This window comes from Ictidomys tridecemlineatus, chromosome 1 (genome assembly GCF_052094955.1).
Source record: "Ictidomys tridecemlineatus isolate mIctTri1 chromosome 1, mIctTri1.hap1, whole genome shotgun sequence".
Lineage (NCBI taxonomy): Eukaryota > Metazoa > Chordata > Mammalia > Rodentia > Sciuridae > Ictidomys > Ictidomys tridecemlineatus.
In genome coordinates this window covers 140,995,246-141,132,896 of record NC_135477.1, presented here as the reverse complement: position 1 = coordinate 141,132,896, position 137,651 = coordinate 140,995,246, and the positions used below count along the sequence as shown (strand labels likewise).

Here is a 137,651-nt window from a genome sequence, read left to right as displayed (position 1 = left end):
ATTTGATTTATTTTCAACTTTTTTCCATCATAGTTCAGAAACCTGTTCTGATGAATCTATGTGTATTCATAAGTGTCAAACAGGACTCCAGAAATCATATTTCTGTTGTCACAGTCATAATTTATTTCTCTTTGTATTTACCCCTTCCTATATCTGTCATCTGACATTTCTGCCTGTAGTATCTGACTAACTGCTGAGGGAAAACCATCCTACTCAGCTCTATTAATCATTCCCTTTTCCTAGCTAGAATAATAATGGAAAAAAAATTCCCAAAAACCGTGTGTGGTAATTAGATATAATGTGCCACCACTCACTGGGGCTGGGTTCAGAACTTCCCCAGGTGCAGAGGACTCAGGAACGATTGGGAATTTCTATTTTTGTCATTCAAGAAAGGCGTGTTTCCTAAAGCTCTAAATCTGACCTTTCTGTGCTTACTGAGAACTTACTGTAAGTCTTTGAAAGTCGCTCATTGGTTGCATGATAATAAATTTAGTTGCGTGATAATAAATTTATCCAAGAAACTCTTGGATGATTGAACATAGTAAATATTCCCAGAAACCCAGATATCTGGGCTCTGATGGCAAATCAGAGAGAGACAAACACTGACATCCTGTGTCTTTAGTGTTGAGGTGGGAATCCCCTGCTGTGTAAATCCTCATGGGGAAGACTTTCTGGGAAAATCAACCCAGGACAGAGAAATAAACCGCTCTCAGCTATTTTTACTTTATTTATTTTTATTTTTTTTTAATTTTTTTCGGTACTAGGGATTGAACTAAGTACTTAGGCAAACACTACCACTGAGCTACAACCTCAGCCTGTTACCTTGCCTTTACAGCAGCATTTGCAGATATTGCCTCTGCCTTTTGCCTGAAAGGAAAAAAAAGTCTCTGGAATTTTAGAAGAAGAAAGAGAGTTGAGAAGATGGAGACAGCAAAAGTTCTCTGTATCTTCCAGAATTGTAGCCCCGTTTTAAAAACACTCCATGTTTCTATGGCTCTTTACTCCCTCTTGTGGCAATATAGTGCCACTGCTCTCTAACTTTTGCAGACTACCTTTGCACAAATCACCTAGTTGTTTAAAGCTAGAATATAATTAAGTTGGCTGTAACAATCCACAAGGCAAAAGGCAGAAAGCCTATGCTATATTTGGACACACATTTAGATTTAAGGAATTCAACTATGAGCATGTAGATTCACTGTTTACACCAATAGTTTCACAAACACTTTGTCCACTGAATATTGGTTAATGGGGGTTTTAGGATTTGGGGAGAAAAGAAAGCACCAGATTTACCCCCCTCCATTACAACTGAGGACAAATAATGTAAATTTTCCTAAAAAATAAAACTATAGGACCTAATTCATATATACATCTGAGTAAACAATATATGTGTAATATTTATAGAATAAATTCATGTATTGGATATTGTATTCTGTATTATAATGTGTCCATTCTGCAATTCAGAGAGGAATGAAACAAATGACATGGCTTGGGAGGTATCTTTTTCGAAACCCTGAATGGGATGAGAAGCTGTCTACGAAAAGATGCATGAAATAGATTCCATTTTTTAAGGAAAATGTAAGGAAACAAATTTTAAAGTGTTGGGCTTAGTTTTAGGGTCATTCTCATTAGGTAGGGTCAAGGGAAGCTATTATTTGCACAATAGTTTTTAGTGCTTTGGTAAATTCTATGACATCTGTTTTTAAGCATAGATTCTATAAAGGGCATTCTTGAACTGGCCTGGAGCTGGAGCATAGTCAAGGTAGCTATAAACAGTCATCTCTTCTAGTATGGTAGGCAATGTCTAAGATTGTCCTCATGATCCTTCTCTTGTGGTATTCATATCCTTGTATCTTAGTCCTGGGTTGGACTTGACTTGCTTTCAATGAATAGAATATTGCAAATGTAGTGGGATGTCACGAAAAGAGGTTACAAAAAGACTATAGCTTGCCAAAACTTGGATGTAGCCAAGATATCCTTCTACTGGTGTGGTACAGCCAGATGACAACAGAATAATATTCAGTACCAAAATAAAATGAAATAAGGAGCTATCAATTCTATAACATTTTGGAAAAGACAAAACTATGAAGACAGTAAAAAAAAACCAAAACAAAAACATTGGTTGCAAGGGGCTGGGGGAAGGATGAATGGATGTAGTAAAGAATAAGTTTGGGGTAGTTTCATTATTCTGCATGATTCTATAGTGATGATACATAGCATTATACATCCATCAAAACCCAAAGATTGGGCAACACCAGGAGTGAACTCTAACGTAAGCTATTGACTTTGGGTAATTACATGTTAATATTTTGTCAGCTTCAATATTTATAACGAATGTCCCACTCTGGTGGGGGATGTTGCTAGTGGGGGAGGTTGCATGTATGGAAACAGTGAGTATATGGAATTCTTTGTGCTTTCTGTTCTACTTTGAAGCTCAGTTTTGCCTAAAACTACTTTTTTTAAAAAAAAAACAAAAAAAGAAACTATTTTTTAAAAAACAACAGACTGTTTCTTCTGTTGAGTGCTTTCTCTCTCTCTCTCATCCACCCACTTTGAGAGAAGCCAGCTTCTATGCTGTGAGTAACTTTAAGGGACAGTCCCTGTGGCAAGGAACTGATGTTTCCATCCCAATAGTTAGTGAAGGCCTGAGGTCTGCCTTCAGCCACAGGCGAGCTTGGAGTGGATCCTCCCCAGATGAACAATGAAATTATTCTTAACGTTGATGTCTGAATTGCCTGTGAGACACATTTTGAGAGATGCTAACTTTAGGTATTCAGCTGAGCCATGCCCAGATTTCTGATCACAGAAGTTGTATAATAAATGGATGTTTATGATTTAAACTGTGTAGGTTTGGGAGTAATTTGTAAGCAGTAGTAGATAATGTTGCTGCTATCTCACCTCTTCTGTTCAAATGTTGAAGAGATTCTTTATTATTTTTTTACAGTTGTAGATGGACAGCATGCCTATATTTTATTTGTTTCATTTTTTTTAATGTTGTGCTAAGGATTGAGCCCAATGCCTCACACATGCTAGGCAAGTGCTCTGCCACTGAGCCTCAGCCTCAAGATTCTTTATTTTATTTTTTATTTACTGGGGATTGAATTGAGGTCCTTGCACATGCTTGGCAAGCACTCTACCACTAAGCTACATCTCCTGCACTAAGACTCTTTAAAACTTAGAATTAAATGAAACTATTAAATCCATTGTTCATTCTCTGAATTCTATGCACAATGAAGCATAAATAGATCAAATTACCTATGAACATATATTTATAATCACTGTGTTGTTCTAGAGCCAACTGTCAGTCCTCCTCATGAAAAAAAAATTTACTTTTTTGGGGTAATTACTATTTACTAGGCATATTTTAGAAGAATAGTTAAATAATTTATCCAAGACTACTTAGATTTTTTTTATAAGAAGTAGGAAGCCAACTGAGGTGTGACTTTTAAGTAAAAGTAAGTTATACCTCTCTTTCCAGAATGTCTCCTTGAGTTTTCTGATTCTAGATTTTCCTCTACTAATCCATGTGAAATAGACCTCCCTCATAGTTCCTGTTAAACTGGCCACTTCCTCAAATCTGAGTTGTTACACTAATTTCAGAGTGTTCTTGCTCCTTAACTACAGTTATAAAAAGGTAAGTTGTATTGTCTGTGCAAAACATTAGTCCACCTTTTTTTGAAGAATTTTCCACATAATTTTTTTTTTTTTTTTTTTTTTTTTTTTTTTTTTTTTTTTTTTAGGGGCATTGCTAGTTTTAGGTCTTGTCAAGAATTAGACCATGATCTGCAATAGGCTTGGCCACAGTGATTATTTTCCAATGAAATACCAAACAGAGAATTTCTCATAATTTGAAAAACTAAACCTTGCTAATGTCCTCATTGTCTTCTAGAAGGTTTCAATAGTTTTCTGTGTCCTAGTCTTCTATAGCATTGAGGATCAGGGGAAGGTAGCATAGTACATAAAATACATAAAGCAAAACATGGAAAGAGAATAACAGGAGATTTAGAAAATCCACAACCATAGTGGGCTATTTTAAATATATTTATCTCAGTGACTGATAGTACAAGCAGACAAAATATCACTAAGGATACAGAATATTTGAATAGTATGATCTGCAAATTTAATGGCTGTATATAGAACTCTAAGCCCCACAGTGCAAATTACACATTCTTTTCAAGTACATGTGGAATCTTTACTAATGTTGGCAAAATGATGGATCTTAAGAACAGTCTCAATATATTAGAAAAAATTGAAAATCAGAGTGTTCTTTTCTGTAAATGCATTAAGCTTGAAATCATTAATAGAAAAAGATTATTAAAAAAATTCTCCTGTGTGATATTAAGAAACAATCCTGTAAGTAACTAAAAAAATTAGAAAACATTTAGACTGGAAAATCTCCAAATTTTCTAGGAGATAATGATAGGAAGCAAAGAGGAGGTTGTGGATTGGAATGAGGGGTCTTGGAGTCTAATTGAGACAGGAAAAGAAGACAAGAAAGGCTCTGGGTATTAAGAAAGCTGAGAGCTACTGCATAGGAGCCATGGTGATAGGGAAGAATTCTGCAATGGGAGTTCTTGCACTAGAAAGGTAGTTGGGCATGAAATTTCAGAAGTGGTAAGGTTTTTTTGGTATAACCATGGGAGAAAAATGTGAATAGTTGATTAGATTTTAAAAAAGTCACTGGAAGTCAGGGCATTGACCAGAAGACAAGGCATTGGATGGGCCCAATATAATGGGTCCAATGCACAATGATTCTGAAGTCTCCAAGCAGTATAAAAGGAGCTGAGGTGGAGAGCAACACAGCAGAAAATAAACTATGTGATGAATGAGGAATTGTTAACAGGAAGTTGGAAGATTAAAATTAATGAAATGTGAAAGTGGGTACAAATCCCAAGTGGCTCAAGCATCAAAGGAGTAAGTGAGCTAGATAAGCCAGTTTTACTAATGAAGCATATTTTCATCAGGTACATTCTGTGAAAGGAGACAAAAGCTGGCAGTAGCTCAGCTTTTCACTGAAAGTGGGTAGCATGATTTACACAATGCCCAGGATTTATCAATTGCTTCCCGTTGAAAACAAAACAGCCTCAAATTTTGACTCCTGAATAGGCTTTTCTCAACCTCACAACATAACTTTCATTAGCATGACTCTTCTCTGTATTTTCAACTTCTCTGCTCACCAAGCTGGTTTGTTCACTATGCAATACATTTGGCCACTTGTGATTTTTGAAGGGGAGATACACATCTTGTCACTCAGGCATCACAAGCTGCTCTACTATTTTTTTTTCTTTTTTTAATATCAGAGATTGAACCCGGAGGCGGGGAGGGTGCTTAATCACTGAGCCACATCTCCAGCCCATTTTTTATATTTTATTTTGAGACAGGGTCTTGCTAAATTGCTTAGGTCCTCGATAAGTTGCTGAAGCTGGCTTTGAACTCGTGATCTTCCTGCCTCAGCCTCCAGAGACACTGAGATTACAGGCGAGCGCCACCATGCTTGACTCTTTTTCTTAAGCATGATTATGTCTGTTTGTAATTGAATGGGTTTTAAGCTACATGATACATGGAATTTCATGGAACTTAAAGTTGTTTTAAAAATGCTTCATTTGTATAATCACACAAGTATATTTTCATGTAAAAAACAGATAAAGTGAGAGTCCCCTTGATTATTTTCATGGTCTCCATCCAACCCATCTTCAGAACTAACCACTATTATCAATTGGCATGCTCTTCTTGGACTTTTCTCTATTCATTTACATTCTTATAAATACACACAGGGGAGTATATAGTTTTACATATCAGATTATCTTATTCTTCAACTTTTCAAGGACTTTCCATTGTAGTTAGAATGAAGTCCATACTCCTTACTATGGCCTGAAGGACTCTACACAATCTGGCCTTTGCCTCTTTGATCTTCCCCTGGTGTTCGTCCCATAGTCTATGTGCTGTACAGTCCGTTTAGAAAGCCCTGTATCCATCCTGGCTTGACTGATTCCTTCAGCTCTGAGCTCAAAATTTACTCCTTATAAGCCTTTTGTAGACACCCACTCTAATTTAATACTCCTACCCTCTCATCTTTGTTTCCAAACTCCTTTTCCATATCCTTATTTTAGGCAAGATAGCTGCTCCACTGGAGTTGAATCCCCACTTCACTAGATGGTAGATAAGTTATTTAACTTTTTTTGTGCTCAGGTTTCTCATCTGAAGACAAAGATATTTATAGCACCTACTTTAGGAAATAAGGTAAATTAATATTTGTAAAACAACAAGAAAGTGCGTAGGACATATTGAAATCTGTATATATTTTTGTCAGCACTTGCCATTATCTGCAATTATTTACTTATTTGTATGTTTATCATTGCTTTTCTTCCTGAAGAATGCAGGGACCTTGTCTGTTTGGCTCTTAGCACCAAGAACAGTGTCTGATTCATAGCATCCTGTAATAAAGAAAGGTTTGAATGTAAGAATGTTCAAATATTACCTTCTGCATTGGGATTGATGTGTTCAAGAGATAAGTTAAAAATGGAAAGCACAGTTCTGCTTTTATTAAAAGTGTTTAACTTTTATACACTGGAACTAGGCTCCTCTCATACTTCCAAAGAAGTAGGACTAACCCAACTGCAATTCCCTCATGTGTCTTACTTTCCCAAAGAGCACAGGATCCATATAACCAATGTCATAGCAGCTACTCACCCACAATCTTTAGAAAACATTAGTGCAGTTATTACAAGCAAAACTGACAGTCCCAGATCCCGGTACAATCCAGACCTATATTGCAGTTTCCAGCCAAGTGATTTAGGATTATCTGGAGGATGAGAAAAGAGAAAAGCTTCTTGTCTGAGCTTGTCAGATTGCCAGTGATATTGTGCCAGCTGGCCAGGGTTGATGAACCTAAACCCAATTGGGAAATTGTAAAGAGGTTAGTTATGCTTCTGTGTGCTCCTCTTGATACCTTATATAAACCTAAGGCTTTCTGTAGCTGTGATGCAGCTACTGTCACCACTGTGGCTGGGCTTCAGAGGCCCAGGGAAGTCACACTAATGTAAACTTTTCTACTCCAAAGGATGCATAGAAGTTTCTTTCCTGCAAACATTTTCTTGCTACAGCAGGTCCAACCTGGATCATCTATTAAGGCTAAGAAATAAGATAAAGGAGAAAGAAAATAGAAACAAACAAACAAACAACAACAACAACAAAAAAAAACCATTAGATTTTCACCTACAAATTAAGCTTGAGAAAAATCCAAGTGTCAGGTGTTCCATTCTGGTTCTAGTAAAGAACCTGAAATTTGTGCATAGTACAGCTGCCTATTCAATATTGTGTCCCCTAAAATATTTCTTGTGACTCCCCCAAGAAAGAAATTTCCATTTTTATCCAAGACTGATCCTGACTCATGAAGTGTGAGTTTGTGGAAATTATATGTTGATCCCAACATGAATATGTTTTTCTCTTTTACCTAAGCTACTGTGGTCTGAAATCAGCTGGTAAAGTTGTAATCTAAAGTCACCTGCTGCTCAATGACAGCCCAAACTATTCATAGTAAATACAAAAGTTTTTATCTCTCCTGTCATATTTTGATCAAGATGATAGCTCTCATTTGTTGCCTCAGTAGACACCAGTATGTTCAGGGTCCAGTGTGGGCCCCTCCCTATTTCACACCCCCAAGCTTTGCAACCGCAGAGATAGGAAAGTTATATCCACATGTCCCAAAAGAAAACAAATAATACAAATTGCAAAAAAAAAAAAAAAAAAAAGAGTATTATTTTCTCAACGTCCAGTGCCAGGTAGGCCTAGAATGGCCACTCCATGATGTCTCAACTGATGGTCTGGACCAAGCTGATGGTATGGCCAGAAAGGAGATGGTGGGGGTCTCTCGTCAGCTGAGAAAACATCTTGCCCAGCTTGTTGATCTACATGTCTACATGACAGGAGAAAGGAAATAGAAGATAGCCCCTTGTACAGGTGTAGGAAGTGAAAGAGAAATGGCAGGGACTGGGTTATTCCCTATAGATCAAGGTGTCCTAAACCATTAGTAAATGTGGTTCAATGAATGTCTCTAGCTCTCTTCCATTAAATTGGCTATTCCTCTTTGTTTGGGAGCCAGATATTAAGTGCAGCTGTATGAAAGAGGGATGAAATAATCCTCTTTACTGTGGCTAAGGCTGAAACACGATTTAAGGTTCAGAAAACTTCGCCTTCCCAAGTAGTGATTAATTCTAGATAAGCCTGTCAAGACAACAGTTTCCAATTACACATATTCTTTGTGGCATCTGGGTATTGCTACTGATCTCTCCATTTTCTACTCTGCCTTAGATGGACGTTATATTTTTCTGGTCATTGTTACAGCTCTCACTTTTTCTCAGTCTTTCCAGATGCTTTTTCTCTACCTGGGTCTTCAATGTGGGAATTCCCTTCTGTTTCTCTTTCTCACTGTTCTCTTCATATTCTGGCTGGATAATCTTATTTACTTCCAAAACTTCAACTTGATTTTCATGTTGATCTCTGCTCTATCTTAATCTCTTTCTTCTCCCCTAAATTTCCAAAACTGTTTTTCAAATTGCTTTTTGGGTTGTCCATAAAAAGGCCTCACTTGCATCCTGAAATCATATCAAAGGCATCAAATCCACCACTGCTCCTTGTCTACTTTTCTACTCTTGACAAACTTACTCCTTCTCTGGGGCTTCCTATTCCAATTAATGTCATGCCTATGTAATTCTTAAAGCTTAGATCAAATGCCTCTTCCTTCTTGAAGCATTCCATGATATTTGGTTGGAATTATAAAGTTTCTTCCTCTCCTCTTCCTCCTCCTTCTCCTCCTCCTCCTCTTCTTTTCTTTTTGGTGATACTAGGAATTGAACCCTGAACCCAGGGGCACACTCTCACTAAGCCACATCCCCAGTTATTTATTATTTTTTATTGTTTTGAGTCAGGGTCTCACTAAACTGCCTAGGCTGGTGTCAAACTTGTAATCTTCTTCTTCAGCCTCCTGAGTTGCAGGGATTATAGGCCTGTGCCACCACACCTAGTTTAGAAGCTCTTTTCTTTGCACAGTATGCTTATTTTTCTTTTTAAATGGATTTATCAAGGATCGTGAAAGGTCTGAGATTGTAGTTTACTTGCCAGCTATCTAGTTAGCTGAGTTCAATGGATGGTAAGATAGAATGTAACACTTCTGGGTCAGAGACAAAGGACTTGATTACTCACAGCACAGCAAACTCCATAAGCTTTTTTTTTTTTTTTAGCTATTGTCAAACCTTTACTTTATTAATTTTTATGAGGTGCTGAGAATTGAACCCAGTGCCTCACACATGCCGGGCAAGTGTACTTCCACTGAGCCCCAGCCCCAGCCCCCAAACTCCATAAGCTTTATGTTTGTATTTGGTCTCTTGTTCCCCTCATGTCCCATGATTGAGGGGCAGAGGGGCCTACGTTGGTGCTGGGAATGCAGTAATTTTGTGCCACATCCGAAGAGCTCTGAGCTTAGTGATACTGGATCTTTTATAATGGATGCAAGGAAACCTGCCTGACCCTTGCTCTAGAGGGAGACGTTACATTTATTATACTGGACAGTAAATAAACCTGACTTTTGCTCCACAGGGAAGGGTTATCTCTATCTTTCAATTGATTATACGGCTGATTATACAAACATCTGTGTAAAGACAATCAGGAACAAAAGGTCAGTTGGTAAAGACAGAAACATGAGAGACCAATTGATAATTGTCTCTGAACAGGATTTATTATTTATTTGTTATTTTATATTAATGATTATCATTTTTTTCTACATCTCAAATATAGTTTCTTATATATTGGAAATGGTGGCTTTTTTTTTTTTTTTTGTATTAGGGATTGAACCTAGGAGAACTTTACTACTGAGCCACACATCCCCAGCCCCTTTTATGTTTTATTTTGAGACAGGGTATTTATGTTGCTTAGGGCCTCTGTAAATTGCTGAGGCTGACTTTGAATTTGCGATCCTCCTGCCTTGGCCTCTTAAACTACTGGGATTACAGGTGTGTGCCACCATGCCTGGCTATTTTTGATGAATCACCCCATCAAGTTTCCTTCATGACCAGAGAAAACCTGTTAATAGAACAAGGTATTCCTGGCTGTTGGGGGCCATGGAGATCCTGCAAAGAATGGGGGAACTATCAGGCCCAGCATCTACTTAAAATCATTACCAAAACTGTGGCTTCAACCATGACCAGTTTGACAAAGAATAATACTTTAGAAATAATTGATTAACTCAGGGTTCTTACTTACAAGTGAGAAAAATGAACTCTGGCTGATTTAAATAGAAGGATTATTAAATGGACACAGGATAGCTGACAGAATTTCTAGGGGTGCCATAGAGTGAGGTGCTGAGGTTCTGCAGCCAGGAACTATGCCCAAATCATGCTCCTCTTGCAGCTGGGTGCTAGATGCTGCCACTTGTACCTCTGAGACTACTGCCATTGATCTTGCCCACTCTGGCTAAAACTAATGCCTTTTCTTCTTCCATCACCCTTCACTAGAACCAATGCTGTATAATGTCTCATCAGCTCCATCAATCATTAGTTTCCATTTCAGTGCCTTGGGAGCAAGTATCTGATTGGCAAACTTGGATCATGAGTTATGCTTGGCTTCAAGGGAGGCTGGGAAGATGAATAGCGGGCATTTTCAACCCTTAAGGTAGGAAACAGATGGGGAATTCTCCAATAACAGGAAGTTGGCAAAACTGGGTGGCAAAGAAGAAAAAAGAATGTGGTTTCTCTGTACTCTTACACTCTTAGCTTTCCATACACCACAAGGACTAACCCATAAAGCTGTTTCTCCCATGGAACAGTAACTTCTTGGAAGAGAGAACTCCTTTAGGTTGGAACAGAGAGAGTGCATTTAGGAGTTTTCACCCGTAGGAAAAATAAACAGAATTCTCACTGGGAAAGGATGGGAGAAAGATTAGAAAGGACAGGGGATGTAATCTGCCTGGGTTCTTTAGGGACCCAACATCTCTTTTCTCCTTCCTGGATCAGCCTGAAAAGATGGAGCAATTGAAAGGATAGAAATTTAGATTAAGAACTTTAGATTGCCTTGCAGGTGATCTTGAACAGGATAGGATAACTGCTACAGAATGGCTATGGCCTTATCATTGATTTATCTGATGAATGAGCTGAAACTCTTCTTCCCTCTCTCTTGACTTTTGGCTAGCATGCAAGGATATACTGTTGTTTGTGTAAAATGTTCATTTTAATATATTTTTTATTTGGATAAAAATAAATTTGACTCCCATAGAATTCACTAAAATAGTACAGAGAGCAAGTTATATAAATCACAAATTTTAGGAATAGCTAAGCCCACATATTGACCTTAATATGATTTCAAGGCTACCTAGATTTGTGTTGGGGCAGAGGGTAGGTGGGTTGAGGACATCAGAGATCTCTCAGTCATTCTGAAATAATAAACTACAAGTTTCATGAGTAACTGGAGGCAGAAGCAAAGGCCAGCATGACCTTAAGGAATATTCCCATTCGGACAAAACTTTCCTCTATGTTAAGTTAACATTTAGGCTAGAGGAAGAGGGAAGACAGAAATTTCCTGAAAGAAAATTATTCCAAACAGAACAGAACAAGTTGCTTTTTTTTTGCAAGTGTGTGTGGTACTGGGAATTGAACCCAGAAGTCCTCTATCATGGAGCTACAACCCCAGCCCTTTTTATTTTTTATTTTGAGAGAGGATTTCCCTAAATTGCTGAGACTGGCCCCAAATTTGCGATCCTCCTGCCTCAGTGTGGACAGCAGGCTGTACCTGCTCTGAGTTACTCTTTGATGTGTAGATGGGGAGTTTTCAGTCTGTGCCTAAACCATTTTGTAAAGCAGGAGTTTTCCATAAGCTATTTCATTTTGAGTTTAAGTGCTGAAGTGAAATAACTTTACACCTTGTTTGCACAAGTGAACAACTACCATCTACCTGTCACAACCATAAGGCACAAACTAATAAATGAATTAATCATGCTAATAAAAATGACCACCTGTGAACTTATTGAATTAATCAGAAGCACATGGATGCATGGGAGTATCAAACTCATATTGGAAAAAGCAGGCCACAAGCTTACCAAACACACCAGAACATTGGATGATGCAATGCCCTAATTGGAAACCCATAAAATGAGGACCACCCTGAGAGTGGACTTGATGGCACCTTGACCCTGTCACCTCTTTATGAGCTTTGCCCAGGAAAATTGCCATAGTGGTGAACCTCCTAATCGGTATCCTTGGGCTTTAGCAGAGCTTGGTTTCTCCTGTCTGTGAGGACCATGTAAATCCCACTCTAAGATGACATCTTAGTGAGACGCTTCAGGCTCACACTGAGAAACTGCTGACCCACCAGACCTTGGCCTAGAATAAGTTTCTGCACTTTGACAACTCTGCACTTTGAACAAATTCTTTGGCTGGTTAGTAATCTTATTTGACTACCTAGAGTGACGCTTGGCATTCATATCTGCTTTCTGTCTTTTCTCTTAGTTCACTCTCCTGAACTTCTGTGGCTGCTTTTACCCTTTCTTAGCTTTTCTGTCTCTCTCTCTCTCTCTCTAACATATATATATATATATATATATATATATATATATATATGTATATATATATATATATATATATATATATATATATATACATGATGTATGGCATGTGATATGTGACTTGAGAGTTATATATTAGAAATTAAGATTGAAATAAGAGCACTTGTGATTACCTGGCTTGTGACTACCAGGTGACCCATAGTATTCAGTGAACTGTCACTGATGAAAGTGGTGTAGCCTGTGAATTTATTACTAATAAATTCTGACATCGTGGAAAGACACAAACATGTCTGGTTTATGTTATTGACATAGTGTTCATGACACTTAGCCTTCCAAGTTGCTGAGATAAATGTGCACAACTGAACCCAGTTCATGTTGCTTTTAATTGATCAGTTTATGTCTCTTTTTTCATCTTCCCCTTCCCACAAAAATAGGACTTGAAAGCAAGATGAGACCATTAGAGAAAATAAGCTGCACCTATATAGCAAAACACTCTTTTGTAGTGTGTTAAATTATGTACCTCATTTTACTTTGATGACTGTAATTCCTCTATATTTATTGCCTCTCATTCCCATTCCAGTCATATGGACACTTATTTTACTTGTTACTTGAACTTTCCTATTCCCATTAGCTGTCATCAGTACTTGCCAAAACTGAGTTCTGAGACTCGAAATTGGAATATTGGCTCTTTAACAATGGCTGAGAGAGGCTGAATTCTTACTTAGGTTGTAGGCTTGTGGCTGAATGCACTTTCTCTTTAAGTTACAACTGACTTGATTTTGCAGTTTGATTTCTAGAAGTAGGAATAATGAACTTTGATTTTTTAAAAAATATTTGTTCTTAGTTGTTGATAGACCTTTATTTTATTCATTTATTTATGTGCAGTGCTGAGAATCGAACCCAGTGCCTCACACATGCTAGGGAAGTGTTCCACCACTGAGCCACAATCCCGACCCCTGAACTTTGATTTTTTAAAAAAACAGAATAACAGGATTATTTGATTAAACAAGAAAGATTACCATATAAGATTGAAACAAATACTCCACAAAGGTGATCTGTGAGTTTGCTCTACTGTGAAGCTAGGCAAAGGGGTCAGTGCATAAGTTTGCAGGGTTCTCCTTGGGGTTATATTGAACAAGTTTGGCTGCTCAGTTCATAAAGCTGTGGTGGCTTCTCCCTTGCAGGGATCAGGGGTGCAAAGATCAAAAGTTACTGAGTTGTTGCACAGGTTTACCCTTGAACTTCGGATTCCCACGTGTCCCTTTAGCAAAGGAATTTATCATTGGTCTCAATCAAGGAGAGTTGCACATGTAGACCTGCTTTTGAAGGGTAGAGGGTGGGTGAGTGTGAGAAGAGTGGGTTTGGGACTCAGAAGTAGGATTCGCTTCTAGGCATTGCGTCCCTTTGGTTGAAGGTCCTGGCCATGCTGTACCTCTTCTTCCTTCCCTCATCTTCTTTCTTTTTCGGGTATTAGGATGAACCCAGGGCCTCAAGCATGCTAGGCAAGCACTTTATCACTGAACTGCATCCTCAGCCCTTTTTATCTCGAGCCAGGGTCTCCTAATTTGCCCAGGCTGTCGTGCAATTTTCGATTCTTCTATCTCAACCTTCTGAATAGCTGGGGTTATAGTGTGCCAGGTTCCTGCTTTACATGTAAGGGTTAAAGGTGAGAGAACTTCATTTTCATGCCAACTGAAGCTGGCCTATGTGCCTATTTGTACAATTTGGCTGTTACCTAGCTAATATCTCTCACGTGCTCCCTCTCTCCAACCCCCTTCACCAACTCTGTCCTGGGCCTTGCTCCAGAGTTTCCAGCTTGCCAGGCATGCTGCTCTAACCTGTCTCCCTAATTTTCTTTCTTATCTTTGAATGTAGTGTTCTAGGAGCTTGTCTCCTTGGGTTTCCAAGTGTACCAGAATTCAAGGGTCAAACCAGCGTAAAGCAGATGTGGGCAAATGGCTAAGAGAACAAAGCTTGTTTAGGGTCTAGCTGGTAGTGAAAGGATGTGCACTCTGGAGATTTAAGCTTGGGTCACAGACTTTTTTTGTTCTGCTGGAGCACTGAAATCAAATTTACAGAGCTTATAACCACAGCTGCCTGGTAGGCTTCTGTAGCTGTAGGCTTTACTTCCTCTTCCTAAGCACAGTTTTGCTGAAATCGAAGCCATAAGTTGCTCTTTCCACAATATTTCCAGTTTGATAAGTGGCCCCCTATAACCTAGGTGCTTGAGCCAGAAATATTGTGTTATTTTAGTTGCTCCTTCCTCACATCCACATCCAGTTAATCACAAATACCTATTAAGTCCATTTCCAAATGTTCATTTTCTCTCCCACATTTCCTCTCCTGGCCTCCATAATGTCCCCCCACATTTTTAATATATTCTTCTTATCCACCTATAATTAACTCTCCATAAAGCAGCCACGTGATCTTTCCATGATATGTGTTCTGCCTACCACCTGTGGAGGAATACTGTTCAATACTGTTTTCTGGGTCTGAGGTTGTGGCTCAGTAGTAGAGCACTAGCCTAGCATGTGTGAGACACTGGGTTTGAGTCTCAGCACCACATAAAAAAATAAGTAAACAAAATAAAGGTATTGTGTCCATCTACAACTAAAAAAAATTTTTAAAAAGCAATTGTTTTCTGCACAAAGTTCAGATATTTAAGCATGAATTGACTGGCTTTGCTTAGTTTTGTAGTTTCACCCTTTTCCTGTTCAAAGCTGACTTTTATCTCTCTTGTCTATAATGCCCTTCTTTCTTTTTTAGTCAATTCTGCTTCACATTCTTTGGAATTATTCCCTCCTTTTCTCTAGCCTGGACAAGGTTAGTTTATTTTGGCATAATTAATTAGCATACTTCCACACATTAGTCACAAGTCTTAATAGGTTGCACCATATTGAAAGTTTATCACCTTTGAAAAGCTTCAAGAATTTTTATTACTCAGCTGTAACTTGAATCTAGTATATGCTCAACAAATGTTGAATGAATGAATGACACTATATCATCTTAACTGTGCCGCCCATATATTCCCTGGAGGGTGTGTGTGTGTGTGTGTGTGTGTGTGTGTGAGAGAGAGAGAGAGAGAGAGAGAGAGAGAGAGAGAGAGAGAGAGAGAGAGAGAGAGAGAGAGAGAGAGCCCCCAGCGTGAGGGAGGCACAAAATTCATTTAAGAGCACTTGCTTACTTTTTTTGTCCCTGTGATTCTATTTCTGGAAGTCAGTGGTGGGAATCTAGGACTTTGCCTTTTGAAGGTTCCTGGGTGATTTTTATGCAAGAGATCCAGGTATTAAATTGAGAAATCTTTACCACGGCTAAGGGTAACTTTCTTACTTAAAGTCTATATCTGGAAGCCCCTTAAGAATAGGTGCACTGCGATATTTCTCTAGGCCGGTTCCTAAACCTGTAAAAAGTTTGTTGAGAGAATGACGAAATGATAGGGGATGTATATTGAGGGCTGCCACACAACTTTTGAAAACTCCATTTTTTTTTTTTTTTTTTTTGGCAACTCCATTCTTAAGGCAGCAGAAACGGAATTTTTTTTTCTTTTTTTAAGAGAGAGTGAGAGAGGAGAGAGAGTATTTTTTTTAATATTTATTTTTTTTTTAGTTTTCGGCGGACACAACATCTTTATTTGTATGTGGTGCTGAGGATGGAACCCGGGGCCGCATGCTTGCAAAGCAAGCCCGCTGTCTCTTGAGCCACATCCCCAGGGCAGAAACGTTTTGGGCAGGGTCTTCCAGCAAGCAGTGGCGCTGGACTACATTTCCCAAAGGGCCATGCTTTCGCCACGCAGGCGTACTTGGGAAAGCTAGCTTGCGCAGGCGCCCTTGGGAAACTACAGTGCCTGTTTTCTTCCCAGAGACCGGCAGGTCACCTGCTCGCATCCCGCCCCCGCCACTCCCCCAGCTAATTGAGCCTGGCTGATTGAGCCTAGCGGCACTGCTAGTGTGTGTGAGGTAGAAGGCAGGAGTCATGACTTCGCCGCTCAGGTTTGACGGGCGTGTGGTACTGGTCACCGGCGCGGGAGGAGGTGAGCCTGGAAGATTGTACGGCCGGCGCGCGCCCCCCTCACGCCGCGGACCCTCCGGTTTGGGTCAGGGATAGGTGTGCGGTCGCAGTCCAGGTTCAGGCGTCGGGACTGTGGGCGGGGATAGTGAAGCGGCTGGCAGAGAGTGGGCTTGACCCGGTGGCGGCGTGGTGGGAGGAACCGCAGTTTTCAAGGCACTGAATCTGAAGGGGAGCGCCGGCGAGTGGGGGGATCGGCCTTGAGACGGGAGTCACTCAGGCAGGTGCAGCCTACTTTCCCCAGCACCCACGGGCAGCTTCCCAAACCAGGCTGGGCGGCGGGTTGCACAACCGGGTGAAAGTTCTTGGCTCTGTGGGTGTTGATTATGACTCTTGGTGTGGGGAGACTCTTGTTAGGCCTTGGTCCGATCTCTTAAGGCCTGAAAAGCCGCCTCAGGCCTGGAGGTGCCATCTAAGGAGTGGAGATGCCAGCTTCTTGACTTTGAAAAGGCAGTTATTTAGTGTTTATTTTCTAATGTCTTATGTTTTTTTTAAGTTCTGGAGAGGGCCTATAAAGAGGGCATCCATCTGATAAGAGCCCTCCTTGGAGTTTGTATTGTATGCTTATCAAGCCAGGCTGTGTTTTCAAAGTCCGGTGGAATCCTGGAAAAGTTGTAAACGCCAGTGCGTTCAGGGACGAGGTAAATGAAAGAGGAATAAAGTGGGAATGGGACAGGAAGAGTGAAGAAAGGAAGAGCAGAGACATTTCTAAAGTGGACCATCCTTTCCTTAGGAAATTTGCCAGATCCTCGTATATTTCAGGAGAAGCAAACCGAGGAAATGTTATGTGAAAAAACCCAAACAATTTTTAAAGAACAAAAATTAAAACAAACCACTCTCACACACATCGAGCCTCTGCAGTAAGATATTTGCTCTAGTTTCCCCCAAGTGGGTGATCTTTGTAACCTTCACATGCAAGGGATCGTAACTTTATGCATCCTTGATTTCCCTTTTATAGAGCCTTGTAAAAAAAGGGTCCTAACAAGGAATTATTTGAATTATATATTACAAGCCATAAACAATGGAATTGTCAATTAATTCATATGTACTTTTACATCTTCATTGATAAACTACATCTTAGTTTGCCTTTCAGAAAACAATTTCATTATTAATTGTTGTCCAAGTATTTTATACTCATATTTGTATTTATTCTGAAATGAGCTTTTGGGAAACTATTTTGCTTACTCTTTGTTTTTGGGGTATTTTAAATTTCTTTTGGCAATGACTTGACATTAAGCAGTGCGTTCTATACCAGAGCCCCTCCCCCATCTCCATTTGAAGCAAGTTCATGACACAGTACATGAAAATGCTGTGTACTCTGAAATTTTCTATTCTGTTTTATTACATCCCATAAAAATGACTTTGAAACATTAATGAATTGTGACTAGAAAATTATGAGCTTAGCTCCTCCTGTATAAATTGGCTGAATTCTCTCATCCATTCAGATTGGCTAAATTCTAAAATAAATTATGTGGTGATATCTTTTAGTTTTGGAAAATTTGTATTTTGGGTTCAAAATAAAATTTTTATTTTGTGTTCTTTCTTTTTGGGAAAGCCTGATAATTTAACCATTATCATAAGGTGATAATTTATTCACCTTAGTTTGTTATTTGTATACTTATTTATCAATTAATTTATACCAAATAAAAATTGTCAATTCAGTTCCTCCATTTATCAGTGAAATTTATTAACTTAAATTTTGAAACATGAACATATTAAAAAATTTTAGTGTAAAAGTAAGTCTTCTAGTTGCTGCCACTGTCTGTTCTTAAACGGTAATTACTAATTGCCAGTCTCCCATATATTCTTACATATTATAAGATCTGTATCTATACACATATCTTTGTGTATGTAAATCTATACTTTCTAGCTCTGAATCAGAATTAAAAGTTTTTTTTTTTGTGTGTGTGTGTTTGATTGTGTAGTCAAGCTTCAGTACAGGATAGAGAAATCGCTAGATAGTTTAAACAAAAGGATTGAGTACAAACAATTAGGTTTTAGTGATTTTTCTTAAAATGACTTTTGGAACAATATAGAACTGGTACATTAGAGTAGCCAGTAGTTCTGAGTCTGCCATTGGAACTCTGTCACAGCTCACATAAATTCAGATTTAAAGTATGGAAGCAGCCATTCAGGGATTAGGAAGCTGGTTAAGTAGGTTGCCTCCACAGGTCACTGTGTTTTAATAAATAGGAAGGTTCAGAGAAAATCAGCTTCTTAACCGGTACTTACAGCTCAGGTTCTAGTAAAGTGACCTCTATCACTTCCACTTTCTAAATTTTGTGCAAATGCATCTAATGGTGGAATCTAGTTCGCATCTGGCATTTTAGCACTAGGTAGCAAGTTAGGAAATGTAAGTAGGGTGTATAGTAAAACGTAGTTTTAAACTTTCTAGCCTCTGCAAGCAAATGAGAGTGGAGTAGAGTTTGAGAGTGCAAATGACGACTCTTCTATTGTAATTACTGACTTTCAAATGGGGACTGAGTTGAGTGGGCCAAAATAATTCTGACATTTTCTGATTATTTTAAACCAGGTTTGGGCCGAGCTTATGCCCTGGCTTTTGCAGAAAGAGGAGCATTAGTTGTTGGTAAGTTGGTATATTTTTCTTTCTAATCAATAGTTCATAAAAATACAGTCTTCACAAGCCACTTTTGTCTTTCTATTAAGTAATTTGTTATGGTATAATTTCATCATAAAGTTTTAACTTCTGCCAGCACATCTTTCATCCTCTTAAGGTGAACTTTTTTTTTTTTTAAGATTTACTTTTTAAAGTAATTTCACTTTTGCCTTTTCTTTTTTTTCTTTCCACTCTTTTATATTGGTGCATTATACTTGTACATAATTATGGGATTTGTTGTTACATATTCATGAAAGTACACATAATAATATAATTTGTTGTTTCACAGAATTTCTAACTTAATAGAATTGATAAAGAAGGGCAGACATTTGTTGTATACAAGGAAATTCTTGACTTTAGTATTGTGGGCTATAAGTTTTTAAGGTAGAAAGCTACTAATTTAAGATCAAAGGAGAATCCCCAAAAATACATTGATAAAATAAATAATTGAAATAATTTGATTTGAGAATTGGAAGTTTGGAGCCAGGCAATAAAAAGTGTGGGTCTCTTATCTCTTTCATCAAAAGTTTTCACTTCAAAACTTAAAATTCATTCATGGGTCAGTTTTATGAGTTTTAATTGTATGATGGGATTAGGGTCAGTTGGAAGATAACTGTATTGAAGAATCCCGAAGATGGGAAATTTTAATAATCTAAATAGTTTGGACTGGTCTGATTATTTGGTATTTGGTAGATACATAGTAGACAGTTTGTCCATAACTAGGCCTTTGTGTGGAATAACTGAATGAATGCTAAGTGTAAGTATATGTGTAGGGCAGATGTTAGGACCTGATGTTTATTAGTATCTTTCTGGGATAAAATTATTGACCACAGTGATTTCTTAATCCCAATTTTCCTGGGGAATTCAGAGAGAGAAATTTCTCTCAATTTGTTTATGGAGACATGTAATTAAAAAATAAACATGCAGCGAGATTTTCTAAACAAAAAGGCCCAAGCAGTGGAATGTAGCTTATCTTTGTGAAAGGGACACAGAGACTTTGGATGTTCCTTGCTTAAGATCATAGCTGCTCTGTACTCCTTCAATCGGTTTCTAGTAGCAAGGATAGATTTTGACATTATAGTGTTTGAACAGGGCCTACTGTTGTATACATTTCAAGCTCTCTGTCATAAATTTGGAAGAATATTTGATGTGTAGTCCTAAAGACTCATGCTGTTACTATTTTTTCTTTTCTTCCTTTTGAAGTGTTACTGTTTAGTTATTAATATTTTTATTTTATAACTTTTTATCTATTGCATCATTCCTATTCAAGTTTTCATAAGTACAAGGATCTCATCTTTTCTATTTCCTGAAGAAATATTACCTTATGCAAAGAAAGTGCTTTGTTCTTTGACTCTTTTGTTGACATTGTCTTTTTTGGGGGAGAGGCTAGTGTGTCTGAAATTGGTTGGATTAATTTTTCTTTTTTCTTTTGTTTTGACTAAGATATAGACATAGTATATAAACTTGTTTTATATGAGACTTTACAGCAGTATATGTTTGTGTAGGTTGTGTTTGTTTTACTATTTTGAATTTGTTAAATTCAGATGATGAGTGTTTGAATTCTGATAAAGGTAATGTACACAGGGACAGGGTGTCATATTTATTTTCTCATCTTATTTAAAGATGGTATTTCAGCAAGTCCTAATCAGAAGTCCAAGAAAGCAGATGAAAAATATTTGCTAAACTTGGCTGAAGAGCCAGATTTAGTTTTGTGTTAAAGGGCGGAATTCAGTATTTGTGAATCTGCAGAACCTATTTTTTTTTTTGGTACTGGGGATTGAACCCAGGGTCTCATACATGGTAGGCAAGGACTCTACCACTGAAGCAGACGTTCGGCCCTTTTTTAAGATTTCATTTTGAGACAGAGTCTCACTATGTTGGCCAGGATGGCCTCCAACTAGCAGTCCCCCCAAATTGCTGGGATTATAGGCATGCACCAATGTGCCCAGCTTGTCCAGAATTTTCAGTTGATATTTTCTACACTTTTTTAGTTTGTGTCCTACTTCTGAACTTTCTAGGCTACCAAGATATTGTTACCTTACACATAAACATTCTGTTTCCAGGTTGTGCCATGCACAGACTTTTCTCCTTTGTTAATATTTTCTTGCTTAGAATAATTCTTACCTGAGGAAGCAAACAAATTGTAAAGGGAAATATATCAATCTAGGATGTTATGATGACATCAGAATATCTTGTTTTTGGAAAAGTGATCAGTCAGCTTATCCTATGACTAGTTCAGAGGCCAGTAAGAAATAGGACCTTAAGAAATAAAGTAGCTTGTTTCTCAAGTCCTCTTTTGCTAGGTTGTGCAGGGTTATTAAACAGCCTTTTAATCTAAGTGGCTCAGAGTAATAAAGAATTATTTCATGTTCATATTCAGTTTCCTGTCAGCTTGTGTTGTACTCTGTGTTCTTAATTTCAGGATGCTAGCTGAAGGAGCAGCTCGTATCTGGGACATTGCTATTATTGGGGCAGAGGGAACATAAAAATGGATCTACTTGGTGACTTTTTAAAGCTTTTGTTTAGAAGTGATATGCCACTTAACACTTATATTTTATTGGCCAAATCCTTTAGCCAAGACTAAAGTATATCATTTAAGAAGTTTTCTGGGGCTGGGGATGTGGCTCAAGTGGTAGCGCGGTCGCCTGGCATGCGTGCGGCCCGGGTTCAGTCCTCAGCACCACATACAAACAAAGATGTTGTGTCCGCTGAAAACTAAAAAATAAATATTAAAAAAAAATAAAAAAAGAAATTTTCTAATTTCATATTAATATGAGTGCTTTGTTTTATATTCCATAATATAAAACACTATGGACTATTTAAATTTTGGTATAAGAATTTCTAAGCTTTAAGTTTTCATGCTCTCAGATGATGTTTAGTTTTGTATAAATTACATATTTCTAGAGATTTCTGCATATTTGAAATAGGTGCTGAGGTGCTGGGAATTGAATAATTTTGAGGTTTCCTCAGAAGATGAGCCATATCCATCTTTGAGTGGTGAGTTTTAGCTTAAGGGCATGAATGCAAGGAAAACTGACATGTTCCAGCAAGGAGAACCTCTTCTTAGTAAGAAAGGCAAGGCAAACATTGTTATACTCTTGAACTGAAGAAATAACACCTTTGGAAAAATTATAATCCTCTGAAGTAAGATTGACATGACTTTTTTTTTTCTCTATGCTGCAGTTATAGAATAACTCCTAAGTCTGAAATTCCTGTGGGCTGAAGCTAGAATTTATGTTTTCGACCACTGTGTAGATCCTGCCAATTAGGAAGTGCATGGTTTAGATCCTGACTCTACTGCCTAATTTCATGACCTTTTTATTTATAGCTTCCTTCCTGAACATGTAAAATTATGTTGAAGTTAAATTTCATAAAAAATTAAGGACCTTTATAAAGGAAAGAGAAAGGAACCAGTACTACTGCCTGGTTACCATGTACCAGGCACAGTGCTCAAGAATGGAATATATTAGTTCATGAGTGAACTGAGGTTTTGTTCACTCAGGAGGCATCTAAGCTCCTTTATTTAAAACATGTTTCTCTTGTAGATACTTAGAAAAAGGGCTGCTTTAATCACCAATGTATTTTCTGCAAGTGTTAAGATAGTGCTTTGCTTAGTAATCATGGGTATGTGCTGATTGAGTGAAAAAGTTAAACTTACATAACACAAGAAGAAAGATCATTATAAAATTTCAGCTTATAATGAAAGCCATATATCACTTATAATGAAAGAGCCCACATTCCCCCCTAGAGGTCTTTATAACTGTCATCATATTATAGGAGAAAACCTTTGAATTGCTTTAGGATAGCTTAGCTATTTACCATTTTTAAAGCCCAGTTTAGAAAAAGTTAATAAAGCTAATAAACTTATTCAACAAATATTTATTTAGTGATCTGTTAGGTAGCAAACACTGTTTTTGGTGCTGGGTGACTACAATGGGAATTAGAGAGGGCCTCCACTTTCATGGAGTTTATATTCTAGTGAGGAGACAGACAATAAACAAATACATATGTAAAAATATAATAGATGATGTGGTAAGTGTTATGGAGAAAAGAAATTATGGTGAATAGGATGGAAAGTGCTAAAAGAGGACTTTCTAAAGAGAGACTTGCAGGGAGTAATGGATGTACCTGTAGATCTGGGACCTAGAAATTTCTGGCAGAGAGCAGCTGGTGCTGAGGTCCTTAGGCAGGAGCAGGCTTCATGTGTTTCATGTGCAAGAGAGCCAGTGTGGCTGGATTGAGTGAGATCCTTGAAGGGACATAAACAAAGACAACAGTAGAGAATTGAGATCAGATCACATAGGACCATTTTGCTCAGAGTAAGTGCTGGTGTTTAACCTGATTCAGATGGGTGAAAACAGAGGAGCAGTATCACTTGATTTAAATATTAAAGGTGTCATTCTGGTTGCTCTTAAGAGACTTAGATGTCAGGGAGCAAGAGTAGAAATGGAGAAGGATGATGGGCTCACTGGGTTTTTTTTTTTTTTTTTATTCTTTTGTGTACATGTATAATTTTCTATTAAAATAAAAAGTGGAAGCAAAGAGGACAGTTAAAGGCTATTGCTATAATCTACTGCTATGGTTTGGATGTGGTTTGAGTAATCTCCAAGGCTTCATGTAATTTATCCCCATGTGAGATATCAGGAGGGTGGAAGCCTAATCCAACTATGGTGTTTAGAGGTTTGGCCTTTGGGAATTGGTTAGGTTTTGATAAGATCATTAGGATAGAATCCTCCATTATTGAATCCTGGTGGCTTTATAAGGAGGGGGTCATATTAATTGATTCATTTATCCTGTCCTTTAGGAATACCTTTGATGCCTTCTTGTTATGAGACAAATTGAATGATGGTGTCCTTTCCATAAGTCTTTTTTTTTTATTGGTTATTCAAAACATTACAAAGATTGCAGAATCACATCGGTTACACATCCACATTTTTACATAATGTCATAATAGTAACTGTTGTATTCTGCTACCTTTCCTATCCTCTACTATCCTCCCTCCCCTCCCCTCCCATCTTCTCTCTCTACCCCATCTACTGTAATTCATTTCTCTCCTTATTTTTTCCCATTCCCCTCACAACCTCTTATATGTAATTTTGTATAACAATGAGGGTCTCCTTCCATTTCCATGCAATTTCCCTTTTCTCTCCTTTTCCCTCCCACCTCACGACTCTGTTTAATGTTAATCTTTTCCTCCTGCTCTTCCTCCCTGCTCTGTTCTTAGTTGCTCTCATTATATCAAAGAAGACATTTGGCATTTGTTTTTTAGGGATTGGCCATAAGTCTTGTTGGAACCTAATTCCCAGTGCAACAGTATTAAGAGGTGTGGCTTTTGGGAAGGGATTAAATCATGAGGGTTGGGCCCTCATGAATGGGATTAGCACCCATATAAAAGGATCCACATTCCAAGGGAGTACCCTCTTGCCCTTCCATGCCTTCTGTCATGTAAAGCTATGGTGTTACTCCTCTGGAGGATGCAGCAACAAGGCACCATCTTGGAAGCAGAGAATGGCCCTCATTAGGTCAGATTTTTGGATTTGAAAATACTGGTCAAAACTGAGAAATTTCTGTTGTGCCTAAATTTCATAGTCTGTGGTATTCATTATAGCAGCATGTATGGACTAAGATAAAGACCTAATTGAAGAGATTGCTCTCGAAGTTATCACAACAATTTAGAGTTCTTCAAATATTTAGATATATTTATGGCCACTTTGGAAATGAACCAAGATGATTATATCTTTCAGCCAAATAGTGAAAACACTGTGCTCTCCCGAGAGTTTTCCTTTTACTTGGCTATCACATAGCTGAAGGGTGATCCTGAACAACTATTGCCCTGTAATTCTGGTATGCTTATCTTTTGCTGATAAAACATCTTTTCTCTTCTTTAATAGTGCTGTTGCACATTTACAGTTAAGTCATTTAAATAATTTTTGGTAGTAGTCAGAATATAAATATAGGTAAACAATCTCCAGTAGATCTACAGCTCTAAAATCAATGAAATGATTTGGGGTCGGGGGATACTAGTGATTGAACTCAGGGGCATTTTTACCACTGAGCCATATCCCCAGCCCTCTTTTTTTCTTGGAGACACAGGGTCTTGCTAAGGTGCTTAGGAATACTAAGTTGATGAGGCTGACCTCAGCCTCCTGAGTTCTGGGATTACAGATATATGCCATTACACCAGAGATGTTTTGTTTGTTTTTTATTTCTTTTCTTTTCTTTTTTTTTTTTTTTTAACCAGGGGTTGAACCCAGGCCTCATACATTCTAAACTTGTGCTCTTCCACTGAGCTACAATCCTAGTTACTCTTTTTTTTTTTTTTTTTTTTTGGCAGCGGTGGGAATTGAATCCAAAGGAAGTTACTCTTTTTTTTTTTTTTTGGCAGTGGTGGGAATTGAATCCAAGGTCTTTTGCATGCTAGGCAAGTGCTGTGCCAGCCCTGAAGCGATTCTTAATACTATTTTTTTTTTTTTTTTTTGCTATAGGAGACTATCAAAATGGGAGAAAGGCACCAAAGATAGAGAATAGCAATGTATAGGACATCTAAGAAATTGTTAATAGCAGGTACCTCTGGGAAAGATTCAGGTGGGAACAGGGGAAAAAGTCTTAAATTTATACAGTTTGAATTTCTTTAGAAGCATTTTTTTAAACATAGAGAATTAGATTCTAGTTTTACATCAATATGTTAAATTTTTATAAATTTTTTTAGTTGTACATGAACATAATACTATTATTTATTTATTCTTATGTGGTGCTGAGGATCGAACCCAGTGCTTCACATGTGCCAGGCAAGTACTCTATCACTGAGTCACAACCCCAGCCCTGTGCATTGACTTTTGACATCAGAAAAAAAGAATCTCTTTAACAACAACTACACTTAAAGTACTGCTTATTCTTATTCTGAAATAAAAACAGTTTATGGATTTGTCATTGGTAATAGATATGACTTGGTCATAGTTTTTGGATTGAGTATGTATGTGAACATGAATATGTGTAAGTAATGATTAAGCACTCTTCAAATGTACAGTGTTATAACATTTTCACTCTTACTAGGTAAGTAGAAAGTTAGAGATTGCCATATAAACTATGGCAAAAAGAAAGAACTATCATCTGGATATGCTGGTGCACTACTGTAATCCCAGCTTCTCAGGGGGCTGAGTCAGGAGGATTGCAAGTTTGAGGCCAGCCAGGGCAACTTAGGAGACCCAGTTTCAAAATAAAAATGAAAAAAAAAAAAAAGGCATCAATTAAAGTGAGACCAGATACAAGGCATCTTTAAAGTTAAACAGTAAACAATAGGGAAATCCACTGCAGATTTTTGAGGAAGGTACTGATATATTACAAAGGGTGCCTTAGGAACATTACTCCAGCAATAGTCAGCCTAGAGAGGTTTAGATTGGAGGCAAAAGACCACCTGGTAGGCAATAGCAGTAATGTAGGCTTGAAATGATAGAATAGGAAGGAAATGGAGATAAAGAATTTCTCAAAAGAACTGGCAGCTCCTCACTGCATAAACTTGTCAACCTGAAGAGCCCAAAGCACCCAGCATACTGCTGAGTCCAGAGTGGGAACTCAGTAAACATTTGAAGAATCCTAATGAAATCAATGACAAGACCTGCTGATATAGGACATGTGCTTTTCAGAAATTAAGAGTGACTAGGAGAAGTCTTAGTACAGAGAAGTAACATGAAGAAGAGGGGACGGTTTGAGAGAGATGATGTTCTGGGTTATATTTTTTTGTACAAATTAAAAGTAAACTATATCCCCTGAGTTGGTTTAGTAGTCTTGATTTCAGGAGACCCAAAGCATATTTGCTGGTATAGTATTTGGAGCCAATAATAAAAAATTGCTAGGTACCAGTTGTGGTGGCTCATGCCTATAATATCAACAGCTTAGGAGGCTGAGGCAGGAGAATTGCAAGTTTAAAGCCAGCTTCAACAATTTAGTGAAGCCTTAAGTAACTTAGTGAGACCCTGTGCAAGATAAAAAATAAAAAAAAGGTGGATGTGGCTCATTGGTATGTGTTCCTGGGTTGAATTCCCAGTCCCCCCCCCCCCCAAAAAAAAAGCAGCAGCAGCAAAGAAAGAGAAACAAAAAACCTAACTTCTAAGAATAAAAACCTGTACATCAAATAGAATTTTAAAAGACAAACCCAGTTTTCCATCTAGTTTATAAAACAAAACTCCGAAAAACAATGTACATAATACTCATTAAATAATACTTATGCTCAGATGTGAGCTTTATTTCTCTCAACATTTCAGGAAAAGAATTTGATTTGTTAATACATGGTAGATAATTAATATCTTTTACAAATAAAGGACATTTACAAATTATCAGAAAGACAGATATCCTACAATAAAATGTGAAATGAATAGGCAAAACAGTAAGAAATATAAATGACCAATGGGTACATGAAAATAAAATGTTACTCTATTAGTGGTCAAAGAAATGTAAATTAAAATAATGAGTTATAATTTATAATCATATAATTGTCAGACTGAAAAGAATGGCAATCACCAATATTGTAAAGATGTGAGGAGACAGGCATTCTCAAACATTTGGTTCTCTTTCCAGGCTCAGTAACTTGGTAATTGATCTTTAGGTGTCCATTTACCTACGTACAGTATACTTTTTATAGGATCCAAATGTATTTTAGAATTCCTTGGATCCCTAAATTTCCAGCATAGGCTGTTATTTAATATACTTTGGGGATGTATTTTTATGGAAAAACCATGGGAGTCTTTAGGAGACCATCCAAATTACTGATTTATTTAAATGACAGAAATAGGGCCAGCTGTGGTGACTCATGCATATAATCCTAGCAACCAGGGAGGCTGAGGCAGGAGAACAGCAAGTTTGAGACCAGCCTCACCAACCTAGTGAGGCCCTAAGCAACTTAGCATGATCCTACCTCAAAAATAAAAAGGGCTGGGAATGTGGCTCAGTAGTTAAGTGCCCTTGAGTTCAATCTGTAGCTATTCACCGCCCCCCTCGCCCCCCCCCCCCAAAAAAAGGGAAAGTATTTTGTTAAAAAAAAATCTTCAGGGTCATAAACTGGATTTTGTATGGAGAATTTATGGCTTTAGTATGTGATTATGGTTTCAGTTGATAAGATTCTCTCCTTAGCATCTTAACATGTTTCCTATCTATTTTACAAGTGTTTGAGTAGAGAAGTTGCCTTATGTTTTTCTCTGTACTCTTCCTAAACAAATGTAATTTTTTTTTCTTTTCTTAGTGAAAATGATTGTTGTTTTGGGGATAAACTAAGCATGCTTGCAGTGTTAGAGGAGCAGACAGATATTATAGTTGGTCTAGGTCCAGACTAGGTTTTGCTATTTTGTATAGTCTAGGAGCCTTGGGTTAGGACCTTTTCCAAATTTCTTTTTCATCTATGAAAGCAGGAACTGCTGTTTCTACTAGCCTCAAAATTGTATGGAGATTAAATGTTTCAATATATACAGTGGTTGACTGAAATGTAAAGTATACATATTAGTATGTTGGTATTACTAGTACTACTTGCACCACCACTACTACTATTACTACTAGAATTTTAGCCATATATTGAATTGATAAGTGTCACATAGTATATATGTACTTCTCTTTGTACATACTTGTTTTAACATTGTTATCCAAGCCCTTCGTTGTTAACCAGTGCATTTCTAGTTTTTAATCCCTGTGATTTAGCTCTGGTTATAGTGGGGTGATTGAATGGGTCACTGCTAATTTAGCACTCTCTAATGTAAATACTTGATTTGAATAAGTCTGTTCTTTTATTGTTTGACTACATGTCATTTTCTCAATAAATTATCCAGGTTGTGCTTAACTGGTTGCACTTTGTAAAATTTCCACTTGAGGGTAGTGTTTCATCATGCAGGTGAACAAATTTATCAGTGTATTTCAGTTGATTTAGAAATTTCTTGTGCTTATTTAAGAATAGTCATAAAAGACTGTTAGCTGCATGTCATAAAGTCTGGAAGTTTTTTAACTGATTATTTCCTGTAATTTGAATAATTGCATGGAAATGAATAATTAATAGTCATAATTAGTCTTTGAAGAATCATTACTTTTTCATCTCTTGAGGGATAATATAAGCCTCTTTATTATTTCATATCTGTAGAACATTCATTTTTATTTTTTAAAAATATTTTTAGTTGTAGATGAATGTGATACCTTTATTTTATTTTATATATTTTTATGTGGTGCTGAGAATTGAAGCCAGGGCCTTATACTTGCTAGGCAAGTGCTCTACCATGGAGCCACAACCTCAGCCCCTGTAGAATATTTTATTTAAAAATTTTAAAATATTTTAGTTTTAGTAAGACCGGTCATTGTATATATCCTATTATATTGTTAGGAAAAAATATACCCCAGTCTACCTTTTGAAAAATGAATTTCTTTAAAAAAAATAATGAAAACACATTTGCCCTAGCTGGTTTTTAATAGTGGCCTGGCATTGCCTTACTATCATCCCTTTTCCTTCTTAACTACCCAATCCTACTTTGAAACCTTGCTTCAATTTTTAGAAAAGTAAATTTTTCTAAAGAAAAAGATTGTGTTTTCAATTGTTACAATCTGTATTGAAAGATTTAAAATTCTAATGTGTACCACCACATCATTTATTAGTTGGTTATTTTTTATGGTTGTATTTCTTAAAATCTATGGATTACCCCGCCCCCCAATTTATTGTGCAGATTCTTTCTTTCAAGTATTTTTCTTGAATTCTGCTTTTTCCAAGTTATTTGGCATTGATTATTTGATATTCATTAATTTTTTGTGTTACTTCGTATACTTTGCGTTGGATTATTATATAGATTACCTTTGTTATTCATCTCTGTTATTTAGTTATGTTGGCCCTGTTATTTAGTTATTGACCTTGGTACATACTTTGTAATATATTAGTGTGTAATCTGTGTTGCTGTTGTGGTCATGTACTTCAATTTTAGTAAATTAGAAACTCTTCGTGGGCAAGCATTGTTCTTACAGATTTGTATGTCCCTCTAGATTATTTTGAAAATAGTACATGTGCAATTATTTTAATAACTATATTATTGAATGTAGGAAAATGTCATGTGATATGGTCAGTTGTTAAACATATAAAGATGAAATCATGATATAAATTAGTGACTGAACATGTATTAGTTCTGTATGTAATTTTTGACCTCTTTTAACAATTTTTTTTTTAAAGTGGTACAGGAGATTGAAACCAGGGCTTCACATATGCTAGAAAAATGTTTTACTACTGACATTCCTTTTCTTTTCTTTTCTTTTCTTTTCTTTTCTTTTCTTTTCTTTTCTTTTCTTTTCTTTTCTTTTCTTTCTTTCCTTCCTTCCTTCCTTCTTCCTTTTTTCTATATATTATTTATATATGACAGCAAAATGCATTACAATTCTTATTACACAAATGGAGCACAATTTTTCATATCTCTGGTTGTATACAAAGTATATTCACACCAATTTGTGTCTTTATACGTGTGCTTTGGATAATAATGTCCATCACATTCCACCATCATTAATAACCCCATGCCTCCTCCCTTCCCCTCCAACCCCTCTTCCTATCCCAATATGAGTCAGCCTCCTTATATCAAAGAAAACATTTGGTTTTTTGGGATTGGCTAACTTAGAATTATCTTCTCTAACTCCATCCATTTACCTGAAAATGCCATGATTTTGTTCTCTTTTATTTTTGAGTAATATTCCATTGTGTATATATGCCACATTTTTTTTAATCCATTCATCTATTGAAGGGCATCCAGGTTGGTTCCACAGTTTATCTATTGTGAATTGTGCTGCTATTTTTTTTTATTTTGAGACAGGGTCTTGTTAAATTGCTCAGGCTGGTTCAAACTTGCAATCTTCATGCCTTATCCACTTGAGTACCTGGCAACAAGCCTGGCAACAGTTTGTGTTTTTTTCATTCTAGAACATGATAGTATATTTTATGAAAATTTAAAAAATTTACAAGTGTTTAAAATTTAAACCATCCTAGTAGTTTAAAACCATGCTTTTTTAAAAAATCACCATTCATGTAAACTAAGGTTTTCTTGACCGGAAGATTTTTCACATTGTATGTTTGATCTCTTCATTTTGTTGTAGTAAGAACACTTAATATGAGATCTACCCTTTTAACTGATGTTTGTTTACAAAATAACAAGCCCTGTGTTGTATAGCAGATCTCTAGAACTTATTCATCTTGCATAATTGAAATTTTGTGCCCATTAGTTAGCAACTACCTCCATTTCTACCCTCTCCGTAGTTCCTGGAAACCACCATTCTGTGCTATTCAAGATGTTCCATGTAAGTGGAATCAATCAGTATTTATCCTTCTCTAACTGTTCTGTTCACTTAGCATAATGCTTTTGTGATTTATCCCTTTTATTTATTCATCTATCCTTGGACATTTAGGTTGTTTCTATACCTGATTATTGTGAATAATGCTGCATTGAACATGAAGTGCTAATGTCTTTTTGATATTTGAAGAGAATTTCCCTTCACTTTCATTCTGATTTCATCTTTTTCTGGATGCATAACCTCAAGTGGAATTGCTGTATCATTGGTAGTTTTAATTTTTTTTCATTTTTTATTAGCACATATTAGTTATACATTATTAGTAGGATTCTGTGTGATATTTCCATACATTCATACAGCATTGTGTTGATTCATATCCCACTACCCTTCTTCCACCCTGTCTCATTCCTTCCTGTCCCTAGTAATCACTGTTGTTTCAGTATAACTTAAATTTTTTCCCCCAGGTACTACTATATTGTCTTTGGCATATTGAATCATGAAGTGATTTTCACGTTTTTTCTTTTAACTGAAGAGTTGAGCCACTCCTTTTTTTTTTTTTTTTTCAAGAGGAAAAGCCTTGTAAAGTTAAAAATTTCATGTAACGAACTTGTGTTCTAAGTGTTTTTGCTGGTTCTTTCTGTCTGTTCAGAAACAAAGAGGCATGTCCAGAAAATGCTTATGGTGTTTTTAACAAGTCGAGGAAAGGAAAGGAAAAACTGGGCATGTCATTGAGGAAATAGACTAGTAATTTGAATTTCATTTCTAACGTATGTTTTGAAGCTCTAGAAATTAACTGGTATTTGTTTGTGCACTGCAGTGAATGATTTAGGAGGGGACTTCAAGGGAGTTGGTAAAGGCTCCTTAGCTGCTGATAAAGTTGTTGAAGAAATAAAAAGGAAAGGTGGAAAAGCTGTGGCCAACTATGGTATGTATTTAAGATAACTGTATTATTTCTTTTGTTTTCCTTCGGTTGTTGCATTTGTTTACATTGATAATCTTTGAGAAAATATCTTAGCATTTCTATGTAATTATGAAGTTAGATTTTATCTAAGTGTCACAGTTCTTATGCTACATAATACATAATATGTGAGAATTTAAAAAACTTTTGATTTAAATTATTTCACATGATTATACTCATTTTTCTGTTTAATCATTTTATTAAGGAGCACATGATACATAATTAATAAATTATAGATACAATTTGTTTGTATTCTCAAAAGATCTGTTTTTGGTGGGGTTCTTTTATTTTGTCTTTTTTTGGAACTGGAGGTCAAACCCAGGGCTTTGTGAAAGCATGGTAGACTCTTTGCCATTGAGCTACATCCCAGCCCCAAAGATTGAGAGTTTAGGACCAGTCTGAACAATATAGTGAGACTCTGTCTCAAAATAAAATAGAAAGAGCTGAGATATAGCACAGTGATAGAGCACTTGCCTAGCATGCACAATGCCCTAAGCTTGATGCCCAGTACAGCAAGGGGAAAAAAAAAAAAACGAAAGATATAGAGAGATCTGTTTCATTAAAAGGTCTTATATAAGAATGATCTTAAGAGTATTTTTTTTGAAATATTTTTTTTCATTGTAGATGAATACAATATCTTTGTTTATTAAATTTATTTTTATGTGTTGCTGAGAATCAAACCCAGTGCCTCACATGTGCCACGCAAGCACTCTACCACTGAGCTATAGCCTCAGCCCGATCTGAGTCTTTTTAAAAATCTTTAAAAAAGATTCTTAAAAATATAGCATAAGAAGTGAAATGACATCTGTTTCTGTATTAGCCTTTATGTTCCATTTCTGCACAAGTTGTCAATGCTATATGTAACTTTCTTATCTTAGTAAAACTGTAAGAATCCAATTAAGTGTTAAATGAAGTCATGGGCAGAGGTTGGGTGGAATAGTAAATGCAACCTTTACATTTGATGTGTTCATCCTAAATCCTAATACTGGAGATTGAACCTTGGCCTCATGCATGCTAGGTAAGTTCTCTACCACTTAGCTACATCCCAGTCCTTTTTTTGTATTTTGAGACGTAGTCTTGTTAAAGACGTCCTTGCTGAAGATACTCTTGCCTCAAACTCTGTAGCTGTTATTATAGGCATGCACCACTTTACTTTTCTTTTTAATATATGTTTTAGTTGTAGATGACATGATAACATTTATTTATTTATTTGTTTATGTGTTGCTAAGGATAGAACCCAGTGCCTCACACGTTAGGCAAGTGCTCTACCACTGAGCCCCAACCCAGCCTGCTTTTTTTTTGAATGTTAAGAATTTTAATTGATCTATCACAAAAGCATTGAGCAAATGAAATAATGTTAATAAAATTCTTTAAATATTTAAAAGAATTTAAAAAAATCAGTGCAGAAAATAGCATTTAAATTGTTTGGCATAATTACACACATTTTAATCTTTCACATTTTCTCTTTTTTTAATACCTTTATTTTGTTTACTTATTTTTATGTGGTGCTGAGGATTGAACCCAGTGCCTCCCAGGTACTCTGCAACTGTGCTACAACCCCCCACACCCAACAGTTTTACATTCATTTTGGAATTCTAGTTTTAAAAATTCGTAACCATGTTAACTTATAGGCAAATAAAAAAGATTGCAGTTGAACAGATTTTATATAGAGTCACACAAGATTGGAAAACTATTTCCTCAAAATATTATGGTCAGGGCTGGGGTTGTGGCTCAGAGGTAGAGTGTGCACCTTGCATGCATGAGGTACTGGGTTCGATTCTCAGCACCACATAAAGTAAAATAATGACATTGTGTCCACCTATAATTAAAAAAAAATATTTAAAAAAATCTTATGGTCAGCAGTTCAATGATTTTTAAGAGTCAAAATTTGAATAATTTTTGGCTTTTCAGTTTTAAGAATTATCCCAGAGGTGGGTGAGTTAGTGCATACCTGTAATTCCAGTAGTTTAGGAGGCTGAGGCAGGAGAATTGCAAGTTCGAAGCTAGCCTCAACAATTTATTGAGGCCCTAAGCAATTCAGTGAGACCTAAATAAAATACAGAAAGGGTTTGGGATGTTGCTCAGAGGTTGAGTGCCCCTAAGGTCAATCTCCGGTACCAAAAAAAAAATAAATAAATTCTAGGAAAATGTTTGCACATATAAGTGTATGGTATTTACATAACATTGTTTGCCAGCTTAGATATATTTACTAACCTTGGTCCTTGGTTACATTTTTCCAAAAATACCATCTGGGGCTGGGGTTGTGGCTCAGTGGTAGAGCATTTGCCTAGTATGTGGAAGGCACTGTGTTTGATTCTCAGCACCGCATATAAATAAATTAATTAAATAAAGGTATATCAGTAACTTAAAAAAAAAAAACCCCATATAATCCAACTAGGCCTCCATTTTATTGATGACTTCAATTACCAGGAATAAGTTCCCTAAAGTTAAGTAGCAGTACCTGTATTTTCCTCCTTCCTTTCTTTTTTTTCTCTCTCTTTTCCTCTCTTTTTTTTTCTTTCTTCCCAGTTTCCCTCCTTCCTTCCACAAGGGAGTGAACCCAGGGGTGCTCAACCACTGAGACACATGCCCAGAGCTTTTTTATTTTGAGACAGGGTCTTGCTAAGTTGCTTAGGGCCTCACTAAATTGCTAAGGCTGGCCTCAGACTTGCATTCCTCCTGCCTCAGCCTCGAGAGTTGCTGATATTACAGGTGTACGTCACCACGCTTGGCAGTATAGGTTTACTTTTAAAAGCTAATGGTTTAAAACCTATTGCACAAGAGTTAAAATCAAGAATCAACAAATGGGACGAATTCAAACTAAAAAGTTTTTTTCTCAGCAAGAGAAATAATATGTGAGGTAAATAGGGAGCCTACATCCAGGGAACAAATTTTTACCTCTCACACTTCAGATAGAGGTCTAATCTCTAGAGTATACAAAGAACTCGAAAAGTTAAAACAACAAAAATTAAATAACCCAATGAATAAATGGGCCAAGGACCTGAACAGACACTTCTCAGAGGAGAATATACAGTCAATCAACAAATACTCAAAATCAAAAAAATGCTCATCATCTCTAGCAATAAGAGAAATGCAAATTAAAACTATTCTAAGATACCATCTCACTTCAGTAAGAATGGCAGCCATTATGAAATCAAACAACAACAAGTGCTGGTGAGGATGCGGGGGAAAAAGGTACACTCGTACATTGCTGATGGGACTGCAAATTGGTGCAGCCAATTTGGAAAGCAGTATAGAGATTCCTTGGAAAGCTGGGAATGGAACCACCATTTGACCCAGCTATTCCTCTTCTCGGACTATAGCCAAAGGACCTAAAAAGAGCATACTACAGGGACACAGCAAGATCAATGTTTATAGCAGCACAATTCACAATAGCTAGACTGGAGAACCAACCTAGATGCTCCTCAATAGATGAATGGATAAAAAAAAATGTGGCATATATACACAATGGAATATTATGCAGCACTAAAAAATAACAAGATCATGGCATTTGCAGGGAAATGAATGACATTAGAGAAGATTATGCTAAATGAAGTTAGCCAATCCCTAAAAAACAAATGCCTAATGTCTTCTCTGATATAAGGGGGGGGGTGACTCAAAATGGAGTAGGGAGGAAGAGCATGAGAAGATGATTACCACTAAATAGGGAAGAGAGGTGGGAGGGAATGGGAGAGTGAAGGGGAATTGTGTGGAAGATGGAAGGAGACCCTCATCATTATACAAAATTCATGTATGATGATGTGAGGAAAAAAAAAAGAAATGTGTCACATTAGATTGGGTAGAGAGAGGTGATGGGAGGGGAGGGGAGGGGAAGGAGGGATAGGAAGAGCAGTAGAATAAAATAGACACTAGTATTGCTGTATATATATAGGTGACTGCATGACCAATGTGATTCTGCAACCTGTACATTTGGAAAAATGAAAAATTATACCCCATTTGATTCAAATATATGATATGTTAAGATCATTGTATTGTCATGAGCAGCTAATAAAAAAAAAAAAAGCTAATGGTTGCTGACCTGAAAACTAGATTGTTTTCATGGGCCAGAAATAAAATTACATAGATGTCATTTCGAAATTTTAGGGGAGAGGAAATAGGATGTGATTTGAATGTTTGAGGGAATAAGACATTTTACTATCTTCTTTGCACATTGGAGATCTAGCAACAATGTTTTCAATTTTATTTCATTTGTGTACTTTTGTGTGGTGCTAAGAATTGAACCCAGTGCCTCACACATGCTAGGCAAATGCTCTGCCACTAGCTACAGTGCCAGCCCAAATGTTTTCAATTTTAAAACTCTGTATTTTTGAAAACCCATTTTTTTAACTATGAAAATTCCAGACTCCCCACTTTACCAATTTTAATATGCTGTCTATATCAGTTAGGGTTCAGTCAGGAAAACAGAAGCCCCTCAAAGTTTTCCAAGTATGTAGAGCTTTAATACAGGGAACCAGAAGCTGGCACAGCCATTAGAAGGGCTGTGCAAATGAGTGTCAGGGAGGCTGCCAATGACCAGGTTAGTCTGAACATGGATATGCAGTTAGTCTTACATCTGTACTCTGTACACAAGATTGCCTGTGTTTGTAACATTCTGCTGTGCTATCTCCTAGGTGAATATAGATCGAACATCACAATTATGGGGATTTTTACCCTTACCTGGGGCTGATTAGTGGAAGATAACAAAGCTATGAGATTTTGTTGAGCTTTGCTTTTTCTGTTTAGTATTGCAAAAATAGTAGATTTGACCAGATGCAGTGGTACACGCCGTAATCACATTGACTCCGGAGGCTGAGATAGGATTGTGGGTACAAAGCCAGCCTTAGCTTTGTACCCACTACGAGGTGCCAAGCAGCTCAGTGAGACCCTGTCTCTAAATAAAATAGAAAATAGGGCAAGTGCCCCTGAGTTCAATCCTGATACCAAAAAATAAAATAAAAAAATAATAAATAAAAATAACACATTTAATTTCCATATAATACTAAATATGTTTTTTCAAATTAAAAAGGCACCTCTTTCTCCTCCAAATACTCATTTGTATCCTTGAAGGGAAATACCACTGTAGTTATTTAAAACTAAATATAAATAAATTAAGTAAAATTAAACATTAAATTTTTCACATTAGCCATATTTTGAACACTTGGTAGCTCCATGTTGAGTGGTTTCCGTATTTAGACATTGTGGGAATAGGACATTGCCATCCTCACAGAAAGACTGATCAATAGGTCAGTGCTGCTTTAGAGAGTATTTGTCAAAGATTTCTTAATAATCTTCCTCATCACTCCTTTTCTTATAGGTTAAATAATTATTTAGGGGGCAAATATCCTTTGTAATATTAGAGGATCAGTGTTTCAGTATGTTATGTGCTTGCAATAGAAATGTATTTTTCTTGAAAATGAGTTCTATTGGGTGAATGGGATAAGTCATTGTGAAGGAGATTGCTGAAGTTTTGTATTAATTTCTCTTTCCCTCAGATTCTGTGGAAGCAGGAGAGAAGGTTGTGAAGACAGCACTGGATGCCTTTGGAAGAATAGGTGATGTTTCTTTTCATCTGTGGTCCTGATGGAGCACTTTCTACCTTTCTAATAAAATATTTTTGAATTTTCTATTAAACAAATCTCTTTCTTGAAGATATTCTTAGATTTGTTTTCTACATTGATTATTTTATTTAACCCTCCTTATTTCGTAAAGGACTGAATTGGCAGTTTTATGAATATATGTTTATTGTTTTATTGTTTTTGAACCTTAAATGCTTGTAAAAATTTGTACATTTTCTCAGTGTCCTTTTCGTAATAATTCAGTTAAGTTTTAAATATGTTTATAAGAAAAATAAGTCAGTATTTTGGCAATAAAGGACCCTTCAAATTCTTTTGAAGAATTATAACGATTTGGATAAAAATGATCTGAAATCTTGTAAATTAATTAAGAAGATTGTATGAAGTAAAAAAAAATTTCATTTTTTTAAGAAGCATTTCAAATATAGTGTTTAGTCCATATTTCCCTAGATAATCTTCCTGGTTTAGTTCTACATATTTTTACTGAAAGTTTAAAGAATTACTATGAAGAAAAATTACTGCAGATAGCCCAATATGTTTATAATCTGAAAAAGATTACTTTTTGTTAATTGAATGTGTGCCCTCTCTTTTTGTTAGATCTAGCATATTTATTTTTGAATTATATTAGATTGAACTCAAAAGCCATTTTCAGATACCTCTGATAGAGACACAAAATTGTGAAGTTGAAGTCATAGGGTAAAAATAGCTATAAGATGGTGGTTGAATATTAAAAAATAATTGTTTTCTCTGTATAGTGAGAATACAAATATGTATCAAAATAGGACATCAGTTTCTAACTTTAATGATTTTCTCTTTGAGTTTTGGACTTTTCAGTGGCAGTGACAGTGAAAAGTCTTTTTTTTTTTAATACCTTTAATTTTATTTATTTGTTTGTTTTTATGTGGTGCTAAGAATTGGGCCCAGTGCCTCACACATGTTAGGCAAGTGCTCTACCACCGAGCTACAACCCCAGCCTAAAACGTCTTTTAAACTTAAAATTTCAAGTGATTTTGAAGTTAAGTGCAGGGTGGCTATGGTTCTAGAGTCTTAGAATCCAAGAGTTGTACAACAGCTTATTCTTTAAATAAGCTGATAGAATTTTGGTAGAAGATGGAGGTGGAAAAATTTAAATTCATAAGTTTGAAAGGAAGGCACTGATGTTATATGATACTTGTGTTTTTGTGAATTAGTTTTTTTTCCTGTAAGCATAAATTTTTGTTTTGATAGTATTCTTTGTCTATTTTATTTAACTCTTCTATGTAATTTTGTAAGAAGTATGAGTTGTAAGCAAATGCAAATGAATATGCTTGCTTTTGTAGTTGTGACTTGGATCTTTTTATATTTATTGTAGATGTCGTGGTCAACAATGCTGGGTGAGTACTTCTTTTTTTCATTTTTAGTAAAGTGCATGCAGTTGTTTATATAAGTGTATACTTCCCTGCCCTTTCTTACCTTATATAATATCAATATTTTAGAATTCTGAGGGACCGTTCTTTCAGTAGAATAAGTGATGAAGACTGGGGTAAGTTGTTTTAAATATGTTTCTCTAGAATATATCTATCCATTTTGCTTTTTTGATATTTGATAAATTTATATGGAAAAGGAAAACCCTTTCTCATATAAACTACATGGAAAAAGATGAATAGTTGGAAATAACATTTTTAAAAACATTTTATAAATTTTAAATAATATTAAATAATTTGACAGAAGTTATCTGAAGGATTTTTTTTCTGTTTATTTTCTATTTTTCTCCCTAAGAGATGGTTAGTATTTTCTAGCAGCACTAACGCTTTGTCCTTTTACCTAGCTGTGATTCTTTCAAGAGCAGAGCAGGATGTGTAAGAGAGTCTAGGGTACTAAAAATTAAAATGATAGTGATCTTTGAATAGGGTGGGACAAAAAGTTTCGAGTTTAGTTAATGAACCAATCACAGTGATGATTGTTTTTTTCTTTGTTCTTACTTTCATTGGCCATCAGAACTAAAACAAACAGTGGTAGCTGAAAAAGTGGCAGTCTTGGTAACTGAGATGAGATAATTGTATCATTGTTTATAGCACATGCTTCTGTCCCCAGAAATCCTTTTGGGAAAAGCAAAACATGGGCAGTGATAGAGCACTTGCCTAGTATATACAGGCTCTAGGTTGATACCCAGCACCATTAAAAAAAAAAAAAAAAATTCTTCTGACTTAGAATTAAGAAAAGAGGAGCTTTTAATTTTTTTCTTTTTTTAAACAGCTGGGATAAGAAAGAAGTTGAAGAAAGATAAGGTTTACTGGCAAAGGGGGCTTATGTTAGTAATTTTCTTAGAGCTATAATGAATGAAGTGTGTTTCCTTCTCCTATTCCGTCCTTCTACAGTCAACACTCTTACTTTCTTCTAATGTACACATGAAAATGTTTGTTGACATCATAAATTGAAACAAAAATAAGTAAGAATGGTTCAAAAACTTGACAATTAAAAGAATACATTAAATCTAATCTCTGCAAACCCGTGGGTCTCTTTCTCTCCTTTCTGTCTCTGTCTCTCAGTCTCTGTCCCCCTTACTCATTATTAAACTTTGGTAAAAAATATGGATATAGTGAGTATTTTGTAATTATTAATGATCTGTGTGCTTTATGATTATTTTTTGATGTTGATGTTAAGTGCTAATTATGTATCTAAAATTCTTGGGTATAATAGCAAATTTTTATGTAAAATAGACCTTAATTAAAGATGACATTGCATTTAGATATGTATAGGGATTGAAATAATTTTATAAATTATAGGGAAAGTGGTTGTAAGAGTGGGTGTGAACCATTGATTGGTGTTATAATTGAACCAGAAGCAAAAATGAGGGGTGTGAAAATAGCTGATTATGAATGCTTAGATATAAAATGAGTATCTTTAATTAAATAAACCGTTGATTTTGAGACATGTATCTAATTTTTGACAAATTACATAAAAATAATTTCTTATTTTAGATATAATCCAGAGAGTTCATTTGCGGGGCTCATTTCAAGTCACCCGGGCAGCATGGGATCATATGAAGAAACAGAAATATGGAAGGTAGAATTTTATACATCTATCAAGGAGGTTGAAGATGTTTGTGTGTATGTGTGTGTGTGTGTGTTTGTGTCCAAAGAAAGATTATATAAAATGTTATGAAATATGTGTAGGCTTTTAAAATGTAGTTTTGGCACATTCACATTAAATTGGTGTTTTTTAATAGACATAGATTAGCTGAGCTGGCTGGCTTTGTATTTTTTTCTCACCTCTTACTTTTCATTATTAATAATTTTCCTCTTAATTGGCATTTTAGAAATTAGTATGAACATTGAGGATTCAGTTATACATTATTTTCTAAATAAAATGTCTTTTTGTGTGTCCAGTGACCAACTTAGGGAAAGATGAGTGGCTATTTCCTGCTGATATTGGTCAGATCTGACTTAGTCTTTGTAAACTGTTTAGGAACTGTAGGACTTTCCTTGTTTGGTCCTATATGTGTAACTAAGAATGTGGTGGTGGCCAGGTGTGGTGGGACATGCCTGTAATCCAAGCGGCTCAGGAGGCTTGAATCCTTGAGTTCAAAGCCAGCCTTACCCATGTTGAAGCACCAAGCAACTCAGTGAGATTCTATCTCTAAATAAAATACAAAATAGGGACTGGGGATGTGGCTCGGTGGTCCAGAGCTCCTGAGTTCAATACCTCATAGCCATTCTACCCCTCCCCCCACCCCACCAAAAAAAGAATGTGGTGGTGGTAGTGCACTTAACTCAGTGTGTGCTATTGCACTCTAGTGTCGGGATCATCCCTATTAGGGTTGCAGCATATCTTCTAAAAACAAATTATTTGTGATGCTTGTTCTTACTGAAGATTTCTAGTTTACCATGATCCTTGGCAGTTTCTGAAAAATAAATGATATGATTTATTTTATTTGGACTAAGTAGAATGAGGTTGAGTCAGATTTTAAGAGGGCATCGTATATTGGGGCATTTGATATTATCCAGAAGGGAAGAGAAGCAATGTGGTAAGGATGGAAGAATTAGAAATGCTTGATGTAATATTTCTTGCTAAAATATTTTTAAAATATTTATTTAGTTTTTTAGTTGTAGTTGGACACAACTATTTTTATGTGGTGCTGAGGATCGAACCCAGGGCATTGCACATGCTAGGTGATTGCTCTACCACTGAGCTACAACCCTAGTCCTCTTGCTAAAATTTTAATTTACATGTTGCTAGTTTATATTTATAAATCTTATTGTTTTCAATAAATAACAAATATCTATTATTATACTTAATTTCATTTGGCTCTGACTGGAGATTCTTCTCAAATAGTTACATCTTATCGTTGAATTTTGAGAGATTACTTTTATATCAGTATTTCTTAAGATACGAATCATGTCTGTGAGAAGCTAATGACCCAAGAGTTGCTTTTGACAGTTGCAGTCGTACCAAAATAAGGTTAGAGTTGTAAATTATCAAAACATAAAAGAGAATGTTGAAAGACTGATTTTCCTTTTAGGATCATTATGACTTCATCAGCTTCAGGAATATATGGCAACTTTGGCCAGGCAAATTATAGTGCTGCAAAGTTGGGTATTCTGGGCCTTGCAAATACTCTTGCAATTGAAGGCAGGAAAAACAACATTCACTGTAACACTATTGCCCCTAACGCTGGATCACGGATGACTCAGACTGTAATGCCTGAAGGTAAGTTGTGGTTTTATTGCTATTACAAATGTGTGTGTGGGGGGGAAAAAAACAGTATTTAATTTTCTCAATACTCAAAAAAATTATTTTCTTTCCAATTTCTTTTTTTTAAATATTTATTTTTTTTAGTTGTACATAATACCTTTATTTTGTTTATGTATTTTTATGTGGTGCTTAATATTGAACCCAGGGCCTTGCACTTGCTAGGCGAGCACTCTATTGCTGAGCCACAACCTCATCCCTTTCTTTCCAATTTCAAAAGCATTTTGTGTAATTGTTGTTCAGTGTTGAAAGTTAAAAAAAAAAAAAAACAAAACAAAAAAACAAACACCACACACACAAAGGAAAAAATAAAAAATGACTTGAATTTTAACCTACTGAAGTAAACTTTTCATCCTTTTTCTCTGCATAGATAAATACAAATGCATTTTTATAGAATGGGATAATAAATTTTTAACCCTTTTTAATGATTATAGAAAAATAATGTACTTTTTTTTTTTCCTTCCCCCAGTACTGGGAATTGAACTCAGGTGACTTTATCGCAGAGCTATATCCCTAGTCCTTTTTATTTTTTGGCACAAGGTCTTGCTAAGTTGCTAAGTCTGGCCTCAGATTTGTGATCTTCTGCCTCAGCCTCCTGAGTTGCTGTGATGATTACAGGTGTGCACCATTGTATCAGGCTAATACTTTATTTTTTATAACAGTTTTTGCTTTATAGAATTTTAGGCAGGTAGTACAGAAAGTTCTCATATATTTCTTCTATTCAGTTTTCCTCTCTGTTTACTATCTTGCATCAGGGTGGTAGGTATATGTGTGTTACAGTCGTTGAACCAGTATTGATTCATTATTATTAACTAAAGTTTATAGTGTGTAATGGGAATACTTTTGTGTTGCATAGCAGTATATTCTGTAATGCTGCATATCTTCCATTATAGAATAGTTTCACTACTCAAAAAGTTCCGTGTGCTTCATTTATTAATTTCTCCCCTTTTCTTTTTAATGCCTGGAGAAGATTCAAACTCATTCCTTTTATAATTCATTAATACTTCATGGTACAGATGTACCCCAATTTGTTTATTCATTCATTTATTGAGAGACATTTTGATTGCTTCTAATTTTTGACAATTATGAAGTAAAGTTGCTATCAACATTTGTGTGCAGATTTTTATGTGAACATGTTTTCTACTCATTTGAATAAATACCAAGAAGTGTGACTGCTAAATGGTTGGTCAGACTGGGTTTAGCTTTGTAAGAAACCAGCCAAACAACTGGTAAAGCAATGAATTAGAGGTCTTGTTCTATGTCTGTGGCAGCATTTTTTTTTTATTGTCAGTTTTTTGGATTTTAGTCTAATAGGTGTGAAATTCTATCATTGTTTGAATTTGAAACTTCTTAGTGACATATGGTGCTTGGTGTTTTCTTCTACATTTTTTTTTTAAATTCATTTATCTTTGGTGAATTATCTATTCAGATAATTTAAATTGAGGTTTTTGTTTGTTTGTTCATTGTTTGAGTTTGACATTTTTTTCTTCAGAGAGGATTTGTCTTTGCTGTTGCTGGTAACCAGGAGGCTTAACCAAGTCTTCCTTGAAAGTTGAGGTTCAGTGTAGAACAGTTTAAGGTCAGAACCTCATCTCGATGCTGGCCTACCTCTAAGTATTTAGGTATCAGAACTGTTGTTTAAATGTGTTCTCAGAGCAACCCTGCCTTCCTTGCAGTGTGGAACTAAGGGCTTTTTTTTTTTGCTTGTGATTATTCTTCTGTCTCAGCAAGGTTTAAAATAATACCATTTCTGGTGACAAAATTGTCAAAAGTACTTGCTTCATTATAATGCTATATATCTAATATTGTGGAATAAACACTGCTTGGGTAAAGGAGGCTAAGTTCTAATTTTGATTTCACATAACTTTATATCTTTTTTTTCTTTTTTTTATTGGTTGTTCACAACTTTACAAAGTTCTTGACATATCATATTTCATACATTAGATTGAAGTGGGTTATGAACTCCTAATTTTTACCCCAAATGCAGATTGCAGAATCACGTCGGTTACACATCCACAATTTTACATAATGCCCTATTAGTAACTGTAGCTAATGGGCCTTCTTAGACATTATGTTTATCTTCTTGCTGTTTTCTTTTTCTTTTTTTTTTTTTTATGAAACTGAGTTTAATAGATGCTGGCTTACCTAGCAGATTGAGAATGAACTGGAAAACAAGAATATTGGCATATAACATTAGTGATAATATGCAAAATCCGGTATAAAGCAGAAGTATTTTTCTATTAGCTTATGTTCATTTTTTACCTAAGAATTGATACTCAGTTGGATTTTTTAAAAATATTTTTTTACTTGTAGATGAATACAATACCTTTTATTTATTTTTATGTGGTGCTGAGGATCAAACTCAGTGCCTCACACATGCACAATGAACATTCTGCCAGTGAGTCACAGTCCCAGCTCTCAATTGGATGTTATAGATATATTAATTTTGCATTCAGTATGAAGTTAGTCACCTCAAATATCTGAATCCCTATGTATAAAGATCCTTTATTATTGAATTTTGCAAATTGTTACATGGGAAATTAGAGGAATGGTAAATATTGAGATGAATGGTATATAGGTTAAGAATTTGTGTTATTGTGTAGTTCAAGAAGTTGGATTGAGTCTTCCTTTGATTTTCTCCATATGTGTATAATGGAAAGTGGAGAACACTATGCTATTGGATTGCATGTGGATTTGAGATCTTTTAGAGACCATGAAGTGAAGATTTTGTAGCTGATCTTTAATTTACAGGACTATAAGTACATCTTTGCTATTTTATTATGTTAATATAAAATTACATCATATCACAGGTTTTTGCATTTATTTGATTTCTTAGATAAGATTTAAGGTCTATAAGATATCATAAGGGCTGAAGTTTTGGCTCAGTTGTAGAGCACTTGCCTAGCATGTGTGAGGCACTGGGTTTGGTTCTCAGCACCATATATAAATAAGTAAAAAATAAAGGTCCATTGAGAACTAGAATTTTTTTTTTTTTTAAAAAAAGATCATAAGATACAGTTTTATCTCATTGGAATCTTAGAACAAATTGGTGGAATAGTCAGGGAAAACATTTTAATTACCAATTTATAGATGAAGACACAGGTACAAGGAAATTGGGTGATCTTCCCAAGTTCTTAAGTTGCTTATCTGTAGGGCCGGCACTAAATTCTAGGTCTTTGTGTTTCTTATGTAGTACTTTTTTTGCTGTACTAAGCTGCTCACAGAGGTTTACAATGAGAAAACAATCCTTATGTTTTGTTACTCATCATGATGGTTCTAGGGTCTTTTTCAATCACTTTCTGCTATTATAATTTTCAAGGATGTTTGAAGTTTTCCAAAATTCTCATTAAATAGTTGGAAGAATGGCGTAGTTTTGGGAATGAATGGTACCTGTGATTCTCATGTTATATGTAATTTTACTCATCAGTCTTTGCTGAGACTGCTCTAACATTTTCTCCAGAATAGTATGTTCCCCATCATGGAAAGGTATGTCTAATGACTGCAGTTTTATCAAGAAACTTGATAATGTTTCAGGTATGTCTCAATGGGGATGAAAAAGTTCTTCTAAAAGTTCTTCTAAAAGGTTTAAAATAATACCATTTCTGGTGACAAAATTGTCAAAAAGTACTTGCTTCATTATAATGCTATATATCTAATATTGTGGAATAAACAATGGGGATGAAAAAGTTCTTCTAAAAACCTTTATTATTTGAGTATACATACATATGTACATATATTTTTCTTGTTTACATACATATGTATATATTTTTTCTTGTTTATTTAAAGTCTTTGAATCATCAACATAAGAAATTTTACCTACATAAGTAAGAAATTTTCACAAAGCAGAATGACAGATAAAACATACATATTCTTGTTTGTAATTTCTTTCTATTTATTTTAGATCTTTTTGAAGCTTTAAAGCCTGAATATGTGGCACCGCTGATCCTTTGGCTTTGCCATGAGAGTTGTGAGGAAAATGGTGGTTTGTTTGAGGTATTCTGAAACTTGCTGTTTTTTCCTAAAGCAATATTTGTGTAATTAAATATAAAAAAAAGATTTTAAAATTAGTGTTTTTCAAATGCTTACATTTGTACAAATCTGCACTGGTTGATGTAACTTGAATATTTTAAAATATTATGTTTATGTTACTAAGGTACAAGTGTCCTTTTGGAAAACGTAACATCAGCTTTATAAATTATGTTTTTTCATAGTTCTCCATTTCTAATACACTTACCAAATGAAAATATGGCTAGTATGATATGTTTAGCCAAATATATAGAAGATTTTATTGATTTAAGAAGCCATTCAGCTTCTTAAAATGGAAAGATAGAGCTTGAGGTTTAGAGTCACCTGGATCAGATTTTGAATTCTTAATCTGGTAGTCACTGACTTGCTGGAATATTGTATAAATTAACCTTCCTGAGCTTTAGTTTTCTTGAAGTTTATTGTGGCACCTTGTGTTAGTTTTCTGCCACTGTGACAAAATACCTGACAAATCAACTTGAAGGATGGAAGATTAATTTTGGCTCAGGGTTCAATCCATAGTCATTTGGCCCTATTGCTTTGGTCCTTTCACAAGGCAGAACATGATGATGGGGAGCATGTGATGGATAAGAGTTGTTCACTTCATAGCAGCTGGGAAACTGAGAAAAAGGGGCCAGGAGCAAGATACACTCTTCAAGGATGTTCCCACAGTGACCTACTTCCTCCAACTAGGCCCCACTTCCTGAAGTTCCCACCACCTCCCAATAGCACCACCAACTGGGACCGGGTCTTTAACACATGAGCCTTTGGGGGACATTCCAGATCCAAACTATAACACAACTATAGATAATTTTAAACCTTTAACATTGTGTCTAGTATATAACAGCCTTTCCCAGAATTTTATTTATTAATCTGTATCAGGAATTTAGTTTGGCTATGATAGATCAATAAATACAACTTACTATTTTTTTTAAACTTTAAAAGAAAACTTTTCTGTTTTCTCCATCCCCTTTTTAAGCTGATGTATATATTATGATTACTCATTTCAGTTTGATCTTTTTTCTTAGCTTGAAGTTTTATATATTAGAATCTTCTTCCTTCCATTTTTTGATTCTCTATAATAAACCTGTGATATGTACGATACTGTGGAATCCAAAACATTTTTTGGTAGAAAAAGAATCTGGCTCAGTTTGAAGGAAATACTATCTTATTAGCCTGCTTCATTTGAATAAAAAGCTTCTGAGTAAATTAAAGGAGAAAAATAAAATAGCCTTCATATAGCTAACAGAGATATATGCCTCCACCTTTCTAATCACACCCATTGAATGTGAATTGTGAAAATCAGAAGTGGAAGGAAATTTACAAATCTAATTTTACAGAATAGGAAAATTTAATAATATCAAGCCATCTGGAGTTTAAAATTTAGCCTGACCCTCTTTTATCTAAGGAATTTTAAAAATTACTTAACTTTGAAAATTATATTAACTCTGTAAACTAAAATGTATCCTTTCTGAAAAGTTTATATTGGAACATATATACAGGAAAATAAAAACCACCACATTATCACTACGCAGAGAGAACTATATTTTTATGTATTTCCTTCCAGTCTTTTTTAGATGTGTATTTTAAACACACATTCAAAGTCATGTAGACAATTAGGATCATGCTGAGGATAAAATTTTGTTGTTATTTTCATTTACTCTATTGTGAACATTTTTAGTGAGGAACATTTAACATGCCTGATTGATAAAATATGATAAGAGGTGGGTATAATATTCTGACTTAAATTACCACTTTGTTTGCAAAATTCTGATAGATACCTAGAGTGGCAGATAAAGATTTTGGTTCAGTAGGAGCAATTGTTTCTAGCATCTCAGAAGAACTTGTTGCTCACATCACTCCCAAAGTATGATAAAAGGTGATATCTCTTACCTGTTATCAAAACCACTGCTGATTTATGTATTCTTAATTACATCAAGATTCATCAGATATATAAAAGGTGTGGGCATATTAATAAAGGCAAAAGATGATGAAAAGTTACATTCTTATGCCTAGAGCCACCAAGTTGTGTGCTGTCTCCTTATACATTTTTTTCCTACCACATGTAGAATTTGAATATGAAGTTTTACCACAGTGTAGTTGTGTTTGAAAACATGCTGGATTTTCTTATATCAGACATTTTTTCCCTTTAGGATTTTCCTGAATCTCTAAAAACATAGATATATAAAATTTATCTTTCTATGTGGCAGTTGGTATTTGGTGATTTGCCTTATTTCTAAATAAAGATGTTTTACTAACATGAATATGTATAATTCATTAAGTAAAATACTCTATGGGCTTTGAATTTATTTTATTTATTTATTTTTAGTTCACTGGTTCTTTCTAGAAGGACATTTATTTTGAGACTATAATGTGTACAATTTACATTGTATAAATTTCACAGTAACCACGTAAACTATGTGTTGTTATCCTTATTTTACAGATGGTGAAATTTGTGTTTCAGGAGGCCAAATGATTTGACCAGGGTTACATAGCTAGTCAGTGGAAAATATGTTATCAAGCCTTGGCCTCTTACTTCGTAGTCTTTTTTTTTCCTACTATATTGTGTTACTTTAGGTTTCTATTGTGATAATAGGAACAGTGTAAATTCATGGGACCAGTAGACTTTTGTAGAGCCATATTATTTTCATTCATTGTCATCTAGCATTCTATTATACCTAGTAAGATTGCTGCCTTTATTTTAAATTAAAAAATTCTACTAGTGATTATACATTATATAATATAATATAATGTTTCTCCCTCTTTTTTGCTAGGTTGGAGCAGGATGGATTGGAAAATGTAAGTCTCTCAGTTTTGGTTTGCCATTGGTTATTTCCATATCTTTAAATCTGCATTTCCATTACAACCAGGTAATAAGCATATTGTCAAGTGCCTAATCACTAGATTTAGTGCACACATATTCAGACTTGAATATTGTTATACAGCAGATCTTCTAAAACATGGCAATTGTCCTGCAGGCCTCTGTACTTCGAAAGTCTGTTCATTCTGTAGGCAACCCTTATTCAGGACTTTTTCCTGTCTTATTCCTTCATTTAGCAAAGTCTCTCTTTATATTTGTATTTATCCTCCAATATCTCTGGCATCCCACATGCTTATTTTTGCTGTTTCAGCAGAGAAGTGAGTGGGAGGGAGAGGCAATTTTGAAAACATGGGAGGAGCCTATTCTAGATGGCATAGCTAGCAAGTTCTCCAATTCTTTCATGTAATTATTTCCTTCCTCTAGCATAAAATATTGGGAGAGTGAGAAATCACATTGGACAACTTTGCAACATTGGTCAATAAATTGCAACTGATATGGGAATTGTTTTCCTTCTCTTCAATAGTAAATTCATTTAGTATCATCAGTGCTCTTCTGTCCCATCTCTTAAACCTAACTATAGTTGCTTTATAGAATTAAAAAATTGTGAAAATTCTAATACCTTGTTTTCAGTTGGCTGTTGGTATCAAAATTAATCACATGATTAATTGAGTTACTTAAAAGGTTGCTGTCACTGGAGGGCATTGGTACAGTGTATTGTAAATTATTAATATTTTTAGCATTAATGACTGCTCTGTCCAGTTGTTAAAGTTCCTTAAGCATTTGGGTGTCTTTTGAAAAAAACACCCACTTATGATAGGAAGATGAGTGCTTCAGTAAAAGTTCTATCTGGCACTTCATCAATAGGAAAAATTCAAAAGCAGGCATCTCTAGATTTCCCAGTACTTATTAAATTATTAAGTCTTAAATTTAATAATTATCAAGTGCCCCCTTGTAATCCCAGGTACCCAAGAGCTGAGTCGAGAGAATTTCAAGTTCAGGCCAGCCTGGGAAGCCTAGCAAAACCCTGTCTCAAAATAAAATTGAAAAGGACTGACGATATAACACAGTGATAGAGCTCTTGCCTAGTGTGCATAAGGCTCTGGATTCAATTCGGGTGGTGGAGGGAGACAGTCATCAAAAACGGTCTGATCATTATGCTTAAATAAGGTAGCCAGTGTATTTATTCTTCTGGATTTTTAAAAGGAAACAATGTTAAAAATTCTCCTAATGGAATTGATGCAGAACTTATGTTTTCTGTAAATCTGTGCAGTTTAGTTGACTTCTTGTTGAAATGGAAGGAGGGCAAAAGAAGGGTAAAGAGAATTATATGTGGCTATCTGATATACTGATTTTTTGTTAACTAAAATCTTTGGCATGTTACCACCACTAGTCTTCTATTTACTATCCAACACATTCTGTTCTGTTAATCTTCATTTTATATACAAGAAGAGTTATGTATCTTTACTTGAGTCATCTCTGGTTATGAGGTAAGTCTTTTGGTGCAATTATTTTGTAATTTAGCTTTCAGATTCATCATGAGATTTTACCTTTAGTAGTGCCTGGCACAGTCAAAGGAGAAAGTTTTTATTCAAAACAATTTTTTTTTAGTTGACATTTTCCTGATGGGTGTTTTAGGAAAAAGGCATTTTAATGCTCATAGTAAAATTCTACAAAGTGGAACACTTTTTTTTCTGAATTTCCTTTTTCTTGAAGTTAAAAATTTAAGGGGCTTTTACACATTTTACTTTCTGTTTTCCTCCTAAATTATGTGCTCAGTATCTTGTTTTTCTTTTCTTTTTTTCCTATAATTAGTACGCTGGGAGCGGACCCTTGGAGCCATTGCAAGACAGAAGAATCAGCCAATGACTCCTGAGGCAGTGAAGGCTAACTGGGAGAAGATCTGTGACTTTGATAATGCCAGCAAGCCTCAGAATATCCAAGGTAAAGAGAATCCCAAGCCATTTAACCTTGGTTGGGGAACCACAGGCAACAAATATTCTCTCTTATTATATGGAAGGACCTTCTAAACTGTGATGACTTAAACACTTCTATCATGTGTAGTATATTTTCTGCTATAGTTGGTATTAGAACTCTTCGTATTTAAGATATTTATGTCCCACTGTCATTTTTTTATAGTCTTGTTTTTTGGCTTATTAGTGGCAGGGGGATGGATGGCACAAGGCATTTACTTATTTGTGTTAAATGCACCAACTTTTTAGCTGATAGTTCATTTAAAAAAATCTTCCTTTATCTAGATACATGCTCCTAGTTTGACCGAATTTTTCTCTATTTCCTCCAAAGTTTATTTAAGCTTAGTTTACTTGGGCTTAGCTCTTTTTCATTTAGAGAATAAAAGAGGCTTTGCTTTAGTGCTTTGTTTTTGCCATTGTTTCTTTCCTTTTCTATCATATTTTGTCTTCCTTTTATCACCTCTACATAATTTTAGTGCTTTCTTAGAAATACTCAAGCCTAGATACTTAGCAGAACCTTTCCAGATAATCTAGGCTAAGTTGATCTTTCTGTTAGTTGAACTCCTACCCACTTGAACTTCTAATTAACATTTAATTGTAACTGTTGTCCATTGCTTTTTTTCCATGAATATATAGTTTCTTAACTGCATGGCAAATTCTTTGAGGCAGAGATTGTATCTTATATGTAATTCTGTTTGTCTCTCTCTTTTTTGTTTTGTAGTTCTAGGTTTTTGGGGATGCTAGACAGTGTTCTACCACTAAGCTGCACCCCAGTCCTATATATAATTCTTTTGTACTTGGTGTTATCATAGTGCTGAACTCAGAAGGGATTTAATAAATGCTTATTCACCTGAATTATTTAATCACCTACAATATACCCACAGGAAGAGAGACCAAAGAAAATTCACATTTTTTCCTAGTAAAAGTTGCATGTGCGTATGACATGTGAAATTTAAAAGAGTTTTCTGAGTAAGATTATGAGTCAGGATCATTTTATAGAAAAACATTTTTCTTTTTTCCTCAATAATTTTATATTCTGAGTTGATAGAAGAATATATCTGAAAAAATGACTGCTCAGGTTTTTACTATTTTTTTTTTTTTTTTGTACTGGGGGTTGAATCCAGGCTTACGTTACCATGGAGCTACATCCACAGTTATTTTTATTTTTTGAGACAGGGTCTCACTAAGTGGCTTACTAGTGAGGATCTCACTAAGTTGCTGAGGCTTGCATCAAACTTGAGATCCTCCTGCCTCAGCCTTCTGAGTTGCTGGGATTCCAGATGCACCACCATGTCTAGCTTAACTACTGAGCCACATCCCCAGCCCTATTTTGTATTTTATTTAGAAACAGTTGCTTAATGCCTTGCTTCTTTGCTGAGGCTGGCTTTGAACTAGCTATTTTCCTGCCTCAGCCTCTTAAGCTTCTGGGATTGTAGGCATGTACCACTGTACCCAGCTTGGTTTTTGCTTCTTATTGATACTTTCCTTCCTACATGTACATTCTTCAAATCTTCATTATGCCTTTTCTCAGCCAGACGATAACATGATTGATATGTCATAAATGGTAGCAATTTTATATTTTTGATATTTGAGATTAATTTTGTTCTGTGAATGTTGCTTATCAATGAAAATAAACAAAAGAAAAAGGAAAAGTTAAAAACATTTCTCTGCCTTTTTTGCTTCAAAAGTATTAGACCATTATAAAAAAAAGATGTAAGTGAAAAAAAAGTATAATGAAAAGTCATCTTTTCTGATAAGAGTTGACTTACCAGAATACCTATTTTAGTACTTTCAGTTTAGAGATGATTAAACTAAGTCCCAGCAAAACTGACCATTGTTTGAGCTAAGAGTTAATTCAGGTTGTCTATCTCTGAGTGAAGTACTTTTAGCCTGTACCATGGTGCTTTTCAATTAAATAGCCTTCCCTCAAGACAACAGGCTGAAATGGGGATGTAGGGAGAGGATTAGGCAAGAAACTTCTTTAGTAGCATGACCTAGAGTAGCAGGTAATGTTGGTCATCTCAGACTTTGTGTTTTTTTTTTTTTTTTTTTTTTAAAGAGAGAGTGAGAGAGAGAGGGGGACAGAGAGAGAGAGAATTTTAACATTTATTTATTTTTTCTTAGTTGTTGGCGGACATAACATCTTCGTTTGTATGTGGTGCTGAGGATCGAACCCGGGCCGCACGCACGCTAAGCGAGCGCGCTACCGCTTGAGCCACATCCCCAGCCCTCAGACTTTGTGTTTTGTTTTTCATTTTTGTCAGAGTTTAGTAGGAAGCCTATGTCCTAGAGCCTTCAGAATATCTTTAATACATATATCCACATACATGAACTTCTTTACAACCTTTTAGACCCCAGAACAGCAACTTCCACTTTCTGTTTAGAATCACTGTTCATAATGGTGGTTTTCTCTGTCTCTGGAGGTATTTTATTATTATTATTTTTATTTTTTGGTGATTTGAACTCAGGGGTAATTTACCACCAGGCCCTCCCACCTCTGCTTTTTCATTTTTTAAGATTTTGAGACAGAGTCTTGCTAAGTTGCTGAGGATAGCTTTGAACTTGAGATCCTCTGCCTCAACCTTCCAACTCACTGGGATTATAGGTGTGTACCACTGTGCCTGGCAAGAATTTTTAAAACTATCTTTGGACCTGGGGTGAAGGTATTAGTATTCTTCCATCCCAGAGGAAGGGTTGATGGTAGAGCGAGAAGGGAAATCAGTTGTCTTTCCACTAGATAGAGATTACATATCTGCTAACATGTATCCTACTTTATGGGTTTAATTATACATTGTACTTATTGCAGGGTGAAGAGGGTATAATCAGTTATCTAGAACAAGCACCTTCCTCCTACACTCCTCATTCTTCTTTTTTTAAAAAAATATTTTTAGTTGAACACAATACTTTTATTTTATTTGTTTATTTTTATGTGGTTCTGAGGATGGAACTCAGGGCCTTACACATGCGATGCAAGCACTTTGCCACTGAGCCACAGCCTCAGCCTCTCCTCATTCTTCTTTACCATAAAATAGCTGAAAAGCTCTGAGTCCGTGAAGAGTACATTAGGCTATGCTTTTGGTCTATTTCAAAGTTTTTCACAGTTTTTTCCTACAGAAGTCTAACATCATATATTCAGTTCATGAATAATGAGGAGGTTCTATAGTTGGCAACTGTTATCTAGCTTACTGTTGCATTTTTAGTTACATTTTTAAACCAAGCTTCATTTTCTTTATTTTTCTTAATTTTAGAATCAGTTGCAGGTATGATTGAAGTTTTACATAAAATAGATGCAGAAGGAGGAGTTTCAATAAATCATACCAGTCATGCAACATCTACAGCTACTTCAGGATTTGTAAGTGGGGAATGTTGTCTCCTCTGAAACTTGTCCTTCCTTCCTCCTCCTCTTTTTTTTTCCTCCCTCCACTGCCCCTTTTATTTTTTTCAGATGCAGTTATTCTCTTTAAGTCTCTAAAGTTATGCCTAATAATGAAGAGAAACATGGCATAGATACTTTAAAATAGAGAATAGTGATAACACTAGGAATCTAATTTTTAAGTCTGAGAGTGTTCTCAGTGTGTTATTGGGATTTTTACTTTAAAATAGAGGGTCAGCAAAATTTTGGGGGACAGAGCAAATATTTTAGGTGTTAGAGCAAATATTTTAAGTGTTAGAGGCCACATACTGTTTTTAACACATAGTATTCTGGTTTTTCTTTTTCTTTCCTTTTGGCACTGGAATTGAAATCAGGGCCTAAGCACAAACATGCATTCTACCTCTGAGCTATACCACAAGTTCTATTTATTTATATGAGTTTTTTAAAAAATATATTTATTGTTTAATTGGACACAATATTTTTATTTTATTTATTTATTCATTTTTATGTGGTGCTGAGGATCGAGCCCAGGGTCTCACATGTGCTAGGCGAGCACTCCACCACTGAGCCACAATCCCAGCCCTATATATATATTTTCTAACCACCTTTTGAAAATGTAAAAACCCTTGTAAACTTCTAGTCCTTGTTTGTTGACTCCTGCTGTAGGATAAAAGTGACTGGAAAATTGGACATCATTTTTTTATAATATGTGCTTCACATAGTAGTTAGGCATATCATCTGTAAATTGAAAAATCTATCATCCAGTTAGGCAAAAGACATTCCTGGAAAGAAATTTTAGGTTAAATCTCAGTGTAACTGAAAATGTTATTAAGCAATTTAATTTATAATCATTATGCTATGATTTGCTCATTTGTTTATAGTGAATTCTTTAAAAGAAATATTTAGTTGTAGATGGACACAATATCTTGATTTATCATTTTTATGTGGTGTTGAGGATTGAACCCAGTGCCTCACCCATGCAAGGCAGACGCTCTACCATTGAGCTCCAGTCCCAGCCCCTACAATGAATTTTATACAGTTGATTTTGTAAAACAGTTCACTATCCCGTAATTATAACAGATTTCATTCTTTTTTGGATTTTGGTAGCCAGTATTTGCTGAATTAATAAAGTTTCCACTGTCAGAGACAGGAAAATTCAAAATGAGACATAATATGTGTTAGTAAGAAGCAAGCAATAAAAAAGTACTTATCTGTAAATGAAGTCTTTTTCTAGGCTTTACTTGGTTTTTATGTAAAATATCAAATGTAATGAAATGAATAATGAATAAATATAATGAAATAATTATGTTCCATCAAATTCATTGACATTTGATTAACATCTGTTTAAAGGCAAAGCTAGGTATATAAACAGTTAATAGTTTTAAAATAAAATAGTTTTAAAAGTTAAAATTTTAAAAATTTGACAAAAATATCAATGAAAAAATAATTTTTTCAACTTTTCTATAGGCTGGAGCTATTGGCTATAAACTCCCTTCATTTTCTTCTGCTTACACGGAAATGGAAACAATTATGTATGCTCTTGGAGTGGGAGCATCTGTCAAAGATCCAAAGGATTTGAAATTTGTTTATGAAGGAAGTTCTGATTTCTCCTGTTTGCCTACCTTTGGAGTTATCATAGCTCAGAAATCTATGATGGGTGGAGGATTAGCAGAGATTCCTGGGCTTTCAATCAACTTTGCACAGGTATGCCTAATAAGAAATTTTGTTTGACTTTTCTTCTGTTTCTTTAGATGTTATCAGTAAATGTCACATCCAGTATGCATACGTATATCTGTATTGTATATATTATATGTACGTGTATGTGTGTGTGTGTATATATACATAAAACTATAAAATAATTTATAACAATGTTTAGTTCAGGAATAAAGATTTAGCATATTTTTTGACTTTTGTGTTTAAGAATAAAAAAGCTGGGCATCATGGTGCATGTCTTATGTAATCCCATCTTCTCAAGAGGCCAAGGCAGGAGGATCATAGTTCATAGCCAGTCTCAACAACTCAGCAAGGCTCTAAGCAACTTAGTGAGATGCTGTTTGTAAATAAAATATAAAGAGGGCTGGGGATGTGGCTCAGTGGTTAAGCCCCCTGGGTTCAATACCTGGTAGCAAAACAAGAAGAATAAAAGAGAGGGAGAATTAGTTTGCTATTTGACCAAGGGTAAATAACTTCTCTAGACTTCAGTTCCTTATCTATAAAATATATGTGACAGTTCTTATCTCATGATATTAGGTCAAGAAGCAAGCCAAATAGTTATCTGGTAAAAGAGTATTGGGGGAGAACAGGTGGAAAAAAGGTCCTGAGGTTGGTGCATATTTGGCTTATATTTGGAATAGCAGAGGGGCCAGTATAGCTGTAAAGTGTATTAGGGGTCACTCTATTCAGGGGCGGCAGAAGAATAAGGCCTTGTTGTCATTGTAAGGATTTCAGCTTATATTCTGTTTAACATGGGAGGCCAAGGGCAACCCTTTTAAGGATTGCCATGATCCACCTATATTCACTCACAGGTTCAATGCTATTGTGTGGAGAAGAGATTATATGGGAACCAAGCATAGAAGCTAAGAAACCACTAGAAGCCTATTGTAGTAATCCAAGCAAAAATTCTAGATAGGCAGGGAAAAAAAGAGGAGTCTAGGAGGAAGGTATTTGTTCTAGATAATTGATTTATACCCTCTTCACCCTACAATAAGTACAATGTATAATTAAATATGCAATATATTTAACATATATAGTAGTTGCATGTGACATTACTGTGTATAATTATACTCACATGTACACATTTATTTTAAGGTGGAGGTAGTCAGGAATGGTTTTGGATAAGTTACACATTCAACTGAAGATGTAGAAAGGACAGTTGAGAGTAAATCTAAAGTTTGGAGGAAAGGTCTAAATAGGATCTTTGGCATATAGGTAATATGTTAAAACTTGAGAATAGGTAAAATCATCTAATGTGTGAGTTTAAATAGAGAAGAGATCTGAGTTTAGGGCCCTGCAGTGTTCATAGGTAGAAGTGATACAGAGAACTAAAAGAATGAATAAAATGAACACTTATGAGAAAGTTTTGAAATAGGATATATTTTAATATTGGAGTAAAGTTAAGGTTGAGCCCAGCAGTAGTTCTTGAGTCAGAGCTCTGAAAAGATTTCTGTAACTTTGGTTGAAGATTATCCCATTGCTCATGGGTATCTCCTCTGAATACACGGGAAACATATTAGAGTATTTGATGAAATTGGGAGGAGGGCCAGAAATATATGCTGGGCAGTTTGCTGTTTTAGTTATCATCCATGGTGCAGCACACTGTTCTTCTGTTTGGATAATACAAGTGCAAAAAATTAAAACAAATATTTCAAAATTCTCCCCTCAGAATTGGAAATCATAAATGGTGATCATATTCTGTGACTAGGAATGATAGCCACCTTGCAATTTGAATCCCAGTCTTCCCAATCTTGAGTTATCAGACTATGTGACAGAGTCAGGCAGGTAGTCCTTCATTTATTTTCCCATCTTTTTTTTTTCCTTCTGAATTTTGGGGACTGGGAGACTGTCCCACTGCAGTGGAGTGCACTGATTTGGGTATAAGGATCAAGTTTTGCTTTTCCTACATAAGATGGTTTATTTTGCTTTGTTGCTATTAATTTATACAGTGCCCTTAGTATCTATTCTTCATAGATAATTTATAAAATAATGGTAAAAAGGGAATGTTGACATTAACAGTGCTTGCCTTTCAATATGTCTTTCTTTTTGTGTTTTAGTTGAGTCATTTCTGGTTGGTATGTGTGACCTGAAATTACTTTACTAGCAGTGGCCCTTTTGTTCACTTTTGCTCAACAAATACTTATTGGATACCTAATATGTTCCAGGCATTGTTATAAGCACTGGGAATAAAGCATAGTTTGGTGTCTCATTTTTGGCAAATAATCTATAATTATCAGTCAACAAGGATTTGTGCATGCCAAGAAAGAGCATAAATGTATGTTCTTTGCTCCAAAAGTGATGGATGTCTTCAGATTGGTGACTGATTATTTCTGAGTCACATGATTAAGAAGTAGTTCTTAAAAGCCAAACTGAGAGAGATATGATGGGAGCATGTGGACAATAAAATGTCACTTGTGATAAGCAATATCCAGAGCAGAAGCTATGGGACAAAGCAGTTGGCTAATAAAAATTTTGCTCATCTTAACATAGGTTCTTCATGGGGAGCAATACTTGGAGTTATATAAACCTCTTCCTAGATCAGGTGAGTACCTTATACACGAATTCCATAATTTTCTAATTAACATTCCAAACTGTGCCAATGTCTTAAAGAGGAGTGATCCAGGGAAACATAATTAGAAATTACTATGTACTTATAAACCACTGGAGTAGGTTGATGTTAACTAGTATCTATTTTGTTTACTTTAAACTTTGTTCATTGATATGGCTGTTATCAATGTAATATGCCTATTTTAAGTCCTCTGGGTATAAACCAAGAAGTGGGATAGCTGGATCAAATGATATTACATAGTTTCACATTACTTTCTAGTAAGTGTGAAAACTGAAAATTCAAGATACTTGTGGTTTGGAACCTTTTTAAACTATAGAAAACCAAGAGCATAGCTACTATGTGATTGTCTATTCATACAACATACCAATTGATGAAGCATGGGGTCATAGGCATCAGATGTTTAATGTTATCATCTCTTACTTGCTAATTTGTTAACTGCAGTGGTACTATCATTAGCTGACTTATCCCTCATCTTAGTAAAAACATAACCATTAGATAGAGCAGAAGAAACCTGACAAAAACACTATTTTCCTTCACGAATCAGAACATGTTCTATCCAGCATATAGTGGTCTCTAGAGTCTCTGAGTTCAAGAGTTTTATCTTTATTATGTTTTTATATGATGTCTTTATTAGACATTTCTTTCTCAGTATGACTTCTATTATTAGTGCAAAACAATACATTATTTCGTGCAGAAGGTAAGACTGATAATGTTACCAGCCTTGATTCTCTAACAGAATATATAACCATCAAATCTCAGTATACATAAAATTACTTTTGAACAGTTAAGCATTATATAAATATAATTATTATGACAGATTTCCAAAACAGAATTTCAGGTAGTTGTGGTTTAATTGTTAGTATACATTGAACCTTTTACTCCTAAATATTCTTTAACTAGATTTTTACCAATTTATAAAATGATATGTACTCAAAATAGAAAATTTGGAAACTAAAGAAAGGTAGATTAAGGAATCAGTTGTCTGGAATTATTCACTTTTAATATTTATTAGGTATTCATTATGTACCAGGCATTTTGTTAAGTGTTAGTAATGTAACTATGGAAAAAAATGTCATCCTTGCTTTTGCAGAGCTTAGAGTCTGTCTAGTAGACAATAGGCATTGGTAAACATTGTAAAATACCTTATAAATGGTAGGAGTGCACAAGGGAAAGTCTTTAACCTGCAACTTAACTTGGGGTTGGGGAAATCTTGGTGGAAATGAACTCTGAGCTGAGATCTGAAGGTTGAATTAGGATTTAACATTGTAAAGAGGAGACTGGAAAATAATTTAAGGCCAAGGGAGAAATACTATGTGTAGTGGTTTGGAAGTAAGAAAAAGCATTGGTAGTTTAAGGAAACTGAAAATAGTTCAAAAAAGTTGGGGAGAGTAGCAAGATTATGAGAGTAGAGAGCTAAGAAGGATCTTGGAAGGTCCCAAAAGTCAGATTAAGAAGTTTGAATTTCGTTATAAAGGCAATAAGTTGCTACTGAAGGACTTTAAACCAGAGAGTATATGAACAGATTTGGATTTTGGGAAGCATTACTCTGGCTTGTCTTTGTAATACTTCACATTCCTTTAATCATCTATCACATCCAGATAGTTACCAAATTATTTGAGTCTCTATCTTAAATACATCTAGAATTCTTCTGTTTCTGTCTACGTCTGCTCCCAATTTTTCAACTTTGTTCTCTCACCTTCTGATTTCTCTTTACCTCTGCTGTTTTTTCCCATAGGCCCATCCACCTCACTGAAGCCAAAATTATATTTCTAAAATGCAAATGTGTTTGCGGCTTCCTTATTTGAAACCCCAAATGATTATCCCTAGACATCAGGATGAAGTTAGAAATTTTTAATATGACCTGGCTTCTACTAATTTATGAATACTCGAATCTTGTCATATGCTTATTTTCTGTGAGTCAAGGATGATGCTCAAGTTTGTGGTTTGGCAGTTGGATGGTTCATTCCATTTCTTCATAAAGAACAAAAGAGAAAAGCAGGTTTTAAGAAGAAAAACCTGAGGATTTCACTCTTAAATAATGATTATCAGAACATAACCAGTTAAATGAGAGAATAGTGAGTCTTAGAGTAATTAGAAGGAAATAAAAGGTGTGATGACGCTACATCGAGTACAACCGTAGAAATGTAAAGTTGTGCTGCAGTATACAATGAATCAAAATGCATTCTGCTGTCATATGTACCTAATTAAAATAAATAAATAAATAAATTAAAAAACTAATGGAGATTTGAGAAGGAATGGGATAAATGGTATTGGTGCTCAACAAATGTGGATGACAGAAGAGACCAGGAAGAGTCGTTGACATTGGAAATGGTTACTTTTTAAATATCTAATTTATTAGAAGTGTTAATGTTTCAAATTTAGAGATTCAGGCATTATGAATTATTAATGTCAAATTTTATTTCTAATGAGTTCAGGAATATTACTTCAAATCATAATTTTTGAGTTTTGTTGAAATTACAGTAGAAACTATATTAAGTTATTTCATGTTTTAATGTAATAATTTATGGTCTTTAGAATAGTCTACTTATTTATTTTACTTTTCATTTTAGGAAAATTAAAATGTGAAGCAGTTGTTGCTGATGTCCTAGATAAAGGATCTGGCGCAGTAATTCTTATGGATGGTAACTCACTTATAGTTCTCATAATAATATTGTTAACTTGATAACCTTTATATGTAATATAATGCCTACTACAGAAATAGATTAATAAGTTTGTGTTTATTTTACAGTTTGTAAGAAAGCAAGATTAGCTCTTTAAGAAAAGAGAAACAGGGTGGGGGAAGGAAGTATAATGGGACTAGAGCCAGGGAAGGTGGGGCTTTTTAAAAACAACATAATCAAAGCCTATGAAAAATATGGCTTGAATATAAATCATAGAGGAGAATTATGCTTGCTGGAGTATGTTTTTGGCAGAATAAATATTAGCTCTCAATTAATAGGCTGCATTATAGATAGTTTTCTTGTGTAAGCTATTTGGAACTTGTAATATATTTGGTCATAGTATCATTCTTCTAAATGATAGACAGATTTCTATGCTTGTGCATTTAAGCTTATAGAACTTGTAATATTTAAACATCATAGCCACATTTTATCTTCAGTGAGAAAAAAGAATATAGTAGTTCAATAAATGTTGAAATAGTAGTAGTTCAACATGCTAAAGACACATTGCCTGAAATTTATTTTAAAGTTCAAGTAGAAGAGAAATATTTATTGTCAAAGACTAAAGAACAGGGGAACATTTGATATTGCTTGATATTTTGAATATAGGCCTTCTTGTTTTGTCATATATTGGAGGTTATGCAGATGCTCCTTTATTTATCATGGGATTACATGACAAATCCATTATTAAGTTATTCCCACTTAGTTTCTCTTTTACATTCTATGCTGCTTTTGAGTGCTTTGGCAGAAAGTTTGAAAGTCTGAACATGTTTACTTGCATTTTCTAGTGGAATTGTTTGAAACTTTTGTGATAGAAAAAAATTAAAATATGAATGGTAGTTGGGGAGGTTTAGGAAGTGAAAAAAACTGCTATTTCATAGTTGAGAAAAGATTTGAGAAACTTTTCTTTTAGAGACTGGTTTTAAATGCATTTAGATGAGAGCTTTGAAGTCCAAGCTAGATCATTGTAACTTTTGGAACCCTTTCATAATTGGATTTTATTTTTGGAATTTAATGGAATTGTGAACATCTTGGTTAATAAGTTATGTTTTTTTGGTGACTTTTTTTTCCTTTTATTTACAGTCTATTCTTATTCTGGGAAGGAACTTATATGCTATAATCAGTTCTCTCTCTTTCTGGTTGGCTCTGGAGGCTTTGGAGGAAAACGGACATCAGAAAAACTCAAGGTAAGGATGGCTTTGTTTTATTGACACATATTTTTATATCTTTAAGGGTACATAATAGTAACTCAACGCATATAGATATTATATAATCATCAAACCAGGATAATAAGTGTTTGCATCTCTTCAAACATTCATTATTTTTATATGTTTGAAATTTCATACTGTTCTAGTTATTTTGAAATATATCAGATTATTTTAAGCCTACAGTTACTCTACTGTGCTAAAGAAGAACCAGAACTAATTCCTGCACTGTTTTGTTGACCTTGAATAAACTTCTTCCCATTCTCCCTCCCTATACTGCCTTTCCACTTTTTTTTTTTTAATTCTTTGTAGTTATAGATGGACAGCATGCCCTTATTTTGTCTATTTTTATGTGGTGCTAGGGATCCAACCTAGTGCCTCACACGTGCTAGGCAAGTGCCGTGCCACTGAGCCACAACTGCAGCCCATGCCTTTCCCATTCTTTAAGTAACCACAATTTCATTGTGTTCTTCTATATGATTGACTTGTTAGTTTCCAGACAGGGGTAAGAACATGTGTTATTTGTCTTTCTGTGTTTGGCTTATTTTCCTTTATCCATTTGGCTGCAAATGATGGGATTTCATTCTTATTGGCTCAATAATATTAGATTTTTTAATCTTTCCCATATTTTCTTTATCCATTCAACCACTGAAGGGCACTGTAGTTGATCACATTTTTAGCTTTCTTTTTGGTATGTTTTCATCTCCTTTGGCTATATACCCAGTAGTAGAATTGCTAGATCATATTGTAGTTCTATTTTTAGTTTGTTTTTTTGGTACTGAGAATTTAACCCAGGGCTGCTTTACCACTGATCTACATCTAGCCCAGCTAGAAGGTAACTAGAGAGAATAGATGGCTGATAAGAGACCTTCTCCAGTCATAACAGATCTCAAAAACTACCTCAGCTGAGGCCTGAATTTAATTGGATTAGATTGTGGAACAATTTGTGTCCCAAGATATTTCTGAAAATAGAAGAATCCATTGACGATTATTGGTGCCTAATAGCAGGAGATGATACAAAAAGAGGCAGAGAGTTTCATAGAGATCAGGGAGAGACAGTTGAAGAAAGCCCTGCTAAAATCATTGTCATTCCAGGGTGACAGTGTGTACACTCAGGCCTGCACACTGTGGAGGAAATAGATGTACCAAAGTGGTCTAATTTCTACATAAATAAAGAATTAAACACTAACAAGCCATAGAAGGGGAGGGGATTAGTGTCCAGTTGTTATACTATACAGTTACCAGCCAAAGATTATAAGACATGAAAGAAATAGGAGAATGTTTCCCATAGGAAGGAGAAAGGAAAACAGATGATGACAATAAAACAAAACAAACAAACAAACAAACCAGACAATAGAAACAGTTTTTCCAAAGGACTTAAGACAGACTTTAAAGCAGCTATCATGAATATGTTCAAATGATTAAAAGAAACCATGCTTAAGTGATGATATTACTCCTCAAATAGAGAATATCAATTAATAGACACAAATTATAAAAAGGAACCAAATAGAAATTCTGGAGCTAGAAGCATAACTGAAATGAAAAATTTACTGTTGTAGACCCAATTGTAGATTTGAACTAACAAAAGAATCAAAAAGCCTGAAGGAGACAGTTTGATTAGTGATTATAGAATCTGAAGAACAGAGAGAAAAAAAAAGGCTCAAAAATGTGGGACACCATTAAGTACACTAATAGTCATAGAATGGGTGTACCAGAAAAAGAGAAAGCAGCCATAAGAGGTAATGACTGGTTAAAGCACTAGTCTGCCTATCTAGGAAACTCAACCAACTCCAAATGGATTATAAATCCAAAGAGATCCACTTTCTGTGTATCAGGAAAAAAAAACATTTAAAGCCAGAAAGAGAATGCTTTGAAAATAATGAGAGAAAAATGACTCATCTCTTTAAAAAGCACCCCAATAAAATTAGCAACTGACTTTTCTTGAGAAACAGTGGAGGCTAAAGGACCATGTGGAAGATATATCCAGAGTGCTTAAAAGGCAAAAAACAGTCCCCCCATGAACAAAACAAAACACTGGTACCAAAGAAACTTATAACTAGCAAAACTATATTTCTAAAATGAAAGCAAAATAAAAAATTTCCTAGATAACAAGAGCAGAGAATGTATTGCTAGCGGATCTTCTTTATAAGAAGGACTAAAGAATGTTCTTTAGATTGATAGCAAATGATATATTATACAATTCCATTTATATGAAATGTTTAGCATAGGCAATCTTTAGAGACAAAGATAGCTAAGGACAGAAAGGGCTAAGGATGTAGGGTAATAGATAGGGAGATGAAAATGTGGTCAAGTTGATTCTGGTGATGGTTGCACAACTGTGAATCGCACATTTCAAATGGGTGAGTTGAATGTGAATTGTACCAACACATATATTTTTTTCCTTTGGTACTGGGGATTGAACTCTGGGATGCTGAACCACTGACCCACATTCCCAGGGTCTCACTGAATTGCTTAGGTCCTGACTAAGTTGCTGAGTTTGGTTTTGAACTCACGATCCTTTTGCCTCAGCCTCCCCAGCTGCTGGGATCACAAGCATGTGCCAGTACACCCAGCTCAACATGTGTATTTTAAAAGTAATATCGATCAATACTAAGACAAGGGAAGCCATGACTTAGGCCTGCATTTTAAAATGTTGTGACCATTTCTTGCTTGTATGTGTAAAATTACCTGGACAGCTATCAGATGATGATTATGTGGGGTTATACTTACCTATAGATAGTGACTTACAAGTTGTTAAAAACCCTAATATAGGTTGGGCATGGTACCAGCATATAATGAAAAACTTAGAAGTATAATTTCATGCTTCCATTTAAATTTCAAGCTTTTAGTGAAGAGATTATGTTATAAAGGGTAAAGTATAAATCTGAGCTTATATTTGATTAAGTAAACACAACATACTATTTGTTTCTCTTTTTTAATTGTGTGTGCGTGCATGCTGGAGATCAAACCCAGGGCCTCATACAGGGAAGGAAAGTGCTTTATCACTTAGCCACATCTTCAGCCCTATATATTTATTTTAATTGGTTAATAATGAAGTAAGGAAGGTCTGCTAGCAATACATTCTCTGCTCTTGTTTATCTAGGAAATTATAAATTTTGCTCTCATTCTAGAAATATATAATTTTGATAGTTATAAGATTCTTGGGTACTAGTGTTGTGTTTTGTTTATGGGGGGACTGTTTTTTGCCTTTTAAGCACTCTGGATAAATCTTCCACATGGTCCTTTGGCCTCCACTGTTTCTAGTATTGTAAGCTAGATCCCTTATTTTAGATATTGTTGTAATAATTGAATAGAAATTTCTCACTAGCATCATTTGGTTCTTTCATAAAAAATATGAGCTTATGCTATGTCATGGTGAAGCCATCTGCCATCAACTGGTTGCTCTCCTGTTAACAGTAGAACTGTTACGGCAGCACTGTCCATCTTACTTGTTCTTTGCATGTATTTTTATGACTGTGGCTTAAAGTAGATTTTTGTAAAATAAGGGGTACATTTTGTAGAATAAGCTGTTTTTCTAGACAGCTCAGGACTACTTAATGTATATGACTAAACAGTGAAATCTGGTTCCCAAATTGCACTGTTCCAAAACCTAGTAGAATGAACTGAAAATAAATACACGAATAAAACTTGCAGAGTGCATGCAACTGAAACGGTAATCTTTGAAAAGTAGTAGCCTCTTGTTTGTTTTTAGAAATAGCCACTTTCACCATGATTTTTTAAAAATTTTTTAGCATAAATCTGGGACTATGTGTAAGGTTGGCATTTTTATTGCCTAATTCTTTAACACTCTGAAAGAATAAAACTGATGTTATTATAGAAAATTTACATATTAGAGACAAAAAATTTGTTTCTCTTATAAATTATTGGAAAGTAGATATTAGTAGGTATTAGCTATATGACTACAATTGAATTAATGTTAATTAAATGTGACTTTAATCTTTGATTTACATTAGCTATATAAATTTGTACTCAGATTCTTTCTACATGCTACTATGTTTTCATTAGTACTTTTAAGTCTTGGCATTAAGTTGGTATTAAATTAGTATTTTTTGGTAATTGAGTTTAAAATGTATGATTTTGTTAAGATGCTGAATTAAAATATGTAAGGATTTTAAAAGACTGAATTTAAAATTGAATCTATTTAAATTGATTGTGTCTAATTGTTATAGTCATCATCTTTTACAAGGGAAAAACTGTTCTCAACTTTTTCTTATTTGTGACCTGGAGAATGGATCTGATTATATAATTCCTTACATTAAAAGGGGTCAATTGAGGGACATAATTATGTATATGGAGCTAGGAGGTATGCAGTTTTAAATATTATAGTCTCCTAAACATAATGTATACAAAACTCCCCTTTATCTAATTTGCAGAGTTTATTATATTGAAACATGGTTGTTAATCAAATGCAAGTTTAGGTAAAGAGAATCATAAAACTTGTATTTAAGATTTAACATAATCTCTTTTGATTTTAGGTAGCTCTCGATGTACCTAGTAGATCTCCGGATGCTGTACTTAGAGATACCACCTCACTTAATCAGGTAAGGTTATTTTTGAAAAGTGATAAATCCACCTGACTGATGACAATTTTTTGTTTATAACTCTGATACCCTGTACTTCTCTGCATCCAGAAGTGTTGCCTATGTCTTCAACATAATAAAGGTATGTTTTCTGTGGTTGGAATTCATTTTTTTATAAATTTTAGTTGTTGATTTTTTTTCTGTACTAGATTAAAAAAAAAGTTTTTTCATTAGTCAACTCAAATACCATTGTGCTTTGTGGCAATGCAGTACTTGCCTGAAAGAGACTGGTTACCTTAATAGTGAAAAATTTCATGAAAACCTTAGAGGGCAGGATAATTGAGTTAAGAAAGGCAGGTATTAGTCAATCTTACCTTTTTGGGAAAGAAATCTGTGCCACATTGCTTGGAAGCATATGATTTCATGCTAACTTTAAGTGACAGGGAAACAACAAAGCTTTGTGTGGTAGATGATTTAATTTTTTATATTTGGCATAACCAATTTGTTTTCTGATTGGGGAGGTAAAGTACCCTGTCAGTTCACAAATTCTGGAGGCCTGATAAGATTTATTTTAGAAACAGAAGTTAACCATAAAGATGAGAAAAGCAAGTTTTCTTTTTGAGACCTCAAGATTCTTTTTTAATGTGATCACAAGAATAACAGTGTAGTTGTTGAACAAAATTCTTAAACCTCTAGAGTTATACTGTGTGTTAGTGTGTAATAGCAGCAAATTATTTGTAATATTCATTTATTTTTTGTTGGTTTTGATGTGTTGATTTGAAAACTTTTGCAGGATTTGTTTCCTGATATTTTCAAAAAGAACTAAGATTGGTATATCTGAATTATGTTTTTTTCTGCACTAAATAAAAGAAAGAAAACTACTTTATCCTTAGATTGTTTTTCTCCCCCTTTAAGTGTTTTTCATCTTTTACCGTAAGAATTCAGGTAATACATAAAGTTTAACAGAGAAATTAATTTGTTAGGGTATTATAAAACAAAAATGGTTCATGGTTTGATGGTTCAGAAAACCCAACACATGCTTTGTTATTATTCTTGGGTTATACTGAAATAAAAATGTTATCTTCTGTAGATAAAAGTTGGATAATTTCTTAGGTTTGAATTTCTAAACAGTTACTAGAGGGTTTTCTATCATTTTCTCTTTTTCAGATGATGAACTTTTTATTAGATTTTAGCAAGATTTAATATTTTGCTGTCTGATAAAGGATAGTTTCTAAGTTTCTTATTTTTTTGTATAAATAATGAGCACTCATTTGACAGTGCTTCTGAACCATTTTGTGTCATATAAATTTTCATAAGTCTGTTTGCAACAAACTTTGCATAAATTTCAGAGAATTTGTGGACCATCTGAAACTGTATCTGTTCTGTAGGAAACACAAATCAAGTAGAAGAAACGTCACTTATTGTTATAGAGTGGAAAGGACATTTGGATACTCCAGAAGTAGATGTCAGTAGTAGCTAAGGCAGCTGTCTCAAGCAATGAATGGTTAAATTCGATACTTTGATTTGTAGAGAAAGTGTTACATTCAGAGAAGGGATACTCATTAGGGAGTGATATACACAAGGGTTTAGTAGTAACCATGAGACCTTGCTGAACTAGGATGTTGTGTGGATATTCTGAGATGTAGGCCTCACAGTTTGTCAAAAAAGGGTTTGAAAAGTAATGATAGAGTGTGGGAGAGGAGGAAAACATGATGTGTGTTTAAGGACTAAATTGGAGCATTTATTGGAGGATAGTGGAAGATGATTGTGGATAGGCAAATCTTTGAGGAGGAGGAAACAAAAAAATAATATGCCATTACAGCAAACTTTGTGTTAAGTATTTTTTAATCAAATAACGTTTTAGTTGTTTCTTAGTAAAGAACTGACATCCATATTACGTCTGGAATATTCTATTTATAATGCCTTAAATAGAGATTCTGCAAACTGATATGGTAATACAGGTGAATTTATAGATTTTTATAATAAACAAAATTTAACTATAGTAGTCGAGAAAGACCAAACAATAAAGAGATAAGACTTTGCATTTGAGATTTAGAAAAAATATAATTTTCCCAGATACAAACCTGATACTATTTATTATACCTAATACTTGAGTTATCATTATTAAATGAAGTTAGTTTTTGGAACTACCCATTCTCAGTATTTAAAAGAAAAGAACTATTGTACATCTTCTGGTCTTAAAACCTCAAAGAGATGAATTTACTGCCATGTTCAGCTCCAGAAGACTCCTTTAAACTTTTAGGCTCTATGGCACCATCACCTTCCTGTCACAACATGTTCGTCCACTTGAATGATCCTGGGAAGGTGAAAATTTACAAATTAATCATTGAGAAGCAGAAATAAATCATTGAGAAGTCCTAAAATAAAGCAGAACTAAATTACTATATGTGTTATAGCTACTACCTGCTTTTTTTTTTAACAATGATTTATTATTTCCCAGGACTCTTTGGGTTGACTGAGTGATCCTTGTGCTACAAATAGTAGTTTAGAGATGGCAAGGCTGAAAGCCTCCAAAATGGCTTCTTTTATAAGTCTAGGGTCTGTGCTTCTAGCTTTTGGCTGGGATGCCTTGAATTTTCTCCACTTAGCTTTCTTTATGTAGTGTCTCATCTTTTAGGGCCTTTCTATATGGTCTTCAAGGGACCACTGTTTCATCCCTGGAGTTCTTTTCCTTGTAGTTCCTCCTCGTTAGTATACACAAAATCTAGCTCCCCAGCATTCTGATCTATATTTCTTTAATTCAGTGACAGCATTTTGCGATTTGGGTTTCTTTCTTGTGTTGTAATCTGGGAAGTACTATGAGGAGAAATCTGTGGTGATTGTAGAACACCTATGTGTATGTGTATGTATATACATGTATATATTTGCTCTACAATATATGTACGTGTGTGTGTGTATATTTTGGCCAAGAATCATAGTACTGCCTCATTTATTGCCCCCTTTTTAAAGAAAATAATTTTCTAGTTGTTTATAATGAAAGACTTAAGTCTATTCCAGGTACTCATCATAACAGTGAAAATCAGAAATCCTATATATATTTCTTCCTGTCCCGAATGCTTCATTTTCTTATTTAATCTATTAGTTTTTCTATTGGTGTTCTTTGCCTTCCACTTGTTTTTTGTATAAGAAAGAACTTATTTTTACTTTTTCTCCTCCCTTTTTATTATTCCCATTTTTAAGAATGCATTTTTACTTTTTCAGTGCATTTAAAATTTGTATATTGTTTGCATCATTTTCTATCTTTGTCTTCATCTTAATTTATGGTTCAATATGATAGTCATTTGTCTATGCTGCTAAGTTATTTTTGGGTTGGATGAAGCTCCTCCTGTAGGAGGTTCTTTAATGACACTTGGCTGGATATGAAATCTCATTTCTTAAGCATTCTGCTCCATTTTTGCCTTGCTGTGAATATTGTTTTTGAGAAGTCTGATGCCAGTCTGCAAGTTAGAAGATATTTGGTTTTTTGAGGTCCTCAACATTTTCTTTATCTTTAAAGTTTGAAGGTTTCATTGCTCACTGAATATGTATATTAAGATCTTTTAAAGGATTGTAATTTTAAATATTAGCTTTCTTTCAGTTTTTTCTTTCTTCAGCTACTCCAGGTATATGTTAGATCTTTTTCTTTCAGTTATTTTCTCTTTTCCTTTTAATTCCTTCTTGTTCTCCTTTTCATTCTCATGGTTCTATCACTCCCTTTCTTCCACCCTTATCACATTTTTATTTGAATATCTTCTCCTTTGGGTACCTTGTAATTTAGTATTCATTTTAAATATGATTTTTTTCTTCTATTTTTTGTAATTATATAAGGAGGACATATTTATTATGAATTATTGATTTTATAATTACTGCTGCTGGTATTCACATTATTACACAATGAAAATCTTTTAATATATAGTGCTCTTTACCCTGAGCTGGTGAATAGATAGAAAAATAAAAATAATAAATTGCATTACACTATTTTTTTGTTTTCTTGATTTCCATTTTTTATTCTAATTTGTTATATATAAGAGTAGAATGCATTACAATTCATATTACACATAAAGCACAGTTTTTCATATCTCTGGTTGTATATGTATACTTTGAAAAATGATGTCCATCTTATTCCACCATCATTTCTAACCTCATGCCCCCTCCTTTACCCTCCCACCCCTCTGTCCTATCTAGAGTTCCTCTATTTCTCCCATGCTCCTCCCTCCCCACCCCACTATGAATCAGCCTCCTTATATCAGAGAAAACATTTGGCTTTTTTGGGGGGCGGGGTGGTTGGCTAATTTTGCTTAGCATTATCTTCTCCAACTCCATCCATTTACCTGCAAATGCCATGATTTTATTTTCTTTTATTGCTGAGTAATATTCCATTGTATATGTATCTCACATTTTTTTATCCGTTCATCTACTGAAGGGTATCTAGGTTGGCTTCATAATTTAGCTATTGTGAGTTGTGCTGCTATAAACATTGATGTGGCTATGTCCCTGTGGAATGCTGTTTTTAAGTCCTTTGGGTATAGACGGAAGAGAAGGACAGCAGAGTCAAATGGTGGTTCCATTCCCAGTTTTCCAAAGAATCTCCATACTGCTTTCCATATTGGCAGCACCAAGTTGCAGTCCCACCAGCAGTGTATAAGTGTGCCTTTTTCCCCACATCCTTGCCAATACTTATTGTTGTTTGTATTCTTAATAGCTGCCACTCTGATTGGAGAGAGATGAAATATTAGAGTAGTTTTGATTTGCATTTCTCTAATTGCTAGAGATGTTGAACATTTTTTCATATATTTGTTAATCTCATCTTCTGAGAAGTGTCTGTTCAGGTTCTTGGCCCATTTATTGATTGGGTTATTTGTCTTTTGGTATTTAGCTTTTTGAATTCTTTATATACCCTAGAGATTAGTCCTATGATGTGTTAGGGGTAAAAATTTGCTATGAAGATGTAGGCTCTTTATTCACTTCACAGATAGTTTCTTTTGCTGAGAAGAAACTTTTTAGTTTGAATCCATCCCATTTATTAATTCTTGTGCTATAGGAGTCTTATTAAGGAAGTTGGGACCTAATCTGACATGATGGAGATTAGGGCCTACTTCTTCTTCTTTTAGATGCAGGGTCTCTGGTTTTATTCCTAGGTCCTTGATCCACTTTGAGTTGAGTTTTGTGCATGGTGAGAGATAGGGGTTTAATTTCATTTTGTTGCATATGGATTTCCAGTTTTCCCAGCACCATTTGTTGAAGAGGCTATCTTTTCTCCGATGTATGTTTTTGGTGCCTTTGTCTAATATGAGATAATTGTAATTTTGTGGGTTAGTCTCTGTGTTCTTTATTCTGTACCATTGGTCTACCAGTCTGTTTTGGTGCCAGTACCATGCTGTTTTTGTTACTATTGCTCTGTAGTATAGTTTAAGGTCTAGTATAGTGATGCAACCTGCTTCACTCTTCCTGCTAAGGATTGCTTTAGCTATTTTGGGTATCTTATTTTTCCAGATATATTTTCTAACTGCTTTTTCTATTTCTTTGAGGAATGCATTGAAATTTTGACTAGAATTGCATCAAATCTATATAGTGCTTTTGGTAGTATGGTCATTTTGATAATATTAATTCTGCCTATCCAAGAGCAAGGTAGATCTTTCCATCTTCTAAGGTCTTTTTAAATTTCTTTCTTTAACGTTCTGTAGTTTTCATTGTATATGTCTCTCACCTTTTTTTTTTTTTGGTTAATTTGATTTCCAAGTATTTTATTTTTCTGAGGGCTGTTATAAATGGTGTAGGGCTGAGGATGTGGCTCAAGTGGTAGCACACTCGTCTGGCATGCGTGACGCACTGGGTTCGATTCTCAGCACCACATAAAAATAAAATAAAGATAAATGGTGTAGTTTTCCTCGTTCCCCTTTCAGAGGATTTGTCACCGATATACAAAAATGTCTTTGACTTATGGGTGTTGATTTTATATCCTGCTAATTTGCTGAATTCATTTACTAGTTCTAGAAGTTTTCTTGTGGAATTTTTTGGGTATAGAATCATATCCTCAGCAAATAGTGTTAATTTGAGTTCTTCTTTTCCTATCCATATCCCTTTAATTTCTTTCGTCTAATTGCTCTGGCCAGTGTTTTAAGAACTATGTTAAATAGAAGTGGTGAAAGAGGATATCCCTGTCTTGTTCCAGGTTTTAGAAGGAATGCCTTCAATTTGTCTCCATTTAGAATAATGTTGGCCTGGGGCTTGGCATAGATAGCTTTTATGATGTTGAGCTATGTTCCTGTTATCTCTAATTTTCCTAGTGTTTTGAATTTGAAGCATTGCTGTATTTTGTTGAATGCTTTTCTGCATTTATTGATTCTTATCTTTAAGTCTATTGATGTGTGATGAATTAATTATATTTATTGATTTCTGTATGTTGAACCAACTTTGCATCCCTGGGATGAATCCCACTTGATCGTAGTGCATTATCTTTTTGATATGTTTTTGTTTTTGGTTTGCCAGGATTTTATTGAGAAGTTTTTGCATGTATGTTCATTAGAGATATTGGTCTGAAGTTTTCTTTCTTTGATGTGTCTTTGTCCAGTTTTGGGATCAGGTGATATTGGCCTCATAGAATGAGTTTGGAAGTGCTCCCTCTTTTTCTATTTCCTAAAATAAATTGAAGAATATTGGTATTAGTTTTTCCTTAAAGGCTTATAGAAGTCGGCTGTGTATCCATCTGGTCCTAGGCTTTTCTTGGTTGGTAGGGTTCTGATGGCATCTTTTATTGGTCCATTGAAATTGTGTATATCATCCCGATTCAATTTGGGCAAATGATATGACTTAAGAAATTTGTCGATGCTTTTGATATTTTCTATTTTATTGGAGTACAAATTTTCAAAATAATTTCTAATTATTTTCTGTATTTTTGCAGTGTCTGTTGTGATGTTACCTTTTTCTTCATGTATGTTAGTAATTTGAGTTTTCTGTCTCCTTCTCTTCATTAGCATAGCTAAGGGTCTGTCAATTTTATTTTTTTTCAAAGAACCAACTTTTTGTTTTGTCAATTTTTTTCAGTTGTTCCTTTTGTTTCAATTTCATTGATTTTAGCTCTAATTTTAATTATTTCCCTCTTCTGCTTTTGGTGTTTATTTGTTCTTTCTCTCTGGCTTTGAGATGTATGTAAGGTTATTTATTTGTTAACTTTTTCTTCTTTTAAGGAATGAACTCCATGCAATGAACTTTCCCCTTAGTACTGCTTTCATAGTGTCCCAGAGATTTTGATATGTTGTGTTCTTGTTCTCATTTACCTCTAAGAATATTTTAATCTCCTCCTTAATGTCTTTTGCAACCCATTGTTCATTCAGTAGCATGTTATTTAGTCTCCGGGTATTGGAATAATTTTTATTTTTTATTTTGTCATTGATTTCTAATTTCATTCCATTGTGATCTGATAAAATTCGGGGTAGTAGCTCTACTTTTTTGTATTTTTTAAGAGTTGCTTTGTGGCATAATGTATGGTCTACTTTAGAGAAAGATCCATGTGCTACTGAGAAGAAAGTGTATTCACTCATTGATGGATGAAATATTCTATATATGTCTGGCAAGTATATGTTATTGATTGTATTATGGAGTTCTATAGTTTCTTTGTTCAGCTTTTGTTTGGATAATTCATCCAGTGGTGAAGAGGTGTGTTAAAGTCACCCAGAATTATTATATTGTGGTCTGTTTGACTCTGGAACTTGAGAAGAGTTTTTTGATGAACATAGATGTTCCATTGCTTGGGGCATATGTATTTATAATTGTCATATCTTGTTGGTGTATGGTTCCCTTAAGCAGTATGAAATCTCCTTCTTTATCCCTTTTTGGTTAACATAGCTTAAAGTCTCAATTTTTGGTGTGAGGATAGAAACCCCTACTTATTTCCGCAGACCATGTGAGTAGTGTGATTTTTCCCAATCTTTCACCTTCAGTCTGTGGATGTTTTTTTCTGAGATGAATCTCTTGGAGATAGCATAATGTTGGGTCTTTTTAAAAAATCCAATCTGTCAGTTTCTGTCTTTTGATTGGTGAGTTTAGGCCATTAATATTCAGGGTTATTATTGAGACATGATTTGTATTCCCAGCCATTTTTGTTTATTTTTCTTATTTAGTTTGACTTAGTTTCCCCTTTGACTAGTTTTTCCTTTATTATAATACCTCCCTCTGCTGATTTTCATTTCCTCCTCAGGGAATGTTTTGCTGAGGATGTTCTGCAGGGCAGGCTTTCTAGTTGTAAATTATTTTATCTTTTGTTTATCATGGAAGGCTTTTATTTCATCATCAAATCTAGTTTTGTTGGATATAAGATTCTTGGTTGGCATCCATTTTCTTTCAGAGATTGATATATGTTGTTCCAAGATCTTCCAATTTTTAGAGTCTAGGTTGAAAAATCTGCATATAATTTAATTGGTTTCCTCCTATATGTAATCTGATTCCTTTCTTTTGTGACTTTTATAATTCTCTCCTTTATGCTAGGTATTTTCATTATAATGTGCCTTGATGTGAATTTATTGTGATTTTGTACATTTGGCATCTTGTAGGCTTCTTAAATTTGGTTTTCCAATTCATTCTTCATGTTTGGAAAGTTTTCTGATATTATTTCATTGAATAGATTGTTCATTCCTTTTGTTTGGAACTCTAAGCTTTCCTCTGTCACAATAACTCTTTTAATTTGGTCTTTTTATGCTATTCCATATTTCTTGAATGTTCTGCTCATGGTTTCTTACCATTTTCTTCACAGTGTGGTCTATATTCTTTTCAGTTTATATATTTTGTCTTCATTATCTGAGGTCCTATCTTCCAAGTGGTCTACTCTGTTGGTGATGCTTTCATTTGAACTTTTAATTTGGTTTATTGTTTCTTTCATTTCAAGAATTTATGTTTGGTGTTTTTTTTTCAGGACCTTTTTCTTCTTATTAAAGTAATCTTTTGATTTCTGTGCTTGCTTATGTAGCTCTTTGTAGAAAAGATCTTTTACTGCCTGTATTTGTTCTCTTATATCATCCTTTAATTCACAGAACATTTTAATTATGTTCATTCTGAACGCCTCAGTCATTTCTTTTGCTGTGCTGGCCATGGACTCTAATAATGTAGCATGTTGGTTTCTTTGGTGCACTTTCTTCCCTTGTTTTTTATGTTGTTCATGTCTCTTCCCTTCTAGCACTGTGGATTCAAGGTGTTATCATTTTTACCCCATATGCTTATAGTGCTCCTGCAGGGTTCCCATGCCTCTCCTTTAAGGAGGGGAAGAACAATGTTAACAGATCCCAAATACAAACACTATATAACCTTAAACCTAGTAGTTGCTATTAAGATATTTACAGCTTGGTCACAATATACAGAAATGGTGAGTTCAATTATTATCTTTAATATAAACTGTAGGTTTGCAAAAGGGTTTACAGTTTCTGATGATGGACAAAGAACCAGGGATGAGGTGTACGATGAGATTTGGGGAGGGGGTAGGAGGTAAGGATTTAGTTATTAGAGTTTAGGAAGTATGAAAGAGGACTCTAAAGAAGATGGTTAGTAGCAGGTGAAGAGGAAGTGATTTTAGGTAGACAAGTAAATGGGAAGACAGTAGAGTATACAAAACATCAATATTAAGAAAAATAAAAAATGTAAAATAGGAGAAGAGATTATACAACACAACTGTAATATACTATTAGACATCCTAGTCCTGAGTATCCTAATTGTGCAAAGTACTTGGTTTCACATGTGTTGGGGATATGAGGGCAGGAGAATAGAGAGGGAGAGAGGAAAAAAAAAAAACCTCGAATGAAGAAACAAGGATTTTTTATTTGGGGGGTGGGGATAGAGATCAGTATCTTTCCTGCTTCCTTCCTCATCCAATAGGTGGGGTTGTCTCTGGTTTGCTGGGATCTCCACCCTCAGGATGGTGAAGGTTACCAGGTTGGGAGGGGTGGTCTTGGGTGCAGGGCACCTGGAAGTGGGTTATGGCATCTGCCTGTCCCCTATGGGACACCTTACCCCAAGGTTCTCCTTTGGGGTCCACTTATGTGATGTGGGCATCTGGTCTTATCTCGTTATATCTCCTGTAGGCCTCACAGTTCCTGCTCTCTAGTTTCTAAATTGTATGTCACTCATCCTCTCCCTTTCTACTTCCTAACTGGAGACCTTTCTCTCCTGAGGTCTTGTTGGTGCTAAGCATCTGTCTTGGTGAGCTGTTTTGTATTGGGCAGTCACTGTGCTGTTAGTGGCTTCCAGGGAAAGGGGGATTATAGGTACCTGCCCAGCTGGAGTTCAAAACTGGGAGTTGCCCCAACTAAAGGTGGCAACAAAGGTGACCCAAGATGGAGGCAGCTGCTTTCAGGGTTGGGGAGTCAGATCGGGTTGGGGGAGCGGGTGATGTCATTGGGTGATGATGTGTTCAGAGATTCAGCTCTGTGGCACGCAGTATTGTGGCTGTCAGTGTTTTAAAAGCCTGTGCTATGTCTCCTGGTGCAGGCAGGCTTCCGTGCATAAGGGACTATGGCAGTCCTTTCAGAGTTCCAAGGTGGAGGATACCAGGGAGCCCCATGTTGGTAGATGAGGGTCCACCAGGGAGTGGCAGCTAGAGTTTTTACGTGTGGGTAGCAGTTGGATGGTCCTGTGTGTGATTGGCATCTGGGATTCCTGTACAGAAAGATAGTAAGGAGTCCTGCCCAGATGCTGATGCTGGTGGTTCTACTGGGGCACCAGGGAGCCCTGCGTGAGCAAGTAGTCGGGGGCTCGGCTCTGATGCTGAGTGAGGCCTGGAGCCCTGTGCTGCACGGTGGCCATGATTCCTGGGCTGGTACAGCTGTGGGGGTCCTCTATCACTCCCAGTGAAACAGTATTCCCACTACTTTAATCACAGATCGACACAGAATGCTGCTTCCCTTTAGCCTGCCATCTTGGATCTCCCATATTTCCTATTTTAAATGAATACTAGTGACTTTTAGGATTCTTTCTTCACAGGCTGCTTTGTACCGCCTCAGTGGAGACTGGAATCCCTTACACATTGACCCTAACTTTGCTAGCCTTGCAGGTGAGTTGATAATCTATCAATGAAGAATGTTAGCTACTGCTACTTATGACAGGTAATTTGAGTAACATTTTTTAAAAAAGATCTCTTATTATATTTATGCTAAAGATCAATCTATAACTAAAAATATTTTTTAAAACTAGATATGGAAGTAGTGTTTGGAAAATGATATACTTGAAATTCAGGTTATGGTGGAGTGAACTCCTGCTAGTGTAAGATCTAGAATAGGACTATGGGGAAGGCTAAGTTAACATAAAGGACAAGGATATTTCTTAGAAGAGAGCAATGACAGGGAGGAATCAACAGTGTGTGTACACAGATTTTGAAATAGATCATCATGGGTGATTTCATGTCACAATTAAAACTAATAATTCTTTTTTCCCCCCAGATCTCACATCCTTTTCTTCTTTATTAATTTCATGATTTTCTATGAGAAACCATTATTTGCAAAAAATATTTTTTATGTTTCTTAAAATAGATGGTATAGTTCAGGCTAATTTAAAAACTATTTTAAAAATCCTGAATTAACTTGGTACTTGTTTTCTTTTTAACATTTTCTATATCCACCTAAATTCTGTATTTTTTTTTTTTAGGCTTTGAGAAGCCCATATTACACGGATTATGTACCTTTGGATTTTCTGCCAGGCATGTTTTACGGCAGTTTGCGGATAATGATGTCTCAAGGTTCAAGGCAATTAAGGTATATGAACATTATTATGTAATTTGAATATTAGTTCTTTATTTTCTATGATTAAAGAAGTTTAGTGTTTAAAATAAGTACTATATTGCAACAATAGACATTTTAATTATTTCATTGAGTTGGTAGTCTGCACATTTTCCTTTTGTAGCTATAAATAGCTGTTTTACCCATGCACCACAAAGGATATCCTATATGGTTTTTGGTGTTTTTTTTTTTTAATTGCTTTTATTTTTTTAAATACATGACAGTGGAATGCATCACAATTCTTATTACACATATGAACACCATTTTTCATATCTCTATATATAAAGTAACATTAATTGGATTATTTTATAAATTAGGTGTATAATAGATATCAGCATCTGTTTTAAAAAGATTCATTTTTCTGTTTTGTAATTTGCGTTAATTTAACAGAAAATGTAAAGTAGCTGTATTTGAACTCTAATAAACATGCTTTCTGTATTGTGATGGCTGCATATTATTTTTAGTTTTTATACTTTTCAAATGTTTATCCATTTTAAATAAGAGAAAATATCCGTGCTCTCAGTATTTTTGCATAAAGTCAAAAGATGTATACTTAAAAGTTTTTGAAGGTACTCGATATTGCCTTAAATATTTTATTAGTTTATACCCCATGCAGTAGTGAAAATGCATTTTCTGATGTCTTGCCCTTGATAACATTGTTTTCATGCTCTTTAGTATCGCTATGTTTAATTATCTAATAGTGTACAGATTCAATGAAATAATATAGAAAATTATGAACTAGTAAGAATTACTTTGCTTTATATACCAGTCAGGCCTTATACCCTGACTTAGACCATGTTTAACTCTTTAAGTACCTGTGGTTGTTATGTATGTAACTCACCTAATGATTGTTTTGTTTCTTGATTTGTCAAGATACTTCGTAGTATCTTGATTCAAATCGATTCAGTATTTGAAAGAATTTTAGCTTATTAATGCAGTATCTATAGTATTTCTCTACTAATTTGTTGATAGTTTGAGTCTAAATATTTTTAAGCCTCTATTTTCTTTATGCTCTCTAACCACCCTAGTTTTCCCTCCCTAGTATAATAGTTTTATTTTAGAAGGACTTTTAACCCCCACTTTCTTTTCCCCCTCCCTAAAAGACTCGTTTTGCAAAACCAGTATATCCGGGACAAACTCTACAAACTGAAATGTGGAAGGAAGGAAACAGGATTCATTTTCAAACTAAGGTATGAATAATAAAGGTACTTTGCTCCTGATAGCTTTTGTTGTTGTTGTTAGTAGTATGGATGTGAGAAAAAACAGATATTTTTATCAATAGTATCTGATTTTTTTTAGCATTGTAGTTATACATGGAATTTGATTCACTTTATTTTAGTTCAAAAATAATTTTGCTGAGATAGAGACAAAACTAATTTCCTACAGAACAATAAGATTCTGTTTTTTTATCTGGACAGAAATCATATATCTTGATTATACAAAAATTCACACATTGCAATGTAGTCTGGGCCTAATGAATTCATTTAGTCCCAGATGTGGAACACCTATAAAAACTTAATATTGAGTAACAAATAACATCACTTATGGTAACTTTGAAAGAATATTTGAATATTTACTATGTTTGCATAATTGGAAAACCTGAGCTTAATCGTTTAATACATAACAAAGCAAATAATGGTATATCTCCCTATAGAGTTAATTTTGGAATTAGCAATGTTCCACTAAAAGAGAAAAAGGACATGCAATCACTGTTTTATTTGTGAGATTTAAAAAAAAATTATGCAGGTGTGATGATGCACATCTGTAATTCTAGCTACTTGGGAGACTGAGGCAGAAGATTACAAGTTTGAGGCTAGCCTAGGGAAATACTGAGAACCCCGTCTCAAAAAAAGAAAAAAAAAAGCTGAGGATTTAGCTTAGTGGTAGAGCGTTTGCCTAACATGTGCAAGGCCCTGGATTTGATTCCTATTACCACAAAGCAAAAACAAAACCCCCAGACTGTCTGGTCATTTTGTACTACATAGAGCAGGTTTAACAACTCTCTTAACTGTAAATAGGCTGTACTATAAACTTTAAAATGCATTACAACTCTGTATTGAAATACAAGAGAATCTAGGTTCTTAAGAAAATCTTGATGTCATAGTTTGCTCATGGCCACATAGTAAGTGGTTGAGCTGAGGTATAAACCCAGGTCAGCCTGACTCTAGGAAGAACAAGCACCCTCTTTTAACTGTCTTTTTTTAATATTCAAATTGATAACTTTGAAAAATTTTGCTTATATGATTGCTTTAGTCCTAATTTCTTCCTGATGCTTATACTGTTTTCCTGCCTAATCTATGCATATATTCTTTTCAAATTCTTCCTGTTTTAAGGACTTCAAGTTGTGCCTTACTCTTAGAGGAAGTCTCTTACTCTTCCCCCCTTTCCAACCCATGTGTACACACAGTTACTATCTGTGCCACATATTCTAGAGCCCTCTTGTTCTCCAATTGTTTTGTGTAAGTTTAATTTTTCAGATAAGGTTATGAACTAAAGTGTTGAGAACCATGACTGTATCATCAAACAGTGCTAGCAGTGAACAGTACATACATTTCTGTGAATAAAAACTTAACAGACCAAGAAGTCATTCTTGCAGTTTTAAGCATGCCTTCTTATCCTTTCAGTATATTTGTTATTTTCCCCATAGTGATTAGCGATACTCTTTTTATTACTAATATATATAAGACTCCTTCCTTCCTGTTACATTTAAACCAATGTTTTAAAGTGCTGTGCTTGACTTGTTTGAGAAAGTACTTTACTAATACGCATTTTGTTCATTTTTCGTACTTTTCACTATATTTAATTTGAAGTAGAATGAACAAAATTATTTTTTTCTCTAAAGTATGAAGGGAAGTAATTAAGAGAAAATGAGCTTTTTTAAAAATTTTTTTTTTAAATACACGGCAGCAGGGAATGCATTACAATTCATATTACACATATAGAGCACAATTTTTCATATCTCTGTATATAAACTATGTTCATGCCAATTTATGCCTTTATACATGTACTTTGGGTTTTTTTGCATTACAATTCTTTTTTTTTATTATTAGTTCAAAATATTACATAGTTCTTGATTGTTAAAAATCGAAGTTTTAATAAGTGCTTCCTTAAACTTATTGGTATTGATACAAAGGGATAGGGTAATTTCTGTGAAATAGCCATTGGAATAATTTGAAAGGAAGAATTAAAATTCCTTTAATGACTGTTTTGGCAAAAGGCTAGACGTTTAGTTTATGCTGTGTGTACTTGTTATCTAAAAGTTCAAACTAGAATTAATACTTTTAAAAAGACCACTATGATCTGTTTCTAGCTATTTTTATTCCATATTAACAGAACAGATGTACTCTGAGTATACTGTATGTGGACATTGTACTCTGTCTTTTACTCTTCAGGAATTTGGCACTTTTTACTTCGGCTTTCCATGTGTTCCGGGGGAAAATAAATCTCAAAATACCAACTTCCAGGCTGAACTCTAAACCAATTTAAATTGGTAGTTTGGGGGATGGGACCTGTTTATAGTTGTTTTTTTTAAAGGTCTCCACAGCAGCGTTAATAACAATTTATTAAAATCAGAAGAACTTCAGATTTATTCATCTTGTCATTTATTAATTTTTATCACATGAAACAAAATTACAAATTTCTTTTAAATGACATATAGCATTTTAAAATGAAATTTTATTTGCATCGAAATCAGTGGAATGAACTTCCTCCTGTCCTGTTTGTTTTTTACCCTTATAAGGTCCAAGAAACTGGAGACATTGTCATTTCAAATGCATATGTGGATCTTGTGCCCAAATTAGATATTTCAGCTAAGATACCCTCTGAGGTAGGTTATAAAAACTGGTATATAAATCACTGACTTATTTATGAATTTTGGTTAAGATTAACTTAAGAATGTTCAGTGTATTTTAGAAAATTAAGAGGTATAAAAAGATAATTATTAAAGGATACCAATTCAAACCTGGAATAAGGAATATTTTGGTAACTTACAAATTTTTAAAAACATTTTTGTTTGTAGGTTATTGTTATCTTTCAAGATAATTTTCTTAGTTAACAAATTAGTTGTTTGAGAAAAATATGTATTTTTTTATTTGTATGCAGGTATGAAAATAACATTTTTTAATTAAAACATTTGTATTCTCTCAACACGCTGAGATTTGATAAAAATACTTATATTTTGTATCCAAAATATTAATTTGATAATATTGAGATTTTTATATACTATAATCTTTAATTTTTTTGTCATAAACTGACTGAAAATTAAAATCTCAGGAATTATCCAAGATCAAAAACTTATGAAGCTGGGTGTGATGGCACACGCCTGTGATCCCAGTGACTCAGGAGGCTGAGGCAGGAGGATTAAGAGTTCAAATCCAATCTCAGCAGCTTAGCAAGGCCCTAAGCAAGTCAGCAAGACCCTATCTAATAAAAAAGAGCTGGGGAAATGACTTGGTGGTTAAGCGCTCCTGGGTTCAATACCTGGTGCCTAAAACAAATCTCAGAATCTTTAGAGCTTCTGAGTTTAGTCATCATGTAATTTAGTCCCATTTTATAAAGATCAGACCACAGAAGTTGATTGCTTTTCTGGACAATTGGACATATATCATCCAGTTCCTAGTTTTCTTTAAAAATATTATGTTTGAATGCTGATAAAATTAGAATCTTGTTAAAAGAACTAGGGTTTTGGGTGACATGTGTGTCAAAGAAGCCTACTATGAAAAAAAAAATTGTTTTACCTGCAGTTTTTAAAATCAATTTTATACCACACATATTTGTAATAATTTTTGTGTTTGTTATTTTTACAGAACTTTTAAAATAAATTTTCTCCTTTTGTTAGGGTGGCGAGCTTCAAAGTACTCTTGTGTTTGAGGAAATAGGTCGGCGTCTTAAGGAAGTTGGGCGTGAGGTGGTAAAGAAAGTAAAAGCTGTGTTTGAGTGGCATATCACTAAAGGTGGAGACATTGCAGCTAAGTGGAGTAAGTCATATCCCCGACTTTATAATTTTTCGAGGTAACTCTTCATAAATAAAATACTCTTGTCATAGAGATAGTCTTTTTGAAGGTAAGTAATTCCTACGTCTTAAGGTTTGTAAGATAACAATAAAAACATTTATTTTGAGGATTTCATTATAATACCTAGAATTAGTACAGTTGGTACTTCCATATATATAGGTTCCACATCCAAGGATTTTTATAAACCACAGATTGAAAATGCAGTTAGGGTTGTGTTGCTTGCATCTGTACTAAACATCTATATTTTTCCTTGTCATTATTCCTTAAACAACTATTTACATTGGATTGGGTGCTGTAAATAATCTAGAGATGATATATGGGAACATGTGCATAGGATATATGGAAATTCAACACCCTTTTATGGGGAGTGAGGGTGTACCAGGGGTGTTTAACCACTAGTCATATCCACAACTCTTTTAAATCTAGAGACAGGGTCTCTCTAAGTTGCTGAGACTGACTTTGAATTCAGGATCCTCCTGCCTCAGCCTCCTGAGCTACTGGGATTACAAGATGTGCCACCATGCCTGGATGTACCTTTTTATATAAGGGGCTTGAGCATCCTTGGGTTTTGATATTCAAGGGATGTCCTGGAACTAATACTAAGGGACTAGTATACTTATACAGTAGCTGTATGCTTCCTTAATTTTCAACTTCCTTTAGTCAAATGAAGTAATTTTAAGCCATTTGATAATTTTAAAATTGTTTTATTTATCTCAGAACAATAATTTGAATTATTTCCATTATTGGCATAAGATCGTAACTAGTAACTATTTTCTTGGTATGTAAAGATTATAATCCTAAGTTACTATTTGTTTAGGGAAATTATCTATTAGAGTGGCGCATTAGAAATATGAACAGTTAAATCAATTTGCTGCAGAAAGAAAACAATTATATATATTTTATTAGTATGGAGGTCCAAAAAGACCCTGGTACCATTTTATAAAGTGAAATTAGATAAAATGATCACAGGAAAAATTTTTACCAGGTCTTTTGCATCTGTTGTGTGACTTTACTTATGTTTTAGAGTATTTTAACCTCTAGAGTTGTAAAAGAAATATGATATGCCAGTGAATGCTCACTGAAACTTTGATTTCTCATGCTTTTCTACCTGAAAGTCCCAAAGGACAGGATTCTTTCACTATTAGTCAAGCAGCGCTGGTCCCCTGAACCTATCTATTAATAGAAGAAAAGCAGCACAGTATCCAGAGTAGTTTTTAACTCCAAGCTTTTTCCTTTCATAATTGTGAGACACAGTGAGATCCCATGTAGTTGAGATTGGCTAGGAGCCTCTGGAATGACATGGAACTCCTGGAGGGGGTCTGTGATTGGCTTATACTCCAGGACCATCTAAAATTTTAGACCTGACTCAAATCTGATTATAACTCTTCCCTGGGACAATGTATAAGTATAGAATACCATGTTGGTACCTCAATGCAAGCTCTGTAGGCTGTGTTTTTGACACCCTACAATTGGTAGAAAGAAACATTTTTTCACTTGTCATTTGTACACCTTGTACCTAATGTACCTGTTTTACAGAAAAAATGTTTTGGATTTTTACAGAGCATACACTAATATGACAGTTTCTATTTTATTCTAAGATTGTTCTTTAAAGGTACCCATTTAATTGCCTTGAAAATTACATTATTTTATTACTCATTACAACTGAAGAATCACTATAAGTGCTTAGAACAAAAATTGAAACATTTTTTTGCATCTGTTATGCGACTTTACTTATGTTTTAGAGTATTTTCACCTCTGAAATATTTAAATCAACTGAAATATTTTGAAGTTCTGTCCAATTGGTTTTCGTTAAATATAAATAATTTTCTTTTAAATATAGTGTTTGCTATTCTTTTTAAGCAGCATATGTTCATTATATAGGACTTCATATGAATTGGTATGAAAAAGAAAGTAAGGACATACACTTACAATATCCACATTTCACCTTTTGAAGATTTTTGTTCTTCTGAAAGTTATTTGTGCTTAAAGGAGGTTAATTCAGAAAGGAGATAAAAGAAGACAAAAATGTAATGTGTATTTATTTCTCCTAATTATTTTTCAAAGTATCTAATTTTTTGAAATAACGTCATAGATTAACAGTGTATACATAGATGCCATCATTATAATTTTTTTTTCCTTCTTCCATGTTGGAATTCAGCATTTCACTATGGATGAAAGTATGTTAGAAAGAGTTAGAAAACACAGGATTATTGAAAACACTGGTGGTTCACTTTATTTTTTTTTTTATTGTTGGTTGTTCAAAACATTACATAGTTCTTGATATATTTCACATTTTGATTCAAGTGGGTTATGAACTCTCATTTTACCCCGTATACAGCTTGCAGAATCACATCAGTTACACTTCCATTGATTTACATATTGATATACTCATGTCTGTTGTATTCTGCTGCCTTTCCTATCCTCTACTATCCCCCCTCCCCTCTTCTCTCTCTACCCCCACTACTATAATTCATTCCTCCCCTTTGTATTATTTTTCCCTTTCCCCTCACTTCCTCTTGTATGTAATTTTGTATAACCCTGAGGGTCTCCTTCCATTTCCATGCAATTTCCCTTCTCTCTCCCTTTCTCTCCCACCTCTCCTCCTTGTTTAATGTTGGTCTTCTTCTCGTGCTCTTCTTCCCCAGTCTGTTCTTAGTTACTCTCCTTATATCAAAGAAGACATTTGGCATTTGTTTTTTAGGGCTTGGCTAGCTTCGCTTAGCATAATCTGCTCTGATGCCATCCATTTCCACCAAATTCTATGATTTTGTCATTTTTTAATGCAGAGTAATACTTCATTGTGTATAAATGCCACATTTTTTTATCCATTCGTCTATTGAAGGGCATCTAGGTTGGTTCCACAGTCTTGCTATTGTGAATTGTGCTGCTATGAACATCGATGTAGCAGTGTCCCTGTAGCATGCTCTTTTTAGGTCTTTAGGGAATAGACTGAGAAGGGGGATAGCTGGGTCAAGTGGTGGTTCCATTCCCAGTTTCCAAGAAATCTCCATACTGCTTTCCAAATTGGCTGCACCAATTTGCAGTCCCACCAACAATGTACAAGTGTACCCTTTTCCCCACATCCTCGCCAGCACTTATTATTGTTTGACTTCATAATGGCTGCCAATCTTACTGGAGTGAGATGGTATCTTAGGGTGGTTTTGATTTGCATTTCTCTGACTGCTAGAGATGGTGAGCATTTTTTCATGTACTTGTTGATTGATTGTATGTCCTCCTCTGAGAAGTGTCTGTTCAGGTCCTTGGCCCATTTGTTGATTGGGTTATTTGTTATCTTATTGTCTAATTTTTTGAGTTCTTTGTATACTCTGGATATTAGGGCTCTATCTGAAGTGTGAGGAGTAAAAATTTGTTCCCATGATGTAGGCTCCCTATTTACCTCTCTTATTGTTTCTTTTGCTGAGAAAAAACTTTTTGGTTTGAGTAAGTCCCATTTGTTGATTCTAGATGTTAACTCTTGTGCTATGGGTGTCCTATTGAGGAATTTGGAGCCCAACCCCACAGCATGTAGGTCATAGCCAACTTTCTCTTCTATCAGATGCCGTGTCTCTGATTTGATATCAAGCTCCTTGATCCATTTTGAGTTAACTTTTGTGCATGGTGAGAGAAAGGGATTCAGTTTCATTTTGTTGCATATGGATTTCCAGTTTTCCCAGCACCATTTGTTGAAGATGCTATCCTTCCTCCATTGCATGCTTTTAGCTCCTTTATCAAATATAAGAAAGTTGTAGTTTTGTGGGTTGGTTTCTGTGTCCTCTATTCTGTACCATTAGTCCACCCGCCTGTTTTGGTACCAGTACCATGCTGTTTTTGTTACTATTGCTCTGTAGTATAGTTTGAAATCTGGAATCGCTATACCACCTGATTCACACTTCCTGCTTAGTATTGTTTTTGCTATTCTGGGTCTTTTATTCTTCCATATGAATTTCATGATTGCTTTCTCTATTTCTACAAGAAATGCCGTTGGGATTTTGATTGGCATTGCATTAAACCTATAGAGAACTTTTGGTAATATCACCATTTTGATGATGTTAGTTCTGCCTATCCATGAACAGGGTATATTTTTCCATCTTCTAAGGTCTTCTTCAATTTCTCTTTAGGGTTCTGTAGTTTTCATTGTATAAGTCTTTCACCTCTTTTGTTAGGTTGATTCCCAAGTATTTTATTCTTTTTGAGGGTATTGTGAACGGAGTGGTTGTCCTCGTTTCCATTTCAGAGGATTTGTCACTGATATACAGGAATTCCTTTGATTTATGCGTGTTGATTTTATAACCTGCCACTTTGCTGAATTCATTTATTAGCTCTAATAGTTTCTTTGTAGACCCTTTTGGGTCTGCTAGGTATAGAATCATGTCATCTCCAAATAGTGATAATTTAAGTTCTTTTTCTATTTTAATGCCTTTAATTTCTTTCGTCTGTCTAATTGCTCTGGCCAGTGTTTCGAGAACTATGTTGAACAGGAGTGGTCAGAGAGGGCATCCCTGTCTTGTTCCAGATTTTAGAGGGAATGCCTTCAATTTTTCTCCATTCAGAATGATGCTAGCCTGAGGCTTAGCATAAATTGCTTTTACAATGTTGAGGTATGTTCCTGTTATCCCTAGTTTTTCGAGAGTTTTGAACATAAACGGATGCTGTACTTTGTCGAATGCTTTTTCCGCATCTATCGAGATGATCATATGGTTCTTATTTTTAAGTCTATTGATGTGGTGAATAACATTTATTGATTTCCGTATATTAAACCAGCCTTGCATACCAGGGATGAATCCTACTTGATCATGGTGCACAATTTTTTTTGATATGTTTTTGTATCCGATTCGCCCGAATTTTATTGAGGATTTTTGCATCTAGGTTCATTAGAGATATTGGTCTGTAGTTTTCTTTCTTTGAAGTGTCTTTGTCTGGTTTCGGAATCAGGGTGATGTTGGCCTCGTAGAATGAATTTGGAAGTTCTCCCTCTTTTTCTATTTCCTGAAATAGCTTGAAAAGTATTGGTATTAGTTCCTCTTTAAAGGTTTTGTAAAACTCTGCTGTATACCCATCCGGTCTTGGGCTTTTCTTAGATGGTAATCTTTTGATGGTTTCTTCTATTTCCTCAATTGATATTGGTCTGTTTAGGTTGTCTATATCCTCCTGACTCAATCTGGGCAGATTATATGACTTAAGAAATTTATCGATGCCTTCACTATCTTCTATTTTGTTGGAGTATAAGGATTCAAAATAATTTCTGATTATCTTCTGTATTTCTGAAGTGTCTGTTGTGATCTTGCCTTTTTCATCCCGTATGCTAGTAATTTGAGTTCTCTCTCTTCTTCTCTTCGCTAGCATGGCTAAGGGTCTGTCAATTTTATTTATTTTTTCAAAGAACCAACTTTTAGTTTTGTCAATTTTTTCAAATGTTTCTTTTGTTTCGATTTCATTAATTTCAGCTCTGATTAATTATTTCTTGCCTTCTACTTCTTTTGCTGTTGTTTTGCTCTTCTTTTTCTAGGATTTTGAGATGAAGTATGAGATCATTTATTTGTTGGTTTTTTCTTTTTTTAAGGAATGAACTCCAAGCAATGAATTTTCCTCTTAGAACTGCTTTCAATGTGTCCCATAGATTCCGATATGTTGTGTCTGTGTTTTCATTTAACTGTAAGAATTTTTTAATTTCCTCCTTGATGTCTTCTAAAACCCATTGATCATTCAGTAACCTATTGTTCATTCTCCAAATGATGCATGATTTTTCCTTCCTTCTTTTATCGTTGATTTTCAGTTTCATTCCATTATGATCAGATAAGATGCATGGTATTATCTCTGCTCCTTTATATTGTCTAAGAGTTGCCCTGTGACATAATATATGATCTATTTTTGAGAAGGATCCATGTGCTGCTGAGAAAAAAGTGTAGCTGCTTGATGTTGGGTGGTATATTCTATATATTTGAATTAAGTCTAGGTTGTTAATTGTGTTATTGAGTTTCCTTATTCAACTTTTGTTTGGAAGATCTGTCCAGTGGTGAGAGAGGTGTGTTGAAGTCTCCCATGATTATTGTATGGTGGTCTGTTAGACTCTTGAACTTGAGAAGAGTTTGCTTGATGAACATAGCACCACCGTTGTTTGGGGCATATATATTTATGATTGTTATGTCTTGTTGGTGTATGGTTCCCTTGAGCAGTATGTAGTGTCCCTCTTTATCCCTTTTGATTAACTTTGGCTTGAAATCTATTTTATTTGATATGAGTATGGACACTCCTGCTTGTTTCCACAGTCCATATGAGTATGATTTTTCCCAACCTTTCACCTTCAGTCTATGTATATCTTTTCCTATCAAATGCGTCTCCTGTAGGCAGCATATTGTTGGGTCTTGTTTTGTGATCCATTCTACTAGCTTGTGTCTCTTAATTGGTGAGTTTAAGCCATTAACATTTAGGGTTATTATTGAGATATGGTTTGTTCTTCTAGCCATATTTGTTTATTAATGCTACTAAACCTGATTTGTTTTGCTCTTTGATTATTTTCCCCCCTTTACTGTCCTACCTCCCACTGTTGGTTTTCATTGTTGTTTTCCATTTCCTCTTCCTGTAGTGTTTTGCCAAGGATTTTTTGAAGAGATGGTTTTCTAGCTGCAAATTCTTTTAACTTTTGTTTATCATGGAATGTTTTAATTTCATCTTCCATCCTGAAGCTTAATTTCGCTGGATACACGATTCTTGGTTGGAACCCATTTTCTTTTAGCATTTGAAATATGTTATTCCAGGATCTTCTAGCTTTTAGAGTCTGTGTTGAGAGATCAGCTGTTATCCTGATTGGTTTACCCCTAAATGTAATCTGCTTCCTTTCTCTTGTAGCTTTTAAAATTCTCTCCTTATTCTGTATGTTGGACATCTTCATTATAATGTGTCTAGGTGTGGATCTCTTATGATTTTGCACATTCGGTGTCCTGTAGGCGTCTAGGATTTGGGATTCTGTCTCATTCTTCAAGTCTGGGAAGTTTTCTCGTATTATTTCACTGAATAGATTGTTTATTCCTTTGGTTTGGAGCTCTGTGCCTTCCTGTATCCCAATGAGTCTTAAGTTTGGTCTTTTGATATTATCCCATATTTCTTGGATGTTCTGCTCATGGTTTCTTAGCAGACTTGCTGAGCTGTCTATGTTCTTTTCAAGTTGAAATACTCTGTCTTCATTGTCTGATGTTCTATCTTCTAAGTGATCCACTCTGCTGGTAGTATTCTCAATTGAGTTTTTAAGTTGGTTTATTGCTTCCTGCATTTCTAGGATTTCTATTTGTTTTTTATTTCCTCTATCTCCCTGTGAAATTGATCTTTTACTTCCTGGATTTGTTTATGTAGTTCCTTGTCAATGTGATCTTTCATTGTCTGATTTTGCTTTCTCATGTCTTCCTTGAGACTCCAGATCATCTGAAGCATGTATATCCTGACCTCTCTATCTGACATTCCATCTGTTGCAGCTATTACCTCTTCTAAAGTTGAGTTGACCTGCATTGCCTGTGGTCCTTTTTTTCCTTGTCTTTTCATACTGCTGGCGTTTCTTTCTGCTTGGTGAAGCTGTTGTGTTTTTGAAATTTTCCCTCTATTTATTTATATTGCTCTTGTATAGTTGAAAAATCTCCCTTGCAGGGCTGGTAGTGGCTGTGATCCTCCTCCAATTGGTGTGATCCGTCTACCACACTGGCGGGCCCTAGGTTTGCTCTGCTGGCCAGTCGAAGGTCCGCCTACCCAGCAGGCGCGAGGGGCACCTCTGTCACTCCGCAGGTTGCTGGGCCTAACCTCCCGATGGGTCGCAGGTCCGCCTACCTTGCAGGCACTGGGGGAGGGGGCGACTCCGCCCCTCAGCAGGCCGCTGGACCTGATCTGCCGGTGGTCACAGTCCCGCCTATCTTGCAGGCACTGGGGGAGGGGACGGGCCTGCCCCTCAGCAGGCTGCTGGACCTTTTCTGCTGGTGGGTCGCAGGTCTGCGTTCCCTGCAGGCGCGTGTGTTAGCTCTCGGTGGTTCACTTTAGACAAATGAATTTTCTGTAATATGTTGATAATACATAAGATTCTCCATTTTTTTGGTGATGCTTTATTCACAGACAATATTAGAAAATGCTCTTACCTTTAAAAATTACCTTTAGGTAATCTAGGAAAAGCCCTTCCCCTATATGATTTCACTGGGAATATTGGAATTTTGTTAATTGTTAATTATTGATGCCATATAGTTTTTTTTTCGCATCTCCTCTTTGGGTTCTTATTTATCAAAGCCAATAATCAAATCAATCTTAAAACTTTGAAAAACATTCACCCATTTATTTGATAGCCAACATCTTTGAAAAGACTTCCCCAAACACAGACATTGCCCAAACTAAATTAGTCTAAGTCTAGAGAATTGGAAGAGTTCTGGTGTTACCTGGGACTGTGTTGGTTTTGATTATGGAGGAGGGGGATTATTAGCTGTTCTTGGGGAGGATTTTTTTCTCTGTGGCCTGTAGTTCATTGCTACATAGCAGGAGGGTTGCCTGGGTGAGGGCAGTGTGGCCTTTGTCTTGCAAAGCTGAGATAATCCAGAGTCCTTCCTCTTCTCTATGGGCCAAAAGGGCAGATCCGAGAGGTGTAGAAGGTCGGAGAGAAGGCCTCAATGAGGGGCTTTTGGAAAGGAAGTCATATCTCACTTGCACCAGGGGCCAATTTTTTGATCATAAGTATAGATTTAGAATTGATTAATAAAAGCATTATTCATAGGTGGTGCTTCCCTAAGTAACTAGAGGTTACTAGAGGTCACACAAGGAAAAACACAACTCATAATTGTGTTTTACCTTCCACTTGATCTTGTGCTTAACTCAGAAAGGCTATGATTTAATCTTTTTCTAGCTTTTAGTACTGTAACACATATTAGCCTAACTACATGTTTTAATAAGACTAAAAGCCATGAAGAAAACAGTTCAAAGAAAAGGCAGCCATTCTATCTAAAGTACCAAGATTGTATGCTTTACCTTCTATTAAAATAGGTCTATTGTAAGGATAGTGACATTTTCTTTTTAATATGAGTGAAATATATAGTAACATAGGGTGCCATTGAAACATTTTATATATAAGATTTTTAAAATTTTTTTTTTGTTGTAGATGAACAAGGTATCTTCAGTTTTTTTTAATGTGGTGCTGAGAATTGAACCCAATGCCTCACATGTGTTAGGCAAGCACCACTGAGCCACAACCCAAGCCCCTAAATTATATATTATGGTATTTATTATTACCAATTTCTAAAATCAACCAAAATTGTCCTAGTGAATTCTGTTCTGTTGTTCTGTGCAACAGTAAAACTTTAGAGGAAATGAAAGATGACAGACTCAGAGCTCACACAGTAAGGTAAAAGAATAAGACTCTACTTACAACTGTGCTCCTGAAAATTAAAACAGTTACTCTGATCTGAAACTTTAAAAACTCCAAAACTCTGAAAATGGAAAGTTTTTTCCCCTCCATTTTTCTGCTGGCACAGCATAACTTGAACTTCTATGATGTTATTTCTTTTATTTAACTCACCTAAGGTGAATTAGTCAAGAGTAGAAATAATTTCTTCATAGAAAAGAATTCCAAAGGTACAACACTATAATATGTAGATATTATGTATCATATTTTGTGTATCAGTTTTTTCCTAAAATTTGAAAAATTCTGAATTCTAAAACATATCTGAACTGCCTCCAACTGGATAAGGTACTTTTATATAAAAAACTCTCATGGAACATATGGGAAGAGACAAGGAGAAAGTGTCTTTAGCTTTCAGAGAATGGGAGATTTGATTCAGTCAACAAGTATTTGTGTATTTCACTGTGTGCCAAATTCTTTATGAGGTCGGGTACCATAAACATAAAAAGACTGCCCCAAGACTAATTATTAGAAACTGTGTCAGAAAAATTGAAATAGCAGGGTCAAGTAAACAAGGATTGTTGGATTGCAGAGAAAAGGAATAAAGACCTAAATAAAATAATTGGGAGGAGAAGACCTATGTGAAATATTAACTAAGATAGAATTGATTTGTTGGCTACTAGTAGTGTCTGAAAAAGAGGAACAAGAATCTAAATTAATGCTGTGTGTTTGAGGTTGTTGACTATTACTAGAATTGCAATATGGAAAAAGAAGAGAGAGTTTGGGGAGAAAAGACAATGAGCTGTGATATCCAAACTAGAGTCAGCTAAGAGTAGAACTAGATTGTGGGCACTGGTGTTTAGGTGTAAGTTCACAGCTGGAGGCTGAGAGTTGGAAACCGTGTTCAAGGAATTACTAGTTGGAAATGAGAACATTAGTTTTGCTATCTTGCTTAATGGCATACAGGAAGAAAATAGAGGGAAAATCTGTGTTGGTACTGGAGATTTGTTGTTCCTATTCACTTTATAGAACAGTGGCTCTAATATTTCCATTTGTCACTAAACAAGATAAACTTAGAATTTGATACACAAATAACAATCCCATGCTTTCTAATAGAAAAATATTTGTTGAGTATATCCAATATCTGTAGAATAGCCATACTACTTAAACTTTTTGCAAAGATTTATTTTCATGTGCTAAAGATAGTGTTGCCGAGCAAAATATGATTTGTTTTCTTTAGAATAATCAGCTTAAACCAGTTGGTATTGAGGAATTTAGTTGTTTTCCTACTGGATTTAAACTTTGCTTCCTTTCATATATTTGTAATCTTTTCCACTATAGGAATATAGTGGAATTTATATTTAGATAGCAGGATTATACAAATACTATTTATTTTTGCTTAAATATTGTTTGGTAATTACTGAGTTTTAAAAAAAATTATATACTGTAATTATATAGGGGTAAATCTAATAACTGGAGTAAACCCAGACATTTATTACATATAATTAATTATTCAGTGTTTATTATAGTGACTAGATGAAGATATCCTTTGAATGCTAGATGTCACTTATTTTGACTCTTGAAAATTTGCCATAGTGTGGAAGAATGAGAACTGGTGAATATAATCATTCTTGAGGATAGCATTTGAGCATCAGAACACACAGCTTCCTGGTTTGGTGTTCATCTTCTAACAGTCAAAGCAGATCACCCTTTAGGGTTTCTTGACTTGAATATAAACTAAAATTTAAGAATGTTTGTTCAAATTTTGGATTGATATTCAGAAAAGTATCTCATGCATTTAAAGAAAAAAGTCTTTGGAAAGAAAATTGGAGAGATATCCAAGGTCTCTATTTCCCTAGCAACCGTGACTGTTTCTCCCTTACCATTGGCACCTCCTGATTATATGCCCATGTGCATTTACTATTCAAAAGTACAGAAGATGGGAGGGGAGGGGAGGGGGGATAGTAGGGGATAGGAAAGGTAGTAGAATACAACAGTTACTAATTGGGCATTATGTAAAATTGTGGATGTGTAACCAACGTGATTCTGCAATCTGCATTTGGGGTAAAATTGGGAGTTCATAACCCACTTCAATCTAATGTATGAAATATGATATGTGAAGAGCTTTGTAATGTTGTGAACAACCAATAAAAAAAATAAAATATTAAAAAAAAAAGAAGGAAAAGGCAAAAGTACACATAAAAGCATCTTTTATAAACCACTTAAAACAATTATGGCTTTCCATCTTCTGTGTGACTTGTTTATCTTAAAATCTTTTTGTAACTTTTTGTTTAACATTTGTAAAACATTTAAAATAAATTTACCACTAAAAGAAAGTAAGTGCAATCAGTTTCTTCATTTCTACTATAAGATTAACCCTGACCTCACAGGTACATGTAAATTCAAGGTGATTGTGTTAGATTATTCTTCTGTATGAACCATGTTGTAGACCATGACCAGAGCCACTGTGGAATTAGTTGTTCCATTCCTGTATTCTTGCAGGAACTAGCCCTTTGTTAGTCTTTTATCAACATTAGTTATTAGCTTTCTTGCTGTATGTATATACATGTGTCTGTATAACCAATGTGATTCTGCAACTTGTACACTTGGAAAAATGAGAAGTTATACCCCATTTGATTCAAATATATGATATGTCAAAATCATTGTATTGTCATGAGCAACTAATAAAAAAATAAAAAGTAAAGTTTTATCATTAACAAAAGTCTTAGCTACAAAGCAGCAGGTAAAACAGCCTAACTGAGAGGGCAAGTGGACAAGTAAGAACTGTAATTAACAAAGCCTCACTCCTGTACTGTAGCATTAAGATATGTGGTGTCCAGCTTTATCCTTGAGAGAGGTATGTATATCTATACCTCTGTTTATCTAGCAGTATATATACTGTGGGCCTTAGCCTTACTTGTGCAGAATTAAAACCATCAAAGTCTTTCTTTTCATTCTCTCCCACTCCATGTCCTCTATTTTAAACTATACAGATATATACATTAGAATATATTTTCACAGAAGTGTCATTAAGAACAGAGCCTTTGCTCTTTATATTATACTTGTAGTACCTCATAGTTCCTGACCCATAAGAAATTTAGTGAAGTGAGTGAAGTATGCAAAGTGAAATGGTGACCCTGCTTTGCCATTTCTCCTTCCCAAGGTAACAGTTATCCCCCGCCCTTTTTTTAAGCGTAGTTAGCAAAATTTCCTCTGTGCACTATTGGTGTTATGTAATTTTCTCTTTGGAGCAGGGCTTGCTAACGAAAATATAGTAATTAAGCATTTATAGCTTTTCCCAGACTCTTAAGTCAGGAATTTTGTATTACTCTCCAGGAAGAGAGATGCAATTGTAGCTTCCCCACTGGAGCAAGAGGCGGTGTGTTCATAGGTTGAAGCTGAATGAGTGGAATTAGTTTTCCTGTATGTATGGTCTGGATCATACAAGACAGCTTAAACTTTCTAAGGTATAACTTGGTATAATGCTCTATAAATGTTGAGGTAAATTTTTAAATAATTACCCAGTCTATTTCTGGGACAGTTAATCCTTGTGTTAAAAAGTTTTTTTTAAAGGAAGAGAAGCTAATTTAAATACTCAAAAAAATTATAAATAAGTGGTAATTATAACTAGAGTATTTTCAAATCTATTTTTATTATTTTACTATTCATATGTGAAATCTTTAATGAATTCAAGTACTTGAAAGGTGACTAGATTGTGTCCCACAGTCCTCGCAGTTAGGAACTATTCTGAAATTTAAGTTTTCTCCATTTCTTACCGTAGTCTATTTGAACTTAAAGGCCTTAATTATATATATTCCAACTACTTTTATTCCTTAGAATATCTTACTCTACATTAGTTCATAAAAAATGCATCTAAGAAAGGATTTTCTAAATGACAGATAATATGTAATCTATTGACAGAACAGATTACATATTATCACATTAGCTTGGAAACTCTAAAAATTGTTTGCATCTGGCTAGCTACTTATACCCTCATTTTTGAAGAAAAATGTGATACATATTGGTTTCTTCCTGTTTTTCCCAGCAATTGACCTGAAAAATGAATCTGGAAAAGTATACAAAGGCCCTGCAAAAGGCTGTGCTGATACGACTATCATAATTTCAGATGATGATTTCATGCAGGTAGTTCTGGGCAAGCTTGACCCTCAGAAGGTAATGTTCTCAAATTTTTCATTTATTCATCATTATTCCTTCTTGTTTGACAATTATAGTTTTTGAGCTGATTTCCAAATTGCTTCAAACAAATCTGAAGGAAACACAGTTGGTACCAGTATTCTGGAAGACAAGTCATTTGTAATTTTAAATAGAGTTTCAGTTGACATTTTTTAAAATTGAAATTTTGGGTGATATTCCTTATCATATAGTAAAACAAAGTTTAAATCATAGCTAGACTTTTAAATCTCTCATGTCATTAGTTCAGAGATAAAAACCCATGGATAAAGAAAATGTGGTATTCAATAGAATATTACTCAGCTTTAAAGAAGAGTGAAATTATGGCATTTGCCAGTAATTGGTTGGAGTTGGAGAATATCATGTTAATCGAAATAAGCCAATCCAACAAAACCAAATTCACAATAAGGCAGGGGGGCCCTGGGGAAGAATAGTGTTACCTTAGATTAGGTAAAGGGAAGTGATGGGAGGGAAGAGGAGGGGATGTGGAAATAGGAAAGATAGTGGAAAGAAACAGATATTATTATTTCATGTATATATGTGACTACATGACCAATATGATTCTGCAACATAAACACTCAAAAATGAGAAATTATATCCCATGTTTAATATACATGACAGTATAATGCATTTATGCACTTTGATATAACTAATTAAAACAAATTAAATTCCTAAATAATTTAAAAAATGATATTAGCAAATACTACATAAAATTAGATACTCATTCTTGGTAAGGAGGTTGATATTTCTTACTAGAAATGCTTAGTATCAGAAAATTTGCATAAATTCACTAGTTGAGCATCTCATCCAAAAATCTGAAATATTGCAAGATCTGAAACTTTTTGAGTGTTGACATATAGCTCAAAGATGTTTAAGGTTTCATCTGGGTGTGGTGATACATGCCTGTAATGCTGCTGGCCTAGAGGCTGAGGCAGGAGAAGCGCAAGTTCAAAGCCAAGCCTCAGCAACTTAGTGAGACCCTGTCTCAAAGGAAAAAAAAAAAAAAAAGGCTGGGGATGTGGCTCAGTGGTTAAGCACCTCTGGGTTCAGTCCACTTTTCCACCCGCTCTGCGCTCCCCACCACCCCCAAATGTTTTGGATTTCAGATTTTTGGATTAGGTATGATTGATCTGGGTAAGGTTAAGAATTTCTTCAAAACTAGAGATAGGATCTTTCAACATAACAGTCAACATATTACTCAAGGTGAAACATTTAGAGACCTTTCAGTGGAAAGTAGAAAGTCATTAAGGCAAGAGTGTCTTCTCTGACCATTAGTTAATATTCTGAAACTTTTGGCCACTGCGTGCACACACATGCACCTGTGCATACACACACACACACACACACACACACACACACACACACACAGAGGATTAGCCATGGCAGTTTGAATAGAGGAGAAAATTTTGCTATTTTCAATTCATGATTATGTAACTAGAAACTGCAAGAGAATTAAGTGATTCTTAGAATGAAGAGGTTCAAACAAATGATTGAATAAATAATTATTAGGAAATAGTTTTCACATAGCAGCAAAACAGACTGTTAATAATCATAACATATTGTACAGAATAGCAATGACTATTAACCGTATAAGCAAAGCATAATGCTTACTTGAAAAAAAAAAAAAACTACGTCACTTTGTAAGGAACAGAGTAGTTTGACTAGCTGAGAATATATTCTTATTTTCCAGAATATAAGGACTAATTTGAAAAGAATTGGGAAATACAGTTGTTCACAATTTGGTTTTCAGCATTATATAGAGTGAATCTTGGCTCTATCACTTAATCTTAGGGTCTCAAAAATGAGTATGATAATTGTAATGATCCCCAAGTATTGTTTTTGAGAACTAAATCCAATAATATAAATGAAGAGCTTAGTATAGTTTTTGGCATTGAGTGCTCTGTTAAATCCTTTCCAGGAATTTATATGGTACCTAATCTGTCTTAGATTCTAGTTAGCAGTGAATAAGGCAGTGCTTCTACCATGGGGAGCTTAGTTCTGGAGCACTAATAGAAAATAAATAGAATCTTTTATATAAAGAAAAATAAGGCAGAGTAATGGGTGGAGCAGTGGTTGGCAAACTTCCCGTGTGTCTCATAGTAAGTGTTAGGTTGTACATTTTAGGAGTAAGATGGTTGTTTTATTCAGCTTTTTTTTTTGCTGCTGTGACTAACAGACCTGATCAGAATAATTTTAAAGGAGAATTTTATTTGGGGACTCAACAGTTGCTGAGGTCTAAGGTATAGACAGCTGACTACATTTTTCTGGGCTCAAGGTAAGGCAGGACATCATGGCAGAAAAGTATGGCAGATGGAAGCAGCTTACATGGTGATCAGGAAGCAGAGAGATGGATCTCTTCTTGCCAGATACAAATATATAAACAAAAGCCACACCCTAATTCCTACCTATTTATCCTTACCCTACCATTCAGTTACCACTCAATTAGGAATACACTGATTGGCTAAGGCTCTTATAACCCAATATTGTCTTCAACCTTTTTGCATTGGTTTGTACATGAAAACTTTTGGGGACACATCTAAACCATAACCATGGTCTCAGTTGTAGCTATTCAGCTGTCATTGTAGTATTAATGTGGAAACAATTGGGAGTGTCTATGTTCCGATAAAACTATTTCCAAAAACAAGTAGCAGATTAGGTTTGGCCCTCAGGCCTTAGTTTGACATACCTTGGGTTAGAGTATGACAAGGTAGGGGGATTATTTTAGATAAGTTTGTCCAAAACAGCCTGATTAATAAGACTTAAGAAAAAGCAATGACCAATGAAACTGAAGAAAAAAAGTTATTTTTAAAATTATTTTATTATTTAAAAGTCTTTGAACTTGTTTTTTTCATCTTTTAAATGGGGATGAGAACTTTTAATGTACCTACCTCAAATTGGTGGTTGTGTATCTTAAGTGAGATTGTATTTGTGGATCTGCTTTATAATGCTAAACATGTATAAATATTTGTATTTTTTAAGTTAGCTAAAAAACTAATAGCTGCTTTTTCAGTTCACATTTCATATATTCTCAAGCTATAAAGACTGTGATTATTTTTATTTTATGGTAGGGAATTTATACTGAGGGACAACTTAAGTTACCCAAACAAGTTTCTGTATCATCTCAGATAAAGGCCAAATGGGAACTTTTTCTTAGCATGTCAGCCTTTTTCTTGGTAATGATGAGCTCAATACATTCTTACCACATATAGACATTAACCTAAGCATTTCACACTTTATTTCTCTTAACTTACACAACAGAGTTGTGTTATTTAGGTACTGTTGCCTTGATTTTTTTTTTTTTAATTAAATAGCTGGGAGACTGGAGCTCAGAAATACTAAGTTTACCTTGCTATTAAGTGCCAGATCCTGGATTTTAACTGGCGCTGTGGTGTTGGAGCCATGATGTGTTCACCACAGAGCTACACTATCTTATTTTGTCATTGTATGGCTATTTCATTAAGATATAGTAGATCTCTTTAATCTGCTTTTAAAGTTCTGAATTGATATAAATATTATTCTTAATAAAATATTCATCTCCACATGTAGGAGCAGAGCAAAACCAGTTATAAGTGTGGGTTGTGATAGGTCTGGGAGTACTGTTTCTTCATATAAATTATTCCATCTTTTCTAAAATACATAGGAGTCTTTGTAAGATAAAAGTTGCCTTTGTTGTCCAGAATTTTTAATAATTGTATTCAGTCTGAACAGTCATCTTTTTTAAAAAATGGGCAAATGTTACATGATAACAGTTGACATCTCTTTTCCTCTCTCCTTTCCAGGCATTCTTTAGTGGCCGACTGAAGGCCAGAGGGAACATCATGCTGAGCCAGAAACTCCAGATGATTCTTAAAGACTATGCCAAGCTCTGAGGGGCATACTGCATTAGTAATAAAAATAGAATAATTAGATACTTTCTTCATTCAAGTATTATTTGATTATTCTGCAAAAATGATCAAAACTAAGATATGGAAGATGCTTAACATTTTCAGATTTTCAATTTCTACTAATTTTGCATATATTATTTTTACAAGGAACAATAAGATAGCTTATAATTATCTTTCTGTTCTTCGAACTGTATCTTCATAATAAAAAAAAAGTTCACTCAAGTCCATTTTCTTTAGAATTTGGGATAGCATTTATAAGTTGAAAGAAAAAATTAAGTGAATAAAAGCTACTTTGATATCTTTTACACTTATTTTCTGTTCTCTAATTTATTGATACTCTCATATGTACTTATTTCTCACTCTTTGCTATATAACATTGTTACCTTTTTAGACAAGGGAAAAGTCTGTGCTCCCAAGTAGTTTTTTTCTCACCTTCCCTTTGCTGGAAATTGTGTACTTTCTCATACTGTTTGTAAATCTAGCAAGGATATAGCTTTCTTACTTAATCAATAGTCTTAACAAGTGCTGTCATGATTTTTCCCATGAGGTGTTTGGGAATTGTTCCTTTGATGGATTGTCTACAGAAATGACCATCAACAAATGGAATACTCAGGTCAGTTATGAAGTAAGTCTCTTTTATGCATCATGAGAAGCACATGTGGATTGCTGTTACAGGTTCTCTGGGAAGCAGATTGGGATGGAGATTCATGGGCAGAAAGCTGATTTGGGCATTCCTTTAGGATCCTCAACTGTTAGGGGAAGCAAAGGAAGCAGGGCTTGATGCAAAGGAAGTTAGGCTGTGGTATAATTACCACAAGACCTCAACTGATCTTTTGGGGACCTCTGAAGTTGGCGTGGCCCTTCAGCATTGTCCTGTAACTAGGTATTGTTTATGGTCTACTCTACAAAGGGACCTTGACCTTACACAGAGTAATTCCTGGAGAAGGCATATTCAGTTGATAATCTTTCTCGAAGGTGGATGAATATGTTCTTCAATCTTGATGGGGATTTGGGGAGCTCACCATAGCTCTTTGCTTCAGGGAAAAAGAATATAGACTGAGGGAATTCTTGAGTTAGGGATTAGGGGAGAAGGTCTTAGAAATTTGAAATTGTAGGTAGAACAGTGATGGAGCATAGAATATCCTTATTAGTGATTTATTGAATAGGTTAAGTAGAAGGCATAAGAAGAAAAGCTACATATTTAGCAGTTATCCCTTGGTCTAATTTCTCTATAGCATTATGAAATTGACCTAAGTTCAAAATGATCTACTGTTCTTCCAAGTGAATTTTAAAACAGCAGTGACAGTCTTATTATGTTGTTTTTTATTGTATTAAACAACTCTTCCTATTGAGCTTGGAAAAGCTTGGTGTCCCAATAGAAATGTAATCAAAATTAATCACAATAAATTAATGAAAGTGTTGGTATATGTACCTTAGATGCTCAAACTGACATTAAGAAAGTTTTAATTATCTTTTCCCTCTTTGTCAATCTTAAAGGTTGGAGAGCTACTTATATTCAGATTTTTGCAGCTAATTATTAGTCTTAATGCTGTTTAACTTTTTAAATATTTAATATTGTTAATGTACCATCCTGACTTCTTTTACTATCCAATGAGAAGTATATTAACTTCTTAAATGGACCAGTCTGACTTCTATGTCTTTTGACTTCCTTTGTCAACAAAATTCATTAGACTCATTGCCCAAAGTTTTCATTGTGAGCTTGTTCACAGAATTCCTCTCCCTGAGTACATACCATAATTCTGAACTCTGAATTCTGAAGTGAAAGGTGTTCAAGCACAAACCATATTATTTGTAGGAGCAGTTTGGATAAAGAAAGCCACCCATTAAGGGATTGGTAGGAATCTTCCCCCAAATTTGTTTGCAGATACCAGCTAAGGTCCAACCCTGCACACTTTGGATGGTATACTTATAGCAGGCCCTATTAACTCTTTTCTACACTGAAAAGAAAACCCAAACTCTGTAGCCTAAGAGAAAATTAGATGTGATATCAGAAGAATGTATACCCAAAGTCCCATTAGTGTTTCTGAATTTTTTTTGTTGTTTAATCTTTATCACCTGGTAAACTTGTATATAGCCTTAAGCCTACCAAGTTGTGTCACCTGTGTGTAGTTTTCAATCAACATTGATGGAACAGTTTCTTACACAACTTTGTATATGTAGTTTAAGGCAAACAGTCTGAGAAAACTGATTTTTTAAATTGGAGAGAGGGATTTGAATTTTAACTTTGTTCATTAGGTTGTCAAAGCATCAAAACTGATGATCTAGTTTTGCTGAGAAATTCTGAACTAAAGGGTAACAGTTATGGAAAGTGTTTTTCTGAAAAGAAGAACATTTTAGGTCAGTCTGGACCAAGAAATTTAATAGGTGAGGGGGAAAGTAATTTTAACTCAAACAGGTAAAATAGAAAAGTTGCAAGCTTTAGATAAAAACTAATCTAGAATGATATTACAGGCACATGTAATATAGTGGCTGAAGTTGCCCAGTTATGTGATATCTAGTCATCAGGGTTAACATAGCTTTTAGAAAGTATCTGAGCTGGTAAAATGTTGAGTCATTAAAATTCAAAATTTAACCCATATAAGAGCTGTTTATAGCCTCATCCAGAACCCGTCTTTTAAGATGGTTATATAACTTCTGGATGCACAGCTGAAAGAACTGAAAAATAGAGATGTACAAAGAACATGTGTTGTTCAGGGAACCTTGGCTGGGGAATTTTTGAAGGCAGTATGGAAGACATAAAATTAAACCAGAAAACAGTCTAAAAATATCACCAGGGTCATTTGAAGTGAGGTTAAATTGTTCTTTGCACCTTAATTTCTTTGGAAGTAACAAGTAATCAGTAAAGAACAAGATGGCTTAAATCAGGAGTTGGCCAATGTATTCTTAAATGGCCAGATAATAAGTATGTTGGGCTCTATGGCCATATTGATCTCTGTACCTTAAACAACAACAACAAAAAACTATAAAATTGTGAAAAACATTTTTACTTAGCTGGAAAATAAATAGGCCAGGCGCTGGATTTAGCCTGCCAGGTAGGACCTTAGCACAGATGTTGAGAACCATTGTTTTAGAAAACAAAATTATAAATTGCCACGTTTATTTAAACAATTATGATGCCTGGCACAGTGTTGCATACCTGTGATCTCAGATACTCCTCTGAAGATTGAGGTAAGGAGGAGGATTGCAAATTTGAATTTGCAATTCAAGTGGAGTACATCCTTGGGTTCAGTCCCCAGTACACTGTCACATTATGAAAGTAAGATTGCATTTCAGGAACATGTTTATTAATAATAAGTGGCAAGGGATTAAAATTACACTGAGATTCCATCCCTAGTCAGAATGACAATTATCAAGAATACTTGTAACAATAGATGTTAGTGAGGATGTGGAGAAAAAGGTATACTCATGCATTGCTGGTGGGACTGCAAATTGGTGCAGCCACACTGGAAAGCAGTATGGAGATTTCTCAAAAACTTGGGGAACCACCATTTGACCCAGCTATTTCACTCCTCAGGACTTAAAATCATACTACAGTGACACAGCCACATTAATATTTATAGCAGCTCAATTCACAATAGCTAACCTATGGAACCAACCTAGGTGCCCTTCATCAGAAGAATAGGTAAAGAAAATGTGGTACATATATACAATGGGATATTTCTCAGCCATAAAAAAGGAATGACTATGACTTTTGCTGGTAAATGGATGGATCTGGAGACCATCACGCTAAATTAAATAAGCCAATCCCAGAAGACCAAAGGCCAGAAATTCTGATATGTGAACGCTCCCACACCGAGTGGGAGGGGAGAGAAGTTTATAGATTAGACAAAGAATGAACGAAAGGGAGAGGGTGGGAATAGGCAAGAGTAGAATGAATCAAACCTAACTTTCCTATGTGTAGATATGAATATACCATCAGTGAAATGCCACATCATGTACATTCACAAGAATGGGATCCTAATTAGAATATTCTAAGTTATTCTCCATGTAAACATGTCAAAATACACTCTACTATCATACATATCTAAAAAGAATTTTAAAAATTAAAAAAAATGTTAAGGGGACCAAACGAGTAAAAAAACTGAAAAAATTACTTATACATATTTTTAATGGAATTTTGTTTTGCTATTTTTATTAAAGTATGCATAAAATTTTTAGCTACCAGAGAATAGCTGTTGTACGTCATTTTTGGTTGTTATTTAATCTATCTTTTCATGTATTTTCTGCTTTTAATTGTAGGCAATTTCAATAGATTTTTTTAACAGCATGTAGAATTTACGGCAAAAAAAAAAAAAAATCATCATATCTCTACCTGTGTGCTAAGAGGAACTGCTCATCAACAAAAATACAAAAATATACAGTAATCATGAACAAGTACTATAAGTTCTAAATATAAAATAAAACTATCAGAATGAAAAGGATAATTCAAACTCCAAAATCATTGCTTAAAAGTAATATAAAGAAAGAATGTTCTTGCTACAGAATGTAAGTATATAAAAGACTCATACAGTTGTTCCTTTGTGTGCAAGGGAGATTGGTTCCGAGATCTTTTTACCTTCTTGGATATCAAAAAAGCTCAAGTCCCTTAAATAAAATGGTATAGTATTTGCCTATAACTTACACACATTCACCTGTGATATAAATTACAATGTACAATCAAAATGAAAACCCATAAAATATTATATTCCAAATCTCAAACATTTGTCAACCAACCTGTACACAGTAGCATATGCCTGTAATCTCAGTTGCTTGGGAGGCTGTGGCAGGACTATCACAAAGTTGAGGTCAGACTCTGCAACTTAGTTTCTCAAATATTTCTCAGAATAAATTTTAAAAGGAAAAAATAAAATAAAAAGATCTGGGAATATATATCAGTGGCAAAGTGCTCCTGGGCTCAATTTCCAGTACAAAACAAAGTTTTGTCAACCACCTCAACCAAATCTCTTTCCCGTCAAACAGTTTTGAGGGGGAAAAAAAAAATCACAAGGATGTATATAATTATGCATTTTGTGGTTGTGTCTATATACATGTATATGTGTAAATGTAATTATATAATTGTAGTACTGTTCTTAGTGAAAACATAAAACTAAAAGTTATTCAATAATGGAAGACATGAATAAATTATGGTACATCAATACCATAAAGTATTATAGAGATAATGCAGAATCATTTACTAAAAATATATTACTAGATACTGTTTAGTGAGAAAAGCAAAATGTAGTTTTTGATGCTTTCATTCAGTTTTGAATAATATGATACATCTTTAAATTATATATATATAAAATTTTCAGTACAGGATAAATGTATCTCAATATACTATGTTAGAAAAGATTACCATGGCAGTTGGGATGGTAGAAACAGTGATTACAATGGAGGAGGAAGAAAAATCAAAAGGAGAAAAAAGTATACTTATAGAGCTTGTATAATATATTTGTTTTATAAAATTATACCTACATATTAGAATACATAGAAATCACACATTACATTTCAGTATGAGTTAAAGTAGTAACAAAGGAAAGTTTCATAGTTTAAAATCCTTATACTAGCTATAAGAAATACTATAAGGAAATGAATTAAGCATTAGACTCAAGAAGTTAGAAAAATAACCAACAAAAGGAAAACATAAGAAATTAGTAATGATAAAACTTAGCATAAAAACTAAAATAAATGACTAATTCTTTGACAAATTAGTAGACAGGTAAGATTGTGACTTAACTATATCAAAAAAGGAGAGTCCATTGTACAGCTATGCTGAACTTGAAAAGCTGTATGAATTGATCATTTTTTACATCATTGACTCATAATAGAAAGATGATCTAAATAGTTTGACATAGGAGAATGAGAGAAAGAACAATTTCCAAATCACCAGGCCTCAGGATTCACATGTGAATTCAGATAAACCCTTAGTGAACAGTTAATGCCAGTCTTATTTGTATTGTTCCAGAGGGCAAAGAATGAAAAATTGCTATCTTTGTTCACAAAATTTGTATAATGTTGACACCTAAACTTCACAAACTTGGTGGGATCAAGAGAAACTATGGACTAATGATCTTATGTCTATAGAAGCATCTGAAATAAAGATGAGAAAGTCTCTAATAGCACATTAAAAGCTTACTACTTAGAATTCAACATTATAAACTCAATTAATATGATGACATGAATAGATAAAAGGATAAAAGTCTATTATTGTCTCCATAGATTAAAAAAAGGCACTCGAAGAAATTCAGCAATAACTTCTTGTTGAAGAGATTTAACAATAATTGGATACTTCTTCAACCTAAACTCAATGATGCTTTTTTTTCTTGCTCCTTAGTGGTAAAACACAAGGATCAACCCCCATTATACACAGGACTCTAAGTCCACTATCATTACTGCTATTTAACAATGTCCTGGCAGCACTGGTGAGTGTAACTGGAGAAGAGAAAGAAACAAAATGTATAAACTCAAGGTTTGCAATTTGACTCAAGGGTTGACTGAGTGAAAGAAGCATACTGGAGACTAGTTCAGGATAATATTCAGGGACCCTAAGGCACTGATTCAGATTTCACCTCCCTGAGGTTGTGCCTTTACTGATAGTTTCAAGGATTGGGGGGCTACATTTCTAACTATGTTCTTAAGTGTGGCAAGGATGCAGATGTTTCCTCAGATGTTTCAGTATCTTTCTGTGTGGATCATGTCGCTGGCTATGGTTTTTACCTTAGTGAGCCAGAGCCTGGGAAGAGGCTAAGGCCTCAGGAACATTTGTTCCTGTTCTATGTGGATATCTGGATTCTAACAGTTGTAATTAATTCTATAATTTTATTTTGCTAATTAAATAATATTACCATTTTATAGCAGATATATTTTTAAAATATTTACTTTTTAGTTTTAGGTGGACACAATATCTTTATTTTATTTTTATGTGGTGCTGAGGATTCAACCCAGCACCTCACGCATGCTAGGTAAGAGCTCTACCACTGAGCCATGACCTCAGCCCCTATAGCAGATATTTTTATGGCTTCTTCCCGACAAATATGTAACGCACTTAAAAATGATACTGTTGACAAAATTAGAAGAACATTCTACAAATTTATAGCATGAGGTAATTCATGCAGTATCTTAAAAACACAAAACACTTTTTAGGGCTACATCTACATATAATAAAGGGACAAAGCATGAACTGAAGATTTGCATCTGTTTCAGAAGAGTGATTGCTGCTGGCAAATGAAACTGAAGAAATGTATCAAGATGATCTGTTTATCTGTACAATATTTAATTTTTTTTAGTTTTGATGAACCTTTAACTTAATCATTTATTTATATGTGTGCTGAGAATCGAACTCAGTGCCTCACACATGTGAGGCAAGTGCTTTGCCACAACTCCAGCCCCTGTGAAGTTTCATTTCCTTCACCTAAAATGTGTTCATTGGTTTAACTGCTTTGGTTTCATTTCTCAGTTTCTCCTGATAAGCCTTTATCCAATATGTCATTTAGAATCTTCATCTCTGTTATCTAGATCTAATCCCTCTATTAATAAAATTTGATTATTTTTACTTTATTAAATATCAATTTAATAATGGTCGGTAGGAAACATGTCCCCAAAGTGAGTCAACTGGAAAGAAGCTGTACATTCACAGAAAGTTGAAAGCTGCTTTTCTATTCTAGTTATACTTGGACTTTCCCTATCTTTTCTGTTTGACTCTTGAAAAACACAGACCTTGAGGGACAATACCAATTCTTTGTGTTTGCTGTACATTTCAGTTCTTGATGCCTTTTTTCCTCATTCTAACATCTTTGCAATTAGTTTACATCTTATAATAGACACTTTTTGAGATGCAGTGAACTATGTTGAAAGAGCCGTGTACACTGGGGTAGTCATTGTCCTGTACACAGATGCCCACCACAAACCACAAGTTTGTAACTTGTCAAACATCTTACCTAATCAAGCAATCCTAGTCTACAGTTCCTCTAGATGTTCCAGGTACTTAAAAAATGTAACTTGTTCACAACTGCACAGTTTTGCTTTCCCAACCAGACCTGCCTGAATGCCACTGAAAACTTTGTGTTAGGAAAAAGTATCTTTTCATTGACCATGAGATTAACACCTTGTGAAAATTAGAGCAGAAAGATTGCAACATGTAAAATAAGAAAAACTCTCTCATATAAAGTGGCCCCAGTCCTAACTACATTCACTATGTCAGTGAGTGGCACTAACACTCAGTTGGTTTTTTCAAGTAGCAAATCAAGTACCATCTTGCATCATCTTTTTCATCCTGATAATATTTATTCATGAACCACTCTGCAAATGCTATAGGTATTTCTTATTTTTCTGGCTTAAAACTTTTATGAGTGGTGTCAATAATATGGCTAAATAAAGGTGACTGGCATGTTTCTTTACACACACACATGACTAAAACAGAGAAAAACAATTGCTATTTCACTGGAGTGTTTGAAGTGGAGCAACAGAATGCAGTGGGAATGTGTCAGAGACATGGTGGAACATGGAGACTCAGAACTGCCTTGTAAAGAAGGGAACCCAGTACAGAGCTTCTATCATCTTGACACTGTTGAGATCAACCCTGAACCAAAATGACTTCCCACAGTAGGAAAGGGTAAGAAAGAAAGCCCTAGTAAGAAAGGGTAAGAAGAAAAACCCTCAGTGTTTGCTGCTGGAAAGGCATGTAATCTCTCACAGGCACTGAGCCCAGTTTGGAAAGCTGCTGGGTTATCACACTACTCACGTATTGCCCCAGAAAAAGAGCCCATTCCATGGAGTATCCTCTCTTCACCACAGGAGTGCAGAATCCTAGTGCATCAGTGCAACACAAGAAACCAGAAAACCAGAATAAACCAAACCCCATATTAGAAGAAACAAAGAAATAACAAATGTCAAGACAAATAAAATAGGGACTAAAAAAAAATAGAAAACATGTAACAAAAAGCTACTAGTTTAAAAAAATAACTTTAGATTAACCAAGATAAAAAGAGAATCTCCAAATAAATAAAATCAGAGATTAAAAAGGAGATATTACAACTAATACCACAGAAATACAAAAGATCACTAGAGAACATTATAAACAATAATATGCCAACAAATAAACAAAACCTTAGAATAAATTTAAAGTCTATAATCTTTACAATGAAACTTACAAAATGATGATAAATTGAATAAAGTACATAAAAAGGAAAGAGTCTATGCTCATGAATTGGAAGAATATAATTCAAATGTTTCTACTATGCAAAGTGATCTACTGTTTCAGTGCAATTTCTATCAAGATACTAATGACATTCTTCATAGAAAGAGATTAAAACATTTCCAAAATTAGCATAGTCTAGAAAATAAACAAAACCCCTCAAATGCCTAATGAGTAAAAAGAGCAAAGCTAGAGTCATTATAATTCAAATCATACTACAAAGCTATAGAAACCAAAACAGCATAGTACTGGCATAAAAGCAGACATATAAGCCAATCAAACAGAATAGAGAACCCAGGAATAAATCTCTACATTGACACGAACTAATTTTCAACAAGTATAATAAGAGCACATATTAGAAAAAGAACTGGAGAAAAATTGGAAATTCCCTCTAAAAACTGGAAAAAGGCAAGAATGTCCTCTTTTACCACTTCTGTTCAACACCATCCTTGAAATTCTAGCCAGAGCAAATAGAAGAAAGAAATTAAAGGAATACTAATAGGAAAGAAGAATTCAAACTATTACTATTTGCTGATGATATGATTCTATATCTAGAAGATCCAAAAAATTCCACCAGAAAACTTCTATAACTAATAAATAAATTCAGCAAAGTAGCAGGACATAAAATCAATACCCATAAATCAAACCCATTTCTGCATATCAGTGATGAATCCACTGAAAGAGAAATTGGGAAAACTATCCCATTCACAATAGCCTCAAAAACAATAAAATACCCGGGAATTAATCTAACAAAAGAGGTGAAAGACCTCTACAATGAAAACACTAAAGAAATTGAAGAAAACCTCAGAAGATGGAAAACTCTCCCATGCTCCTGGATAGGCAGAATTAATATTTTAAAAAATGGTCATACTACCAAAAGTATTATACAGGGCTGGGGCTGTAGCTCAGTGGCAGAATGCTTGCCTAGCATGTGTGAGGCACTGGGTTTGATCCTCAATACCACATAAAAATAAAATAAAAGCACTCTGTCTATCTACAACTACAAAAAAATAAAAATAAAAAGGCATTATACAGATTTAATACAATTCCTATTAAAATACCAAAGACTCTTCATAGAAATAGAAAAAGCAATCATGAAATTCATTTGGAAAAATAAGAGACCTAGAATAGCCAAAGAAACCCTTAGCAAAAAAAGTAATCAGGAGGCATCACAATACCAGACCTTAAACTATGCTACAGAGCTATAGTAACAAAAACAGCATGGTTTTGGCACCAAAATAGACTTATAGACCAATGGTACAGAATAGAGAACACAGAGACAAACTCACATAAGTACAGTTATTTCATACTAGCCAAAGTTGTCAAAAACATTCACTGGAGAAAAGATATAGACTATTCAACAAATGGTGCTGAAAAAACTGGAAATTCATATGTAGCAAAGTGAAATTAAACCTGTATCTCTCATCCTGCACAAAACTTAATTCAAAGTGGATCAAAGACTTAGGCAGTAGAACAGAGACCCTGTGCGTAATAGAAGAAAAAGTAGGCCCAAATCTTCACCATGTTGGCCTAGAATCTGACTTCCTTAACAAGACCCCTAAAACACAAGAAGTAAAATCAAGGATCAATAAGTGGGATGGATTCAAATTAAAAAGTTTCTTCTCAGAAAAGGAAAAAAAAATCAACAGTGTGAAGGGATAACCTATAGAATGGGATACAATATTTGCAAATTTGTCACTTACTAGATTGATATCCAAGATGTACAACTCGAGCGACTCAACAGTAAAAATAAAATAATCTAATGTAACAAGTGGTCAAATGATCTGCATAGACAGCTCTCAAAAAACGATATACAAATAGGCAACAACTATATAGAAAAATGTCCAGTATCACTAATCTTCAGGGAAATAGAAATCAAAACTACAGTGCAGATAGAGATCCCAGATGGTTGAATAAAGGTCCCTTGTGCACAACTCTGCCACAGGGCAACAAAGGACAAGCTATTTCAAGAAGAGTGATTGAGGGAGAACTCTGGAAATCAGCAAGGAATTGATGGGACCCCTAAATAGCATTGAGGGTAAGAAATACAATGTAGAGTAAAGAACAAAGCAAATTGAAACTTCAACCCCAGTTTCCTGGTTATGCGAGTTGAGCCAGGAGCCTCCACATTGCTGGGAAAAGATAAGCAGGAATGTATTAGAAACTCCCATTATGGAGGCAGAACAGCAGTTCTCATTGCAGGAGAATTCTCCAGTCCTCACAGATTTTGATTTCAGTTTGGGAAGCTAATTGGTCTTGGAACAACTGCTCTGCCCAAGAGAAGGAACTCACGTTGCCTTCTACCTCCATAATCCAAGCTGCTACAAAAGTCACCCCTAGATACTAACTTGCCTTTGGGACTAGCAACTGGATACCTGATGCCACCAGAAGCCTTGGGCTGGCATATATCTTACAGGGCAAAGATTAGGCCCCTTGATATTCTGCAGCTTCAGAACAGGTGGTTGCCATAGCCTTGAACCACATGTGCCCTACAGAAACTAGGAAAGGTCTCCTCCCAGTCCATTGGTTTGAAGTTGTGGGTGCTGGTTCCATAACCCCCAGCATCACTCAGGACTTCCCCTGAGTGATATCCCACACCTCTAGGGAGATCCCTGCCAGTGCTGCAGTCAGAAACCACTGAAGATTTATTCCTTAGTCCACTCTTGGGCTGTGGCTACTTGTGTGTACCAATACCAGTGACATCACTTGTACTTGTCACTCACAATCTTGGAAAAGTCCCACATATGCCCTGCAACTCCAGGATGATGAATACCAAAGCCACAAGCACTAGAAAAACCCATGCCTGACCCATAGGACCTGAAGAAGGTCTCTATATCCAATATATTCAGGAACATAGATAGCATGACACAAGCCTCCAGAATCATCTGTACATGCCCCCATGGGATTTAGAGAAAGTCTCTTTCTCAGTCTAGAGCCTTGGAAGCACAGGTACTGGTTCCAAAATCACTGACATCATATGTTCTTGTTCCTTGGGACAGGGAATAGTTTTTAATCAGTTCCAACAGCCATCCAGGTCACTTTTGATTCCTATAACGTGGTTACTAGTGTCCCAGATCATAGTACACCCATATTCGTCTCACAGACCTGAGGAAGGACATCCTATCCTGCAACTCTGTAGCTCCAGAGCTGTAACTGCTGGTGCCACAGTCCCAGGCATCTCCCACATTTATCTTTTAGAACTTGAGGAAGGTCTTCATTATGTAGTGTGTGCTACAACTTTCTCCTTGTTCTGTAGCACCTGGAGATAGCCTTCATCATATATCCTACAACTGAGATCACAGCAACTATCATCACAAACCCCAGTACTGTCAGTACTTGATTCTTTGTGGCCTGAGGACATGTACTTTTGAAATCTTGTGTCTATTGCAAAGTCATAAAACTACTTTCATGAACTGCTGCAGTCTAGATAACTGAGGCACTCAGACACTACTAACATAAATCACAAATGCTGAAATCAGAGGCTACACTTTTAAGCTCAATTATAACCAATGCTAAAGCGTCTACTCAATTGACTCCCTATATCCTATCTAAACAAAAGTATTTTCCTACAAAGTCTACTCCATAAAATTATAATAGATAGTAGTTATACCAGATGGGTAGATATCAACAAAGGGACACAAGCAACATGAAAGAAAACATGAATCTCCAAAGGAACACAATTATTCTCCAGAAATAAATCCCAATTTGAAGGAAATCTATGAAATTCCTGAAACAGAATTTTTTGTGTTATTATTTTTATTTGTTTTTTTTCTATACTGCAACAGAATTTAAAATAATTATCCTAAGGAAATTCAATGAGTTGAAGGAGAATACAAACAGGCATTATAAAGAAATGAAAATAATTCAATATATAAATGAGACTTTCAAAGAGATAGATACTATAAAAAAGAACCAATCAGAAATCTTGAAGGTAAAAATTTCAATTGAGGAAATAAAAATATAATGAAGAGCTACTACAATATACTAGAACAAGCAGAATAAAACTTGAGACACCAAAGAAAAAAGAGTTTAAATGAATAAAGAGCCTTTGAGACATATGGGACACCATTAAGCAACCAAATAGTTATGTTAGAGGAATTTCAGATAAAGAAGAAAAGGAGAAACACTGAGAATCTATTTTATAAAATAATAGCTGAAAAGTTTCTAAATATCCAAAGAGATATGGACATCCAGATGCAAGAAGCTCCAAGGACTCCAATGAGATTGAACCAACATAGACTTTCACCAAGCCGTAAAATACTCAGAATGTCAAAAGTACAAGAAAAATAATCCTGGGGCTGGGGATTTGGCTCATGCGGTAGCGCGCTCGCCTGGCATGCGTGCGGCCCGGGTTCGATCCTCAGCACCACATACCAACAAAGATGTTGTGTCCGCCGAGAACTAAAAAATAAATATTAAAAATTCTAAAAAAAAAAGAAAAATAATCCTAAAACATAAAGAGGAAAACATCAATGTGTGCAAAATGAAATACCATTAGACTTACAGCAAAATTTAGCAACAGAAATCTTATAGGCTAGAAGAGAATGGGTTGATATAGTCAAAATACTGAAAGAAAAATCTGCCAACCAAGAATATTATGCCCAGCAAAATTATCCTTCAGAAATGAAAAAATAAATACCTTCTCAAATAAACAAAAACAGGAAATTTATCACCAGATTAATCCCATAAGAAATTTAAGGGAATCCTATACTAAAATCCTATACTAAAATTTCTAATCCCATAAGAAATTTAAGGGAATCCTATACTAAAAATGAAAGGATGAAAACTACTATCACAAAAAGACCTGAATATATAAAGCTCAATAGAGGGGCTGGGGATGTGGCTCAAGCGGTAGCACGCTTGCCTGGCATGCGTGCGGCCCGGGTTCGATCCTCAGCACCACATACCAACAAAGATGTTGTGTCCTCCAAGAACTAAAAAATAAATATTAAAAAATTCTCTCTCTCTCTCCCTCTCTCTCTCTCTCTCTTTAAAAAAAATAAATAAAGCTCAATAGAACAGATATACAAACGAAAAAGAGCATAATACCTTAATATGGCAGAAAGCTACCAGATGACAAAGATAAATAAGTAGAAACATACAGAGTATATAAAACAAGCAGAGGACAATGAAATGACAGGAGGCAACTCATGCCTATCAACAATAATCTTGAATATAAATAGATTAAATTTATCAATCATAAGACAGACTGGTCAAATAGATAGAAAACCAAGACCCAACTATATCCTGCCTACAAGAAACTCACTTCATTTTTAGTCTGTATGTTTACCAGTGAAGTGTTGGAGAAATATGTAAGTGCAAATGGAAACCAAAAGTGAATAGGAGTAGCTATATTCAAATATGGCAGACTTTAAATCAAAAAGTAAAAATAAAAAAAGACAAAAAGGTCACTATGTCATTATGTATTGATAAAAGGATTAAGCAAGCAAGAAGATATAGCTATTTTAAATATACATACACATTCAACATAGATTGTACAAATACATAAGCAAATATTAGATCTAAATGAGAGACAAACTACTTTAATAATAGCTGGGGACCTAGACACCTCATTAACCTCAATGGAAAGATCATCCAGGGATGGGGGAACCAACAAAAAAAGCCTGAGTTGAGTCATACTATAGATAAAATGAACCTCCACAAACATTTACAGAACATTTCAACAGTAACAGCAAAATACACATTTTTTCTTATTAGTACATAGAACATTCCCAAGGGTAGCTCATATATTAGCTACAAAACAAAGTCTCAACAATTTTCAAGAGTTGAAATCATATCATTCAAATTTTCTCAGACCACAATAAAATAAAATTACAAGTCAAGAACAGGAAGAATGGAAAACATAGAAATACATGAAAAATTGAATATAATGCTCCTAAATGGCCGATCATAATTGAAGAAATTAAAAGGGAAATTAAAAAGATGTCTTGAAACAAATGAAAATGACAGGAAAACATTTAAATCTATGGAATTCAGCACTAGCAGAATTGAGGAAAGTTATGGCAACAAGTGCATACACCAAAAAATAGATACATTATTAGGTTATTTGAAATCTAAGTATTTAGAAAAGAGGAAAAATAAACCCCAAATCAGTAGAAAGAAAGAGCTAATATTTAAGATCAGACTATAAATGAAACTGAAAGAACTAAAAAATAATCAATGAAAGTTTAAAAAAATAAAAGGATAAACAAAATTGACAAGAATTTAGCTAGACTAACAAAGGAAAAAAAAGAAACAAGACTCAAATAAAATTAGAGCTAAAAAGAAAACATTATAATAGATACCACGGAAAACACAAAGAATCATAGGAAACTACTATGAACAATTATAAACAAAAGCACTGCAAACCTAGAAGAAATTAATTAAGTCCTGGATGTGTTTAACCTACTAAAATTGGTGCAAGAATCCCAGCAGCTTAGGAGGCTGAGGCAGGAGGATCACAAGTTCAAAGCTAGCTTCAGCAAAAGTGAGGTACTAAGCAACCCGTGAGACTCTGTCTTTTTATAAATACCAAATAGGCCTGGGAACGTGGTTCAGTGGTTGAGTGACCCAATTTCAATCCTTGGTACCACCCTCCACCAAAAAAAAAGAAATAGAAAATCTAAACAGACTTCAAATATGCACATTTTAATATACTTCAATAAAGCTATGGAAAAAAATAGAACAAAATATGTAATGAGATTGAAACAATAATTAAAAATCTCCCATATAATGTATGGTTTTACTGCTGAATTCTACAAAACTTTTTTTTTTTTCAAAGAACTAATTCTATTTCTTGACTATTTCAAAAAATTTAAATGGAATTGTCAAAACTCTTTACAAATCCAGTTTTACCTTGATATCAACACCAGATGAAAATACCACTATTGACACATATTCCTTATGAGCATACATGCAAAAAAAAATAATGATAATCAACAAAATACTAGGAAATCAAATTCAACATTACATCACAAATATCATTCACCATGATCAACTTGGTGTCATCTCAGGGATGCAAGGATGATTCAATATATGCAAATAAAAATGGCACCAAGAATAAAAGACAAAAACCATATGATCATCTCAGTGTTGCAAAAGCTTTCAGTAATATTCAATAACCCTTTATAATAACTCTCAAATAATTAGGTATAGAGAAACATACCTAAGAATACTAATGGCTATGTTAGAAAAACCCACAGTCAATATCACACTGAACAGGAAAAAGCTGAAAACATTTTTTTCGGATATAAGGAATAAAACAAAGATATCCACTTTCACCACTCTCATTTAATATAGTGTGGGACATGTTAGCAACAGCTATTGTCCAAATTGGAAAGGAAGATGTTCAATTATTCATGTTTGAAGATGTTATGGGTTTTTATATTGAAAAAACTAAATACAACATAAAAAGCTTTTAGAAGTGGTGAACATACAAAAAAGCTGTAACATTTTTATACACTAATAGACAACTTGGTGAAAAAGAAATCAAGAAAGCAATCCCATTCAGCATGGCGACAAGAAATAAAGTATTCAGAATAAAATTTAAAAACGAAGTGAAAGAACTCTGATGAAAATGATAACGCTGATGAAAGAAATTCTAGAGGACACAAAAATGGAATCATGTCACATGTTCATGGATCAGAGAAATTATTATTGTTAAAATGATTGCACTTCCCAAAATGGGATTCAAAAAAATTGCCATCAAAATAACAATTACTTTCTTTACAAAGATAGAAAAAAATCCTAGAATTCATATGGAGTCCCCAAATAATCAAAGCCACCTGAACAACAAAAAAACCCAACAAAACCAAAGCTGAAGGCGTAGTGATATCAAAGTCATAACAACCCAAACCACATGGTACTAGCATAGAAAGATAAATGGAACATCAGAATAAAGAATCCAGAAATTAATTCACATACATGACCCTTCGATAAATGGTGCTGGCCAAACTGCATATACATCTGAAAAAGAATGAAACAAGATCCGTTTCTCTCATCATATGTAAAAATCAACTCAAAATGGATCAATCCTAAATTTAAATCCTGAAACGGTGAAATTACTACAAGAAAATATAGGGAAAATAAAGAAATTGGTGTGGGCAATGATATTCTAGATTGAACACCAAAAGTATAGGCAATCAAAATAAAAATAGATTATATCAAACCAATAAACTTCTGCAAAGTAAATAATCAATGGAATTAAGAGACAACCTATAGAAGGTGAGAAAATATTTAAATATTTGAAATTATTAATCTGACAAGATTTTTCAATACACAAAAAACTCAAAAAGTTAACTACCTAAAAAATAGTTTTTATTAAAAATAGGCTAAATATCTGAAGACATTTTTTTTAAAAAAAGATGTATAAATGGCCAATAAGTACCTGAAAATTTTCAGTATCAATAATCATTAGGAAAATGCAAATCAAGATCATAGTGAGATTATCACCTCAGAATGGGTATCATCAAAAAAGAACAAAGATGAGAAATGCTGGCAAAGATGTGAAGAAAGGGGAAACTCATACACTGTTGGCGAGAATGTAAATAAGTGCAGTCATTACAAAAAACAGTATGGAAATTCCTTTAAAAATAAATATAAAACTGCCACATGATCCATCAATTCTACTACTTGATATATATCCAAAGGAGATGAAATCATTATACAGAAGAAATACCGGCACTGCCATGTTTATAACAGTACTATTTACAATAGCCAAGATGTGGAATCAAATTAGTTGCCTATCAGTGAATGAATGCAGAAAAAAAATATATGAGAGCACATATTATTTAGCCATAAAAAAGAACAAAATTCTGTTATTTGCAGCAATATGGATGCCTGGAGGTGTTTATGTTAAGTAAAATAAGCCAGACACAGAAAGACAAATGACATATGTTCTCATTTATGTGTGGAAACTGAAAAGTTGATCTCACAGTAGAATTAAGGGAAGCAATAGTCACTAGTGATTGGAAAGTCCAGGAAGAAGGATGGAAAGAAGCTTAATAAAGGGCACCAGAACAGAGAGGAGGAATTAGTTCTGATTCCATAGCACATTAGGATAACTATTGGTTAAAACAGTGTAAGATATATTTCAAAATGACTATAAAAATATGAAATTCCCAACACAATAATTAACATTTGAAAAGATGGAAATGTTTATTACCCTGATTTGTTTATTACACATTATGAAAAGCTATCAAATTATCCATAATGTACCCATAAAATGTACAAATATTGATGATCACATGGCCCACTGCCAGAGAGTAACCATGACCCACACTTCGGCCCACCACCGGAGAGGAACACCCAGCTCACACTGAGAGGAACACCACACTGTTGTTCCCTGTTCACCAACGTGTGCCTCCACCCAAACCTCCTCCATTTTGGAATATCACAGCCCGCCATAGCCCTCCTAATGTGGTAATCTCCTCCATAGTACATCAGACAGGGCCAGGATGAGGCTGCCAGTTGCAGCACCACACACCACACTGTGGCATCACAGAGTAAGCTACCCAATGACATTGCACAGCCAGTCCTTCCAGCCCCATCTCTGAAAGTGGTTACTTCCATCTTGGGACACTTCCACCGCCACCTTGGGTTGCCTCTGCTGCCACCTCTGCCATCATTAGCTGGGGCAGCTTCTCCCTTGGGATACTGACTGGGGCCTGGAAGCTGACAGGTTTAACTTAACTGGTTTCTCCTTTGATTGGCCTTTCCTTTAGTGTAGTTCCAGGTACCTACAAGTTTGACACTACTGGCTATACCAGAGGTATCTCTACTAGGTGTGCTAACAGACACCATCCTGTTGCAGAGGCAGTAGGGAGCCTTTCATGGGGTTGTCTCCCTCTCTTTTTTCTCCTGCTAACAGCCAACTTCTCATGAGTACCCTTTCATTAGTCCTATAATCTAATACCTCTATATTCTCACATCCTACCTCATAAACATCACAACCTACTCCTCCTATCTGTCCACTATTAGAAACTGTAAACCCTTATGCAACCCTACTGACTATATGGTAGAAGATAACTAAGCTCATCATTTCTGTTTATAGAGACAAAACTGTAAATTTCTAAATAGAAGCTAATTGATCTATGGCTGCATATTGTTTGCATTAGGTGCTGTAAACATTGATATTCCCCTTAAAGGTGAGGTATTAGTAACCTGCAGGGACACTACATGATTATAAGGTAGAAGCTGCAATACCATAGATCTGCACTGCAAGAGGGGAAGACACATAGACAACATGGAAAAAAAAAAAAAAAGAGAAAAGTACCCAAACAAACCAAGATACTACAAAAAATAGAATCCATTGGAAGCACAATATATCAAATGTCAGAGAAGGAGTTCAGAATGTACAAATAATTAAAATGATCTGTGAATTAAAGAATGACCTAAGTGAGCAAATACAGGCAAAAATTGATCACTCTTCTAAAGAGATAAGAGAAAATACAGATAACAAAAGATTACTTCAAGAAAGAGATTCTGGAAAAAAACAACAAATAGAAATCCTTGAAATGAAGGAAACAATAAACTAAATAAAAACCTCATGGCTGGGGATATAGCTCAGTAGTAGATCACTTGCCTAGCATGTGTGAGGCACTGGGTTCAATTCTCAGCATCATAAATAAATAAATAAATAAATAAAATAAAGGTCTAAAAAAATTTTTAAAAAGTCAATAAAAAGCATCACCAACAGACTAGATCACTTGGAAGATAGACCTCAGACAATGAAAACAAAATATACAATATTAAAAATAAAGATGACCACACAGTGAAGATGATAAGAAACCATGAATTGAACTTCTAAATGTTATGGGATAACATCAAAAGACCAAACCTAAGATTTATTGGGATAGAAGAAGGCACAGAGATTCAAACTGAAGGAATTCACAATCTCTTCAATGAAACAATATCAGAAAATTTCCCAAACATGAAGAATGAATTGGAAAATCAAAAGAGGCGTACAGGACACCAAATGTACAAAATTGCAATAGATCTATAATAAGACACATTATAATGAAAATGCCTAGCATACAGAATAGGTATAGAATCTTAAAGGCCACAAGAAAGAGGAATCAGATTACATATAGGAGAAAACCAATTCAGATCTCAGCAGATTTTCAACCCAGACCCTCAGAGCCAGGAGAACCTGGAACAACATATACCAAGCTCTGAAAGAAAATGGATGCCAACCGAGAATCTTATGTTCAGAAAAATTAAGCTTCAGATTTGATGATAAAATAAAAATCTTCCATGATGACCAAAAGTTAAAAGAATTTACAGTAAGAAAGTCTGCACTACAGAGCATTCTTGGCAAAATATTCCATGAGAAGGAAATAAAAACAACAATGAAAATCTGCAATGGGAGGAACTACACTAAAGGAAAGGCCAATCAAAGGAGAAACCAGTTAAGTTAAAAAACAAAAATAAACCAAAATGACCAGGAATGCAAACCATGTCTCAATAATAACCCTGAATGTTAAGGGCCTAAACTCACCAATTAAAAGACATAGGCTGGCAGATTTGGTTAAAAAAAAAAGACCCAACAATATGTTGCCTTCAAGAGACTCATCTCATAGGAAAAGACATCCACAGACTGAAAGTGAAATAATGGGAAAAACCATATCACTCACATGGACCAAATAAACAAGCAGGGCTTTCCATCCTCATATCAGATGGAGTGGACTTTAAATCAAAAAGAGTGAAAAGGGATAAAGAAGGTCATTTCATACAACTTAAGGGATTCATACATCAACAAGACATAACAATCATAAGTATCTATGCACCAAACAATGAGGCATCTATGTTTATCAAACAAATCCTTCTCAACTTCAAGAATCCAATCGACCATAACACGATAATACTGGGTGACTTTAACACACATCTCTCACCACTGGATCTTCCAAACAAAAACTAAACAAAGAAACTATAGAACTCAATAAAACAATCAATAATTTAGACTTAACAGATATATATATATATATATATATATATATATATATATATAATATTCCATCCATCAACAAGTGAATACACTTTCTTCTCAGGAGCACATGGATCCTTCTCCAAGAGAGACCATATGTTATGCCACAAAGCTAGTCTTAGAGAATACCAAAAAAAAAAATAGGGATACTACCCTGTATTCTATCAGATCATAATGAAATGAAATTAGAAATCAATGAGAAAATAAAAAATACAAGCTACTTCAACACCTGGAGACTAAACAATATGCTATTGGATGACAAATGCATAACTAAACATATCAGGGAGGAGATAAAAAAATTCTTAGGGGTAAATGAGAACTCTGATACAACATATCAAAATCTCTGGGACACTATGAAGGCAGTGCTAAAAGGAAAGTTCATTGCATTAAGCTCATTCATGAAAAGGAAAAGCCAACAAAAAAATGACCTGATATTACTTCTCAAAGCCCTAGAAAAAGAGGAATAAACAACACCAAAAAAGCAGAAGACAGAAATAATTAAAATTAGGTCCGAAATCAATAAAATTGAAACAAAAGAAACAATTCAAAAAAATTGACAAAATAAAAAAGCTGATGCTTTGAAAAAATAAAATTAATGATTAGGAGAAAACTCAAACTACTAAAATTCGTGATGAAAAAGAAAATATCATGACAGAGACTATTGAAATACAGAAGGTAATTAGAAACTTTATACTCGAGTAAAATAGAAAATCAAAGACACCAACATATTTCTGGAGGCATGTGACCTACCAAACTCAACCAGGAGTACATACACAACTTAAACAGATCAATTTTAGGCAAGGAAACAGAATATGTCATCCAAAGCCTACCAACCAAGAAAAGCCCAGGAACAGATGGATTTTCACTGAGTTCTGTGAGACCTTCAAAGAAGAATTAATACCAATACTCCTCAAATTATTCCATGAAATAGAATGAGTTTGGAAGGGTCCTCTCCTGTTCTATGAGGCTACTATCATCCTAATACCAAAACCAGACAGAGACACATCAAAGAAAAAAAATAGAATGAGAATACCGATATCCCTGATGAACATAGATGTGAAAATTCTCAATAAAATTTTGGCAAATACAAAAACATATTAAACACACCAAAACATATTAAAAAGTGCACCACAATCAAGTGGGGTTCATCCCAGGGATGCAAGGTTGGTTCAACATATAGAAATGAATAACTGTAATCCATCACATCAATAGACTTAAAGATGAGAACCATATGATCATATCAAATGATGCAGATAAAGGATTTGATAAAATACAGCACCCTTCCATGCTAAAAACACTAAAAAATTTATGGATAGTAGGAACATACCTCAACATTATAAAAGCTATCTATGCTTTTATAACTAAGGCCAACATCATCCTAAATGGAGAAAAATCAGAAGCATTCTCTCTAAAAACTGGAACAAGACAGAAGTGCCCTTTTTACCACTTTAATTCAACATCATTCTTGAAACTCTAGGCAGAGCAATTAGATGAAAGAAATTAAAAGAATACAAATAGGAAAAGAAGAATTCAAACTACCATTATTTGCTGATCACATTATACTTAGAGGATACAAAAAATTTCACAAGAAAACTTCTAAAACTAATAAGTGAATTCAGCAAAGTAGCAGAATATAAAATCAATACCCATAAATCAAATGCTCTTCTATACATTAGTGATGAATCTTCTAAAAGAGAAATTAGGAAAACTACTTCATTCACAATAGCCTCAAAAACAACAAATACCTGGGAATCAATTTAACAAGAGAAGTGAAAGACCTCTAGAATGAAAACTACAGAACACTAAAGAAAGAAATTAAAGAAGACCTTAGAAGATGGAAATATCTCCCTTGTTCTTAGATAGGCAGAATCAATATTGTCAAAATGGCAATACTACCCAAAGATTCAATGTGATTTCAATTATAATCCCAATGTACATCCTTATAGAAATGGAAAAAGCAAATCATGAAATTCATTTGGAAAAATAAGAGACCCATAATAGCCAGAGCAATCCTCAGCAAGAAGAGTGAAGCAAGAGGCATCACAATACCTGACCTTAAACTATACTACAAAGCTATAGCAACAAAACAGCATGGTATTGGCACCAAAATAGACATGTAGACTAATAGCATAGAATAGAAGACATAGAGACAAACCCATATAAATTCAGTTATTCATACTACACAAAGGTGCCAAAAACATATATTGGAGAAAATACAACCTCTTTAACTAACTGTGCTGGAAAACTGGAAATCCATATGCAGCAAAATGAAACTAAATTCCTATCTCTCACCATGCACAAAACTCAACTCAAAGTGGATCAAAGACATAGGAATTAGACCAGAGACTCTGTGCCTAATAGAAGAAAAAGTAGGCTCAAATCTTTATCATGTTGGATTAGGCCTCGACTTCTTTAAGAAAACTCCTAAAGCACAAGAATTAAAATCAGGAATCAATAAATGAGATGGATTCATACTAAAAAGCTTCTTCTCAGCAAAAGAAACACAATCAATGAGGTAAAGAGAGTGTACGTTTTGGTAGCATGTCAGATAGTGTGCTGATCTCCAGGATATATAAGGAGCTCAAAAAACTTAACCCCCAAAAATAAACAGACAAAAACAAAACAAAACAAAAAAACTCCCAAACAACCCAATCAATAAATGGGCTAAGGAGCTGAACAGACACTTCTCAGAAGATATACAATCAATCAACAAATATATGAAAAAATGCTCAACATCTCTAGTAATAGGAGAAATGCAAATTAAAACTACTCTAAGATTTAATCTCACCCCAGTCAGAATGGCAGTTAAGAAGAATACAAACAACAATAAGTGTTGGCAAGGATGTGGGGGAAAAGGTACACTCCAATATTGCTTGTGGGACTGCAAATTGGTGCAACCAAACTGGAAAGCAATATGGAGATCCTTTAGAAAACTTGGAATGGAACCACCATTTGACCCAGGTATCCCACTCCTTGGTTTATACCCAAAGGACTTAAAATCAGCATAATATAGTAACACAGCCACATCAATATTTATAGCAGCACAATTCACAATAACTAAATTGTGGAAGCAAACTAGATGCCCTTCAAGAGATGAATAGATAAAGAAACTTTGGTACATATATACAATGGACTGTTACTCAGCATTAAAAAAGAATAAAATTATGGCATCTTCAGGTAAATGGATAGAGTTGTAGAATATCAAGCAAAGTGAAGAAGGCCAGTTCCCACAAAAAACCAAAGGCTGAATGTTCTCTGATAAATGGACATTGACCCATAATGGGGGACAGCATGAGAAAAATGGAGAAATTTTGAGTAAAGTTGGGGGGGACAGACATGGGCACAGGAAAGATGGTCAAATGAGATGGACATGTAAGACTACACATATATTGTGATGCTACATCGTAAACAACCAGATAAATGAAAAGTTGTGTTGCAATTGCATACAATGAATCAAAATGCATTCTGCTGTCAAATGTACCTAATTAGATTTAAAAAAAAAAAACTAAGATTTCGGGCTGGGGATGTGGCTCAAGCGGTAGTGTGCTCGCCTGGCATGCATGCGGCACGGGTTCGATCCTCAGCACCACATACAAAGATGTTGTGTCTGCCAAAAACTAAGAAAAATAAATATTAAAATTCTAAAAAAAAACCCCAAAACTAAGATTTCATCTCACTCCAGTCAGAATGGCAGTTAAGAATAATACAAGCAACAATAAGTGTTGGCGATGATGTGGGGGAAAATCTACACTCATGTTGCTGGTGGGACTGCAAACTGGTGCAACAAGTCTGGAAAGCAGTATGGAGACTCCTTAAAAAGCTTGGAATGGAATCACCATTTGACCCAGGTATCCCACTCCTTGGTCTATATCCTAAAGACTTTAAAACAGCATACTACATTGATACAGCCACATCAATGTTTATAGCAGCACAATTCACAATTGCTAAGCTGTGGAAGCAACCTAAATGCACTTCAGTAGATGAATGGATAAAAAATTGGTACATATAGATGATGCAATATTACTCAGCATTAAAAGAGAATAAAATTATGGCATTTGGATAGGAAGGACAGCAGAATAGAATAGACAATATGATTGATGTATGTACATTCCATGTACGTATTATATATCAAAATGCATTCTACTGTCATGTATGACTGAAAAAATAAATAAAAATTTAAAAAAATATGGCATTTGCAGGTAAATGGATGGAGTTGGAGAATACCATACTGAGAAAAATTGGCCAAGCTCAAAAAACCAAATGTTTTCTGTGGATGCCAATCCACATGGGGTGTGGTGCATGGTATAGTGGAGGAACTTTGCATGGGGTAAAGGGGAGGGAAAGAGGGCACAAAGGGGTATAAAAGACGGTGGAATGAAATGAACATCATTACTCTAGGTATATGTATGATTGTATATGAAGTAGAGTCACACCATTCATACAATCAGAAGTGAAAAATTCTGCTCCATTTATGTACAAGATATTGAAGAGCTTTCTACTGTCATGTATAACTGATTTGAACTAATAAAAAAGTACAAATATTATGTCTTAATTTAAAAAAAGCCAACAAGCAAATATACCCCAAATATGATGGCATCTCACCCCAGTTAGAGTGGCTATTGTTGAAATAATTCAACAACAAATGCTGGTGAGAATTTTGAAAAAGGGGGCACTTTTATTCTGTTTGAGGAAATGTAAATCAGTACAACCATTATAAAAAACAGTATGAAAGTTCCTTAAAAAATCCCTAGAAATAGAAGTACCATCTGTTTCAGTAATCACACTGCTAGATATATATTCAAAAAATGAAACCAGTGTCTTGAAGAGATATTTGCACTCACATGTTTATTGTATTATTTACAACAGCCAAGAGAGGGAAGAAACTTAAGTGTCCATCAATGGATGAATGGATAAATAAAATAAGGTCTGTATATAAAAGGGAATATTATTGGGCCAAAAAGAATGAATTTATGTCATTTACAACAACATGGTTAAACCTGGAAGACATATGTTAAGTGATGTAAGTTAGGGATAGAAAGAAAGACAAATACAGCATGTTTTCATTTATATGTAAAAGTTAAAAATGTTGATCTCAGAAGTGGAGAGAACGGTGGTTACCAGAACCTAGAAAGTGTGTGTGTGTGTGTGTGTGTATATATATGGGGCCAATTGAGAGAGAATAGTTCAAGGGTACAGCAGTATAGGTGGACAGGAAGAATAACTTCTAATGTTCTGTAGCACAATGGGATAACCATAGTTGACAATTAATATCAAAAGAGCTGGTAGAAAAGATTTTGACCATTTCCAACATAAAGAAATAATAAATGTTTGAGGTGATAAGCTAATTTTCCTAATCTGATCATTATACATATATGTATACATTGTTGAAATGTCATTCTGTACCCTATAAATGTGAATCTCTCTCTCTCTCTCTCTCTCTCTCTCTCTCTCTCTCTAGAGAGAGAGAGAGAGAGAGAGAGAGAGAGAGAGAGAGATACACACACATGTGTATGTATATGTATTTTTTTTTAAAGAGCCTAATGCCCAAAATGACTTAAGAACATCTGTAATTGAACTTCTGCAGTCTCTTTCCCTTTCATTCTCACATATGTATGCATTCTGGACCATATTAAATGGTTTTAGTTTCTTGAAAAAAAATTTAGGAGTGGAATTATTGGGTTTATGGGTCAGAGACTTTATACCTTTCCCTTACAGCCACAAGATCCCATTTGTGTTCACCCCACTTCTGGAGGTGAGGAAAGAAGGGGGGTAACTCATTCATAGCATGTTTATGAATGGCAAGTTCTAAAAGCAACAGCCTTATACATGTCAATTCCCATCAAATACAGCTGTGCTTTAATTCCTAGTTTTATTAAGCTTTATAATCAAGTAAGAACAGTCATTGAGGCAATAAGTCTTAAACCTTTGATTCAAATGAAATGTCTGTTAGAGTATGAGAGACAAGAAGTATGTGCCCTACTTCTGTGAGTGGATGATGGCCCAGGATAAAGAGACCATTGGTTATGATTAGGAATGAGTATGTTTTCAGAATGTGCATTTCTGTCCATTGAATATGTCATAGGAGATGGGTAGTTGTCGGGGGCCACCCTGAACAGGAGCTATGCACACACCTTTAAGTCCTGAGTAAAGGGGTACTGGACTGGTATTGCACCCTGCAACAAAAGTGAACTTTAGCTCTGCTCGGATAAAAATGTGCAGTTGGGAGTGGATATTACTCTATTGGAGTGGGCTGCTTCTTTGTTCCTTTGTAATCCTACCCCTTTGCCCCTTTTGATATAAAATTTTTCCCGGAACAGCTTCCTCCAATAAGACCCAGGTTCGAGGCGTGCTCCTTCTCTTTCTTGCCTGCCTTGCCTCCTTCGTGGGATTTGGGTCAGAGAGGCCATCAAAGAACCCAAAGAAAAAGATATTTCTCTGTCTATGTGTCATTATTTTGTGCCAGCCCAGTTCTCCTGGAGTGGCCCTGACTGGTTTGGTCTGTGTTGTGACAGGTGGTGTAATTATATATTTAAATAATTTGAATCTTTGTTCCTTTTGAAGAGACAACTGAATTTGAGACTCAGTGACACCCAAACCTCCATCCAAAGGGAATAACATTCCCTTTGCTCATAATCCTTCATAATCCAAGGGAGGACACATGGACAGTGAAGCAATTCACATTACAGCTCAGGAAATAGAGGGGGGTGATTCCTACCATTACTTTTCTGGCTCAATGAGCACTACGAAATAGGCCTCTCTTTTCCTTTGCCTGGTTAAGAATATACAGTTTGACTTGTAGGGATGGGTTAAGACAGACTGAAACAGAGTCTTTTCCTGCTTCAGCTTTCAGATTTAGGGGCCATTCCATAAATATGGCTCTTTCTTCCATGTGACCATATTGGTTCTCAAACAGCAGTTTTCAAGACAACCAATGGACAGTGTGTATTGAATGAGTATTTACTTGTATTAATGTGTACTGTACACTAGAGATTTAGATGTGAATAATAAATTTAAAAACCTGATTGTATTCAATGAGTAAATTCAATTTTATTATCATTTCTTGAGAATTATCATTATTTACATTCTTATTCTTTAGAAGGTGTTGCTGCTCAGGTTGGAGTTTTAAAATGAAAGAATATCTTCCCATGAGTTGTTCAAGAGAATATGTATTTCCCTACATGTGAACAATCAGTTTCTATTCTTAGAGTTGATAATTAAAACAAAAAATTGCACTTGGAAAATTGCAATGAAATTCTGAGAAGTTAAATGAGTTGTTCCAGGTCACACCAAGGAAGGCATCAGAGCCAGGTCAAGAAACAAGGTCACCCAACTCCTTATGCTTATTTTTCGAAGGCATTTCAAGCAGTGTTTCTAAATGTAGATTTCCAACCTTATCTTTTAAGGATAATATGACTTGCCTTGAAGTTGACTCCTTAATTAAGGTGAATGGGGCTCTGAGGAGTGCTGTTGCTACAAAGTTAGTATACTTTATAACTTTGGAATTTATAGAAAATTCTCCAACTAAAAGCTGAAACAGCAGAGGACTGAGTGTTATATAACAACTTGGACTAAAGAAGCCCCTTTGTTTTTAACATTTTTAATTTTTGATTTTTCTTGCAGAATAAAATATGTGCCCCTAGCTTGTACCTTTAAAGCTCCTTTCTTTAAGTATGAAGGACCCATTCCACAAACACCTTTTTATAACACATCTGAGACTTATTTCAGACCTCCACTCTCCTCCTTTATAATATATATATGCAAACTAGTACACTCTGCATTTTTAATGATAAAATCTTGTGGGTGACAAAGGCAAATTCTCTCTTTAATTTAGTTAGGCTTATAATTATTATAAAAGAATAATACTTAGAGGTCTAGAACATGGTCTGGTTAGCTACCATTTCTAAGCTTAATTTCACTTATAAATGTGGCTCAGTGATAGAGCACTCACCTGGCATGCTTGAGGAATTGGGTTTGATCCTCGGTACCACATTAAAAAAATGAATAAATAAAATAAAGGTATTGTGTCCATCTACAAAAATATATATATTTTAAAAAGATACAATGAAAATAATGCTATAAACATTAAATTATTGTAGATTTATGATCCTATCATTCAGTAATTTTAAAAAAATCACAGGTTTTGGAGGATAATATGACTGAATAGAGATGCTCAGCACTCACCTTTCCCTCCAGAGATGTACTGAAATAACAGGTGAACAGCTGCATTTTGATGCAAGTGACCATCGGAGAACACTGGAAATCAGTGATCGGGGTGAAGAGGGAGAGAGAAGGGGTGAAGATAAGCCCTTCCAGGGCATACTCCCAGTAACCTACCTCCTCCAACAAGGTCCCAACATCAAGTAGTTAATTTGACTAATTAATGGATTAACCATTCCACTTCTGATGAGATCAGAGCTCTCAAGATCCAAGCACTTCTCCAAAGCCCCACCTCTGAGCACATGAGAGTTTGGGATCCGGATTCAAACCATCAGACCAGATCAAGCAGAAGAAAGAATATTAGAACCTGAATACAATTCTGTAAAAATAGAACATTCAGACAGAAATAAGAAAAAAGCATAAGAAGAGAATACATAAGATCTCTGGGACACCATTAAAAGACCAAACATCCAAATAATTGACAAGCCAGAGCAAGAAGAGTTACATGCCCACAGCACAGAAATCCTATTCATTGAAATAGCAGAAAAAAATCCCCAAACATTGGGAAAGACAGGGATATCCACTTATAGGACTCATATAGATCCTAAATAGATCTGACCAGAAAATAAACTCTCCATGACATGTAGTTATACTGCCAAAAATATAGGACAAAGAAATAATATAAAATATAAAAATCTACAAGAGAGAAGCACTAAGTCACATTTAAAGGTGAACATATCAGATAACAGATTTTTTTTTTTTGGCAGAAACTCTAAAGTCTAGGAGGGCATAGAATGATATATTGCAAATCCTGAAAGAAAATAATTGCCAACCAAGATTATTGCATAGCAAGGTTATCCTTCAGAATTGGAAGATAAAGATCTTCCAAGATAAGCATGAATTTATTAAAGAAATTCATGGCCAGTAAACCAAATTATAAAAGATAATTAAGGGAATCCTACTCCCAGAAGGTGAAGGAATAATCCAATCACAAGAATGGATTAAAAAAAAACCTCAACCATATGCTGCCTGCAAGAAACTCATCTCACCTGCAAAGACATAAAAGGAATAAATATGAAAGGATGGAAAACAATATTCCAAAAAAAATGGAATCAAAAGCCACGAAGGAATAGCTATGTTTATGTATGACAAAATTGACTATGAGCCAGAAGTAGTTAGAAGTGACAAAGGTCACTACATATTGATCAACAGAAAAACTATCAAGATGATATAGTAATTATAAATATACATGAATCCAACAGTGGAGCCTCCAATTTTATATAAAAAAACTATTAGATATAAAGGGAGAGAAAGTTCCCAGTAGAAAAATAGGGGGTGATTTCTATACCTTATTTTCATCAGTATATCATCCAAACTGAATTACAGTATAGAAGAATTCAATAGCTGCAGAATACACATTCTTTTCATTAGCAAATGAACTTTTTCTAAACTAGATAAATATTGCTTTATGGCTTAATGTATTAACAAACTCAAAGAATTGAAAAAATTTCTCACATCTTATTGATCACAAGGGAATGAAACTTGAAATCAATGAGTGGCAAGAGAAACAATAGAAATTATACCAGTATGTGGAGATTAAACAAAACAGTATTGAGCAAGCAGTGGGTCATGAAATAATTAGGGAAGAAGAAAAAGTTCCTATAATCAAATAAAAATGGAAATACAATATACTAGAAACTATAAGATATAGCAAAAGCAGTACTGAGAGGGAAGGTTACAGCAATGAGTGCCTACATTTAAAAAAAAGAGGTCTAAAATAAACTAATGATGCATTAAGGTTTTAGAAAAGAACAAACCAAACCCTAAATCAGTGGAAGACATGATAAAGCTCAGAGCTTAAATACAAGAAACAGATTAACAAGTATAAAAGACCAATGAGACAAAGAGTTGATTGATTTGAAAGATGAACAAAATTGACAAGCTTTTAGCAAAATAAATCAAAAGAAAGAAGAGCCAAATAAAATTAGAGATGAAAAAGGAGATATTATGCAAGATTACTGCTAAAATTGAAAGTATCATTAGGGAATATTTTGAAAGGCTTTATGACAATTGGAAAATCTAGAAGGAATGGACAAATTTCTGGACACATAAGATCTACCAATATTGAATCAAGAGGATATATAAATCCAAATAGATTAATAGCAAGTAATGAGGTTGAAGCCATAATAAAAAGTCTCTCAAGAAAGAAAAGGTTTAGGGACAGATGGATTAACAGTTGAATTTTATCAGACTTTTAAAGAATAACTAAACCAATGCTCCTCAAGCTATTTCATAATAGAAATGTATGGAATACTTCCAAAAGCATTCTATGTAAGCCAGTACTACCCTGTTCCCCAAATCTGACAAGGACACAACAACAAAAATACTATGACGAACATAGGTGCAAAAGTCCTCAATAAAACACTAGTAAATCAAATTGAATAGCACACTAAAAAGATCATGTATATGATCAGATTGGCTTCATTCCATGGATGCAAGAATGGCTCCATATACAAAAATCGTAATTGTAAATACAGCACATAATAGAATTCAAGATAGAAATTACATGGTCATATCAATAATCAGAAAAAGCATTGAATAACATCCATTCATGATAAAAGATCTGAATAACTTGGGTATAGAATAAATTGGTTACACAAGGATCGTACCTAATCCTAATAAAGACTATGTATGACAAAGCCATAGTTCACACCATACTGAGTGGAGAAAACTGAAAGCATTTCCTTTAAAATCAGTTATAAGGCAAAGGAGTCCATTCTCACCCCTCTTATTCAATATGGTAATAGAAATTTTAGCCAGAGCAATTAGAAAAAATATTAATAAAAGGAAAAGAAGTAGGAAGGAATCATCTAAATTATCTGTTTGTTGGTACAATTTTATACTTAGAGAACCCTAAAGACTCCATCAAAATATTTAGAAGTAATAATAAAATTCAGCAAAGTAGCAGGATACAAAAATCAACACACAAAAAGCAACTTTTCTGTAAACTAATAATGAATGAACTCACTGAGAAAGAAATCAGGAAAGGAATCACATTCACAACACACACCCACACACACACACACACACACACACACACACACTGAAATTCTTAGGAATAAATTTACCTGAAGAAGTGAAAGACCTCTATAATGAAAATTATAAAACAGGGCTGGGATAGTAGTTCAGTGGTATAGCACTTGCCTAGCATGTGTGAGGCACTGGGTTTGATTCTCAGTGCCACATACAAATAAATAAAATAAAGGTCCATTGACAACTAAAAAATTTTAAAGTGCATGTAAAGAAGAAAAGAAAATTATAAAACACTAATAAAAGATACTTAAAAAACACCACAAAGATGGAAGTACCTCCCATGTTAATGAATTGGGAGAATTAGTATTGTTAAAATGACCCTAGCATCCAATGCTATCTACATATTCAGAGAAATCCACATCAAAACACCAATGACATTCCTCATAAAACTAGAAACAAGAATTCTAAAATTCATATGGAAGCACAAAATTTCTCAGATAGCCAAAACAATTCAGCAAAAAAAAGCAATGCTGAAGGCATCACAATACATCACTGATGTCAGAGCACTCTGCAGAGTGGTATTAGTTAAAACAGCATCCTGTGGAATAAAAAAAGATGCATAGACCAGTGAGGTAGAATTGAGGACTAAGAAATAAACTCACACATCTACAGACAATTGATTCCCAACAATGGTACCAAAAACATTGGGAAAAGGAGAGCCTCTTCAACAAATAGTGCTGGGAAAACCAGACATTCACATATAGAATTAAAGATCCCCATCTTTCACCATGCATAAAAGTCAACTCAAAATTGATTAAAACCTTATTTTAAGACCTGAAACATTGAAACTATGGTAGAAAAACATATATAAATACTAAGAAATATTGGCACAGGTAACAATTTCCTTAGGAGGAAGCCAGTAGCTCAAGAAACAAAAGCAGGAATTGACAAATGGCATTACATCAAATTAAAAAGCATCTGCACCTCAAAGGAAACAATCCACAGAACACAGAGGCAATCTACAGAATGGGAGAAAAATCTTTGTCAGTTATATATAAAGAAATCATAAAACAAAATAACAAGTCTTCCAATTCCCAGGGAAATGATCTGAACAGACACTTTCTAAAAAGTACAGATATGCAACAAATATATGAAAATATGTTCAACATATTTGACATCAGTGAAATACAAATCAAAACAGATTCCATCTCACCCTAGTCTGATTGACTACCACCAAACAACAACTACTACCACCAAACAACAACTACAACAACAAAATAAAAATAAAAACAAATGCTCCCCTTCATATATATCTGAAGTATATACCCAGGACAGAGAGTGAAATCAAATGGTAGTTTGGTTTTTGAGGAACCTCCATACAATTTTCCATAGTGGCTACACTAATTTATATTAATAAACTATGTATAAAGTTTTTTTTCTCCATATCCTTATGAGTTAATGCCCATTAATGGAAGAATGGATAAAGAAATTATGGCTGGATCTTATTTAGCCATAAGAACGAAATCCTTCCATTTGCAGGCAGATGAATAGAACTAGAGTATGTCATGTTAATTAAAGTAAACCACATATAAAAAGACCAGTATCATATCATGTGCTTTCTTTCATATATGGAAACTAAAACAATAGCAACAAAACTCAAGGGGAAGGGGATCGTGGTGGGTGGGGAAGAGGGCAGGGCAAGGGAGGGCAGAAGGGAGAGTGGACATGATCAAGGCATGATATAGGCATGTATGTAGATGTCACCGTGAAACCCATACATTTATATAATTAATATGTGTTAAGCATTATATAAAAAACTAATGTTATTATCAAAGTATTCCACAAGGAGAAAACTCTTTCAGAATTATTGAAACCAGCATCATCAAAACAGGACGAGGACAGAACAATAAAAGTATAAACCAATATCCTTGATGAACATACATGCAAAATACTAGCAAAATTTCTCAGCAAAATACTAGCAAATCAAATTCAACAACAAAAAGAATTCACCATGATCAAATTGATTTCACCCAGGGATACAAGCATGGTTCTACATACACAAATCAATAAATATAGGACATCACATTAATAGAATGAAATTCAAAAATTACAAATATATAAATGGATGCAGAAAAAATATCTGATGAAATTCAGTGTCCTCATGATAAACGCCCTGGAGACATTAGCTATAGAAGGATTGTACCGCAACATAAATGAAGTTTTGACAAACCCATAGCCAACATCATATTGAGTGTAGAGAAAGCGAAAGCAGGAATAGGACCAGGGTATCTATACTTATTGCTCTTAATAGAGCACTAGAAGGTTATCCAGGAAAATTAGGCAAAAGAAACAAGTCAAAGAAACACTAATAGGAAGGGAAGAAGTCAAATTATCCCTGTTTGTACACGATATGATCCTAAACAGAGAAGCTAAAGATTCCACCAAGACTATTAGAATTGAGAAATGAATTCGGTAAAGTAGCAGTACACTAAACTGACATTGAAAAAAATTAGTTTTTCTGAACACCAATAATGAATTTGCTGAAAAAGAAATTGGGAAAGCAGTCTCATCCATAATATCAAAAAAAAAAAATCCATAGGAAAAAATATAAATAAGAATGACCTCCCATGTTCTTGGATTGGGAGAATATTGCTAAAATGGCAATACTACATGCTTTAGTGAGATTTCTGTCACTTTGACAAAATACCTGAGATAAACTACTTAAAATCAGAAAAGATTTATTTTGCCTCACAGTTTAAGTCCATAATTTGGCCACATAGCTGTGGGCTTGTGGTGAGACAGAGTGTGACTGATTAAAACAGATCACCTTATTATGGTCAGGAGGAAGATAAACAGGGGAAGGGGCCAGGGATAAGATATGGCCCCAAAGGATGTCCCCAAGGACACGTTTTCTTCAACTAGGTCCTAACCCTTGCAGTTTTCATCACTTCCAATTGTCCATTTAGCCATGAATCTATCAGATCTTCCACAATCCAATCACTTCCCCTGAACCTCACCTCTGAATGCTGCTGCACTGGAGACCAAGCCTTTAACATACGATCCTTTGAGGGAATAGTTCAGATCCAATTTAGAATACTATTCAAAGCTATCTACAGATTTGATGAAATTATAGATTTAATTCAAAATATTAGTGATATTCTTCATAGAATTAGAAAAGGTAGCCCTAAACTTTATATGAAAACAGAAAAGACCTCAAATAATCTAAATAATCTTGGACAAGAAGAGCAAAGCAGGAGATATCACAATACCTGATTTATAGACATACCACAGAAGACAAACAAAACAGAATAAACTGATTCTTGACAAAGTTGCTAAAAAAAAAATACAGTGGAGAAGGAACAGCTTCTTCAATAAAGGGTGCTGTGAAAAATGGATATCCACATGCAGAAGTCTG

At 34.8% G+C, this 137,651-nt stretch overlaps 1 protein-coding gene across 1 annotated transcript; it reads left to right on the top strand.

Moving 5' to 3' along the window:
• The first annotated feature begins 16,380 nt into the window (after window positions 1–16,380).
• On the top strand, window positions 16,381–102,181 carry Hsd17b4 (hydroxysteroid 17-beta dehydrogenase 4). Its single transcript, XM_040272113.2, has 24 exons — window positions 16,381–16,577; window positions 19,146–19,199; window positions 32,332–32,439; window positions 37,965–38,024; window positions 39,397–39,418; window positions 39,521–39,567; window positions 41,006–41,090; window positions 42,547–42,734; window positions 46,678–46,769; window positions 49,574–49,598; window positions 51,433–51,561; window positions 54,839–54,942; window positions 56,431–56,667; window positions 59,167–59,218; window positions 61,816–61,887; window positions 63,007–63,110; window positions 67,625–67,690; window positions 78,635–78,704; window positions 79,295–79,401; window positions 80,529–80,615; window positions 83,165–83,251; window positions 84,263–84,401; window positions 97,841–97,968; window positions 101,766–102,181. The coding sequence occupies exons 1-24, from the start codon at window positions 16,520–16,522 to the stop codon at window positions 101,853–101,855; spliced, it is 2,211 nt and encodes a 736-aa protein (XP_040128047.2). The 5' UTR covers window positions 16,381–16,519; the 3' UTR covers window positions 101,856–102,181.
• The last annotated feature ends 35,470 nt before the right edge of the window (window positions 102,182–137,651 follow it).

Bases quoted from the DNA above. Each gene is read 5' to 3' on its own strand.
- Hsd17b4 (XM_040272113.2), top strand. From the start codon at position 16,520: ATGACTTCGCCGCTCAGGTTTGACGGGCGTGTGGTACTGGTCACCGGC. The intron at 78,705-79,294 runs GTGAGTTGATAA...TTTTTTTTTTAG, and splicing joins TAACTTTGCTAGCCTTGCAG to GCTTTGAGAAGCCCATATTA. The intron at 84,402-97,840 runs GTAAGTCATATC...TGTTTTTCCCAG, and splicing joins AGACATTGCAGCTAAGTGGA to CAATTGACCTGAAAAATGAA.